The sequence below is a fragment of the Spermophilus citellus genome (assembly GCF_964194105.1).
Source record: "Spermophilus citellus genome assembly, chromosome: 7".
NCBI lineage: Eukaryota > Metazoa > Chordata > Mammalia > Rodentia > Sciuridae > Spermophilus > Spermophilus citellus.
The window spans coordinates 45,440,970-45,572,017 of NC_138188.1; the positions used below are offsets into that span (position 1 = coordinate 45,440,970).

At 40.2% G+C, this 131,048-nt stretch overlaps 2 protein-coding genes and 1 long non-coding RNA gene across 11 annotated transcripts; 2 read left to right on the forward strand and 1 right to left on the reverse strand.

Moving 5' to 3' along the window:
• Positions 1-366: 366 nt before the first annotated feature.
• Positions 367-34,252, forward strand: GYG1 (glycogenin 1). Of its 2 annotated transcripts, XM_081302585.1 has the most exons (8): positions 367-629; positions 3,189-3,324; positions 5,272-5,446; positions 5,680-5,842; positions 17,790-17,916; positions 30,615-30,834; positions 33,090-33,140; positions 33,396-34,252. In XM_081302585.1, exons 1-8 carry the CDS (start codon positions 452-454, stop codon positions 33,567-33,569), a joined length of 1,224 nt encoding a protein of 407 aa, XP_081158711.1. In that variant the 5' UTR covers positions 367-451; the 3' UTR covers positions 33,570-34,252. The 2 variants fall into 2 exon arrangements, with proteins under 2 accessions (XP_081158711.1, XP_081158712.1); XM_081302586.1 differs by lacking the exon at positions 33,090-33,140 and having other exon boundaries at positions 379-629.
• Positions 17,923-25,139, forward strand: LOC308653844. The gene is made up of 2 exons (XR_014023123.1): positions 17,923-21,807; positions 24,778-25,139. It is a non-coding gene; the product is annotated as an uncharacterized lncRNA (long non-coding RNA).
• A 2,653-nt stretch (positions 34,253-36,905) lies between the features above and the next one.
• HLTF (helicase like transcription factor) lies at positions 36,906-85,369 on the reverse strand. 8 transcript variants are annotated; one of them, XM_081302578.1, is made up of 26 exons: positions 84,216-85,114; positions 83,800-84,007; positions 76,948-77,114; positions 75,738-75,871; positions 74,876-74,973; positions 73,314-73,388; positions 73,006-73,197; positions 70,691-70,786; positions 66,550-66,634; positions 65,178-65,271; positions 63,637-63,716; positions 63,502-63,546; positions 62,376-62,465; positions 61,056-61,153; positions 56,962-57,105; positions 55,744-55,882; positions 52,782-52,917; positions 51,126-51,305; positions 48,885-49,009; positions 48,211-48,401; positions 46,684-46,809; positions 46,157-46,269; positions 45,533-45,713; positions 41,809-41,889; positions 38,882-39,053; positions 36,906-38,041 (listed from the first exon to the last, which is right to left on the reverse strand). In XM_081302578.1, the coding sequence occupies exons 1-25, from the start codon at positions 84,260-84,262 to the stop codon at positions 38,901-38,903; spliced, it is 3,078 nt and encodes a 1,025-aa protein (XP_081158704.1). In that variant the 5' UTR covers positions 84,263-85,114; the 3' UTR covers positions 36,906-38,041; positions 38,882-38,900. The 8 variants fall into 8 exon arrangements, with proteins under 8 accessions (XP_081158704.1, XP_081158703.1, XP_081158708.1 ...); XM_081302577.1 differs by having other exon boundaries at positions 36,906-38,044; XM_081302582.1 differs by lacking the exon at positions 84,216-85,114 and adding an exon at positions 85,126-85,369 and having other exon boundaries at positions 36,906-39,053.
• Positions 85,370-131,048: the final 45,679 nt, after the last annotated feature.

The window sequence follows — 131,048 nt, forward strand, 5'->3', positions numbered from 1 at the left end:
CAGACCGCTCTAAAAAAAATCTAATTTTCATATATCCATTATAAATTGTTAGGTGAAGTCCACAAAATAATTGAGTACACTAAAAAGTGATTCCAGAGTTTTATTTGGAATCCTTAAAAAAAAAAAAACACCTGGAATTCAACTTCATGTTTAATTTAAGCAGTTCGAATGAATGATTATAATTACAGTGATCTGAGGCTTGCTTGTTTTTGATTTTCCCAACATTTAGCTTCTTTGGGAGTCAACGCCACCCTCTGCTCCTCGCTGTCCCGTTTCAACTCCCAGCTTGGGGAGGACAAGAAGGCGGTCACTCCTAGGCGGGTGCCCCGGGGTAGAAGGGCCAGGGGCGCCAGAGATCTGGGTCGGAAGTCCACCCCGGAGGAGAGGGGCCCGAGGGACTCTGGTCCCGCAGCCCGCAAGCCGCCGACCCCCGAGGCCGCGCAGCTGGAGGATGCGGCCGGCAGCCGGGAGCGTGCGCGGCCACGTGACGGCCGCTATAAGAGCGCTCGGGGCGGACGCTTGGCTCCCGCCGCGCCTCCTCGCTGGCCGCACTCCTCTCGCGGCGCCCGCAGCTCCGACCCCCAACCCTGCGGCTGCAGCTGCCGCAGCCCCGGACTGCACCATGACAGGTACGCGCCGCCCTGCGGACCCGGGCGCGGACCCCTGGCTCCCGCCCCCGGCCCGGGGAGTTCCCCGCGGGACCGGGACCGCTGCAAAGTTGCTGCTGGCCGCGCGGAGCGTGCTGCTGCCTGCGTCACGGCTGCCCGCAGCCGGGGGGCGCGGAGTGGGGGGCGGCGGGCAGAGAGGGCCTCGGCGGAGCCCCCGCCCGCTTCCGTGTGCTCGCCCTGCTCTGGCTCCTGCGCCTGCTCCCGCGGTGCCGGGCCGCGGGGCCGAGCGCGGGGGCGGGGGGGAGCCGGGCTCCCCCAGGGGCGCCCTGCGGGATCGCGGGGTGCCGCCCTGGCCTCGCGCCGTCAGGAACCCCAGGCAGGGGCGGCGGCGCGGCGGGGACACCCGCGGCCTCGGTCGGCTCTTGGGCCGCCCAGCGAGGCCCTGGCCGCCACGCTGAGCCTATTTTTAGGCCTTTGGGGCCGGGTTGCCGGGAGCTGGGAGCCGGGCTAGCGTCCCCGGGGGCGGGCCTCGGCCCCACTTGTTGCGAGGCGCTTGGTGTCTGGAAGAATATGCCCCCCAGAATCGGGAAGCTCCGGGCTGGCTGGTCCTTCCGTGTCGTTGAGGCCAGTAGCTGGGGTTATTGCAGCAATTGGATTGCGGAAAGATTGCAGGTGTCACACAGAGTTAGCTGTCTTTAGGAAGGTTAAACACCTACCCAGATGTCCCTGCTCTTTCCTGTTCATTTGCACTGTTTGCTAGGTCTGTCGATTAGCCTGTATTCTTAAGGATTTGGCCTCTCCCTTATTAATCTTGGACATCATCCATGTCCTTGCTTCCTGAAATCCTTGAGTCCTACTCGGAGTAATTTTTTTTTCCCCAGGATCTCCTGGAATTTCCATTAAAACATAATCTAGTATACTCTTTGGTACAGAGTAACTTGGAAAAGTTAGTCTCCTGATGGATTGACAATAATAGAAGCAGGTCCAGGCAGAGATTGATCCCCATGTCAAGTGACAGGTGTCACTGTTTTGAGCTTTCTTAGAATATGACTGCCTGGGGTTGGGGAACAGCAGTTAGTCATTTCACAATTTAGGAGTGGCCTGCCCTGCAAGAGGGCCAACGGTGTATGTGTGAAGTGGCAGTCAGGTCCATACCTGGGGGATGCGCTGGCCCAGTGTACAACCCACAGCTTCTTCTGTCTTCTCAATGGAATTTCCACTACTTCCAGCCTCCACATTGGAAAATGGGCAAGGGACAATGAGGAAACCCAAGACAGAGAGTGACTTCATGACAAAATGTCCCATCTCCCTGGTTGGACAACAGTGCCCCCAAGTGACCCCAGCCAGAGTTTGATCCTAAGTGCCCTATGCATTTGGATGCCCACCAACCTGCTGGTGTTCAGATCCCATTGGTGATAATGTCCAGAATTGTCCCAGGGAAAGCCTGGAGTGATCTTGAAGGCTGGAGAGTGAGGAAAAATAACCCATGTGTTTGCCTTCTGTTCTCACAAGTGATTATTGGAGATGAGTCTGTCTGTCTGTTTGTTTGGGGGATGGATGTAGGGGACATGGTAGGGGGGTACCGTTGCTTCTCCACAGAAGAGGAGGCAGGTTTCCTAGAGCTTGTGAGGTGGTCTCTAAATCACTTAACAGTGATTGGTGACTAGGTAGCAGCATCAAGAAGGAAGGTGCTATTTGAGCAGAGACTCAAAGTGACCCTACAGGGGTGGTAGGACAGGGGAGCTATTGTTTCAGGTAGAGGAAGGAGTAAGTATAAAAAGCCTGAGAAATGGCTTTAACACACACCAGAATCAAGAATGTGGGGCTGGGGATGTGGCTCAAGCAGTAGCACGCTCGCCTGGCATGCGTGGGACACTGGATTTGATCCTCAGCACCACATAAAAATAAAATAAAAGATGTTGTGTCCACCGAAAACTTAAAAAAAAAAAAAAAGAATGTGACCACTGTTTTCAGACTGTCTCAGTTGAGGTTGACGGTTTAATTGGTGTTTATTGAAAATACTGTGCACCTCACCTTGGAAGAGAAAAGGGAGATGCTCTTGCCAGTCTCCTCATTACCACTTGCCTCAAATGCATTCCCTGGTATTAAGCTATTTTTCTATTGTCTAGTCTGAGAGTTTAGTATGTCTGGATTTAATTTGTACAGCTCGGTCATCCTCCTGAAGGTTGTCAGACATTCCTGTTGAACTGTAGTCTTGAACCATTCCCTTTTCTCTTTCTGCAATGCTGGGGATTGAACCCAGGATGCTCTACCACTGAGCCATATCCCCTGCACCTTTTATTTTGAGACAGGGTATTGCTAAATTGCCCAGGCTGGCCTCGAACTTGCAATCCTCCTGCCTCAGCTTCCTGAGTAGCTGGGCTTACATGTGAGCACCACCATGCCCTGCTTGAACAATTTCTTGAAGTGACTACCTGGGTTTCCCCCTCAGAAATCCTACTCCTTTACTGATAGAGCAAGCTGACCTCTAAGGAGCTGATTTTGCTGAATTATTGCTGGGGCAAGACCTTTCGCAGGTAAGATATTCTAACCAGTGTGTCTTCTTTTCTTTGTATTAAGATCAGGCCTTTGTGACACTGACCACAAACGATGCCTATGCCAAAGGCGCCCTGGTCCTGGGCTCATCTCTGAAACAGCACAGGACCACCAGGAGGCTGGTCGTGCTTGCCACTCCACAAGTCTCAGACTCCATGAGGTAAGGACTCACTGCCTGGCCCTCTGTCCATCCTTGGGGCACTGACATCCTTCTCTGCTATTTCTGGCATCAGTGGACATTGAGACCACACCCTTTTCAAGGTGGAGTACTAGGTAGAGAAAGGAAAGAGTCCTTGAGTGAAGGACACCTGGGTCCAGAACCTCTTGCTAGCTTTGGGGAGATATTTCAACAGGCTCCCTTCTGGGAAGTGGTATTCTGACCTCCGTCATCCTGATTCCAAATAGGTGTTGGGAGAGGACTCCCTGCACCAAGTGATCTGAGTGCCTCCATCCAGGTGTTCTCTGCTTAAACACATCCTCAGGAGGTCACAGTTCATCTGTATTCCTGTCCCATAGAACAGCAGGAGTTACATTGTGTCCTGCTGCAACCCTCAGTCGACTTTAAACAAAAAGTAGCAATTTTCTCATTGCTAGTTGACATTTGTAACCCAAAGATGTTTGTTTGTAATATAATACATCGGCATCTTTGTCAGAGAGCTGTCTGAACTAAGGATTTTGCTGGGGACAGCACCCTGAGGGGCACAGGCTGCTCATTGTTGGGTTAGTTCACTTTGATTTGTTGGAATTGAATTTGAGAGCATCTGAATGAATTACCTGGTTCTTGATACAAACTTTAAAAATATCTGGGCACAGTAACAACTTCATGAGGTGCTCATTTTTTTTTTTTATTGGTTGTTCACAACTTTACAAAGCTCTTGACATATCATACTTCATACATTAGATTGAAGTGGGTTATGAACCCCCAATTTTACCCCAAATGCAGATTGCAGAATCATGAGGTGCTCATTTTTGCAGTCTTCCGGATCTCCTAGAAATGGAATCCCCCACTTTCCTTTAATGTGAGCATAGGCCAAGGGCCTCTGAGAAGTAGACATTGTGTGTACATATATTTATCTTCTCCATGAATGGCCTTGTGCCTGAAGGGTTATTTAGAAATAGACCAAAGGGCTGCTTCCCAAAGTGCAGCCCATTCATGAGGTGTGTTCATGAAGCCAGATCTTGTATCCCCACCACCTCTGATCCACAGTGACTCAGTGGTGCCCTGAGCATTTCTTATTAAAATATCAAGTTTATTGCATAAACTAGAACATATTTTTGTACAGCAATGGAGACAGAATACACTGCCAGTTCTTTTCTTTATATCTCACTTCGTTAAAAACTTTCAGCAATTGGTGTGTTTGTGTTATGCCTTTTTTCTCTAGTGCTGAGTTTAGTGTCGTATCTAAGTTCCCTGCACTAACCTACCTCAGGAGCTTTCTAAAATGAAGATTGAGTTAATCCTGGCTGTGGGGAAGTTTTGTACCTCACAAACCAAAGTAAGTGTCTCACTATGGCTAAATAGAGTGCTAAGCACATGATACATGTAGGTTATATTGTATTCTCAAAGATGGCAACCTAATAGCTAAGCCCTATAACTTCTTTTCCAAACACAGGACTTCAGACAATTCTGAGTCAATTGCTTTAGCAAAACCAACTACTTACAGCTTCATTATACATTACTCAGCATCATTTGTAAAGATATGCAGTAGTCGGAAAGAATCAATTCTAATAAGATATTGTCAAACACAGGCTGTTACAAAGATATACCATCTTTCCAAATGTCAGTCACGTTTTTAGAAACTATTTCTCCAACCTGCTGCGAATACTATAATGAATAATAAAAAATTGAATGTATAATAATAATGTCTTAAGACAAGTACTTCATCTACCCCACAAAGAGTTCTTATGACTGTATAAAGTTAAGTTCTCGTGCAACTGAACACAGTTTGTTCTGAAGTAACATCAGGACAGCTGTAAGGGGGTGTACTCAGCAGAGCAACAGATTGTTCTGGTGATGGGCAGGGCAGTGAGGCAACCGTCTTATATTAGAATGGTCACTTGTTGTGAAAAGACTCCAAGTGCTGTTTTCCGGAATTTGTTTTGACAGAAGAGCTTTAGAGACAATCTTTGATGAAGTCATCATGGTGAATGTCTTGGACAGCGGTGACTCTGCTCATCTGACGTTAATGAAGAGGCCTGAGTTGGGGGTCACACTGACGAAACTTCACTGCTGGTCCCTCACACAGTACTCAAAATGCGTGTTTATGGATGCAGATACTCTGGTGAGTGTGGCTTTGGAAGCTGAAAAGATGGAGACCTGTTAGGCATTTGAGGAATGCTGTGAGGACCTGACAGTAAAACCACTATCATGGAAAGTGTCCCAGGAGGAGGAGGGCGAGAGGTCCCAGCTGCCCGACAGCTGTCGTCATCTTTTGTCTTGGATAACATGGGGAGAGCTTCAGAAGGGCACGCTGTGGGGAAACATTTCTGTAATGCCTTTCTCCCCTTGAATCAGGTCCTAACAAATATCGATGACCTTTTCGAGAGAGAAGAATTATCCGCAGCCCCAGACCCCGGGTGGCCTGACTGCTTCAACTCCGGAGTCTTTGTCTACCAGCCCTCAGTTGAAACGTATAACCAACTGTTGCGCCTTGCTTCTGAGCAAGGTAGTTTTGATGGTATGTATCTGTGTCTTGCCTGATACGTAGTAGTGTCTTCTTGGGGCTGTTCTTCTCAGAGGTATAATACCCACTGGTTCTTGTGCCTGGGAGATGCATGAGATGTGGCAAGCATTTAAAGTTGTCTTATTTTTTTTTTTAATTTCACTGTCATGTGTCTGTGTACATTTTCTTTTTTTATTATTCTATAGATGCATAAGATTAACTAAAATTAAGACAGTTTTACAGGCTTACCTTTAAATGACTTTCCTGACTTTAACTGAGCCTATGATGAATGTACAATGATAATTCAAAAATAAGACAAGACTTATGAATAAAAACTTCTGCCTTTAGGGCTGGAGATGTACCTCAAAGGTAGAGTACTTGCCTAGCATGCTTAGGGTCCTGGGTTTGATCCCCAGCACTGCAGAAACAAAAACAAAAAAATAACTACTGCCTTTAAACCTGAGTGAACTTTTAGCTCAAGAGGGTTTGACAGCTATTGCTAACATGAGAACCAAGTATTGTTTCCATGGAAACTTGAGGAATAAACCTGATAATTTGGCTGTCATTCTCTTGGGAGGCATTAAAAACCAAGACAGAAAGTTCATGGGAACAGTCTGTTTCTATACTGTCATTTTCTCTCAGGCTGCGTTTCGGATCAAGTGGTACCAGCAAGGCAGAAGGGTACGGCATTGGCAAAGTTGGCTTGCACTTTCTTGTATGGGTAACCTGCATGTAAGCAAAGGGGGCTACACCTTCTTTGAAGAACTTACTTTTTCTTTTGTGGTTCTGGGGACTGAACTCAAGGCCTTGAACATTCTAGGCAAGTGCTCTCTTACTGGAGAATCTGAATCAAATGAATTAGTAGGCATGCTTCGGGTCCATCTCTAAAATAATAAGCCAGTTTTTAAAGACAAGAACAAAAAAGACAAAGCCAGTAGTTAACATGCAAAGGCAGTTCTTTTAAAAATTATTCCTGGTGATTCTTTTGAAAAAAGAAAATGCCCTGTATAGACAGAAGGAAGGACATGTTCCAAGAAGCCCTCCCAGCAGGGGTTCACTGATACATGACACTGTGGCAGACCACAGGGGAGGAAAGCAGGGAAGGGCCAGAGGCCTGAGCACTGCAGAGATCCCTGCAGCCCTTCCCCTTCAAAGCAGGTCTAAGGCTTGCCCTGAGTAGACCTTTTGGAACAGGCAGAAGCAGCCTTTCTCAGGATGCCAGATTCACTTCAATTAACTAGTTAATAAAATTAAAAATCAATCTTATTTTTTTTTTAATTTAGAAGATTAAATCTAATGGTTTGTTAGATTGCTGAAATGAAGGTTTTGAAACTTAAAAACATTTCAAGTTATACATAAAACTGAGGTTGGGTCTTTGCCCTTACCATTCATAGAAATTGAATTCTGTTTAGTCATTTCACTGAGGATTTGGGATTTGCTGTTATTTTTAATCTCATTGAGAAGAAGAAGGAAGTTTAAGTTTCAATCTTGTTTTACTATTTAGCTAGTTTACATCCTAAGCCAGCTGTCTCCAGCGAGGGGCAATTGTACCCCCTGAGGGACATTTTGCAGTGTCTGGAGACATTTTTTGATTGTCTCAGTTGGAGGAAAGGGTTGGGGTGCTTCTGGCATCTGGTAAGTAGGAGCTACAGATGCTGCTAAACATCCTACCCTATCAGGGACAGCCTCCCACACAAAAAAACATTCAGCCCACACATCAGTAATGCTGAGGTTAAGAAACTGCTCTATGGCACACACCTGTAATATCAGTTACTCAGGAGGCTAAAGCAGGAGGATTGCAAGTTTGAGGCCAGCCTCAGCCTCTCTCCAACAACAACAACAACAACAACAAATTAAAAAGGCAGTAGTGTAGCTTAGTGGTAAAACTCCCCTATGGATCAATCCATACAACCTACCAAAAAGAAACTGCTGTGTGCTAAAACATGGAACACACGTAGAATAGGCACACACAGACCATAATGATTGACAGCACCTAACAAGATATGCAGTTTTCTTCCAAGCAACCTTAAGAAGATAATGTGTCAAACGTTCATCGTGGCCAGCGAATGAAACTGCCTTGAACTTCATAGACATACTATTAGATCCTACTCTTGACCTTTCCTATAAGGGATGAACACTGTATTTGTTTTGAGGTATAGAACATGTATTCCTTATTTCTACTGGTGATACTCAAAGAGTTACTTTTGCATAAGAGGAAGAGCAGAGCCTTTTAGCAGAAGTCTACTGTTGGGCTTAGCCTTCTCTTCAGAGTGTGGCTTTCCTCACCTCCTGTGCTCTAATTGAAGGAAGGAAGTGGAATCCTGCCAGATATCCAGAAAGTCAGTCACATTCTAAAATAGATCTGTGGCCGGCCAACTGCCTGAAATCCACATGATTTTAACCATGTACAGAGAATCAGCTTCTTCTCTAGAAGAGTGTTACGTGCTATTGGGAGATAAGAGTTCAGAGACCCAGCTGTTGTGTGCCTCAGTGAATTCTCCAGGGTGCACTTTGAGAACATGAGGCTGATTATCTGGTAGGGACAATCCCCATGCTCAGAAAACCTGATGGGGCTTGGTGCCCACTGGATCATGGACTGTGTTCTGGAGGTAGGAGGCCCTGGAGGGCCAGGGGGCAGGCATGGAGCAGGCCCAGCATGGGGCAGGCCCAGCGTGCAGAGTGCTCAACTCTGAAAGTACTTCCAGAACCTGAAACCTCTGTGAGCTCCCTGCACCTCCCTGCCCATTTCATTATTCAGCAGGGTTTCCAGCCGCTGGCCTTCCTCTGAGGCACTGCATTTACTGCCTGGTTGTGGCAAAGGGCTGAATTTTCTCTGTTCATGGCAATGCTTTAATTGAAAAAATTAAACAGTCAACTATGCAGATGAGAATCTACAGTTAGTTCTCAGGGTGTTTAAATTCAACAGAAGAATAAAGTAGTAGCTCTTAAATAAAAGCTTGTTTACACTTGAAGTGTGTGTTGGGGATTTTCCTTAGCAAACAAGCTCCCTCCAGGCTGCAGAAGCCTGCCCTGGGCCGAGGGGGTTTACCATCACCAGATTAGTACCTGCATGACATGAAGACCTGTGGGGCTAATGCTTGATGGCAGTGAACATGTATTTATGAACAAGGTCCTTGTCTAATGAGAGAACCATGCTCTTCCTCAAGTTTTCAATACATTGTATTTTGTAAAAAATCATTAATATAAAAATATTTTTATTTTAAAATTATTTAAGAATTATATAGAAATAATTTTGCTTAGGTGTCACCCCTTAGATACCAAGACAAACAGTTCCAGAATTTCTTTTATCATTGTTATATTTTCTAAAGTTCATCAGTTTTTCCCCAGCCGCTCACCAGGGCCTTAAGTCCCAGCCTATTTAGATTAGTATTGCAGAAGACCAATTTTTCAGAACTGAATCTGAATATCTTTTTGTTGTTGTTGATAGGCCTTTATTTTGTTTATTCCTATGTGGTTCTGAGACTCAAAGTCAATGCCTCACACGTGCTAGGCAAGTGCTCCACCACTGAGCCACAACCCCAGCCCCCACCCCCACCCCCATCTGGATATCTTGAAAGTCCTTAATCTCTTTCCCATGTTCAGAAAACCTGATGGGGCTTGGTGCCCACTGACAAGCCACACAGGCCGCTGATGACTGAGCTTTTGCAGCTGCTTTCAGGGTCCTTCTAATGGGAAGGAATGTGGCTGTCTCTCTTCTAATCACCAGCCCTCTGACTACATCCCCTACCCATGCCTCTGGCCAGAAGAATAACCCTAATATGGCAAAGCATGCATGGTACCTGACATCTCAAGCATTAGAGTTCAGAGCTAGTAACCACATACGTAATTCATGGCTGGTATCTGACTCTCCATGGGGCAGAGTCCAAGTTCCTGTACGATTGCTTTGTGTTTTCAAATTTTCTCGACACTTTCTTCATCACTGAAGTTAATTTCCTGAAGTGTTGAACAATAGCTGTTGTGAAATAGACATGCTAGCATTTGATAGTGTGTGACAAGATAAGGTTCCGGCTTGTTATCAGTGAGAGGAAGAAGAGGTCGTGGTGATCTGGTAGGTACTAATCAGCAATTTTGTTTCTTCCACGTCCTCCTGTGAAACGAAGCCGAAGCACTTGACTCTTAATTTGAAGAAATCAATCTGAATGTGCATTGAGGTTTATTTTCTTTCTCCCTATGACTCTAAAGTATCCTAAATTAAGGGTACTTGTGCAGTTGAAGACAAGAGTTTAGTGCTTGAAATCTGCCATCTATTAAATTGCATCTGTAGTGTTACTTTCAGAAACCTAAGTGAGAGGAATGCATATTTTCCAATTTGGAGGGCCTTTAAAAAAAAATCTTGGCACTTGCTTTAATTACCATAACCTAAATACCCTCAACTTTTTAATTGTGTGTTGGAATTTTGTTCTGTAGTTGAATTTTCAGAAAGACGATAAAAAATAGTAAATCAATCGGTGGCAAATATTAAGTTTGGTTTTACTTTCAGTAAAATCTAAGATCTGTGATCTGCATATTCCATATTCTAAGTGGTCATTGATACCCTTAAATAGAGTAAAAAAATGTTTTGACATGATGTTTTAACAGAAAGGATTTGGTCCTAAATTCTATTAAAGATTAAATTTGACCCCAGAGCCACCTTATCTAATCTTTGTAGTTAATTAAGTTACATGTGGGACCTGCCCAAAAAAGGAATGAAGGACTGAGGTCTTTCAAGATAGCGCTTGTCTGTCCAAACCACAGAGCTCAGAGGCTCAGGCTGGCTTCCCTCAGTTTCCTGACACAAAAGGCTCTGTCTCAAGTTCTCTTCCATGGTGGGTCTGTCCTGCTGTCCAAGTGTTCGCCTGCCTCTTGCCCTTAGAGTATTTTATCAGTTGCTTTGAAAACAACTGGGCTTCTGCTTTTGTATCATTTAATCAATAGTTTAAATAGTAAGTATCTTAAGTAAAGATGAAAAGCAAAAGTCATAATGTATAATGGCAAAATAAACGAGCACACATTAAGTTTTTTCATGAGAGCTATTTTTATCTCATCGTGCCCATGTAATTTGGGGTTTTTTTTTTTTTCATCTCTAGTTTTGTAACCAGCAGAGATCGTGAACCCTGTGAGAAAGAGAGGAAGGAAGGGACTGTGGGCCACGTGTGGGCAGGATCTTGAGGCTAGTCAGTTTCCGTTTTCATTTATTTCTTGACAGACCTGTGAGGTCCACATTCATGCATTCATTCATCTAACAAATATCGATTAAGGACCTGCCTTCTAGCCAGCGCTGGGGACCCACCATCATTGAAGTATAGGTCAGTAGGTTCCCTGGGCTGTGCACAGCCAGCTCTTTCTCAGATCTGGGCTCTGTTATGGGTGTGTGTGTGTGTGTGTGTGTGTGTGTGTGTGTGTATGTGGTCTGTCTATCCCACACTGCAGCATCTTTATATTATATCCCAGGGATGAAGTAGAATGGAGGAAGATCCCTGGGCTAACTACTTAAAATTCCCTTCTCTGAGTTGGCAGAGCAGCTGATACAGTCCTCATTTCATAGGTAGAGAAATAGCCTCAAATCTTGCATCTGCAGCTGTTTTCCCTCCTCTGATCTACATACCTACGAGTACTTCGTCCTTTTAAATCAGCAGTGGTATAGTCTTTCAGCATATGGACTCTGGGAGTATTCTTAGAAGTTTCACTCTCATCTTTATTTCTGTAGTAAGCCCATTCACTCAGAATTTTTTTTTCTACTACATATTGAACCCAGAGGTGCTTTACCACTGAGCAACACCCTCAGCCCTCTTTATTTTTTATTTTGAGACAAGGTCTGTCTTAGTTGCATAGGACCTCACAAAATTACCCAGGCTGGCCTTGAACTTCTCATCTTCCTGTCTCAACCTGTTGAGTCACTGGGATTATATCACTCAGTGTTTTTTCTTTTTATAATCTTCTTAGCTTTTAATCTGGGCAAGACACTAAGTTAAGAGCCAGAGATAGGTGTAGATAATAAGATTTTTTTAATCCATGCTTCTCTAAGGCTTATGTTCTTTGAAAGCTTGCAGATATTTAATAAGTAATTATACAGTTATGTAACATGATTCTGATATGTTCAGAGTGCCAGGAGAATTTGACATGCCTCTGAGAAAATGAAATTCAAGCCAACAATTAATGGTTCTTTGCATTTGGATAATAACTTCATAAACTTGTTATTAAAAATCTCTTTTTAAAAAACTATATTAAAAAAAAGCTACAACATGAAGTGATAGGCTAAATCAATTGTTCCTGGTTTAAACATGGAGGCCAGGGAGATGCAGTGCTGGGGGCCAAGTGCCTGGATTAACCTGGGACTGATCAGCTGATCCTTGGTAAACCTCCTAGGAGAATCCCCAGAGCTGGCTGGCCATTCATGTTGATGTGTTAATCCTCCACACACTCCCTATAGGAGCAATGTTGTCTGCTAGGGGTGTGCTAGGAAGTCAGTTTTAAAGATCAAATCTCTCCTTGATCAATTACATTTCAGCTCCTATCCCTTGATTATAGCATAATGAGTATTTGACTTTACTTTCTTGGCATCTTTCCCTTCAACCTCTTACTGGATAGAGAATGATTTGAGAGCTGACACCTATTTTATTCATCTTCAGGTGTATTATGCCTGTACCAAACTTGTAAAAATTTTTGACATTTTCTATCAAAAAAACATTTTTTATACCTTTATTTTATTTATTTTTATGTGGTGCTGAGGATCAAACCCAGTCCCTCACACGTGCTAGGCAAACACTCCACCACTGAGCCCCAGCCCCAGCCCAAGCCCATCAAAAAGACATTTTAAAGACACACATCCTCTGATATCATAACCTTTTAAAAAAAGGGGTCATTGTCCAAAACTCTCTTAACCAGTGCTTCTCAAATTTTCATATACAAACAAATCACCAGGGAATGAAAATGGATTCTGATTCTGCAGGTCTGGGATGGGGCTGAGCATTCTGCATTTCTGCCCAGCTCCCAGCTGACACCTATGCTGCTGGAGCCTGGGCCACACTTTGAGTAGCACTGTTGGGGGTAGAGCATTCCTGGGGCAAATAGCAGGGTTCATGTTTAAATAAGAATTGACCTCCCCCTCACCGCACCGAGCCCCCTGCTAGTAGACTGGGAGAGCCCCGGAACCATACAGCATTGAACAGAGGTCCAATTTTAAAAGACAACACTCAACTCCATTTGTCTTATAAAACTGATAGAACCAGTTTCTGACCCTGGTGTGTCCATGGTTACCAGGTTCATGACCCTGCCCAAAAGACGGAAAAAAACACCCAAGTAGTTGGAAGGTAACTACCAGCATTTGGGTAGCCTGGTAGAACCATGACACAGCATCAGACATCTGCTTTTGTTTGCAGAACAGGTGGCATGTGCCCTTTGTTCCATTTCCTTTCTCCCCCTCTCCTGAGTTGCCAGGCCCCCACCTGCCTGTCCCAACTGCTGGTGAGGGCTGTTGCTCATGTTTGTTGGTCCTCAGATGATTGAGATTAAAAGTGTCTTAACTTGTCAGATTAAATACGCCTGCCTCTGGAAGTCTGAACTGAATGTGCTGGGCAGAGTCCTCGGATTTTTTTGTAGTGGGAATTCAGTCATCTTCGTGGAATTCTTGTGTGCTTTGCAACATGGATGTGCTTAGATTTGCATTCTGCTTTGAAGTCTAGAGACTTCTAAAAAGAGAAAAGACATTGCTAACACCACATAGATCTTCCTGGGGAAGTTGAAATATTTGTGTGACCTTGAAACATAGGACTTGTGCATTTGGAAGAAGATGGCTAGGCTACGTAGACTGCTGAATTTAAAAAAATGTATATATATATAATATATATGTATATTTGTATATGTATATATATACACACACACATATATATACATATATATATAAAATGCAAGAAATCACAAACTGCTAGGTGGCATCTAATTCTACTTTTATGAGTGGCCACGGTTGTTTCCTGGGAGGTGAGCTTCTCCGTGTTTCAGATTTGCCAGCTACACAGGCACCACTGGTTTCCCCGTCTGCTTTGCTGCCTTTCTCTTCTTGCTTGTTTCTGGTTCCACAGTTCAGCTCAGCCTTCCTGTGGCACAGTCTGTGGGCTAGTGATGCTTCCAGGGTACCTGAGGGTACGGGGAAAAGGCCTTTGTGGCCAGGGGCCATGAGGGATCAGCACTTTGGATCTCAAAGTTAAACTGTTACCCTCTACCCAGTTTCCCCCAGTGTCAATATCTTGCAAAACTATGATTTAATACCACAATTAGATTTCTTCTCTGCATTACAGGAAGCCCATAGTCCTTTTAAGTGGAATTGTTTCATTTAAAAAGGCTTTATAATGTGCTATTTAAAAAGAGCAAGCTATAGAAAAATGTACAGTATGATGTGCAATTTTACAGAGTTCAAGAGAAACTGCATGTGTTGTCTGGAGATATACACCATATGTAGTAAAATAAAGGAAAGCAAAGCAATTACAGAAGTCGTGTCTGTCATCTCTAGGGAGGAGGGGCCGTGAGATGGAACAGGGATTGTTCACAGGGAACAGATTTGGTGGTGCTCAACTTCTTAAGTTGGTGGATATATAGAATTTTAGTATTCATCTGCTTTATAACCTACACGTATATTTCTCTTCTAATAGTATCATCCTTTGTCATAAATATAATAAGAATGCTTAGAAAGCAATGTCTTAGCATAGTTCTCATTTTTGGCCCCTTTGTATTAATATTTTAAGATTACAAAAATAATAAAAGGAACTGCAGAGGGAGGGAACTTTTACAACCCCACACCCATGACACAGCTACTGTTTCATTTTATGTTCCCTGTACAAATAGCTATGGCTGTTTATGTTCTTAGTTATAATGGCAGTGCACGTAGCTGTTCATCTTACACAGTGGACTGATGGTCTTTCTATATGGTGGTTTTCATGGCTTAGTGATATTCCCATGAGTAGAATTCCCTTGGTGAATAAACTGTTTCAACTTCTCCACTGTTCCAGAGTATCCTCAGGGTTCTTACATTTATTCCACAACTAATTCCCTACACTGAAGGCATTCTGCTAATTATAATTATAATGATAAGCCCAAAGAGCTTTAATCTCCATATGCTTGTGGAATTTAGAATCTAATGAAGAACAGTTCCTGATATTTTTTTTTTTTTTTTGCATTTTTGGCCAAATCTGTCCTTAGACTTTAACTTTTTATTTTAGTGAATTTTGGATTCACATGTTATTGCGAGAAATGAAACAGAGACATTCCATTATGCTCTCCACCCAGTTTCCCCCAGTGTCAATATTTTGCAAAACTATGATATAATACCACAAATAGGACATGGACGTTGAAACAGTCCACCAGTCTGATGGCACCAGTTTCACATTTGTTCATTTGTATGTTTGTGCGTCTGTACGAGTCTTCTGTGCCATTTTATTACATGGTAGGCTGCTGCAGCCACCACTACCATCAAGACTCAGAACAGTTCTATCGCCAGGATACTGCATAATACCCATTTACAGCCATAGCTATTTCTACTCTTCTCCCTGGCAATCATGACTCTGTTGTCTGTATCTGTGAATCACACACTGTACAACCTTGTAGTACTGGAGTTTTTCACTAAGTGCAATTCCCTTGAGATCTGTCCCGACTCTGTGCATCAGTAGCTTGCTCCTTTCATGACTGAATAGTATTTCACTGTATGCATGTTTTCATATGCCTGTTGAAAGACATTTGGGCTGTTTCCAGTTTTGTTCTGCCATGAATAAAGCTGTTGTAGACACCTCCTTAGTCTTTATTATGATGATTATGTGGAAGAGGATATTAGTAAGACTTTTGGCCTCTGTACCCCAGCCACTAGTGTCTATTCCCATATTTGGAGGATCTTTATTGAACCCAAAATCAGCCTCTGGTGAAGAGCGTAGTGTTTTGACTTTAAAATTTTGTACCTTAAAATACATTAATTTTGTCAGATGCAGTGGTACACGCCTGTAATCCCAGCAGCTCAGGAGGCTGAGACAGGAGGATCTCATGTTCAAAGGTAGCCTCAGCAACAGCAAGGCACTAAGCAATTTGGTGATACCCTGTCTCTAAATTTAAAAAAAATACAAAATAGGGCTGAGTAATCAAGTGCCCCTGAGTTCAATCCCCAGTAACTGCCCCCAACAAAATACATCAGTCTGTGTGGCTAAACTCATCTTTTGTTCTTATATTTATTTAGTTATTGTCTTAGTCTGTTTAGACTGCTATAAGAAAATACTGTTGACTTGGGGAAGGGGAACTTGTAAACAATAAGAAATCATCTCTGCAGTTGTGGAGGCTGGAAGTCCAAGGTTGAGGTATCTGAAGATTTGGTGTCTGGAAACGGCTCACTTCCTGGTCCATAGATAGCTGTCTTTTGGCTATAACCTGACATGGCAGAAGGGGTGAGGGACCTCTCCTTTAAGAATCCCGTGTCATTCACTTTGGGGATATTATCTCAACAGACTCACTTCGGGGGACATGAAGTGCATCTTCGTAGCAGTGAAGCGTATCCTCTTCCCATCTTCATTGTTCTTTAGAACTTATGAGGGTGAACCCTGGTTTTCTCTTGGATTGCTTGTCCCTGAGGAATGGGGACCTCTAGACAGAGAGGTTTCTCCATAGACACTCGCTCAGTGAGGGCAGTGATCCTTGGAGGGTTGGGAGACTCAGAGGGCGGATAAGGCACATCTGCATTTTAAGCCTAAAGCTCTGATCTTACTTCTGACCTCTGAAAAATAAACCTCCAGAGTTTTGAAGCCTCCTTCAAAACCAGAAGCAGTGGAACAGTATTGCAGGGTGTTGGGCTTGCTGTATGTCGATGGAGCCCTGGAGCTGGGTGCACAGCAGAGCAGGAGGGAGGGAGCACAGGCACCACTGTTCTGCTGCAGGGAGACTCTGGTTCCAGTGTGTCTTCTGGAATCTCATGAGTCTATAGAGTAGAAAGCGCGTGGGCCACATGGGGGGGGGGAGGGGTGCCAAAAGGTGGTTTGGTGACCTGTTTGGTTACTAAGTGTTTATGGCGCAGGTCAGATGCCCAGTTCTGAGAGTTTTATTGTTTTCCTTTTGAGTGGTTGGGTGCGGTCCTCGCTTTCCGTGAAGGTGGGAAGTCCAGGAATCCCAGAGGCTGGGGAGTCGCTCTGCTGCACAAGTGAAGCTGGCCTTGGCCACATGACGACTGGCCAGCATGTGCCCAGAGACTTGGTCGGTGCAGGGATGATGTGACCTTGGTGCCTTGTCAGTGAGCTGGCGGGGAAAGGGGGGTCGTCCCTCGAAGATGATGGCAGTACCCTAGGTGGCTCTCGTTTGCTTTTTACTTCTTTTTCTGTCCCACTGCTCTTGAGAAAGTCTAAAATCTTCACCTGGGAATAGTAAGGTCTGAAGTCCGACTCTGATGTGCTTGTCTCAGATTCCTCCATGCTGTGAACACATTCCTCACTCTGCGGTCCACCTTCCCCCACTTCCCACAGTGCCCCCAGGCCAGTGGCGTGCACTGATTATCGTGCCTGTAACACCAACACCTGCAGCAGTCACATGGACTGCAGCCCTCAGCTCTTGGAAGCCTTCCCGAGCTTCCACCCCCCCCCTCACATGGTGCTGTGGCATACATGCATTCCTTCATGCCGTCCTCACCTGTGATGGTGGCCCTGACTCTCAACTAGCTGCCATCAGCATCCACCACCCCAGACTGTCCTGAGGACGATGACCCTTTTTCTGTTCACTGTTGACTCTGTAGTGCCTGGTACAGCACTTGGCACGCAGTAGCTGCTACTCATTAAGTATTTCCCGAATTAAAGAATCAAATCAAGAAAATATTGTGACATGGAGTTTATTATTGTAAAATGGACTTAGTGCATGTTTTTAAGGGCCAGTTATATATGGCTATAAAATTATTGAAGTGTCTTAGAAGCCTGAGAACCATAATTCTTTCCTTTTTGTTTTCTTTCAGGCGGGGACCAGGGCTTACTGAACACATTTTTTAGCAGCTGGGCAACAACAGATATCAGAAAACATCTGCCATTTATCTATAACCTAAGTAGCACTTCTGTATACTCCTACCTCCCAGCATTTAAAGCGTAAGTGTGGGTTGCTTCACTGCTGTGGGACAGGGAGGGTGGGGGACTGGGGTGAATATTCTTTGGGCGCTTCATTATCTTTTTGAGGGAAATCCCTGTTGGGGACCTGTGGGGATTTTTTCTCTTGTGATTGGAGTAAACTGGGGTTCCTGAGCTGCCTGGGGGACAGGGTTCCTATGGACACTGGGTGCCCAACCTCAGGTGAATCCTCATGCTGCTCTAGAATGCAGAATGTGAGACCCACAGCCCAGGCACAAGCCTCCTGCCTGTAGGCACTGCCAAGCGTGGGTCTCCTTCTCCCTGAAAGTGTGAATTGTGCCTCCAGATGGGTGTGGGGAGCCTGGAAACAGGAGCTTCATGAGCCGTAGTTTGGAGTGAGGGTTTGGAGCCTGGTACAGCCACTTGGTAGATGGTGAACAGGGCTGGATGGGCAGCAGCCTCTGCCTCAGGGTCTTCCTGAGAGGTAAGCATGCCACTCAGCCAGGGGAGCACCTGGCCTGCCCCTGGAGCTCAGGAAGTGGGAGCTTCTTGTCATGTTGGTTGAGAGCCAGCACAGAGTTCAGACCCATCCCTGAAGCCAGGGCCGGGGCTGTGTCCTGCTCTGCCATTTACCCGCCATGTGACTTACCCACCACGTCTCAGTCCCCCACATGCTAAACTAGGAGAAAAATAGTGTCTGCCTCATTGGCTGTCAAGAGGAACAGTGTGTGGGGCTAGGGTTATGGCTCAGCTGTAGAGCGTTTGCCCCTTGGTTCGATCCTCAGCACCACATAAAAATAAATAAAATTATTGTGTACAACTACAAAAAAATAAATATTAAAAAATGTGGTGCTCATTGGACATCTGCTGTTTTGGTAACATCCTCATGTGGCACGGTCCCTGGTTCAGTCCTGATACCACCTCACTCTCTCCCAGGAGGGCCCCGCCCTGCCCTCTAGCCTCTGACTCATTGGTGTAGAACTTGAAGATTCAGATTTCTTGAACAGGGGCCTAGCTGTCAGGCTGATCCTGAGCACTGAAGCCCTCAGTTGGAGTTGGGCTGGTCTCTGCCATCCCTGTGGCGCAGGGACATTCCTTTAGTGAGCCGGAAAACAAAGGGCCTTTCACTCTCCAGGTTGCAGACCCAGAGCCTTCCGTCCTCCTTGTGCTGCAGTAATGAGAGAGTCTGGCTATTTGTGGGAGGAGTGTTTCCTTTTCTGTTCTTTTTCAGGGCACACTCTGTCAGCGTCCCCCAGATAAGGGTGACAAGGATCATACCACCTTGTGTTCTGTCCTCCCTGCTCCTTGGCATCTGCTTCTGACTTATTATAGCCTCCCAGTTCCCCTCCCATCTGCAGGGATGCAGGCAAGCTCCAGAACCTACCATTTGTACCCGAGTACAGCAGACCGAACAGGGCTTCCTGATATTTCCACTTCTGAGTCCTTGGTCTCGGAAAAAACAAATCTGCCTTGCCTGGGATGGTGGACCTGAATTATTTTAATCCTTATTGCCTCATACCTAATGCTTCCATTTTGAATAACGTTTCTATACAAACCATGTCAGCTTAGCCCTCCAGAGTCGAATTTGTCAATAGCAGGGCATCTGCTTATAGCTTAATTGACTAAATTTATCTTAGCAAACAAAGAGGTGAGAGTGTGAAGGAGAGTGTTTGATAGTGGGACCATTGCCCGGTGAGCAGGTGTCTTGGGATGAGACATTGGGGAGGCAAGTCTGACATCTCCCAGTTGGCCTCGTTCCCAGTCAGAGAGAGCCGAGTGTTTAATGGGTAACTGTTTCCCTGTGGTTTAGTTTGACTAAACCATTAACATGGGAGAATCAGAGCAGGTGGAAAGGAGTTTACTTTGGGGCAGGGAGATTGATGTCTGCTATGATGTTGACTCCCTTCTCTTAGGAACCCAGTTGTTTTATATCCTGTAAATTAATTTTCCAGGAAAAGTTTCAGGTCTAAATTACCAAAATGGCTGGATGGTTTCTTGTTTCTGGCTCAATGAATGAGCGCTAATTTTGGAAATCTTGGTTTATTGCCATTAGCACGGAGTGTGACGCTGTGGAAATGGGGAGCGTCACTGTGCATTGGCCAGACATCAGCTGGCGGACAGGAGCAGTGCGGCTTTCTGCGCAGGGCCCTGGGGACATTCACTCTACACACCTGTGACAAGACTGCTCCAAGTGATGCCTCCCCTGGCCCACTGCCACCTGTCAAGGAGTATTGAATGCAGACCAGAGAACTCCTTTTCCCTTCTTCTCTCTGCCACAACACATTTTTGCTTTTCTTGCAGAGAACTATCTTCAGGGGCTTTTTCCTTGTATTTCCTTACCCTTGGGAAAGGAATGAAGAGATGTAGGAAGTAGCTTTTATGTTTTAGGTTCAGTCATCTAAGTCCTTTTGCTGAAGTAGCCCATGCTGAGTGGCAGCTTCCGTAGCTGGTCCTCAAAGAACCTGTGGCTGCAAGGCCCCACTACTGGGTCCAGAATGACCGCCACAGCAGACTCCAGGACGAGGTCACTCTGTCATAAGCGGACTTCCCTAGGTTGCCACGGTGGTGCAGGTGGAATGGAGACCAGGGAGTGGTTTGGAGTAACTTGGGCTTGGTGGCAGAATAGCTGGAGAATCTGTTTCAGGTCTCCAAATGGCCTATGCACCATTAGGTCACCAAGGCATATCTAGACATTCCAGAATGTCGGGTCTTAGCTATCTTAGAACAGTGCAGCCCTTGAACAGTGTGCTATTATGTGAAGTTTCAGCTAAAGAACAGCCTGATTGAATCAAACTGGGACATGAATTTGAGCCTTGAAGTGGTTCATATCTAATGTCTTTCTCTACATATCATATGCACAGAAGAAAGCACAAAGGAAACAGACTTGATAGTTTTACACTTTGAATATAGCTTCTGAAAAAACAAATTTAGCAAGTAATTTTTCTGTGTAATAGAAGATCCTCTTTAACATAGACTAATTTGAGAGCTAAAATGTTTGGTTTAGTCATTATTAAGTTAATTTGTAGTATATGCATTGGAAAACAAGTTATAAATATGTTTCTTAATGAAATACTATTATTAAAAGTGCCATGGATGGTGTTTGACTTTTAATGAATATTAGTGTTTTTTTTTTGTTTTGTTTTGTTACATTTCTCCAACTGGAGGGTCTGCTTTATTGACCTACCATAGAATTTAGTTTTTGAATAGTGCTTAAAAAAATCTCATTTGTCTTTTTAAAATCAGTTATTTGATGCCGTTTAGCTTTCTGTTATATCCTCTAACAGATTTTTAGGTTATATCATGCTCCATAAAATATGCCTCAAGCAAAAATGCAGAATTTTCTGGTGTTGCTTCAAACCAGTACAGAAACAAATGGTCAAATGGATTGACTAACAGCCAGATTTACAAAATACATTTCATGTGGACACTTTACCCTATGGCTTGAGTTTAAATATGACCCCAAACCTGGTCTACTGAAAAATCTTTAAATTCTTACAATTATTTTTTTTAACTTTTTTGAAGCTATTCACATACATTTCTTTTTCAAGAATGAGTCTTATTAGCAAAGACCTCATCACACTTATTTTAAATCAGTACTTCCCTGACAGAAATCAAACCTCGAGAGTCCTCAGGTTTTACTGCTGCTGGGAGCCCCCCCACCAGGCGAGGGTTCCTCCTGTCCCCTGGCCCTGGACTCCTGCTCTCCCCAGGACCATTTTCTGTGAACCTGTAACCTTTGTACGTTCATTGCTTTCTATAATCCTACCTCCTGGCCCCCAGGCCTGAGGCTCCTATAGTGTGGGCCACTCTTCTTTTCCAGCCCTTTGTTGACCTGCTGGCCATTTGTCCATTGGGCAGACCTGGAGCTTGGCTCACCGAAGGCCCCGAGATGAACAAGACGCACCTGCTCAGGTGAGCAGCGTTCCCTGCCCCACAGGGCTCAGCCCGCCTTGGGTTGATTCTGGAGGAGGGGGCCAGCCGCTGTGTGGGTGCCCGTTCCTCTTGTCTGGGTGTTAGAGGTGCCTGTGTGCCCACTTCTGAATGGGCCCTCTGGTCGCTGTTTCGTTTTTCAGAAGATCTGTCCTCTGCTACCTATTCTGCTGACCTAAATTTCATCAACAGCCATTACTTTTTTTTTTTTTTTTCTCCTTTTTATCTGTCCTGTGGATTGAATCCCAGGGCCTTGAGCCTTCTAGGCCATCTTCACTCAATCCCCGAGTACACCCCAAGCCCCACCCCAGCCTTTAGAGGCTGCTCTGACATGAGGTAAAAAAGAGCTCCAGGAGCCCAAGCTCCTGGGCAGAAGAAGTGCAGTTAGCTAGCAGTACCACTTCAGTGACTGGCAGGAGGGAGCAGGAGGCAGGCCGTCCTCAGAGGCTGAAGGCCTGTGGGCTACATGCTGTATTTATGCCACAGACATGTTTCTACTATGCAGAATTTTCTTTCTTTTTTATTTTTAATTCAATTATCAATGCTTAATATTTCACGAAACCTAGGTTTCTAACTTCTTTTGAAAAAAATCAAGCATGCGGTGGGCTGTATTACATGTGGCTGTGTGTGGGGGGGGTGTGTCTGTGCCCGAGCAACGGAAAGGAGTTTCGTCTCCTGAAATGGGAAGGAGGTGAGGGAGGCAGGGGGCAGGGATTAGGGAGAGATGTGCAGAGTGTAGGGGCTTTGGGTGCAGGAAGCTGGGTGCTGTGGAGGGTGGAACAGGTGAGTAGATAAAAGCCAGCTGGGAGAGAGGAAGTGGAGAGTCGCCAGCGTATAGATGATAGTGCAACCAAGGCAATAATCACCCATGGAGAAGAGTCCTAAGATGGAGCCCCAAGGCAGGACAGTAGGGAGAGAAGGGACAAGGTGAAGGGAGACCCTGTGAAGTGTGGGGGCACAGAAGCCACACAAAGAAAATGTTTTAAGAAGAAGGCACCCCTTCTCAGATAAGGGGACAATAGAGAAATGGCACTGGACATGGAATGTGGAGATCACTGGTGACTTTGGCGATCTTCTGGTGCAGTGGCAGAGGAGGACGCCTGATTCAGCCCACCCAAGGGGATGGAGACAGTGAATGCCAACAGCTCTTCTGAGGCACCTGCATAAGTGGGGATCAGGAGAAGGGGATGGCCAGCCACTGGGTGGGAACACGGGGTCCAGAGGGTGGTAGTGGTCATTTTGCAGACAGCAACATTGCTGCCTGTTTTTATGTGGTTGGGATCGCGCATGCAGCAGGGGACACTAGAGTGATGTTCTTGAGAAGGTAAGGGGAGGTCAGGAGACAGGACGTTTGACCTTGGAAACAGGAAGGAAGGAAAGCAGAGTGTGGTGTGTGCAGATGCTGCTAGGTGGTGCAAGTTTTGGTTGAGTGAATGAAAGAGCAGTCAGCCAGCAGTGGAAGGACATGCCCACCCAGGAGTCCCCCAGGTCCTGGCTGTGTGCATCTTTCCCTTGCCTAGTTGGTAAAGGGAGCCCAACCTGGTAGTCAGTGTTGTGGCCCAGATCCTGGTCTAAGGTTATTGAAGTCCAAGTTTGAGTGCTGACATTGTTCTGATTTTTGGGGCCCCATATAGAGGATTGGCTTGCAGGGCAAGGACAGGTTGGATGTGTCCCTGATAGCCACTGTTGTTTACAGCTGGGAGGCAGCTGTATTCTGGGGTGGCCCCTGGGCTCTCTGCAGCCCCACCTCGCCCACCACCCTCCCCAGCATGATCCACCCTTACACATGTGAGTTTGTGGCTCCTGGTGTAACCTTGGGGTAAAAAGGAATGCTTTGGTGAGAGGGCAGAGGTAGCTAGTGGGCTGGGGGGGTGGGGGAGGGCTTGTGTATGGCTGTCCCCCAGTGTGTGGGTGAGTCTGAGAAGGTGCACAAGAAAGAGGACATGAGTCATCACCGTGGGTGAGAGGATACTTGGCAGGGTCACCACGTTTTCCAGAGACATGTTGCACAGACCGTGCTCCTTCCCTGTCTTGTCTCTAATTCATCATCGCATACAAAAAGGCTTAGGGAAAACTGGAGTTGCTGCTGCGTGGGGTCTCTTGTGGATTGGTTCCTGTTTCCTTCTCAACGGTGCTGTAGCCTCTGCCACATGTCACCAGCTCCATTTCTCCGTGACTAAAGTAGTCATGAAAATTCTATCTGGTCTTTTGGTAACACCAGGTCACAGGGATTACTTTAACGGCTAACATAAGCAGTATTATTGCTGGCTTGGGTTCAAACTCGGTCTTGTGATCTGGATGACTCTGGAGAGATTCTATCAAGTTAAAATTAGAATACTTATTTTAAGAGATGGACACAAGCTGAGACGAATCCCCCTCGCTGGGTCAGAATGAATGGCCCTCAGTAGCTTAGAGACCATTGTGATGTGTACCCAACTTTTTTTTTTCATTTGGCTGGCTGATAATGTGATGGATAAATCAGGGAGTGAGTCAGTGAGTCTTCTGGTTACCCTTGTTCCGGGTGGAGGTCAGTTAAGCTTCGTCTTCTGACATCAACATTTCCCTTTCCTACTCATCTGCTGTTGTGCTTTTAGCTGAGCCCTTTAAATTCTGATAACCTGACTATGTTGCCTTTGGTGGGGAAGATGCAACTCTAGAAAAACATCTCAGGTTACTCTTTTGTGAGATGTACCCCAAAATTTGCATCTGTGCTAATTAATATATATTAATTATAAATTAATTAAAAATTAATATATAATATATAGATATATATTTTTATGGAGCTGGTTCAAATATGAGTATTAGTAGTGCTGGGCAGTTGCTCTTCCAAGGAGCTGCACATCCCTAGTCCCTACAATTTTTTTTCTTTTTTTTTTTTAGAGAGAGAGAGGATTTTTTAATATTTATTTATTTATTTATTTATTTATTTATTTATTTATTTATTTATTTTAGTTTTCGGCGGACACATCTTTGTATGTGGTGCTGAGGATCGAACCTGGGCTGCACGCATGCCAGGCGAGCGCGCTACCGCTTGAGCCACATCCCCAGCCCTCTATATTTTTTTTAATTATTATTTTAAGCAAGAAATAATTTCCCCTTTACCCTATGACCTTGCTCCCACAGATATCATTTTGGTTTGATTATTTCAGATTTTCATCAGTGACCCAGGGGTGAACTGATGGAGGTGACAGAAAATGATGAAAACATTCCTCAGGGAACATAATTCAGACTGAAAAAGAGTGACTCAAGACTCACATCTAGATTAATTGAAACTCTAGATTAAAAAAAAAATAAAGTCCAGCATTTGAGACTTTGATTCGTTTGTTTTGTGTATGGTGTGTGGTCCTGAGAGCCTATCGCACAAGCCCTCGGGGCTCCTCTGCTGTGTGATTGATGCTGCGTTGCCTTGGGTTAGAGCCTGGTTGCAGCCATCCCTCCAAAACCCTCATGCAAGGGGGTGGGAGTGGGCCCAGACATTGCCCAGCCCAAGCCCAGGACACTCTGTTGGTTTCCATGGATGCGCTGGAGGACCTCCTTGCTTCAAAATGCCCAACCTGCCTTGGCCTCCCCCCATCATCCTGTGTGAGCCTCAAACTGTTCCCCACTGAGCAGCCACCTGAGTCCACTCTCCCTTGGCTTTCCTGCCACCTCAAGGGCCCCTGGCTGGCCCAGATCATACACGAGCACCATGGCTCCCCAAGACCAGTGCTTCTCCCAGAGCCCTCGCCTCCTCCTAGGGCTCCTGCTGCTGTCCCTTCCCACAGATGTTAGGTGAGTGGCAGCTGCAGTGATCTAAATACCTAAAGCATCCAAAACCATTCCCGTTCCTTCCTGGACAGAAATAGGGCTGACCACAGCTTGTCCGGTGTCATCCGAAACCTCTGCATGATTTCTCTTTCCCTCTGCATCCTCCCGCTCCTGCTCTCTGTGCCTCCCACCCCTGCATCCCTGTGAGCTGCTTCTCTTGTATGCTACTCGCATCCTCCAGTTGATATTTGTTTTGATTTGTTGCAGAACAGGGTCACTGCTGGGGGCATCTTCACACTCTAGAGTCCTACTCCCCTCTCTGTCCCTTTATTCTCGACTCCACCTTTATTGCACCCAAGGAATGTCTTGCCTTAGGGCAGAATGGGCAGTTCATCCACACTTGGAACCCCCAAGATCTGTTTCTACCTCCAACAGGCTCATCAAGGAATTCCTTAACATGAAGGCTGCTCTGTCGGTGACAGGTCTTCCAGCAGATGCAGTTATTCTTGTTAGGGTAGAAGAGGTAAAGAATACATCTTGAGGAACAAGGGTCCTTCTCCTGGCCATAGAAGGAAACAGGGACTTAGCATTAAAGAGACCCTGGAAAGCCTGGATTCATGAAGGTGGAGCCCAAGTTCCAAGCCCCAGAGAGATGTAGGATGTGGTCTGTCCCCAAAAGGCATTCCTGTTGGCATTCAAGAGGAAGGCCTTGGGCCACACGGGGAGGTACCTAACCAGCTTGAATCCAGGGAGGTTGCAGAGGCTCCTAAGCCAGTCACCCGGAGGTGCTGAGCCACAGGATGGAGTGGGGCACAGACAGAGCAGAGGCTGAGGGTGGGCTCCTCCCCACCGCAGAGGACCTGGCCTTCTCAGTGGGCAGGTGCGGTGGACCTTCACGCTCTTTTTCTGCGTGAGCTCTGAACCACCACTTTATGGACTGCAGTGCTGGGGAGCAGCTCGGGAGGACACAGACACTGCCCAGCAGAGGCCCCTTAGGAGTCGCCCTCCCTTTTCCCCCTAGACTGTGCAGATCGAGTCCCAAGAACAGGCCTTCTCCAGACTGTCGGTGGTCAGTTGTGTGCTTTGAAACTCTTTCTTGTTGGTGACTTTTGTTGCTGGGCCCTCACCTGTGCTTGCAGCATCCCTTTTCCACCTTAAAACTCACCGACTGTGAGTGGGGAGTGACTACAATAGACTAACAGACGTCACTGTCAGACAGTACCCTTACAATCCTGGGAGGGTCTCACAGCAGCCCAGAGCCTCGGTGGAATCCAAGCCCTGTCACTCACCAGCCATGAGCTCCTAGACCGTTATTCAACCTCGTGCCTTGGTTTCCTCACATAGTTGTTTTGGGCATTAAATGAGGTAACCCATGCACTTGCTAACCAGGGCCTGCCACTTGTGAGTGTTCACATATGTGAGCTGTTGCTCTCACTACTGCTGGACATTTGTGAACTGTCGAAGAGCCCTTAGAGAGGAAGAGTCCACATGATGTTCAAGTTTTCCTTTATTTTAGCTAGCACTGCTCCCATGGTACAAAGTGCAGTGTCAACATCAGGACAGGTTGAGGCTGAGAGGTTGCTTAACAGGAGGAGCAAGTAAGTACATGGTCCTGGGCAGGGAAATTGAGTCAGGAGAGGAGAGCAAAGGAAGGGCCAGAGACCTGTCTGTCCCTGTGCACTGTTCAAGTGGAAGGGTTTGTGCTGCTAAGATGGGGCAGTGCCTGTCCACTCCCAACCTCCAGCACACAAGGTGCAGACCTCTGAGTGGGTTCCCTCCCTTCACTGAACATGTGTTGAAGGGGTTATCTGAATCCTGCCCATCTTTCCCTGGCATCGTCTGGTCCCTTCTTCCTGCATAAAGAGTCCTCTGAAAATCCCACTTGCAGTCCTTGCCTGGGAATTCCCACTCCCAGGTGTCAACAGGGCCCTGGGAGTCCTGGCCAGCTTCCTCACTTGTGCTGCTGTTACTTATTTTTCCCTGTGTGGACAAAAGCATCCTGGACACATGTGGAGCATAGCGACTTAGTGTGACAGTCACCTGTTTAGCTGACAGTTCTTCTGTGCTCAAAAGTGGGTGTGATGATTCCTGTCCCTTTAAGGATACAACTCAGCATGTAGGAGGTTGGGGTCTCTATCAAGTGTTCCTTTCACTTTCAGAAGAAACAACATAAAATGATCACCGTAAAGAAGGAGGATCTTTTTACAAGATCTTTACAAGTAGACTTTCTTTTTCTCACGGATCTCTGGAGTGGCCGCATGGTAGCGCTCAGACCTTAGAAGCAAAATCACTAGATTCCACCTCTGTCACTTAATAGCTGAATGGCCCAGATCGACTTAGTCTCTCTAAGCCTCAATTACCACGTTAATAAGGTCTACCTTGTAGGGATATTATCATTCCTAATGGTGTCATTAAAGAAGTTGGGGCCCAAACATAGCAAACTCTTTGATGGTAGCCATTTAGCAGGTCCCCAGTATTTGAGGGGGAAAAAAAAGCTTTAAGAGTGAGGACCATCCCCTGAGCAGAGTCTGCTCTGGCTTGATCTCATGGTCAGACCCATTGGCCCCTCTGGGTGGATCTGCCTGGACTCTTAACTTGGATGCCCACTGCCCGGGCATCTGCCCTGCATTGCCTTTCTTTCCTACCTGGAGCTTCCTCTTGGCCTCTGATTGGAGGGTCTGTGATCATGCTTACAGCAGTGTTGTACCTGATACTGGCCACCTTCGTGCCTTGAATTCCCTTACTGTCATCAGCCGTCCCTGGCCTTGGAACTGAGTCACCCCTGCTGTCAGCACCCCTGCAGGCTGGCTGGGTGCCCTCCCACCTCTGAGTTCTCAGCACTCGCTGCTCCTGCTTCCCCTTTGGCACATAGTCATCTTTTTAAAATTTTTAATCAGTTTTATCTTTTTTTCTAATTTTTAGACAATTGTGCATGGTAGTGGGATTCACCGTGACTTTCATATATGACATAACAGAGCTTGGCCAGTTTCTTCCCCCAGTGCTTCCCCTTTACTTCCTCTTCCCTTCTCCCCACACCTGACCTCCCTCCTCTCCTGTTCTTTCTATTTCTCTGAGATCCCTTTCTTCTCTCTAGCTTCCTTGTATGGCCCTTGACTTCTGAGTCTGGCCTATTTTGCTTAACCTGATGATCTCCAGTTTCATCCATTTTTCTGCAAATGACACAATTTCATTCTTTAAGGATGAATAAAATTCCACTGTGTGTATATATGCCACATTTTACTCACCCACACATCTTTTGATGGGCCCCCAGGCTGGGGCCGTAACTTGGCTTCTGTGAATTGTGCTGCTGTAAACATGAGTATGCATGTATCACTGTAGTATGCTGACTTTAGTTCTTATTGTTGTTTTGTTTTTATATGCATCGATTTCCTCCTAGCTAATACCAGACAGCTCTTAATTGCTACTCTTTTCAGGATATAATTTATTGTGAAAATATGGTATGTATACAAAAGAATGTACATCAAAAAAAAGGTGCAGTGTTTTAAAATACCCACCACCCAAGTTAAGAAATGGAATAACACAATAGGGTGATCATAGGTAACAATAATATAGTATGTGTTTCAGAAAGCTGGAAGGAGTTTCAAATTTTGTACCATAAAGAACTGATAAATGTTTGGGGAGATATACAACTTGATATAACTATTACATGGTGTATAAATGTATCAGAAAATCAATTACCTCGTTAATATGTATATTTTTAATGTTTTATGTATCAGTTAAAATAATTTTTAATTTTAAAAAAGAAACAGAGGGCTGGAGATGTGACTCAAACGGTAGCACGCTCACCTGGCATGCGCGGGGCACTGGGTTCGATCCCCAGCACCACATAAAAATAAAATAAAGATGTTGTGTCCACCGAAAACTAAAAAATAAATATTAAAAAATTCTCTCTCTCTCTAAAAAAAAAAGAAAGAAAGAAAGAAAGAAAGAAAGAAAGAAAGAAAGAAAGAAAAAGAAAAAAGAAACAGAATACAACCAAGACCTTGCAAATCCCTTTTCAGTCCTTCCCAATTATAGCTTCCCTTCCCCTCCACAGGTAACCAATATCATCGAATATATATGGATTAATAGGTGACTCTATGACCAGTGTGATTCTGCAATCTGTACAATCAGAAAGATGAGAAATTATGCCCCAATTGATTCAAATGTATGAATTGCCAAGATCATTGTAATGTCATGTGTAGCTAATAAAAAAAATTCACACACTATATATATATATATATATATATATATATATATATATATATATGGATTAATGTTTTCTAATCTTTAAACAGTACATTTTTTATTTTGCCTTTATGTAACTGGAAGCAATAACTGGAAGCAAATGTATTTAATTGTTTGACTTGATTTTTTTCAACACGTTCTTAAAACCGGCCTGTTTGCTGCAGGCTGCACGGAGCATTCCACAGGGAGAAGCTGTCATTTCCCAGAGAAGGGGCGCAGACCCCAGCCAAGCTCCCCTAGGCCATGCTGCCTTCTGCTCACGTTCCACTGGCTGGGTCGTGCCAGAGGACCATGTCCATTCAGAGTCAGGTGGCCCTAGCCGTGTAGGCTGGGAAGAAGTTGGTTGGTTGAGCAACAGCCTAATCTGACCCATGGACAAAGCCTTTTCTGGTTTGACTGTTTCAAATGGTGCCGCTGCCGTGGCTGTGGCCCACTTGATTGTGTCTCCTGTTGCACTCGTACTGGCAGCTGAAGGGTGTACACCTTGGAGATTGGCTCCTGGTAGTGGGGCATTCCCAGCTTCACTGGGTGATACCAAACCTGTTCTGCATCACTGTGCCTTCCCTGTGCGCCATGAACCTGTGCTTCCATTGTGGCCTGACCCTCTGCTGCGCTGGCATTTTTGCCTGTTATCTTTAAAACACAATTGAATGCTCTTAACAGCATCTGCCTTGAAATTTTGCAGCGAGGTCAGTTCTTTTCCAGCCACTCCTATAGGATGGAAGGGGCCCTGTCACAGCCGATTGTCTTCTTGTCAGTACTCAGAATCCACTGACCATTGTGTTTACTGGCAGGTTTGGTGCAAGTGCCAAGGTGGTGCATTTCCTGGGACGAGTCAAGCCATGGAATTACACTTACGACGCCCAAACAAAAAGTGTTAAAAGTGAGTCCCACGATCCCACCATGACTCATCCAGAGTTTCTCCTCCTTTGGTGGGACATCTTCACCACCAACGTCTTACCTCTGCTTCAGCAATATGGCCTTGTCAAAGACACCTGCTCATACCTACATGTGGTAGGTTCTCTTTTTTTTCCTTTCATGTACTTTAGTGCTGCACTCATAAAAATGAGGCCTAACAGTAGAGTTTGGGAATATTTAGTTGCATTTTAAACACAGAGATAAGATTTTTTTGGAAAGAAAGCAATGACCATCATCATGCAACATGATGATGGTAGATCGTGGAAAATTTCATTAGAAAGGTTTTTAGTTTTCTTTTTTTTTTAAATAAACACACATACATATGTTGTAATTATAAAATTATTAACCCATTATTCATAAAAAATGTCTGGCATGTGAGGGGCCCCGATTTGATCCCCAGAACTGTGAAAGAAGAGAATGCCTCATCTAGTGGTTTAAAAACTTTAGATATTTAATTATATTTTATATTTGCCATTTGCTCAGATTTCATTGAAAAATCACAATAGTATGAACATACAATAAATACTTTTCTCAGACTATTTTGATTTCCTGTTTGCACTCCTAGTATTAAACCCCTGGAAAAAGAATTCCTTTTTAGGAAGGAGAGAACATGTTCCCATCTACAATACCAGCCTTCTTTGGCATGTTTTCTGACTTTAAAGGTCCTCCTCTGAGGTTTGTCCTTTGGATGAATTGAAGTAAGATGAAAAATTAGGGGACAGGTGCGGTGGTGCATGCCTATAATCCCAGCAGCTTAGGAGGCTGATACAGGGGAATCAAGAGTTCAAAGCCAGCTTCAGCAATGGCAAGGCACTAAGCAACTGAGTGAGACCCTGTCTCTAAATAAAATACAAAATAGGGCCGGGGATGTGGCTCAGTGGTCGAGTGCTCCTGAGTTCAATCCTTGTTACCCTTTACCTCCCCCCCCAAAAAAGATGAGAAATTAAGATGTTACATATAAAGTTATAAAAATTAGAACCAAATGGGTAAATTACAATCAGGTAATCTGTTAATTATCTGACTAAAGGGATTATAATATTGTGAGAGATTCTTTTCTATAGTAGCTTAGCTTTTACTCATGTTGCTATTATTTGTACCAAAATGTAGAAATGAGAAAGGGAGAAATAACTCACATTTTCTCTGAGTATTCTGTATGGATCATAGAATAACACTTGTACTGTAGTTGGAACAGTGCCTGGTTCATAGTAAGTGCTTAGTAAAGTTAGCTGTATTTCTTTAACCCTTAGAACTAGTCTGTCAGTAAGTACTATTATTGCTAAAATTTCCTTCTTAAAGTAACTTAAGGCTTAAAGTAGGTAGTTACCTAACTTGTCTTAATTATCAGACTACAGTAGCAGGACAGGAACTCAAATCCAGATCTGAAAGACAGTTATCCTCACAGAAATTTGAGATGGGCCTTCTTAAGGTGTACCTCTATTGCCCAGAATGAAGTGCAGCATTGTTAGGGAAGAGGATGGGAAAGCATAATTTAAGTGGTCAGGCACTGTAAATTCGATCCAGTACACTTGACTAGACCTCAAGGGCCTTTTTCCTGGGGAAGGTCCTTGGAATTGGGCAGAGTATTCCGGAACAGCCTCTCTTTGTCACTGCTGTTCCAGGTGAGGCAAAGGCAGGATCAAGTGTGATCCCTGTGTTGGCCCAGCTACCCGACGTGTGTATTCCCAAACCCTTTGAAGCTCTAGTGTACTTAAATACATACACCGACCCTTATGCTTCCGTATGTAGAGAGCAACAAAACAGGTGTTCAAAATTTGTTGCACCATTTTCTTTGTTAATAGCTGTGACTATTCTTATTCATTCACCATCTTTTTCTCTCTGCTGAGATTTCCAGTGCCTCCCCACTCGAGTGCTCTTTGCAGGATGGCATTGGCAATCTTGTAGGGCACACCTGAAGACGTTGTCTCCCATATGGAACGTGAATCAGCCAAGCCTCACATAGAGTAGACTGGCCCCATGTGCTGCCTCGACACTGTTCTTTCTGCAACCCAAGGACTGAGAATTATGAACCAAGGGAAGGTGAAGACAGGAATTGAGAGTTGTTCAAAACCAGACAAACTAACAGAAACTACAGGAATAGATGTTACTTGGTAATCCAGATGAAAGCTTGAGCAGGCAGAAAAATATGGTACATAGTCCCAAGCCATTCAGCTGTGCTTACAAGTGACAACTTGTGTACCTGATGTGGTTCTCTGGGCAGGTTCCTCTGAAACATAGCACTAGGTATCATTTTGTTTAAGTTCTCAACCTTTCCGAGCCCACAGATTGAGGACTGATCATGAGACGTGTTCCTTTGTCCACCCCTCTTACGCTTTCTAATGAACTGTTTGCAGCTCTCAGACTTGGTCTATACACTGGCCTTCTCTTGTGGCTTCTGTAGAAAGGTATGCAGAACTTAAACTAATTCCTTTGTTCTCCCAATGTTTTCACTGAGTCAAGAAGTTTTCATTTCGTTAGGAAAAACAACCATACGACCCTTGTATCTTTGTGTCTTTTTTGTTTGTTTCACGTAATGCTTTTCAGTTTTTGCTATAATGCATGATAATTCATCCTGGCTTTTCTCACCTACTTCACTTTATTGCATTCTTGAAAATCATCTGACTTCCGCTCTCAAGGACTCTCTGTGCTCTCTCTTTTAGGAACATGTCTCAGGAGCTGTATCACATATGTCCCTCGGAGAGAGCCCAGCTACACCTCAGCCCTTTGTATCCTCAGAGGAGCGGAAGGAGCGGTGGGAACAGGGCCAGGCTGATTACCTAGGAGCAGATTCCTTTGACAACATCAAGAGGAAGCTGGACACTTACCTCCAGTAGCAGCGTGGCCATCCTCCTGTGGACACAGCCACTTCACATCCACCTGTTTCTGACACTTAGCATCTAGAGTGGGCTGAGAAGTCTGTTACAGTTGTTAAGGCTTTCACTAAAACTCATCAGACAAGGGCTTCTTGCAGGACGACAGGTGAGAACTAGGCAAAAATTGTGAAGTTGTCATTCTGTTATGGACAGTGTTCTGCTTTGTAACCCTAGACTTACTTAGCTAACATTTCAGAAATTCGCAATATGGCAACTGCCAACATACGTGGTAGGGGAGACCCACTATTGACATTGAGATGGCTGTTCATCTCAAGTGTGCAGAACCAGGCTCCACACCCCTCTCCCTCCAGAATGGGATGTGGCATCTGCCCCTTGCTTGCTTGTCACACCCTTCACTAGATGTGCATTTTGCAACTGTCCAGAGGCTGCCAGAGTGATACTTGTGCTTTCAGGTAAAGGCAGCCTTTAATAATACTGCCCTGTGACTCATGAACACATCGACAGGTGGCATCAGCCCGCCTCATCTCCTTGTCCTATTGTCTGAATAGTTCACAGTTTTCCATGCACCGTGAAGGCAGTATGCTGAAGCTTTTGTTCAGTTCTGTATATCTGAAAATCGAAGTGTGTTCTCTGATGGTAACCTGCAGTAGCATCCTGTATGAAAATAAAGACTTACTGCCATATCTTGGTTGTTATTAAGTATTTCCCCTACCTCGCTCTCATAAAAAAAATCAATTTGAGAATTTTATAATTTATAGAATTTGCCAGTCTCAAAAAATAGTGTAAAGCTTGACATGGGTAAATGCATTTAAAAGTATTATCGAAGATATTTAAAGCTAATGTTCTCCAGTGGTGGTGATGGGTCTGACAGATGGAGGAAGGTGAGATCAAATTTATCTCGTTTGTAATCCACAGTGCATCCCCAGGGGGTGTCCAGGGAGAATACTGTAACCTTAAAATCTGTCTGTTCCAAACACACTCAGTAATCGCACAGGCTGTCAGAATCTGTGCTGGACCAGTACCTTCCAGTTTTTTTTTTTTTTTTTTTAACTCAGAATAGAAGAAGTGTTAAATCAGTTATTAAGTTTACAGATGTTTCTGGGATGCAGAGGACATACTCAATGGAGAGGATCCAAAATAGCCTTTAAACATAAAATGAGTAAGCAGCATAATTCAGGAAAGAATATGACAGGAAGAAATTTGAGGTTTAATGAACCAGAAGTTGCAGTGCCTTTTTTGTTGTTGTTACTGAGAATTGAACCCAGGGGTGCTTTACCACTGAGCCACATCCCCAGCCCTTTTTATTTTCAGACAGGTTTTCACTAAGTTGTTGAGAGTCTCGATAAATTGCCCAGGCTAGCCTCCAACTTGTGATCCTCCTCCCTAAGCCTCCCAAATTGCTGGGATTACAGGTGTGCAACACTGTGCCTCAGCTGCAGTGACTTCTGTGACCTAATCTTCACAGTCACCCTTCTTTGTTTATTCTGGCTACTGAGATCATTCCTACTCAGTGTGGATGAGTGAACAACCAGGTTTAGATACCTGGAGACTATGAGCCACCATGGAGGCTGGCTACCTGAAAAGCTTCAGAACCTGAGAATTTATCTAAACTTTACAATACTGAATGACAAGTGACTTCTGAAGAGTCAACAGTTATTTGGACTGGTGGAGAGTGAGTTGCTACCATTTCCAAGTATGTGAAACATTTACCAAAAATTGAAGTGTCTCCATGTGGCGTATGGGTACACAGACCTCTCTGGATGGCGCTGAGGCATAAGCAACTTCTGCCTTTGGGGCTTCTAGGTCCCTGGTTGAGATGAACAGAAACCTAAGTCTTCAGATAAATACCACCTTGTCTTTGTGGCCATGCAATGAGCACTCCAAATAAAGAGTATTAGAAGAGATAAAATTTGGGGCTGGGGTTGTGGCTCAAGTGGTAGCACACTCGCCTAGCACGCGTGAGGCACTGGGTTCAATCCTCAGCACCACATAAAAATAAAGATATTGTGTCCGCCTAAAACTAAATAAATAAATATTTAAAAAAAAATAGATAAAATTCAAAGTTTTTTTAACTGAGAAAAGATGTAAAAACACCAAATGTTTTTGGCAGCCGATGTGGAGGCAGGGATCACACATTATGACTTGAGTGTATTTACTATCTTTTGTTCCTTAATTTTTTACACAGTGTAAGAAATAAAGCTCTAAAGTGAAAGGCCTTACTTAAAATTTTTAATTAGTGAAGGTAATTAACTTTCATAATCAGAAATACTGACACACTGACATAGAAGACAGCATATAATATGCATAAAAGTGCGACAGGTTGTAGCTGGGAAATCACTGAACTAGGTGACGGATTTCTTTTCCTTTCCTGCTCTTTCAAGAACAGGTCTTTAATTAGTATGAACTGACTTCTATACAAAGCTGCACAGTTCATACTTCAAGGACCCCCCCAAACACCAAGGGTTGCTTAGGAAAATGTATAGAAAGGCCACATTCAAATCACAGATGTGCAATTTTACTCATTGTACACAGTGGGGGCACAGCAGGCTTTGGATGGAAAGACCAACTTCCCCATGAAGGTCAGATCCATCCTGTGCCTGACCAAGGTCTGTTCAGCAATGAAGTGAACGTCTACTTAATTATCTTTTGCCTGCATCTGTTATACCCTGGAAAGTCTTAAAGTGTTCAAAACTTGACATTAAAGTGAGTTATCATGAGTCAAACATCAAATCTGTCCTCATGATGTTTATGACTCTCATCTAAATGCTAGTGAGAAGAACTCTGACAAGCAAATCAAGTAGGAAAAAAAACACGTCTTCAACATTCCCCAGCATAAAAACTTTCAGTCTAAGGATAATCTCATAGGTATTCATGGCATTCTTTTCTTGATTTAACTATTTCCAGCCTAGAGTTGCAGTTTTGAGGGCAAAATATCTTCAATAATTTACAGTACTATGTGTACTTACAGGTATTGTCACAACTCCTTTTCTTCTTCAGATGAGGTAATTAATCGGGACCAGTGTTTTACATCAGGCATTTTAAATTTGATATACAGTCTAATTTTGGAACAAGAATATTTGGGGGGGGGGGGCGTTTACCAGGGATTGAACCCAGGGGCACTTAATCACTGAACCACATCCCTAGCCCTTGCATGGCCTGAACAAAAATTGTAACCAGTTCAACTGAGCAGAATTTAAAAAGGTGGAAACAGGAATAAATTACTCTCACAGTACTTCCTACGCACTATCAATAAAAATTATATAAACACTTCATATAAATGAGATTTAATGACATTTTATTCAATGAGAAAATAGTCATCAAAACTATGACACCAAGTAAGCTAATCAATTTTTGATATTTTTATTAATTTTAAATGTAAAACAAAATCCAGTTGGAACCACGATTGGAAATACAATGTTTACAATATATTTCTAAAGCTATTATTCTATGTAATAATAAAACAATTAACAGCATAGCATAATGTGAAGTTTTCATTCCAGTGGTTTATATATTTTCTTAGGATGAATTAAATTTTTTTTTAAAATTTAACACCACTTAATTGAACTATACAAAAACAAAACAAAACAAAAAACATTTTTTAAATGACTTGCCAAACATCATTTATGAATGTGTTTAAAAAAAAATAGTTCCTCACTGTGCAGACGAAGCCGCGCTGCCTCTGCCTTCACCATCAAGAGGAGCAGTCTGGGGGATTCCCCCCACTAAGAATTATTTATACTTGATTCTACTGGGGTACTGGCACACACAACCCACCTGCCACATTTAATCAGAGTCTGATCCACCTGATTTTGTGTAATGCTAGAGCTAGCAGGTAAGGAACTTCCCTGGACTCCTAGCAGACCAACCCAAGTCATTACTCCACTACTGTCTCAGCAGAACCTCTCAGTCTTGATGAAGTCAGTCCTCTGCCTCACCTCTGAGAAAAGGGACTGGGGGGATTCTTGCTGGCTGATCCATTGCTACTCTAGACACAGGGAGGGGAGGGCTTAGCCGGCAGGTATTGGTGCACATCTCAGGTGTGTCCCCTGTGACCCCATATTGCTCTCATCTCTAACACTGTTAGTAAGAGTAGGTGTTCTTAAGTCTGTATCAAACATGATGCATCTCTTAACTATGGTAATTTCTTCTTTGGACTGAAAAAAAAAAAACCCTTAAGGAAATAAAACCACTGAATACGTAAACCTGACTGCGCAACCTCTAGTTTATTTATTTTAAATGACTTGAGTCACCTAGAATTCTGTGGCAACTACTGTGAGTTTGCTTATTAATGTAAAAAAGTAAGAAAAATGTAAGGATGAATTACTGAAGTTCCAAAATCAAATTCTGATTTTAAACACACATAACAAAGAAATTTTACATTCAGGATTAAGATGTCTTTAAGAGTTGAGACGAGTTTGGAGGTCATCCAGCCCAACTTCCATCCAGACATCACGCCTCTCACATATAGTAGTCTTCTGAATTATAAAAATTTATAGTTATTTCCAAAAAAAAGGCTAGATAAATAAAAAGTACTATTTATAGAAATATCTATTTATATTCCATAATTTAAATATTCAAATCAAATTGGGTAAAACTGCTTCCCTCTCAGCCCCAGACTGTATTTACACCCTGTGTATCAAATTACATTTAAACAATGAAGTAGTACTAATTGACAAAAATGGAGAAAATAAGTATTGTAACATAGTCCCTAATTTTTTCATGAACATAAAATTGCAAGTCACATGTGAATTATATCTCAATGAAGCTGTAAAAAAAAAAAAATGCAAGCAACTTGGACTTTGGTCTCTCATTAAGGTTTGGTTTTGGAATGCAAATTGTGGTTTTTCAAAGTCAAAATCAATCTCTTACAGTCTGTATATATGTATATATTAATCATTTACAAGGACTGGGGATCCACGCATCACCAATCAAGAGGCTCTGGTGAATAACCAAATGTGTCCAACATAGAAAACAAGTCTTTACTGGTCAAAAGTATAAAAGGTTTGACCTTATTGGAAATATGAAAAAGCTGAGTACTTGGAAGATATATGAAAATACTCAGCATAGACACTATGAAAAGTTGAATAACAAAGTAACTTTTTTTCCAAAAAATTATTTTAGGCCACAGTATGTAACGGAACTTATTGCTATTTGAAGTATCATTAAAAATAGGTTCATATAAGAGATTATGTGTCAGTAACACCTCTTTACTAATATAAAATAGGCCCCTTTTAGAAGGCATACTCTAGAGCTCATTCCTAAATCTCTGTAATGTTTCTCATTTTCAAAACTTAGTATCTGATCAAACTGACCTTACTAAAATCCCAAAAATTATAAATCAATTAGAGTTCGGATTTCATTAATTTTAGCTTGTTTCATTTCATTAGCATTCGATTTTTTTGTTCCAAAAGCTCCAGCTGCAAGTTCTCTTTTTGTGTTTTGTATTTTCAGCATATTTTCTTCAACAGAATCCTTCACAATGAACTTCCAAAAAAAAAAAAAAAAAAAGAAATTGGTTAAGTACTTTTAAAGTAATAAAGTAATATTTAAAATCTTTAATAATAACCCCTATTAGGAACATCAAATGAACTACTGTCAAGACTCATCATGAAGGATAAACATGATAACAAGACTGCCCACTAAAAACAAATTCCCAGACATGATGAGAATGGTGGTATATTACAAAAGGATTTGTAATCTTATTATGCAGCTTTCAGAAAATGTGCAGTAATTTCTAGAAAACTGTTCAGCTCCTTATTCTTTCTCAATATGCCACAAGAACACTTAGAACGGACGCAGGAGCACTAGAGCTATGCTCTGCTCTCCTCTACCACCGGGCAAGGTTGTCTCATATGAGGACTATAGCCCTCGGGACACAGGTGACATCTGACAACCCTATCAACAGATGAGAAAGAAGGAAAAAAACAACCTACAACTATATAAGCAAATCTGTCTCAACTAGAATAAAAGCAAAATGAATTTAACCTTATCCTAAAAAAGTTGTGAGAGAAATTTCTAGAAAGCTAAGAATGAGTCCTTATCCAGTATTAATTCATAACATTAAGCAAACAGGGAAGGGAAAAAGATCTCAACAGATGCTCTTAAGAAGCATCTGATAAAATTCAACATTTATTTCTGATTAAAAAAAAAACTGACTTAGTCTAGGAATAAGAGACATACTCGGGCTGGGGATGTGGCTCAAGCGGTAGCGCGCTCGCCTGGCATGCGTGCGGCCCGGGTTCGATCCTCAGCACCACATACCAACAAAGATGTTGTGTCCGCCGAGAACTAAAAAATAAATATTAAAAATTCTCTCTCTCTCTCTCTCCTTCCTCTCTCACTCTCTCAAAAAAAAAAAAAAAAAAAAAAAAAAGAGACATACTCAACCTTATTAAGGAAACTATTAAAAATTTACTAACAAAAACATTTAATATAAAACAAAGTATTTCCAACAAAAACAGGAGCAAGTCAAGTGCAGAAGTACCAGTTACTACAATAATGAAAGAAGCTGTATTATAAAACTTTACTGGAATATGTAAGAGCTAAATAAATGAAGAAACTATGTTCCTATAGGGAAATACTCATTACTGCTAATGAAGAAATTAAATAAATTATTACCAATAATTCCTGACCCTAAGTGTAAGAGTAGTAAAAGGAACAAACAATGTGATTTTTCAAATGAAGGGTAATGAGAACACTCTACCCTTTCAGGAACCAAAACATACTTGGAAAAAACCAACAATGTTATAAAACTAATATTGTCTTGAGAACAGGAAGAGATCAATGGAACAGAATGGTCTAGATATAGACCTACATATACATTTCATATTATTAGGAAAAAAAGACTTAAAAAAAGAAAAGTGACCATACAATTTTTTTTTTTTAAATTTGGAAAAAGAAAAAAATTAGACCCAATGTCACCCAATACAAATCTTCCCAAAAAATCTGAAATAAGTAGAGAATAGTTTTTAAAATCTAAAGATAAAACCTTCTTTTCCAAAAAGACCTTAAAACCTAGAAACTATAAAAAAGGCTGACAGGTTTTAACTCATAAAAATTTTAAAGCTTTTTCATGACGACAAAAGGATCATAAGGTTTAGAGCAGGCAAGAAAGAGCCTGGGATAAGCCATTTCTAACATACATCACCAATAACTTAGAATGTACAAAGGTGTCCTTCATATTGTAAGACTACATTCATGCTGTAACTGAAAACTAGCAAATATATAAACAAGCAATCCACAGAAAAACTATTAATGAATAGAAATGTGAATATGTTCAAGGTCTTAGGTAAATGCAAATCAGAAGGGCACTTTTTTGACCATAACATGAGCAAAAATTTCTACCAGTCTCATACATTATAAAGTCTCTTTCGACAACAACTTGACAGCTGTCAAATAAAAATTCTAAATCCAGAATTCTAGTTTTCTTAACCTATACTGAAGAAGTACTCATATATATGTACAAAAATGTATGCACAACAGTGCTCATCATAGCATTATTTTTATCATAAAAAAGTGGACTAAATATTTAATATTCAGGTTTTAGGTCGGGGTTTTAGGTTTGCTCAGAGGTAGAGTGCTCGCCTACCATGTGTGGGGCACTGGGTTAGATCCCCAGCAACATATACAAATAAAATATTGTGTCCACCTATAACTAAAAAATAAATATTAAAAAAATATTTAATATTCAGGTTTTAAAAAGGAATCAAATTCACAGAGACAAAGTAAAATGCTGGTTGCCAGTAGGGCAGGAGGGAGAAATGGGGAGCTGTGGCTTGAAGAGAGCAGGTTTTCAATTTGAGATGACAGCAGCATTTTGGGGATGGCTGCATGACCACCTGGTGTGCATGTGCTTACTGCAACTGAATGGCACAGGTACAGTCATGGCTGAAGTGTCAGAATGTGCTGTGTGTATTTCACCACACTAAAATGTGTTGAACCAAATGGACTTACACAGTATAGTGTTTAAGAAAAAAGAATATGTTGCAGAATAATAAAGTATGATCCTGTTTATCTTTGAAGTAAATTTTTTAAAAGTTGAGATAGATACTAAATAAAAAATGCATTTAAGTACAGGGAACAGCATATTCTAAAAATTCATGGAGGAGAAGAGACTGAGTTTTGCTCTCCATAATTTGACTTCTATCACAATAATGTATTCATGTTATTACTTGCGTAATTAAAAAAAAAAAAAAACACATTCGCCTCATCTTAAAAAACAGGTGATTCAGAAACTCACTTTAGTGATGATAACTTCTTGCTTCTGGCCAAGTCTGTGGCACCTGTCAAAGCACTGGTCCTCGGCAGCAGGATTCCAGGCCTACAGAACAGGATTGGCTTTAGTATTGGGCTGCCGGGTGAGTTATGCTTAGCTCTTTCATTTCAGCAACATGCACCATCTTTTTCTGACTGAATTCATAATGCTGACACTGCAAATGTACTGAAGGAAAAAAATCCACTTCCCCAATCACTCTGCTGAGAGGCAGGCATTCTCCTGTGTCACCTCACTCCACTTCTTTTTTTTTTTATAAATTTTTTTTTATTGGTTGTTCACAACATTACAAAGCTCTTGACATATCATACTTCATACATTAGATTGAAGTGGGTTATGAACCCCCAATTTTACCCCAAATGCAGATTGCAGAATCACATCGGTTACACATCCACAATCTCACTCCACTTCTAATACTGGCTGAGTATCTCTTCGCTGAAATGCCTGGGACCATAAGTGTTTCAGATTTTAGTATTTCAGATCTGGGAATATTTGCAAAGGCTTTAATGGTTGAGCATCCCCGAACCAAAATTCTGAGATCCAAAATGCTCAAATCCAAAACTTTTTTGAGTGTTGTCCTCAAAAAGAGTCCAACTTCAGAGCACTTCAGATGTTTCAGATTAAGGGTACTCAACCTGCACCCTAAATACATGGCTTAGCATGGACGTCAGCACCTAATTAATCAAGTAATTTCTGATTTTTTCACTTTAAAGTGGGTCAAAGTATAAAAGTTTATACATTCTCTTAGATGACAATTTATAATAGATGCAATTCTTGGGTCCATTTATGAAAATGTTTTCTCACCCTCTGCTAGTCTTTGGTTCTTTTACTTTGCTCTATTCAGGAAACAAAAATACAACAACAACAAAAAAAGATCCCTAAAAACTGCTTAAGATTTTTGATAAGGTTTTCTATAACTGACAAATCAGTTTGACTTCTGGTTAACACCAACGTAATAAAAACGTAATAAAAACGTAATAAAAACACTGCTTAAGCTGAAAAAGAAAATGATGATGTAATGAAATGGAGGAAATATCCAAAAAGATGGAGGTCTGTAATCTAGAAAGAGAGTAGTCAACTGGTTTTTAAATAGAATTACGAATTATCAAGATAAGGATCACCAGGATTGAAATTGAAAACAGGGTATTTTTGGGGAAAGGTACATTATACAGCAAATTATCAGCCGAAAACTAAAACAATATCAGATGTATATATAGATGACAGTTTTACAATATGATTTATACTTAGGCTAACTGTTCCTTTCTTTTTTAAGTTCCCTAGGGATCTGAGGAAAAGGATGGTTTTGCTCTTGAGTTGTAATTTGAATTTGGGATTCTTTTTCAGTGTGGAAGTTAAATTTAAGGACACACTTAGCTTACGATTTTCTAGAACTGATAGGTATGATATTATCTGAATATTTTGTATTTCACAGACACATTTTAAAATTGTTACACACAAAGACACCAAGTCAAATATCTTGCTGTTGCACCTATTTTATCTAGCAACCTAAAGACAAGCTGGCAACATATATCTAATGTGACTATCAGAAATCCAAACTGATAGCTCCCATTCCCACATGCAGTGATTACGTAAATAAATAGTCTCACCAGAAGCTTATAATGGACACTATATACCACCCCTCTTACACAATGTTTGCATGAAAAGGTAAAAGATTTTCACAAATTTTTTAATTGAATTTTGTCTTCCTGGGATTTGATTTTTGTTTTAAAGTTAGAAACATTTGTCTGTCCTTTGGTTGTTTTGTTTTTGCTGAACTGGGAGCTGAACTCAAGGGCATTTTACCACTGAGCTCTACCTCCAACCCTATTTATTTTTTATTCTGAGACAGGGTCTCACCAAGTTGTCCAGGCTGCCCTCAAACTTGCAATTCTCCTGCTGCAGCCTCCCAAGTTGCTGAGATTATAGATATGTGCTGCACATAGGCCAGAGAGTGTTTTTTAAAAGTATAACTGGTAATAGAGTGTGGTGGTGCACACCTATAATCACAGCAGCTCAGGAGGCTGAGGTAGGAGGATCACACAAGTTCAAAACTAGCCTCAGCAAGTTATCAGCCCCTAAGCAACTTAGTGAGACCCTGTCTCAAAATAAAATATAAAAATGGGTAGGGATGTGGTTCAGTAGTTAAGCATTCCTTGGTTCAATCACCGGTATCAAAAAAACCTTTATAATAATAAGTACTCTATTAATAACCTGTTCCTTATCTAGTACTAAGATTATATAAATAAGACAAAATAATTTGGGAATTTGTTCTAGAAAATTAAGATTTTTACGTAAGTACTGCATTAATATCGAACAATCTATAGTTATGGTGACTTTTTTGATACCAGGGGTTGAACCCATGGGCACTTAACCACTGAGCTACATCCCATCCTTTTTTATATTTTACTTTGTGACAGGGTCTCACAAAGTAGCTGAGGCTGGCTTTGAATTCATAATTCTCCTGCCTCAACCTTCCAAGCTGCTGGGATTACAGGCATGTGCCACTGCCCGTCGAAGCTTTAGTATGGCTAAGAATTAGTCCAAATGCAATTTAAAACCTCTGTCCTCAGACTGAAGAGGTCTTATATAATAACCATAAAACTCTTTTAAGATTTAAAACTTTACTCTAAAGCACTAAGGCAAATACAAACCTCTGCCAGCCACAATATGTGCCTATGAAAGCCTACATATGACTGGCTGGAATCTTACTGTGAAGGTCACCCTCAGTTGAGGGAAAAGAGGAAAAAAGCTTTGGTACACAGGTGCATGAATCAACTAAAACCTCATCAGAAAAAAAGATGTGTAAGGTTCGTACACACAGTGAGCCTGCAGTTCAGACACCAGGTGAGACCACATTCTGCATCTCACAACACATAGCACAGGGCCGTCTGCAGCCCACACAGCACACGGCACAAACCAGGATCACATCAGTTCAGCCCCGTGTGTGTTCAGAATGTGCTACTGTGTGGACACCACCCCAGCCCGGCACTCAGACTTTAGCTTCCTTCCACCTCTAGGTCCGAAATGTACGTCCACAAGTGACTGCACAACATTAGGCAACTTCCTACAAACACTCCATTAGTTATTTCTCCAGTTGTGATCCTGACCACCTGAGTTGCCTGTGATCAATGTTAAGAATGCAGATTCCTGAGTCTTACCCAAGACCTCTTCAATCTGAGGACAGAGGTCTTAAACTGCAGTTGGACTAATTCTTGGCCAATACTAAAGTTTTAAGATCACTATCACATAACAGGCGTCAGACTCCCATTGCCTGTACCACACCTTGACACTAAGCAGGGCCTCATCTCTCACAGGCTGAATGGACCGCTTACGTGTTCAGTTAGTAGGTATTTTTATTCTGCACACAGAAGAGAAGCAGAATAGTACCACATAACAGTACTTAAGAACACACACTGTGACTCTGGTGTTCCCTACTGTTAGCTGTGTGAAGCTGGGCAGTTTACTTCTCTCCTTCAGTTCCCTCATCTATAAAATAAGGATGTTATTTCCCTCATAAGAATGTCGTGGGGATTTTAGTTAACATATGTAAATCCCTTAAGAGAAAGCCCCCAACATACACATTTACTAAGCTATTATCTATTTCTAAAGTCTGCCTCAGAATCTTCATAATAATAAATATGAAGTATCTGCAAAAGAGTTTGTCTTTTGAAAAGCCTATAAAACTACTCACTGGATCCATTAAAAATACCCGAGAAGCTGCACAAAGATTCAAACCAACTCCCCCTGCTTTTAAGGACAGCAGCATGATAGTTGGAGAGCCTGCTTCAGTGTTCTGGAAACACTGAATGGACTCAGCTCTTTTCTTCTGGGCCATGGAACCATCCAGACGAGTGAACACAAATCCAGAAGCTCTAATAGAGACAAGGAGAGAAGTAACTCTTACTTTATTAAAAAAAAAAAAAAAAAAAAAAAAAAAAGTTAAATAGTAGTTCAATCAATTCTTTCACTAATGTATATATGTGTCTACTTATTCTTGCAGTACTGGGGATCCAACCCAAGGCCTTACACATGCTAGGCAAGTGCCCTCCCACTGAGCTACATCTCCAACCCTAACTTACCTTAACAAACACTACAGAGGACCTACTAATATGCCAGCCACTGTGTTTTCTAATAAATTAGGGATCTGATCTTTTGAATCCTATGCTGCCACAAAACAGTCTTTTTTGTGACTCTGAACATCACTTCTGACAGATAAAATGACTAAAACTGGCAAAACATTAGATATTTTTCTTTGATTCAAATCAATAAAAGTATATTAAATCCTTTGAGTCAAAGTGAAAAGCACTGAACTCACTTAAGTGGTGTTTCTATTAGAGACAGGAACGTTGTAAACTGAGAAACAACTAAACTTTTTATGTTTGGATTCTTCTTTCTTAAGTCAATCAAAGCATGCATTAGAGCATTAATCTGAAAAAAAAATTAAGATACCCATTAGATTCCACTTTTAAATGGCAAAATAAACCCCACATTCTTAAAATTTTTATCCTGTGATTGTACATATTAATAGGATTCAGTTTATTTCTGTACATACATATAATATGCACTGATCAAATTCCAAAATGTTGTCCAAAAAAGGTCCTGCCATGTTACTTAACTAAAAGGCAAAATGAGACTAAATTTTTTGAAAAAACTAAAAGAATACTACAATAAACTGAAACCCTTTCTCTCTCCTCTGAAATTCACCACATAAAGTAAGCAAAAAATCAGTAACCAGAAAAAGGAAATTCAAAAGACATGATTAAAAGTAGAATGACTGTTTGTTACATGATGTGTAATCTCTTACATAAAAAATACTCAAATATCTGTACACGTGTACTTTACCTTTGAACTGGATGTCCATTCCATATTGGACTTTTTCTCACTGTCACATGCCAATTCTTCTGGAGGACATTCTAATAAATTGTCTCCATGTATATCATTTCTGCATAAAGGGCATTTAGCATGTGGCTGTTTAAGAACAAAATAAGGGCCACACTGGTTAGAGGAAAAGAAATATAAATTTGCCTAAACATTTTAATAGATGACAGACTCTGTATCTCTTGTGGCCAGCACTTTATTGAGCCAGATTCAGTCACCTAAGGTAGATCTGTACATGCTGAGCTCCAGCCAGCATGTACAGATGGAAGGGCTCATGGCATGGGATGAAGAAAGAGGACAGCGAGAGTGTGTGGCCTAGGGCTGGGCTGGGGCTCAGCGGCAGAGCACTCGCTTCGCATGTATGAGGCCCTGGGCTCAATCCTCAGCACCACATAGAAATAAATCAACAAAGTAAAGTATTTGTCCATCTACAACTAAAAAATAAACATTAAAAAAAAAAAAGTATGTGGTCTTGACTGGCAACAAGAGCTTGAAATGCTAAATACCACATCATCTGCAGGCAATTCTCATGACACCTTATACAGCTGTCCAGATCTGCCAACCACTATCAGGTTTGTTCAAAGCAACATCTGTTGTCTGTTATACTAAGACCTGCTAGTAAAATTAGATTATATCTTAAATACCTAGATACAAATTCTACTGCAATAAGAAAAGTTTCTGAAACTGAAACTCTTAGAAATCAGTATGCTAGAGTTACCTCTTGGGAGAAGGAAGATGGCAAAGGATTGGGAGGAGATACATGGATGTATTTACCTTATGATAATTATAATTCTCTAACTGTACAACTGTAATTTATCCACTTTTTTTCTAAATGTATTCTACATGTCAAATCAAAATGTTTAAGAAAATTTGCACTAGCTGCAGGACTGCTTAAAAAGATTATTCTACCTCAAAAAAATTTACCACACAGAAGTATTTACATCTACATTACCCAATATGATGGCAAATAACCACATGTGTCAATTAAGCTTTTTAAATGAGCCAAATTGAGGTGATAGGTGTATACAATACCACCAGAATTTGAACATCTAGTTAAAAATAATGTAATATATCACATTTTTATTTTAGATATACTGGATAAAAGTGTATTATTGAAATAAATTTCATGTTTTTTTCACAAAAAAAATATGGCTGCTATAAAATGGAAATTATCTTTCAGCCTTTCCTCATCAGTATATTTATTAGCAATGATCTAAACAGTACACAGAACTAGGATTACTGTCTGTAAAAAAGTGCCTCCAAAAAAAAAAATGTGTGTGTGTGTGTATATATATATATATAATAGTTAAAAGGGAATAACAATGAGAAATAAATCATCTATGAAGATACTGAAATAATTAATCATCGAAAAGGTCATTATTAAATATAAGTCGAAACTTCTATTTCCTTGGAACTGGGTTTCCATTACACTAAAGAAAGAGTAGGCACCACTCCATACAACAGTGATCCTATACTGAACAAAATACTTACCTGCTCATTCTGAATGACCTGACAAATACAAGGTTTACAAAACACATGTGCACAATGTGTTATCACAGGAACTGTTAAAGAATCCAAGCAAATTGCACATTCTTCATCTGAACCTGAGCTCAGAATTAACTTCATCTTCCTTATTAACTTCTTTCTCAATTCTTCAGGTGTATCATTTCCTAGAGAAAAGGCTGAAAAATTAATTTCAGAGCAAGATTTATAACATGGCTAGACAAGTTAATCTACCTTACATAAGGCAAAGTTCTGTTTGCAAACACGTAGTCTTTTCATCTGTTCTTGACATGGCAAAAAGCTGGTTTAAATTTGAAATTTTAAGAAAAAATCAGAAGACAAAATAATAGATGATTCCTACCAAACCTCCTATAGAAGCATCATTATAGCTTGATCTGTTTACACTAGCAGACTAAAAGATCCAACTTGAACCTTTCATCTAAGGGTGTCTACCACTAGAAATCCTGCAAGAACCTTATAATTCCCTTTCTCTGGTAAAAAGTTCCTGAGTACATTCCCTGAGTACACTAAGCCCTTTAATAAACAATGTCCACAGGGCAAAATGAAACAATAAACCAAATTTAAGCCACATAAAAAACTTCTCATTCCGATTTAAATTACTTCTAACAAATACAATGGCACACCTCCAACATACTTCTTACCTGAGGAGCCACTGGAAGACACTGCATTTGTAAGAAGGTGAGTATGACAACAAATCTGCCGCAGTCTAAGCAGAAGACCCAGGACATCTGCGTAGTGTGCAAGGACAGTTCCTTCATTAAAGTACCTAAAACAGAAACGTGTTACGAGAGAGATCCTTTAAACGACTTCTCTGGAAATCACTTCAAAACAAGAACAAAAGCCAGAAAAGCATACTTTAATTTAATGATACCAAGAGAGATTTGTTAACCACAGAGCACTACAGATGAGCAATGGCTGCCAGCTGTAGGAAAAGCTGGACAAGATGTTGAGGGATATGACCCACCAAACCACAATCCTTTAAAAGAGATGGCACAGACTCAGGGTGCACACCTGGTGCCCTGAGCTTCTTTGCATAAGTTTATACCAAAAAAGGAAGGCAAGCTGCACGAGGAAGCGCAGGAACGCACTCGACACGCGCGGGCCCGGTCCTCCACACCTCACAGCTCCAGGGCCTTGAATCTGTTATGTGCGCACCAACAAAGAACCTAGAACAGATGTATATCCCAAAAGTAAACTGAGATATTTCCTGCTGTTCTGGACATGGGTATGAACCTCACATGAACCTGGACTAGCAAATACTAGTTCAGTAAGAATTCAAGATACTTGAATGCTAAGTAATAATTAGCACAGAGCAAGGAAGGCAGCAAAAGGAAAGTCACCAGAGAAACACTGCCATAGAACAAACAGAAATTATGACCAAGGATACCGCCATGACTTCATGTCACTCAATAAAAGTCTTCTTCCTTAAAAAAGAATCCTAAGGCAACGACAAAGTGCTCTGAAAAGAAGACCTGGCTTCTACCAAAGCCGCAATGGGCCTGACCTTCCTGCAGTTCTCGTGCTGGGAGGATGCCCCACTTGTGCAGTCCTGCTCACTCTAGGCCCTAGCAGCATGCACACCACACATGCTTCTGCTGGACCAGACTCCATTCCAACTAGTTCCTCATCCGCTGCAGTCAGTCTCGTCAGTTCCCACTCTCAGATTCCCACATTGTGTTCCTTTTGTTGGCAAGTCTTGTTGACCAATTTCTCTATCCACCCTACAGACAGCACCCTGTCACTCCCAACACCATACCTTTTAAAGATAGCTGCAAAGTCAGCAGACCTTCCTCAGCCCCGACCCCACCTTCCTCTGGAGATGGCCAGCCTCACAGGCCACTGCCTGACTCTGGATGCTATTTGCTCCCACTGGGCTTCACTTCTTCTACACACCTGCTGTATTGTCCTCTGGAGAATTCTCTGTAGTACACATACATTCTCTTCCCCTTAGAAGCAGTTACCCATCCCAGCAGCTCAGGAGGCAGAGGCAGGAAGATCACAAGTACAAAGTAAAAAGCAAGGTGCTAAGCAACTCAGTGAGACCCTCTCTCTCAATAAAATACAAAACAGGGCTGGGGATGTGGCTCAGTAGCCAGTGGCACTGAGTTCAATCCCCAGTACCACCCTCCCCGCCAAAAAAAGCAGTTACTCAAACCCATTAAAAGCTGAACTAACAATCAAGTATCAACCCTACATACCAGTCTCATTTTTTTCTTCCTTTTAAAGATAACCTTAGTGGAATCCAGTTCATCTCTGCAGTCTCCATTTCTTTGTAATCTACTTCCTCATCTGAAAGTTTACCCTGGTAACTCCTGATCACAAGATTAATGGCCCTTTCTGAGTTCTCTACACCATGTGACACCACTGATCACTCCCTCTTTCTTGTACTATAACTTTCTTTTCTTTCTTCATAATTTTATCTTTAACGAATCTACAGTAACTTTTTAAAATCTTAATTCATTTAAATGTGCACATCCTCCTTATAGTTTTGGTCCTTAATAAGTTTAACTATCTCTCTCTCTAGCCATGCATCCATCCTCTTCCAAATGGTTTTTATGTACTCCCATGACACAGTCAAAAATAGAAGCAAGCAAGGTCTTCTGACAAGCAATTCAAAACTTATGATTTTATGTAGACTAAATTTTTTTCCAGCCTAAAGGAATTACTTACCTGGTAAAATACACTATTATGTCATTCACTTCAACTATAATTTTTAAACAAAAAAAATCCTATAGACCACAGAAGAAAATTATCTTTCAATAAATTTGCAACTTTACTGCTAACATATATTAAAATAACAACAACAACAACAAAAAAAAAAACGTGATTCAGTTAGTGGGAAACAAAGAAAGAAAAGTTTGAACACAGCTCTTTCTCCATACCTTCCAATAGTAGCTTTGCCTTCATTTTTCACAGATTGATAAATCTTTCTCTCTTCATCTGAAAGTGTAATGTGCTGAATAAATACTTTACGTTCTGGTAACTCCAAAACAGGCTTTCCTTTAATTTTGCTTGTCTTTGTTCTTCTAAGTGTGATATTTTTAATTAGGGACTGTAAACGTCTAGTCAAAATAAAAAAAAATAATTAAAAAAACAACTTTTTTATTTCTACATAGCAAGAAAAAAAAATTTAACTTATTACTATTTTATAACCTTAGTAAAATTTTTTTTTAATCCTTATTTGAGGTCTTATCCAATCTGATAATCACAGAACTATTCTACAAGCAGAAAATTATTACAACAAATGCACTGAAATTTTCTCAACTAAATACCAATCAGTTTAATCTTCTTACATCCTGTCTTTTCTTAAGCTCTTCTCTCCATTTTTGTTCCAGTCATTAATTCTCAATTGTCTCGTCAACTACATCATCAACAGTCAATACTCAGATTCTTATGCTATAATCACAAGGTGCTTCATTTAATGTTGCAAGAATACAAATAGGGGTAAGAGCCAACCTTCTGTGAGCCAAAATAAACATTTTTACTTAATAAGTTAAAAAAATCCTATTTTCTATAATATGAAAATCAACAGTGTTATATGAAAATCTAAAGTGATTTTAATAAATAACAAGTGTCCCCAAAATAAAAACATGATGTGAAAATTCAGGGGAGAAACACCTTCTTAGTTCCACAATCTTTACAGCTCTCTCTCAGCATCAGAATTAAAGGAGGCACACCACCTCTTTAAGAACTGATGTACACTTCCCCAACAGTGAAATACAAAAACAATTCCTTAACTCGAATTTAAATAGCTGGTTCAAGTGGTCAGTTCTGCCAACTAAGTTAATGGCTTCTGAATCTTTTTCACTCTAACTCATAGTAAGAAACACATTTTACTGCACCTGGAAAACATACACAAACAAATATATTTCTCAAAGCAATATTTACCATGTATGATACACTTTGAACTTTTATTTTCTCTTCTACTGTTTCATTTTCTTTTCAATGCTGACTACAACCTTTATAACAATTTTGTAACCCACTAATGGTCCCAAATCCTCAGTTTTAAAATCACTGCTCTAAGATAAAAAACTTGAAGCACATTATCCTAGCAAATGGCAAATGGCTGCCACCAAGTTGAGTTTTCATTTATGTGTTCAACTTTTATCTGTGTCCACCAGAAACAACTATGGGAAACGTCCTCTCATAAAAAAAACTTGAGGTCACTGAATCACATCATCAACAATCATGTACAAAACTATATGAATTATGACAATTTAATGCTTATAGGATCCTGAAGGATACTATTTTTCCTATCACTGTTGAATCTGTTAGTGGGGGCTCCAGTGGCTAAAAGCAACACCCATAGCACAAAGCCCTGACTTTCCATTCAGTTTGGCTAAAATAGAAAAAAAGCAATTATTGGTGATTAGAAATCTTTTGTCTCCCCAAATAAAAGTCACTATGTTCTAAGAGTCAAAGGGATACAATGTATACACTTTTTAGAAAGGGAAGTCAAGAGTCAAATAAAAAGAATAATGGAAGTGGTTCCACTGTCTGTCACTAACACACATATCAGCTGTTATGAAGTGACTTACCTAAGTCCTCCTTCATCTCCCATAGTGACGGGACGCTGTATTGTTCTATGCCACCATTCTCTATCAATAAATGGTTTAAGTTTTAAAAAGGACAGAAGAGACCACAAGTCCTTCAAAGAATTCTGGATAGGAGTTCCTAAAAATAAAAGGAAACTGTTATAACTCCTCCTTTTTCTTTTTTGATAGTTCTAGAATCAAACCTGGGACTTCACACATGCCAGGCAACCACTCTTACCCCTGGATCATACCCCAGTCCCTATTGATGCTTAAGAATATCTGTCCTGTACAACCAGATGAAACAGGTGAAAACAGACACTCTGGATGAGGCACACCACTAACAGCTGTGCTTGCAGTCCTTTGTTACACATGTACACATCTCAAAATATAATTGTACTCTAATTTTTAGCTGTCACTCGTCAACATAAGGGGAACAGAAAAATCCAGTAAACTCCACTTTTTCTTCATTGCATACCTAGCTTATTTGGTTTTAAAATAAGTAGCACCAGCAAGAAAAATAAGCAACTAATATAAATTTATATTCCCTTTCTCATCTTCCAGTAAAGGTATCATGAATAGCAAACAGGCTCTAAGATGGACAATAGGAAAGTCAAGATTCTGATTATAGGATTGGAGTGTCTATTCTTCCCTGAGGTTCAAGAATAAGCAGGTTCCATAAATAAACTATGACCCCAAGGGTGTTATAAAATGAGCAATTATGAAGAACAAGTCAAAACACTTGATTAAGTTGTTTCTATCATTAATTTTAGAATAGACTTTTTAGTCAATTACAATGTTATATCACCAACTTAATAGTTACAAAGTTTTTTTTTCTTTCTTTCTTTTGCAGTATGGAGGAACAAACCTAAGGCCTTCTATTTTAGATGAGCATTCTACCACTTACATCACAGTCCCCAAAATTATTATTATTTTTTAATTTAACACAAGATTCCCACTTTTACCACTTTCACATAGGTGCTAGCTGGAGTAACAAGTGCATCCAAATTGGAAAAGGAGTTAAAAGTGTCACCGTTAACAGAGAATATAGTTTTATATGTTTAAAAAAAAAAAATCAAAAAACAAAAACTCCTCTGGCTCAAAAAACAAAACAAATTTGGCAAAGTTGCAGGATACAAAATCAGTAGTAGCATTTCAATATGGCAACAGCAAATTATATGGAAAAAAAATGAAGAAACCCCATTTACAATAGCTATAACCAACCAAGCGACCTAGGAATAAATATAACCAAAGAGGCAAAAGATGTCTACAAGGAGATCTAGGAAACAGTGATAAAACTGAAGAGAACGCAAAAATAAAATGAAAAACATCCCGTCACAGATTGGAAAAATCAATACTGAGAAAATGTCTGTAGCACCCACAGCGATTTACAGATTCAGTGCAATCTGTATCAAAATATCAAAGACATTCTTCAGAATTAGAAAAGGAAAAAAAATTGTAAAATTCACATGGAATCTCCGCCAGGCACAGTGGCACACGCCTGTAATCCCAGCAGCTCAGGACGCTGAGGCAGGAGGATAGCAAGTTCAAAGCTAGCCTCAGTAATGGTGAGGTACTAAGCAACTCAGTGAGACCCTGTCTCTAAATAAAACACAAAATAGGGGTGGGAATGTGGCTCAGTGGCCGATTGCCCCTGAGTTCAATCCTCAGTTCCAAAAAAGAAAAAAAAAAATTCACAAGGAATCTCAAACTCTGGAACAGCCAAAGCAATCTTGAGTAAAAAGAATAGAGCAGAAGCACTATATTACCTGACTTCAACCATCAACTGAAAGTCTGCGAGAATCAAAATAGCATCACACTGGCATAAAAACAGATACACAGGCCAATGGAACCGAACAGAGAGCATGGAAGTAAACCTACAAATCTATCCACATAATTATCAACAAAGGTGCTAAGACCAGGTACAAGAAAAGGACCTTTTCAATAAACAATGCAGAGAAATTTGGATTATCTCTATGCAGAAGAATGAAACTAGACCAGACCCTTATATCCCATCAGTTTCAAAAATCAACTTGAAATGGATTAAAGACTACAGGCAAGACCCAAAACCACTAGAAGAAAACAGGTAAAATGTTTTAGAACACTGGAATGAGCAAATATTCTTCTTTCTTTTTTTTGATAAGATCCCAAAATATCCCCAAAATGCAGGAAACAATTAAAAATAGACAAATGGAATTACATGAAGGTAAAAAGCTTCACACAACAAAGGAAACAATCATCAGTGAAGAGGCGACCTATAGAATGGAAAAATTATCTGCCAACTATGTATGTGACGGGGGTTGCCATCCAGAATATATAAGGAACTCTGGAAATTAATAGCAAAAGAAAAAAATTATTTTTAAATGATCAATACATCTAAGTAGACATTTCCCAACAGAAGATACAGAAATAGCCAACAGGTATATGAAAATGATGCTCAACATCATTACTCATAAAAGAAATGCAAGTCAAATCCACAATGAGACACTGCCTCACTCCATTCAGAATGACTTATTGAAAGACAAAAGACAATTCCTGGCAAAGACATGAGGAAAAGAGAGCCCTTGTGCACTGTTAGTGGGAATGCAAATTAATACAGTCATCATGGAACATGGAAAGCAGCATGGAATACAAAGTCATCTCACAGAAGTGTGACCAGAGGCTGAGGAGAGGAGCAGGGAGGGAGTAGTAAAAGCTTCCTCAGTGGGTACTAAGGTACAGCTAGAAGAAGTAGGTGGCTACAGACAATATCAACACACTTCAAAAGAGCCAAAAGAAAGGACTTTGTTTTCACCCAAAGAAAGATAAATAATTAAGGAGATAGTTAGGCTTACCCTGAATAATGACACAACGTGTACATATCTTGAAAAGCCACATGATACCCCATAAATATTTTAATACTTATAGGTCAATTTTAAAAAGAAATCAAAACGGTGTAAGGTAAAAATAAGTCTGATGTCATAATTACCTGTCAATACCCATCTCCTTTCTGCTTCTAAATCGAGTGCAGCTTTTGTCTGCTGAGCATTTGGATTTCGAATGGCATGGCCTTCATCCAGGATCACTCTTAGCCATCTTATGCTATGTAATGGACTGTCCCCTTTAGTCTGAAAGAAATGTGTCATGACAGTTGAAAAACACAGGAACAGGACACAGTACTTCATACAATTTGCTTAATAATATTTGCTCTTTTTCTTTAACATCAACACTGCTTTTACTTCAAGAACTATGCCCGTTAAAGTACTGAACACTCACAAGCTGAGCATTATCAGAGGTAAGAACACTGAAGCCCAAGGTGCCAAGTTTGCTGTCCAAAGAACCACCATTAGGAAGCAGAAGAACCTGCCTTCAAACCCAAGTCTAGTCTAGCTCAATAAAGAATCAAACTGTAGGATATCCTGAACCACTCTGCATCAGATTTACAATGATGATAAACAATTGCCAGTTATAAGAATTCTTTCAATGTAACAACCTTGATTTCTTTTATATAAAGGTAACATTCTTACCCAAAGTCTGAAATTATTTTCCTCCATTTTTTTTTAGTATTACTTATTGGTGCATAATAATCATACATAAACAGTGGAATTCACTGTTACATATTTGCACTTGTGCATAATTTAATAATATAATTTGGTCGATTTTACTCCCCAGTACCTCTCCTCTCCTCTTCCTACCTCCTTCCTCTATTCTATTGGTCTCTCTTCTATTTTCATGAGAAGACTGAAATTGTGACTAAAAGGTATTTTAAAAAATGTTTTAACTGAACAATTTGAATTATATATGTTTAAAAAAAAAACTAGATTCCTAAAAGAACTGGGAAACTTATTATCTGCAGCTGCAGAAAAGCTATTTTTTAAACCAAAATATTAATCAAATCATTACAACAGAAAACAATTTTCCAGAATAAAAAAATTTTCATTTATAAACTGCTATATATACTTGTTACAAATCCAAAGTTAAATTTTAACTAAAAACATTCTAAATGGAAAACATTTCTAAATTAGTATCTAAACAAAATACAATCTTTCCTTTTTTAACCGAGTTTTTTAAAAATCCTACTATTCTCTACATAGCAGGTATTAGAATAAAAGAGTACACAGTTTGAATTTTAGAACACTTCAGAAACCTGAAGAATGATAACAGTCCTTAAATTCAACCTTAAATCACTAAATATCAGCACACTTACTCCATAGTCATGAGTTAAAATGTTGTAGGTAGTCAAAACAATATCCTGTTTTGAAAGCAAGGCTGGGTCTCTAATACGATCAGGACCATAATAAACATAAAAATTCAAGTGCACCTCTGATTTTATATGTTGCCCAAACTGGTCCTAGAAGAAAATTAGAAATATTTTTAATAATGTATTATGTACATAAGAAATACAGTCCTGGCAATAGTGTCACAAATCAAGCTACCACAATTGCATAAAATAATTTTTTTTGTAATCTAAACTAACAAGATAATAATGATAACTATTAATTATTATTACATTGTCAGAAAAACTGACACATACAGTAATCCTGGACCTACCAATATAATAAAAAGCTATTCCATTTTAAAGAGAAAAAAGTTATCAAGCTTCTTTCAAACAGAAATTAGCATTTTGAAAATTTAATGTTTTAATAAAAATGTTTTTCTATGAATTAGGAGACTCTTAATATCAAGATTAAACATAATAAACCAGCAACTAATATTTCCAAAGACGTAGGGCAAGATTCAAGCACAGTACCCGTTCTTTCCTTCACTTTACTAGGCCTGCTAATTGCCAAATATCAACCATAACAATGGTGCAGCTGAAAAGGGGAAAAATAACAAACTGTCCCTGTCTTGTTTTTTTGTTTCGTTTTTATAAATCATGAAAACAATTGACCTGGAAGATTTGGAGGGGAAAAAAAATTTAGGATTAGGATATACAACAAAAATAGAAGATGGTCAGGGACAGTGCCTATCACTCACTATTCAGAGTGCGCTCACGCTTTTATTGGGAGGAAGGGCATATTGCAGCAAAGAAAAAGTAATGCGAATGTGTCAGACTCTTGGTGATTATTAAAGCTTTCTGAGTAAATGCAGATCTCATTAAAATGCCTCATAATTTTTAAAAAAATACCACGCTTTAAAGGAAAGAAGAAAAACTTAACAGGAACTTAACAGGACCCAGAACAAAGGCAAAGGAACAGTGGTTAGAAAGTTAGGTAGCAAGACATTCGTGAGAGCCAAAGAATATCAAACTTCAATGATGACTTTTAACTTGTAAATTATGTTCATCCTATTTATAAAAAGGTTTGGAGATGGGTTACAAAATAAGACACACAAAGAAAAGCAGAAGAACAAAAACAAGCTCAGTGGTCTCCACAAGGAGGTCAAAGAAGCTCTCCCAAAACTTTCCAGAAAAGGTGGGAGTAAACCCCAGACAACTGTGGGCTGAAGAGAGCCTGCAATATGAAACAGAACCTGTTTCCCAGTAAACAGGAAATGTGAAATGATAAAGGTAAAAATATAGAGAATTTTCAAGAAATTTGGTGGCGAAGAAATCTAGTACTGAGAAAGAATTCTATATAAGCAACCTGAGTCAGAGGGTGGCAATAAAATAGCACAGTGTACTTCTGAAAGAATTAGATTGAGAATAGAAGAAAATCAACTTTCCTGAAGAAAAAACTACCATTACTGTTTCTGGATACTCTGCTGGGTTCCATATGAATACAGAAAATGACAAGTGTTATGGTTTAGATATGAGGTATCTCCCCAAAGCTCCTGCTAATGCAGGAATACTCAGAGGTAATCAGCCTGTCTTAGTTTAAATGGATGGGTCGTAACCATAGGCAGGTGGGGCGTGGCTGGAGGGGCTGGTCACACAGGGGGTGTACCCTGAAAGGGTGCACCTTCCCTATGGTCCCTTCACCCTATCCCTTTGCTTCCTGCCCACCATGAGCTGACAGCTTTCCTCTGTTGGGACCTTCCCAGTGATGTGCCGTCTCACATCAAGCCCAGAGCAATGGACTCAGCCATCTACAGACTGAGATCTCTAAAAACACGAGCCCCAAATAAACGTTCCCTTGTCTAAGTTGTTCTTGTCAGGTGGTCACAGAAAAGAAAAAGGTACTAAAACATTAAACAACATGTCTAAATATCCACAATTAATATGTGATAGAAGATGGACTGTCCCTAGGCCTTAATCCTTTAAGTGGATTATTTTCCTTATTTGGGGTGGGGGGAAAGGAAGATCAGTTTCCATGTTCTTTAGAACATTATGTCACTCACTTGGGAGACAGCAAGCAGCTTGCTGAGAGACTGAAAAATTCTAACTCTTTACCTTGAACCCCTATATGCCCAACCATCCCTCATTCCTTTCAATTTTCACATAATCTTAGTAGGAAAGATTTGGGAAGTTTCATTTACTATGTTTATATTACTCAAACTTTGGTTTTCAAATATAAAATTATAAAGAAATACTGATGCTGTGAGTGGTGCACGCCTGCAATCCTAGCAGCTCAGGAGGCTGAGGCAGGGGGATCACGAGTTCAAGGCCAGCCTCAGAAACATAGAGGCAGTAAGCAACTCAGAGAGACGCTGTCTGTAAATAAAATACAAAATAGGGCTGGGGATGTGGCTCCGCAGTTGAGTGCCCCTGAGTTCAATCCCCAGTGCCCCCTGCCAAAATAAATAATTAAAAAAATAAAAAGAAATACTGATAACCCAGTTTTAAAATATATCCCTATATACACGCCTTTAAGGAATCATAATTATATTGTTTATGCTTCCATTAATACTGCTATGCCTCACCCTACAACAGCCATTCAAATGTGCGTGTACTGCCCTTCCCAGGAGAAATCACACATCAAAACAAAGTTTTATTAGAGCAAAAAAGAGGAATAGATCACTAAAACTATCTAGTCCTAAGAGGAAAATGGATGCACTGAGATAAGAGGTATTTCCTTTTTTAAAAAACAAATAAGCCAAAAACTTAAACAGAAAAGCCCTGCCACAGCAAGCAAGCCCATAAAGTGAAGGAGAAATCCATTCAGTCAAAACTATCTAGTCCTAAGAGGAAAAATGGATGCACTGAGATAAGGGGTATTTCCTTTTTTTAAAAAAACAAATAAGCCAAAACTTAAACAGAAAAGCCCTGCCACAGCAGGCAAGCCCATAAAGTGAAGGAGAAATCCTTTCAGTCAACACCAGGCCAAGAAGAAAAAGCTAAGAACAGACACTAGACGATCACTATCTTTCCCAATGCAATTCTGACCACTGGTGGTAAAAGCCCGATGACAACAATGAAGAGTAAGTGAAAGCCCCCGGCAGGACGAACCTGCAGCATGGCAGTGAGGCGAGCAGAGGAGCACCAGCAGAGGTGAGGTCTGACAAGAGGACAGTGGAGTAGGATGAAGCAGCCCTAGAGTGCTGCGCAGACACCAGTGGGAAGAGAGCAGATTATCAACAGAGGGGGAAGAGGAGAAAAGGCAAAGGCAGAAAAGACAATGTACACACTGAAGTACTGGTCTTAAAAAGAGGTGAAAGACCTCCTTCTCTCAGACAAAAGGAGCAAAGACAGAGAACTGATAACCTCAGAGGCAGCAAGAATGCAGGTACATATAATACAGGGGACGCCCACAGTGCTTTCAAAAGACTCAGTATTTCATTACAATGTGAGGTCTTAAGCACAAATTGGACAGGAAGCAAGCAGCACTTCCCATGTTATGTTTTGGAAAAGAAAAGCAATTTGTCGGGTGGGCAGGTGGGGGGACAAACTCCTCTGGTGAGTAACCTTGAAAGCACAGGCTCAGGAGTCCTAGTATTGGACACAGTACCCAAGTTCCATCATGTGTTTCCTGGGTGATGTTACTCAAGCTACTTAACCTCTGTTTCAATTTGGTCACCTGATAAGTGAAAATAATAATTGTGAGGATTAAATAGAAAAATCTATAAAAAGAGCTTAAGAACAATCAAAGCAGAAAGCACCTGTGTTATAAAAATAAGTAACTATGCATGCAATTATCAGAAAAAGAAGTTTTGATAGTCAGTTGGTAAATATGGTGGAATATTAAATTATGTATCCTTTCTATTCAGGGAACAAAAGTGGCAAAGGCAAAAATATAACCAAATCTCACATTAGCAACTGAAGTTCTTTAGCATAAATCTTCAGAGAAAAATTACTTCAACTCAGCAAACATAATCCCAACTCACCTAACACAAAATGATGAAAAAACATATTTCTAACAGAATACATTTTATAAGACAAATATAAATTACACCACATCTTAAATGAAGACTTCAAAGACTTACAATCCAGTTGCTCAACACAGAAAGTGGGCAGATAATCAGTGTTGTTCTTGGTCTCTCTTCAACATCAGTTTTCTTTGAACCCTCCACTGAAGATGCTCCTGAGGACAAATCATTGACAAAGCCTTTGACTACTTTTATTTTATTTTGGGGGTGGGGGGGATATACATGTCAATAAGGAGGTGGCAATCATCTGCCTCATGAGAAGAGAAATTGAGTAGAATTAAAATGAAGTGGATGAACTTGTGTCTCTAGCCACGAAGGAACAGAGACTAAATTTTACCTTGTCACTTTAAAAACCTAAAACCCCAGAGAATGTTTATCAGAAGAGCCAGCGGGATGTGCCTGGAAGGATACTGAGGCAGCAGTCTGTGACACTGCCGGGTGTACACAGCCTACACTGCTATTTGCAATGGTTCTACACGGTTTCTTAAACCTGCAGTATTTGTACTCCAAGCTGGCCCCAAGTGATCTTTACTTTGCTACAACAACTTGTGCATCCCTCCCCCCATTACACAAGGGCAGCCCTCTGTCACCCACAGGATATGGTCAAAAATGACTCGGGTGACTTATACTCCAGTGAAGGAAGCGGGTCACAGACTAAGTATGTAACATCAGGCAATGACAATGTGAAGAAAAAATTAAATGTGATGTGAGGACAGAAACTGTGGGCTGGAGGAGGTCTGAGAGGGAGGATTATAGAGGGTGCTGCTTTTTGGATGACAATCTCTTAGAAACCTAAGTGAAGCAAGACAGCAAACTGAGCACATATTCAGGGACACTGGGCTGGACACCGAAGTCCTAATAGCAGCTGATGAAAGCACAGAAATAAGACGCATTTGCTGAAATGCCAGTGTATCAAACAGATGAGACCAAGGGGCAGAGACACACACTGCCCCAGATCTCTGTATCCTTAGCTCAGTCTCTTTCCATCTCAAATACTTACTCTTAAGCAATGTTTTCAAATGAGCTACAAAATACAAAATTATAATAAAGATCACTAATATTCTTCAATAAAAAGCAAATTTTAATCATAACAAAAACTAAATGTTTATTATAATTCAACTGAAATCAAATTAAGTAATCGCACTTTAAAGCAATTATAAAGTTACTCTTTTATGTCTTCACTAGAGAACTCCCTGTGCTTATTTATGCCTTTGTAAAACAAGCACAGTAGGAAAAAGGACTGAGGGAAATGACATCAGGATGTGGCTCTTCCCTTTGCTCTATTTTCTAAACTTCTTTAATATGGTTTAATAACTATTGTCATTTAATTTTTCATTGAAAAACAGAAAAAACTGGAAAACTAGCAGATTCACTGACCCCTTTTCAAGGTTTTCTTCTTTGTTGCAGGGCTAGGTGAAGTCAGTGCACATGCAAAGGCTGCATCTTCTTTGACCTTGGAAGATCCTGCTGATGTAAAACCACAGCCAATCAGATACTTTACAGTGACACCTTCCCTGGGCTTTATGAGAGGAAAGAGATCCCATTTTTACAGCATGTTACGAGCATATATTATTGAATAAAAAAACTATCTGGTAACAAAAATTGTCACCTCTGACAATAACTGTGTCTCTCTAGCTCACAGAAGGGATGCAACCACTCATGGTAAGACTACTGCTTCAAAGAACGGTGAGAGGAGGAACAGGCCTACACTCTGGGGTGGAAAAAAGTTTTTCAAGGAAACAGATGTTTGACTCCTAATAACAAGGCAACCAAATTTCCAGATCAGTTCAATGATGATCAGTTTATTTCCAAATGCAATATAATTTCTTAATTCAGTAGGAAAACAATATGATCTGAATTAAAGAAGAATAAAGTAAACAATGTTTTGGAGATGCCAGGCATAGTGGCATCGTATGCAATATGAGCATCTTAGGAGGCTGAGGCAAGAGGATCCGAAGTTGGAGGAGACCAGTCTCAGGAACTTACCAAGACCCTGCCTCAAAATAAAAAATAAAAATGACTGAAAAAGTAGCTCGGTGATAGGGCAACTCTGGGGTTCAACTGTCCCCCACATTGGGGTTGCGCACACACAGGGTTGGGATGTTTTAAGGATAGAGGGAAGAAATAAAGCTATTTATTTTTATTTTTACATCCTTTAAAGAAGGGAATATTAACAAAAAGGTACTCCCAACTTAACTTTGTGAATTACTATTTATACAAAAAATATAACATCTTATTGAAGTTTTTTTTTAGTAGAAAATTATTTTAAGTTGATCTAAGTATGACCCCTTAGACTTTAATTTGAAACTACTTATTAAATTTTCCTTATTTAATTCATTTAACACATATGAAGTTCTGTGAAGAGTTCAAATATAAATAGAAGCAAAGTTGAAGACATATTACTCAAAATTCCCAATCTTGGGAAATGCAAACCAGTAGGGTTTTACTTTAATAATCCTTAAGTGTGGACTATTAGTACTAAGAAGGTACAGGACACACATACCTTTTGCCCGGCTTTTAGTCTCTGACTGTATAGTTTTCAGTTTGCCTAAAACAAAACCAAAATAAACATTAAAACGGGCATGCAAGGCTAAAATACAGACACATTACCCAACCCAATCCCCTGCACATTAATTACCTTTCGTTTTCTGTGGCAATTCACTTGCTTCAATTTCCTCTGAATCACTGCTTTCAACGTACTGGACAGTAATTTTTCTTCTAAAATTTAGTATACACAAAGAAAATCAATCCAAAATGGGATATGACACTCTTTTAGTAAATGGAATTCAAATGCTTTTTCATCTCACTGTTTATTTTTTGAAATATTTTCAAGAGAAAGATTTTATTTGACTTATAAAAGTCAAATCTGTCAAAAGCATCTGTTTTCATAACCAGATGTACTTATTTATAAAATACATATCATTAATATTAAATTTAAAAAACTGTCAAAAAAATAATCATTCTAATAATGAATTCAATATTTTATAGTTCAAATAACACCTTTATGTAAAACTAAAACAAAAAAGAAAAGGTCCTTATCAAAGCAACTACTTCAATATAAATAAATAAGCAACCAAAGGCAAAATGATTCATCATAATGGAAAATTTCCTAAATTTCATGTAGAAACATATAACTGGTTAAGTGGCTAGGAACAACGGACCCTGCAGTGAGTGAGACCACCCAGACTCAAATCCTCATTCTGCCACTAGTTTGCTGAGACTTTAAGCAAGCCACCTTATATGTTCCTACGTCGCAGTTTTCTCACTTAGCGAGTGGGGGTAATGTGATCCTCCTGGTAGGATCAGAGGTGCCTGCTGCACAGGAGGCACACCCACACCAGCCACAGGGAGTGTGCCACATGCTGCTAAACTCAGCACTGCACTCTACTGCCTTTTACCCGGTACAGTCACTACCAGTACCACGTTAGCTAGGTTCACAGCTCAGATCCACGGACATGAGATTCAGATAAGAGGAAAAGTGACAAGTGCCGGTTCTGGGTTCAGTTCTGATGGGTACCACTGATAGAATCATCGCCCATGATGGTTAAGAGACTGCTGTTGGCAGGACTCAGGCACAGCATCACACCTACAGACACCACAGAAAATTGTGCCACAAAAGCCCAGTATGTGCACAGCCTTCAGAGAGTATAAATGAAGTTGTTAAAATTCAAGGTAGATCAGAGGGGTATGATGTATTTTACTAAAATTCTTCCCATATTGTAGCCTAAGTCAGTACGATACTCTCCATAACTACCTAAATGTCTTATTTCCATTATAGTGAACTTAAAAAAATTTGAAATGAGCAAAAGAATGGTTCTGTCAAGTCATCCAATACATAATTCTTTAGTGTTCATTCCCTAAATGCATTAAAAAAAAAAAAACTATTTTAAAGTCTAAACAAAAACAAAAAACTCAGGAGCTTGACCTTCATTACTAAGTGAAAGAAATAATAAGTGGCAGAAAGATGAGTGATTATTAACTCACTTCTTCTATAGATCAATATTACTTTTCTTCAATTGTAAAAATGAGAACAGGCTAACCAAGTCAGTGATTCTGGCAATGAGAAAGTATCTGAAATAACTATGTAATTGAGATAAAACGGTCATCTTCCTTTCATATATATAAGAAAAAGAGTTTAAATTAAAACAGCTCATTTAATCAAACCACAAAAAAATTTACCTTTTGGGGCGAGAGCTAGAAAATTCTGACATGGAATACTTTTTCTTCTCCTTGATATGTGAAATACTGGGTTCTTCACTACATCTAGATCTTTCTATTTCAAAGAAAAAGTCAAATATACAGATAATTATCCAATTGTCTTAAACCAGCAGTACCACCTCTTAAAATCTTGGTTTTACAATTACTGATCTTCTGTTTTCTCAACATCTTCACTTCTTTCAAATGCCCTGTTTTTTCCATGAAACAGCCAGTTGTAGTTACTCTACATTTTCCCAACCTAGAACCTTCAATTTCTTGGGATGCAATCCTTTCCCAGGAGTCACCCAGCCAGTTCCCACACTGGATGAATTCCTCTGTACCATGGAGGTCCAGGCCACCAAAAGGTGTGGTAGGGGAGGGGTTCACAAAACAGAACAGAATCACACACAGCTGCTGTCAATCACTAACCAACTTTCTAAATCCCGGCTGTCACTTTGTTACTTATCAACTCCTTCCTCCACTTCCCACAGCCATTCTCCACAATGACCACACTATACCATATCCTCTGCCTAGATTTTAACTCCTTGTACACCTAGACCACCTCGTTCCCTTTACAAGGAAAAGCAGATGCCATCGCCTAAGTCCCAATTCTCCTGCCTTTTAATGGCCTTCCTCTTCTACTTATTCCCACCTGACTACTTTATTTTTAATGTCAGCGCATCCAACTGTTCTCTCATGCCCATCTCCTTCCTCAAGCCTACTAAGCTTTTTCTTAGTTATATCCAAAAATCTTCCAGCCTACAGATTTATTTCCTACCACCACAAAACAAAACCCCACCTGCAGCTTTGTTCGCTCTAAAAAAGATTTTCCTATTTAATTTTCCTATCCCCAATAGCACAGTTACTTCCAAATAGTCCTCTTACGATTCTTACCTAAAATACGTTCCGTCTTACTCTGCTTTAACCAACCTTCAGAAATTGACTTTGTGAAGTCATATCACTACTAAATCCATATATCTCTTTTCTTTTCTCCTTGGACTTCAGAATGTGGCTCTAACCTATCTTTCTAGCTTAATCTGCTGTTATTCTTACACAATGCATTATAAATAACATGAAAACACTGAGGTCCCAAAACAAAACATATTCTTTATTTTTTTCTTAAACTGTCCTTTCATGAGATTATTTTTTTTCATCCAAAAATGTTCTTCCTAGCTTTTTGCCTATTGTATAATCACCAAATCACTTCTGTAATAAAACTTTTCCTGACAGCCAATTCCTGTGAGGTCTTTCAGAAAGAGATCCTAAATTTTTGTATATTAAAGAAGAAATTGCAATTTATTAGCTGGAAAAATGTAAATCAAATTATCAGGTCATAGCTGAAATTAACGCTTACCTTTGCCTTGCCCATCTGCCTTTTCAGTGGAACTGTTTCCTCCAAGTTTCTCAGACTCATCTTTAACATTACATTCCTTATATTCCTGGGTGAAAAGGCATATTTCTTTAATGGTACTAACAGTTTTGTTTATTTTGGGTACCCAGGACTGAACCCACTGAGCCACATCCCTAGCCCTCAACTTGTTATTTTATTTATTTATTTTTTAAATTTTGAGACAGGGTCTTGCTAAGTTGCTTAGGACTTTGCTAAGTTTCTGAGGCTGGTCTCAATCCTCCTGCCTTAGCCTCTGAGTCACTGGGGTTACAGGAGTGTGTCACTGCACTAGGTCTATTATCAGTTTTAAACAAATTTAAAGATCCTGTCTTGTACTGCTTTACTTTCTTAAACTGTCCTTTCATTACTTTTTCTCTTGAAATCTGGAGCAGACAGATGCAGCAGTGCAGGTCCCAGAGAGCCCTCCACTTTACTCTATCAGAGATTTCCAGCCATCCATGATTCTCTCATTTTCTCTTCAGGTGTATCCTCTCTTGTTTCAAAATGCATCAATGTATACATGAATTTAAAATAATCCTATAAAAGTAGAATTTTGAACACTTCATAAAATCTTATTAAAGTTTTACTAAAAATGTGATTGGAACGAGGCACGGTGGTGCATGCCTGCAATCCCAGTGGCCTAGGAGGCTGAGGCAGGAGGATCACAAGTTGAAACCCTTCAGAAGGGTTTGAACTGAGGTTCACAAGCCGCAGCAAAAGGGAGACACTAAGCAACTCAGTGAGACCCTGTCTCTAAATAAAACACAGAAGAGGAATGGGGATGTGGCTCAGTGGTCAACTGCCCCCCGAGTTCAATCCTCTGTACCAAAAAAAAAAAAAAAAAAAAAAAAAGTGGTTGGAGCTGGGGTATAGCTTAGCAGAGCACTTGCCTAGGACATGAGACCCTGGGTTTAAAACATTGGGGTGGGGGTGGGAGGTTGGTTGAGAAGAACCATCCCCTTCTAATAGTACCAATCTAAACCATTTTTAGAGCTACAGTAACTGTAAGAGTTAATAGTTAACTTTTCTTTTACTCTCCCTTCCTCCATCCCTCCCTCATTCAATTTATTTTTTATAGTACTAGGGATTAAACCCCAGGCCTTCCTTGCACATGTTACGCGAGCAGGAAAGCACTCTACCGCTGAGCCAAAACCCCAGCCCTTTCCATTTTATTTTGAGACAGGGTCTCACTAAATTGCCCAAGCTGGACTTAAATGTGTGATCTTCCTGCCTCAGCCTCCGAAGTAGCTGGGATTATAGGTATATGCCACTATGCCCGGTTTGGATGGTTATTTTTAATGCATTAGCTCCAAGAAAATGTCAAAATGCTTTTGGTCAATTTTTCAATCAGGTCTTCAATCACTAGACTAGTGCAACCACTGAATTAAAAGTATACAAAATTGAGGCTGGGGATGTGGCTCAAGCAGTAACACGCTCGCCTGGCATGCGTGGGGCACTGGGTTCAATCCTCAGCACCACAGAAAATAAAATAAAGTTGTTTGTGTCCACTGAAAACTGAAAAATATTAAAAATTCTCTCTCTCTTTAAAAAAAAAAAGTATACAAAATTATTACAAAGGATGTCATTTACATTATTCATTATATTAAGTGATTCTGCACAACAAGCACAATCTTCAGAGTTCAAAGATATATGAATGGTCAACAAATATATGAAAAAATTTTCAACATCTCTATCACAGAAATGCAAAGTCTACACTGAAATTTCACCTCATTCCAATCAGAATGGCAATTATCAAGAATACAAATAATAGATGTTGGCAAGGATGTGGGGAAAGGGTATACTCATACATTGTTGGTGGGATCGTAAATTAGTACAACCACTCTGGAAAGCAATATGGAGGCTCCTCAAAATCCACTGTTATATTCTTAAGGGCAACTGGTAACATATACCAAGAGCCTAAGTGTAAATAATCTTTGATCTCATTAGTAATTTCTAATAATATAACACCTTTCCTCTCCGAAAAAACTAGGATTGGAACTATCATTTGACCCAGTTATCCCACTCCTTGGTATATAAACAAAGGAGTTCAAATCAGCATGCTATAGTGACTCGTAGCCACATCAATGTTTATAGTAGCACAATTCACAATAGCTAAGCTATGGAACCAACCTAGATGCCCTTCGACAGATGAATGGATAAATAAAACATGGTGTATATACACAATGGACTATTACTCAGACTGTCAGCGCTAAGTGAAATAAGCCAGTCCCAAAAAAATAAGAGGCTGAATATTCTCTATATATAGATGCTAACCCTGAACAAGGTGGTACGGGAATAGAAGTTCAGTGGGTTAGAAATCACATTTTCAGTTTCTATTTCAAATAAGTATTTTTAAAATGAAGATCCTTCAACCATAGTACAACAACTTAAATGCACTGCTAATCTTCAGGAAAAATAAGGGAAGTCTTTAGTGATAACTGATAATTTCTCAATTTATAATGCAGAATGAAGCTATAACTAGTCATATATGCTTCTACCAATTTTGTAACCCTAGAACTTTCACTTTAGTGACATAAATCATTGGACTATCCACAGCAGGGCACTGAACCTTAACTCCTAGCAGGTTTACCTCTCAATAAAAGCAAAAAGGAAGGCAATGTGACTAGGCGGGAACTGGCAGCACACAGCTGTGAGCAAGCCACAGGAGACTGAGTAGCAGCCTCTGAAAATTAAAACATGAGGAAAGGAACAGCTGGATTCAGAGACAGCTTCTTTGCACACATCTTTTGCCCTAGCCTACTTTCAGGTAAAAACAAAGAATAATGGTTTTTCTTTCTTGTAACACTTATTTTTCTCTTTTAACTAATTTTTAACTCTTTGTAATCACATTTATTTTTCCACTAATTTTTAAATGAACATAAATATATTTGTGTATATATTTTATAAACATACGCACAGACAATAAGTATGAAGAAAAACCACCCATAGGACAAATTATTATCATTAACATTTTGGTACCCCCAGAGTACGTAAGAACTTTTATGAGATATTTAAGTATTAGGAAGTGGAGAATTGAACTCTACACACAGATCTGTACCTGGCGTTAGCATTCACAGATCCTGAGTTTAATCCCCCACTTAGCAAAACAACAAGAGCAAACAAACATGAAAGTAAGTATTCACAACTTGGAATATAGCTGCACAGCATTAAGTTTTATGGCTATATCATAATTTAACGGTTACCAATGAAGAGACATTCAAATTGTCTACTTTTTAAAAAAAATATATTTTTTAAGATGTTGATGGACCTTTATTTTATTTTATTCGTTTATTTATATGCAGGGCTGAGAACTGAACCCAGTGCCTCACAAATGGTAGGCAAGTGCTCCACCACTGAGCCACAACTCCAGCCCCCTCAAATTGTCTATTTTTAAAATAACATTGAAGAAATAATTTGTACTACTATCTTTGGAAAAAATGGGTTGTTGAGAACTTCCTTAAGTAGATTATTAAAAATTACTGATGAGGTCAAAGATTATGAAGACTTAGGCCAACTACCCACAAGAATGTAACCCTTTCACTTATACCACAAGACACCCTTAATCATACTGCCAAAGGCATCATCAATCTTCGCAATTTTAAAAAAATATTTTTTTATTTGTAGATAGACACGATACCTTTGTTTTATTTATTTTTATGTGGTGCTGAGGGTTGAACCCAGTGCCTCACATGTGCTAAACAAGTGCTCTACCACTGAGCTACAACTCCAGCTCTTGGCAATTACTTTTTTTAAAAAAATATTTATTTATTTATGTATCTTTAGTTTTAGGTAGATACATTAGTTTGTTTTTAAGTGGTGCCGAGGATCGAACCCAGTGCCTCATGCATGCTAGGCAAGCACTCTACCACTGAGTCACCATCCCAGCTCCATAATTATTTTTTTTTTTTTTTAGTTTTCAGTGGACACAACATCTTTATTTTATTTTTATGTGGTGCCAAGGATCGAACCCAGCATTCCGCGCATGCCAGGCGAGCGCACTACTGCTTGAGCCACATCCCCAGCCCAGGCAATTACTTTTTAATGAAATTTATAAGTTTCACAGTCAACCAAAGACTTCACAGAAAAACACTCACTAATACTTTACCTTCTTTAGTTGATTCTTTTTAATTCTCTCTACAGGAAGAGGTTTACCATCGTGGAAGTTGGTAAGAATTACTGCAATGGCTGTAAGAGTTTTACCCTTTCAAATGTTTAAAGAAAAAAAAAATGGTCAGATTCTGAAATCCAGTTGATCAGAAAACATTCCAAAACCAATTTTAAAATAATCAAATACTGACTATCATTCAAGGCCACAGAAGTGTAGGATCCTTATATAAAATGATATACATGCTAATGAAAAATGAGAGTCTTTCAGTTAAGAAATGCTTTTCCTCCCTCGCATTATTAGAAAATTATTAGAAGATTTATATTATAAAATACTGCAAGCAACTCAGATGAATGTCATTTATTGAATGACTACTGTTCTAAGATTCCACATTTAACTCAGAACTATTAATTTTATCATAAACTGTTAACAATTAGTTTGCAAATGAAGTTCAGAGCTAATTTAAAATGAGTCCTAACTCCAGTATGCTTATGAAGATAATCACTTTATTAAATCTGATTTAACAAAACTTAAAAGCCACTACTCATCAAATCATAAGGGGCATGATACTTCCTGTGTATTTTTCATAAACGAAAACCTGTTTACTTTTCAGTTTTCTCTGCAGTGTAATTCATAGTTAACAACACAGAAGCAAACATCTGGCAATGTTAAAGCAGTGTTAAACAGGAATTTTCAATGTGTGGGCCCCAGGACAGTTTCAGGAAAATGGGAGGTCAAAACTGTTTTCATAATACTGTTAAATAAGACCTTATTTAACAAAGTGGGGTTATCATCTTTAAAAAGAGAAAAACAACTGAGTATCTGTTGTTCAAGGATAAAATCTGAACTTTTGCCTGGTGCAGTGGCACATGCCTGTAATCCCAGCAGATTGGGAGGCTGAGGCAGGAGTATCACGTGTTCAAAGCCAGCCTAAGCAACTCAGCAAGAGCCTGTCTCTAAATAAAACATAAAAAAGGAATGGGGATGTGGCTCAGTGGTTAAATGGTATTCTCTCACAAGAATTGTAATATGCAGAGTATTCAGTAGATATTTGTGAGCCCCTAAGTTCAATGCCAGGTACAAAAAAAAAGTCTGAACTTTCAAGTGAAAATCAATATAAAACTTGGGACACTATGAAGACAGCAGTTTCCAAAAATGTAAGTGCTTTTCTAGTAAGATCAGTGGTGATATTAAAGAATGTAAAATCTTAAGATTGTATATTGAAATGCACCAACATTTGGCAGATCAGCATAATACAGTGAATCGATATTTTCCAAATGAGTGAGCCTGGTTATAAAATCACGCGTAGGTAAAACATCTATGCAATGTGGAAAATATACTAATAAATTTTAATGCACTGCTATTAAAAGTTCACTGGTATGATTTCAAATTCTATATTATAACTATTAACCTGTAATAAACTAATACTTGTTGGATTTCAGCATAGAACCAAATTTATAATTATCTAAAAAACTATCAAAATACTCTTTCCTTCATGACTATATCCATATGAGGACAAAGTTTCTTCATACACTTCAACCAAAACACCACATTCACAACTGACTGAAATAAGAAACAGACATGAGAATTTGGGTGTCATCTATTCATCCAAAACATCAAAAAAGGTTTGAAAAAAATGTAAACAATGCCAGTTTTCTCACCAAAATTACAACTGCTTTGGAATACTTTTCATTTAAAAATATGCTATTAACAAGTACTTTTGTCAACTGTTCTTTTTAATATTTAAAAAACATTTTTAATGTCTAATGCTGTAAAAGTCCTTTATCCATCTTTAATAATTTCTTAAGAGTAAAAACAAGTTACTAAGACCCAAAAGTATAAAAACTGCTAGTGTAACTCATAAATATCTATTCAGAATTTTCATAAATATCTACTGAATACTCTGCATATTACAATTCTTGTGAGAGAATACCATTTAACTTAACGTTGTCTTTAACCATTTTTTGCCATGCCGGGGACTGAAATCCAGGCCTCGTGCATGCTTGGTAAGCACTCTACCTCTGAGCTACACCCCAGCCCTGCCTTCACTTTTTTAAAGAAAATCTATGTAAGACAAATTAGCCCAAATTTCAAAACACAAAGAAATTGAAAACTACGTGTTTATGCAATTACTGCTACCCAATTATTTTAACGTTCTTTAACCAAACAAAAAAACTGAGTATGATTTTAAGTCAACCCCCCAACACACAAAGCCTGTGTTCTACACTGACACATATGCTTCAACTTCAAAATTACTTTTTATAAAATCATAATCACAAAATAAGATTATATTAACTTAAGAAAAAAATAATTACCAAACCCATATCATCAGCTAAAATTCCTCCATGGACATTTTCTGGTCGGTCTTTCTCAGAAAAATTTGTTATTGTGTTGTAGTATAAGTCATTCCGCTGCTCCCAGAATGGAGGGAGTTCTTGACTGTTCTCCCGAGAGATCATCCAAGACAGAGCTTGTTTCTGATGAGGAAGCAATGGTGTTTCAACAGCCTAGAAACAAGAGTGTCACAGAACTATAGTTAGGTCTTTCCTTTCTCTACATGCAGTACCTAAAAGAGTTTATCTTGTGCAAAGAAATAAAGAGGATATTTTAAAATGCCCAATACCTCAGCTGGTTCCATTTCATGAGTTTTATCATCTTCTTTTAAATCTTCAAATAATTTGTCAAATTCTGTTTTAAGCTGTAGTAAACAGCAACAAGAAACACCATTAAGCAAGTCAAGTGATAACTGTACCTAATTCAAAGATTTCATGTCTTTTTCTTTTTTCCCCTGATACTAGGGACTGACCCCAGTAGCATTTTACCAGTGAGTTATATCCCTACCCTTTTAATTTTTTGAGACAGGGTCTTGCTGAATTGTCCAGGCTGACCTCCAACTTGTGATCTTCCTGCCTCAGCCTCCCAAGTGGCTAGGATTACATGAATTCATATTGTTTAATTAACCAGAAGAGTCAAACATTTAACCCTCTGGGATACTATATGGCTCACTGAAGGTAGAATGAACAGCTTTTGTTCTTTGTTGTTGTTGTTATGAAAAAAACTGCAGGGGTTGGAGTTGTAGCTCAGTTGTACAGTGCCTGCCTAGCACAAGTGAGGCACTGGGCTTGATCTTTATTTAGCACTGCACAAAAATAAATAAATAAATAAATAAAATAAAATAAAAGGCCTATTGTCATCTGTACTTACAAAAAATAATTTTTTTAAAAAAGTAACTGCACTGTAGTTGGAAGACTATAAAACAGAGACCTTGTATCTAAATAAAATACAAAATAGGGCTGGTAGTTCAGTGGTCAAGAGCCCTGAGTTCAATCCCTGGTAACAAGAAAAAAGATATATAGGGAAAACATGGTAACCACAATTAGAAGACAATAAGACTAACACTAGCAGATGGAGATATTAAAATATTTTGATGTTATTTTTAAATTGATCTGTATTTATTTATTTTATACACCATTTCAAATTAACCCAGATAATACAATCCTAGATTATGAATTAGACAAAGTAAGGGCTAGAGCAATGCCAACACTTGGAGTTAATTTTTACCATTGCATTTGCAACCTTACTGAAAGGAGTAGTAAGTTTCAAATTTCGATGTTTTAAATTACCACTTGGACATTTTGAAAATCTCAAATGCAAAAATATCTCATGCAGATCCACACATGTGAATGTTTTGGTAGAATAGGTCCAACCAGCCATGGATCAAAAATGTAGTTAGGCCTATAATGGTTATACCTGTACTGAATATGTAAATATCTTTTCTCCTGTCATTCCTTAAACAATATAGTACAACAACTATTCATATAGCATTTACACATTTACATTACATTAGGTAATATAAGTAATCCAATAACAATTTAAAGTATATGAGAGGATGTATGTGGTATATAAGGGAATTAGGGATCCTGGAAACTATCTGTGGATGTCAAGGGATGACTACATTCCTTATCACAGCTTTTTAGATAACATTTACAAACAAGTATAACTATGTGTACACACACACACACACACACACACACACACACACACACTATATAACAGGTTTATCATTTTAAAAATATAAAGATCATTAATGCCAGCACATACATATCATTCTATTCTTTGACATACCAACCTTCTACATTTAAAATTTACTTTTAGATTTCAGCACAAAATGAAAGAGAAGCACACCTGTTCCGCTGTCATCTGTACTGCAGCATGAACTGGCATACTGTAGCTCGGTCCAGCTCTTCCAGAGCTCCAACTACTTTCCAAATTGAATCCCACAGCTATAATTCACAAATAAAAATAAAAGAGTTTTAAAACTCATACAATAAACCGCATTAAAAATTTCCAAGTAACTGAGGACATAGCTCAGTGGTGGAGCATTTGCCTAGTGGGTCAAGGCCCTGGTTCCAGTCCCAAGCACTACAAAACAATAAATAATAAAAACTAATTTAGGTAAGTGCTCTACCACTGAGCTACATCTCAAGCTCTAGATAAATATTTATAATTAAAAAACACATTATTAAAATAATTCCACAGTACATGAATGAGCTCTTGCCTAACCAACAATTCTTTTCCACCCTCAATCTCGAGATTTGTTTTGTCTAAAATGTATCAAAAAGAATCATTAGCTTTGGGGGGATTCAAGAGGGAGTCTATAGAAGCTCTTTGCATATATGTTTGTGAATCCACAGTTACAACCATGCACCATGTATAGACATTTTGATCAATGTCAGACCAGACAAGACGCTGGTACCATAAGATTATATGGCCTAGCAATATTGCAATCTTAGCCTGCATAAGCACACTCTGTGATGTCTGCACAACAACAAAGTCTCCTAATGATGCATTTCTCAGAATCCATTCCCATTAAGTGATGTATTACTACATTTCAAAAGAAAAAAGAAAAAAATCTGAGATTTCCTCAAAAAGACACAAGGGCTTTCAACACAAATTAGTCTGGCCAACAAAACTCAAAAGACAATAAACAGTCTACAATTCCTGCATTTACAATATTAAATAATATTAAGTTAAATTTTAAACTTACTTTTTGGTGCAGGACCCAATTTAAATCCATGTTTCTTCAATTGATCTAAAACAGCTTTTCTATTTTCTTCTTTTCCCCAAAAAGTCATTTGCAAAGGCATGGTGAAAGCATTGTTTGCACCAAAAGGAACTACCCTATTATATTTAGGAGAGAAAGAGAAGGGGAAATTTGAAGAATTTGTTATCCTAATTAAGAATCTGTTAAATATCCCACTGCACCTTCAAATTTTGAATGGAAATAAAGTAGGAAGACACTGACCACTTGGAAAGACTTGAGAGAGAAAAAGGACAGGATAGAAAATCAGCAAGGAACAGAATGTCCAAAGAAACACACCAAGGGATAAAATAGTGCAAAACACAACTGTTTCTACACAAAACTGCAAGATAAAACATTCTGTAAATCCTTTTGACGGTGAAGCCTTGGCTAAAAGAATCATCAAAGGTGGATGCTGGGGGAAGATGGGAAATGACCTGCAGGAACTAGTTCTAATCCAGGATTACTCAAATTCATTCTCAGTACATGAATATCCTAAGCATTAGAATTGAGGTATGAATATTCCAAATACTTAAGTTGAGATAACAAATATAAACTCCTGAAGAGAAAAGGTAGCCAAGAGGAGTATATCAGAGCTTAAAAAAATAAAAACAAAGAGATGGAAGAAGTGAGACAGCATGTGCCTCAGCTGAAAGAAGAGCTACTATGAGTTCCAGTCAACTGATGGCATGTGGAGATGAGGGTCCGGCATTAGCCAGTCTCCCATTTATAAAGAGAAAAATCTGAAGTTTTCCATTTAGGAAAAAGAACGAGGAAGTAGAAAATGTAGATATCCAGATTTGGATAATAGAAATAAATAAAAATAATTCCAAAACAGCAGGCAAAATGAAACTCACCTACATCTGATCATAGGCTACCAGTTTACAACCTTTGATTTATACACATTTCTGAATTCCCAAATCTACATGTGATAAGGTTGGAGAGATGGAGTACACCTCCCAACAGGTGAACCATGGTCTTTTTCTCCATGGTACAACTTAACAGGAAAGCAAGAGGACAGCTATTGGATGGCTACGCAGTAAAAGAACTGGACAGGTTAACTAAAGGGACAGTATCAAAAGGCACCACAACACTTTTATAGGCCTTAAGAGGCCCTAATAAGTTCTAAGATAGCTTTGACTCACAATACGAAAACCAAACTCTAAAAGTACATTACCCTTCCACTTGTGCCAATTTGTTGTCCATGATATAAGCCAAAGCAGCTGCCAGATCTTTCTTTAAATGTCCAACCTGATTTCCATTCACATTGTTTACTTTAATGGCATTCTTATCATAGGGGTTATTAGGCTCTCGTTGTAATGCAACCATTTCATTATTATTAACCTAACAAGAAAAATGAGCAGATAAGAACATTATATTAGAATTATGAACAAACAATAATAGCTTGACTTCATTATATTTTACCTGGAATTTCTATTCATTTTTTAATGCTACTTCTACACAGTTTATTCATCTGGAATCAAACCAGAAATATTAAGGAAAATATTTTACAATGATTCTTTTGTACTACTTTTCTAATTTACATTCACTGTGAAGTTAATAAACCAGTGATAACTTCTGAAAAATAGCTTACCTTTCCTGAGAGCTTACTATATGCCAAACATTGCTTGACGTACACTACATGGTGACCTTTTAAAGCCTCATAATTCGTAGGCATATAATTATTCTCATTTTACATATGAAGAAACTAAAGCACAGAAGTCATTTGCTTGAGACCACAAAGTTAATTAAGTATCAATTCTAGAACTGGAACCCAGGCAGGCTACTTCTTGAGCCATAATTCTCTAGAATTTAGAGAGGAAAAAGGCATTTGTAACTCAGAATGGAACTAGCATAAGGAAAATATATCCAGCTCCAACCCATGCTATTTTCTGATTCAACTTGATTAAAAACTGTGAAGATGGCAACGAAAATAACATAAGAACTTCCAAAGTTCTCTCCTCCATAAAAGCAGCAGAAAAACTGCCCAAACTGATAGAATCAACTTTTCCAGAACTCTGTGAACTAATCCAAGGCTGGCAGAAGTTTAAGGAGTGCTTATCAAGAAAAACAGCTGAATATAAATGCTTCAATCTCCTTCCCAACTCCCCAGCTACAGAGCAGCCTTTAAAAATATCAACCCACTGAGACCCACTGAGATTCTTACAGCAGCCTGGCATTCAACAGGGTGGGCAGGGTGGAGCTGCAGGTTTTTCAAAGACCCGAAAAGCCACCATTGCCTGGCCCATGCCATGGTTCCCTACAACACTCTGCTCTCTGGCTGTATTTGAACTCTTAGTCCACCTCAGAGGCAGGTGAGAAAGCTTCCTTGACCAAGTGTTCATCAGACACAACTTCACAGGCAAGTATCTTAACGCTATTGTTGCTTGAGGAATGGATAATAATTAGAATAATAATAAAAAAAACAGAATAGAAAAACAAAAAGTCTAAACGGAGAAGCTGGGGAATGAGATGCTTTGAAAAGCTCCAATATATCCCTGGCATTCTAAAAGGCCACATGAAAACACAGGACTACCTATTTGACCATGAATGTGCACATTCTCAGCAAAGACCTGAGAAGGCCCTATGCGCTTGTCTCTGGCTGAACTCGAGGCATTTAAGAAGCAGGAAATAAAGGCTAAGGCAGAACTGTTCCCAGCCCTGGAGGTTTGAAGGAATGCCCCCAACGTACACAGGCACTCTAGGCAAAGGCTGGGAAATCGATTGGTTCTAGTACAACCATTAACTGATCACTAAGCCAAGTACATGCTTCAGTGACTACACACAATGAATAGACTTTATAGAATTAATTCAGAAAAGTCACTAGCAAATACCAATTACCAAAGCTGGCAATAACAAACAACCCTAGAAAGAGAGAATATAATTTCCAGAGTTGAACATTACTTTCAATGCCCATTTTACACAAGAAAAGCACAAGTCATGCAAAGAAAGGGCAAAGCATGGTCTATACATAGAAAAAACAGCAATCAATATGAACTATACCCTAAGGAAGCACAGATGTTCAACACACTAGAAACAGACTTTAAGTCAACTACTTTAAATATGCTGAAAGACAGCAAATCATTTCTTCAAACATGAGAACTCGATCTCAAAGAAACTCTGGAGTCAGAAAAATTACTGAAATAAAAAATTCAGTAGAGAGGCTTAATAGGTGACTCGAATAGACAGAAGAAATAATCAGTGTAATTTAAGATAGGTCAACTGGGATTTAAACAACAGAACAAAGAAAGAATGCAAAAACATAAACAAACAGAGCCTCAGACATCTGTGTGTCAACATCAAGTATACAAACACATACATAATGAGTGCCAGAGGAGAGGAGAAAGGAGCAGAAAAAACATCACAAGAAATAATGGCTGACAATGTCCTGAATTTGATGGAAAACATTAATCTACACATTTAGAATTTCAACAATCGCCAAGTAAAATCAATTCAAGAGACACACATCTGGACACAGCATCATCAAACTGTCAAAGAATCTTGAAAGCAAGCAGCAAGAGAAAAGCACCTCCTCACATACAAAGACTTGATTTCTCATCAGAAATGAGGGAGGCCACAAGAGAATGGAAAAACTTCTCAAAGTGCAGAAAGAAAAAAATTCAATCAAGAATTTTATAGCGGGCAAAACTACACTTCTAAAATGAAGGAGTAGGGCATAAATGGCACATGCACTGCAATCTCAGTTACCCGGGAGGCTGAGGCAGGAGGATCCCAAATTCGAAGCTGGCCTTAGCAACTTAGCAATACCCTGTCTCAAAGCAAAAAATAAAAAGAGCCGGGGTGCAGCTTAGTAGTAAAGCACCCTTGGGTTCCAGTCCCAGTACCCGCCTCCCTACACACACACACACACACACACACACACACACACACACACACAAAGGAAGGATAAATTAAGACATTCCTAGAGAAACAAAAACCAAGAGAATCCATCACCAAGAAGAAATACTAGAGACAAGCAGAAATCCAAAAAATACTAAACACTAACTTGAATCCACATGAAGAAATTAAGAGCAGGTAAAGGTAATTGTTTACACTAAAAAGAAAAAAGACAATATAAATGGATTTTTGTTTGTAGTTTTTTTTTCTCTTCACCGATTTTTTTTGTGTGTGTGGTGCTAGGGATTGAACTCAGGGCCTTGCACATGCTAGGAAAGTGAGCTATGTCCCTAGTCTCTCTCAACTGATTTTTAAGTGCATAAGACAATTACTATAAATCTGCACTGATGGGTACTCAACATAAAGACAAAATTTGTGTAATAAGAGCACACACACAAAAAAGGGGTAGGATGGAGATATCTAGGAGCAAAGCATTTATTGAAATTAAGGTGGCCCAAATCACACTAGGGACTTACAATAAATTCAGATGTTAACTGTAATCCTTATGACAATCACTAATAATTCAAAATATGTTTTAAAATAAATAAAGTTCTATGGTACACTAGAAAATACCAGTTTAATACACAAGAAGGCAGCACTGGGGGCCAGACCCAAAGGCCACATACTGCCTAATTCCATTTATATAAAATATCTGGAGCAGGCAAATCTACAAATTAGGCAGAAGTTCAGGGACACCACGATGGTGGAGACAGGGTAAAAGAAAGCATTGGAGAACAAAACAAGGAGTCAGTCCTCTTTCTAGTAAGTCCCACTACCATGACCATTCCTGCCACTGAGGACTTATCACCATGACAACTCCCACCAAAGGTTTGATATTTTAAAATGACCAATTGGGGTAAAGTGGGCGATATTCTAATTAGGTTTTCTAAAGTAACCAATGGGGGGAAAATTGGAAAATAGATTGTTTAGGTACCATAAGGTAACCAATAGTAGCAAATGGGGTAAGGTAGTCAATCAGGTCTGTATAGGGAAAAGAACATCCCACAGCTCAGCATGTAAGACCCTAATTTCCAGGCATTGGGGCCTTAAGCACCTCTCTTTCTCTCTCTCTCTCTCAGCCCATTCCATTCTACCACAAAGTGCTACCTTCACCTTCAATCAATCTGTATTTTGCCTGTTACTTCTGTGTGTCTTGCTCAATTCTTTGTTTGGGACATCAGGTACCAAGGATCTGGACTTCAACTGGACTTCCTAACGGTAACTTAAGCAAAAGAAAACAGCTGAGGGTACAGCTTAGAGGTAGAGTGCACACCTGGCTCGTAAGGCCCTGGAATTCCAACTCCAGTACTAAAAAAACAGGACTGGGGATGTAATATAGCTCAGTAGTACAACAAATGCAAGCATGAGGTCCTCAATTACAACCCCTACCCATGTGTATTCTGTTATTGCTTTATAAAATAAGTGTGTGTGTGTGTGTGTGTGTGTGTGTGTGTGTACACATGCACACGGAATGTTGGTTCAGGGCTGGGGGCACTGCTCAGTGGTAGAGTGCTTGCTTATCATGTGAGAGGCCCTAGGTTTAATCACCAGCACTGCAGAAAAGAAAAATAGCAAAAAAAAAAAAATTTTTTTTGTGGTACTGGGATCGAAGTGAAAGGTGTTCTAGCATTAAGCTACAACCCCAGCCTGTCCTATTTTTTGTTTTGCTAAGTGGCCAAGGCTGGTCTTGAACTTGTAATCCTCCAGCCTCTACCTCCTAAGAAGCTGCTGGGAGTATAAGCACACACTGCCAGGCGCAGCTAAAAAATAATAAATTTGATAGTATGTGGACTATCCTAATTTTTTAATTTCCTGAAGATACAGGAAAACTGCTTTGAACCTCTCCCAGCATCTGTCTACTGATTCAAGACATTTTGCATGGTACAAAGAATTAAGACACAAAAGGATATAAAAACACAAAAAGCATGGCTGTATTCCCAGTGGCTCGGGAGGCTGAGGCAGGAGGATCACGAGTTCAAAGCCAGCCTCATTAACTTAGCAAGGCTCTGTCTCTAAATAAATAAATAAATAAATAGATAGATAGGGTTGGGGATGTGGTTTGGTGGTTAAGTACTTCTGGGTTCAATCCCCAGTACCAAAGAAAGACAGACTTGGGCATGAGAGCTACAGGACAGATAGTTTATCAAATAAGAACCGATACAATTCTAACTGTGCACAGTGGCTTACACCCATAATCCCAGGGGTTTGGGAGGCTAAGGTAGGAGAATTGCAAGTTCAAAGCCAGCCTCAACAATAGTAAGAAGCTCAGCAACACAGTGAGACCCTGTCTCTAAATAAAATACAAAATAGGACTGGGGCCAGGTGCAGTGGCACATGCTTAAAATCCCGTGGCTCTGGAGGCTGCGGCAGGAAGATCAACTTCAGCAAAAGCCAGGGGCTAAGAAACTCAGTGAGATCCTGTCTCTAAATGAAATACAAAAGAAGGCTGGGAATGTGGCTCAGTGGTTGAATATCCCTGGGTTCAATCCCCGGCGTCCCAAAAAAAAAACAACTGATACAATTCTAAAAAGAACTAGAAAAAGAAAAACCATTTTAAGACTAAATTAAAAGAACAAAGAGTGAACAGACATGGTAAGTGGTGGAAAATTAAAAAGTGAAAAAATATGAGGAATAACAAAGATACAGGTATACAGCAGTCTACAGGGGTGCAGAGTGGGGAGACAGGATATGAAGTTGCTGAAAAAGAAAATGAGCTTTGGAACAAAGCAAACACTCAAAACAATTTACAGAAAATTTTCTAAAACAGAAGAAAACAAATTCACAAAATTAAGACATACCCTAAAAACACTATTAGAATTTCAGGGTAAAAAATAGACATATCTTTTAGTCATCCTGAAAAAAAAGAAAAATTCCAACTCAGTTAAGTGGACAGAAAATCATATTGGCATCAGAATTCCTATGAACATTTGATGCAACATTAGGATATGGAGAGTAATTTGGGTCTACAATTTTATATTCAGCCAAACTTTCTTTAAGTACAAAACGTCAAAATTATGAACATATAAAAACTCAGGAAAAATTGTTCTTTCCTAAGTCATCTCCTACACAATACAGTTCATATGACCAAACAATTTGAGAAGCTCCAATGTAAACAAAATATGAGACAATAAAAGACTAGACAATACTGGAATATGGAACTTTTACACAAGAAATCTCCTGCAGAACATACTTCAGACAATTAAAAAGATGGTTTGACAAGCTTCAACATAGGAAAAATATGAGGGAATAAAAAAAACTACCAAATCCACAAATTTCTACAAAAGATCTGGGTTTTGCCATAAAACTATAGCATGAAACAAGGAGGAAGGGGTCTTATGACCCATTATAACCAAAAATAACATATGTGCCTTGTCTTGACGCTGATTCAAAACAAAACAAAACAAAAATAAAATCAATCAAAGACATTTTTAAAAAAAATCAAGAGAATCTATTTATGGGTTACTTATTAGATAGGATATAAAAATGTAAGACATGTAAAAATTTTGAGAAATACATATTGAATTATAGTAACATAAAATGATACATTCGGAATTTGCTTTTTACAATACAAAATGGACAAAGAAAACAAAATGTGGGAAAAAACTTTGCTGGAGAATCTGGATCATAGATATAATGTAAGTTTATCATATTCTTTTATTTTCATGCATGTTTAAAATTCTTCTTAGTAAACTCATAAAATAAGAGATATAGTATCCAAATGACACAAGAGGCATCCTCAATGACCATAACAAATACAACTCCAACCAGAAAAAGTTATATTCTCTGCCCTCTTCCCTTTCTCTCATACACACATACACATAATTCACAACAGATACAGAATAATAGAGAAAGAAAAGGCAAAAGATACTTTATAGTATCTCTATATTTTGGGCAAATCTTTTAACCTCAAAGACGATACCTCTTAGTTACTGTACGAATCAAATGATGGTGCAAAGCGCTCTGAATATTGAAAGCAAGCTATAAATGCAAAACAGTAGTAAAGTAAGGAAAATAAATTATGTGTTATCTCTTGCTTACATATATTTCATATATCACCTTCTAACACTCTTGTTTTCTAGGTTAATACCACAAATACACCACGATTTAATTTAATATCTACTTTTATACTCACTACTCCTGTGTAATAGCGTAGTCCAACTACATGACCTCTCAAAGTTCCAAATAACACTGAATCCAGCTCTTCATCACTAGTTAGGAAGTCATCTGGAGGGATAATATCTTGGAATTCAAAACGTGGAAAGAAAGTTGGATATGAGAGGCGTGGAAAATTTCCATGGACTCCATACTGAACAGTCTGCAAATACTTCCAAACAGGATCCCTAATAAAGACAAAAAAAAAAAAAAAGGCACAGAAAATCTACAGTATTTAACCAATAATTTCTCAAAAACCACAGACCAATAGCATTTATAGATCAATGGTTTCCTCACTTTATTTTAGCAAATAAATAATCTTATGTGGGAATCCCTGTGAACAGATGAATAGCTATTCTGGTTAAAGCTGGAATTGAAGGAGTCCAGGAACCCTACCTGTTCAACACCAGCTCTTTTACCACACCTCTGCCCCGATTCAACATGAAAAACCCAGTAAGGGTTGACAAAACTCTTTTCTAGTGAAAGTCATCTATTGAAATTGAAATGTCTGGACTTATGATTATATGCCAAAATTCCAATGGCGACTGATCTAGAAGAGATTCGCAAAAACAGAACTATTAGACATGAAGCTGTTCCTATCTTTTCAGATAATGCATCCAGCATTCATTACTTTAATTCCCTCCGAAGAGCACGCATTTTATTAAAATCTCCACACTATGCCATCATGGGAAGCAGACCTCAAGCGCCCCCTTAACCAAGCTCCTCCACCCATTGGTTAAAGAAAATTTTTATGGATAATTATTTCAGGAATAGGCATAAAAACCACTCTGGACGATGAAAAATGAGATGTCTGTGCGGGGGCCTCCAGAAGTTTCCACTGGAAGCGACAGTCGCTATTTGCTCTGCGTTTTCCTGGCGCGTCGCGCATTCCTCTTTCAGCTCTTCTGCAAACACATATTCGCACATCTGTGCGTGCACAGGCACGGTGACTATTTGGGGACAGCGCTGCCATTCTCGGCCTCCGCTGGATTGCAAGGCCTAGGGCACAGTGGGTGTCTAATGGATGTCGTGTGGAATAAAGCACCCGCCGGGCGGCTGAGCGCGACCCCCCGCAGTCCGTGACAGAGCTTTCCCAAGGCCCTGGCACGAGACTCGCCAGAGGAGCCGCTCCTCGCAGCAGAGACAATGCGTCGATTCCTCCCGTGGCCGCAGGAGAGGGCGGCAGACGGGAAACCGAGCTGCACAGTGCACAGCGAGCGCGGCGGCAACGCACGGAAGGTCAGGTTCACTTGGGGACGCCGCCAGGCCGTTAGCCCCAGCGCCCCACCCCCTCCGCCCCCTTCACCTCTTGAACATCCAGGACATGGTGCTGCGTGGGGTGACCCCAGGGACGCTGCGCGCCCGCGAAGGCTCTTGAGCCGACTCGGTCAGTTCCTTCCAGGCCTCGCAGCCCAGAAGCCAGGGGCAGGCTCCGAGCGCTGAACCAGGAGCGCAGCGCTGAAGAGCAAGGCGCAGCGCGTCTAGGCGGACGTAGTCGTCGTCTCCGGCTAGCAACAATCTGAGACCCGCGACGCTCGGTGACTGGCACTGCGAACGTCCAATCCGGAGGAGGAGCCTGCGGAGACGACCCAATCGGGATACGGAAGGGAGGGCAACTTCGCCCCGCCCTGCGATTCAAAAACGGCGGGGGGTCCCGGCTGCAGGGGCGGTTCCATCCGGGTTCTTCCCCGCCCCCAGGGAGGGCGCGCGGGAAAGCCACGCGGCCTCGAGTGTGAGCGTGGTGCCTGCGGTGGTCGTGGCGTGTGCTGCGTTTCCTGTCCCCACCCGGGGGAGACAACTCTCCCTAATAATGTTGCCCCCGTAGCCCGAAGTCTAACCGCATTCTGCAGGTCCGACCTCACATTAGCTCTCATTGCTTGTCATATCTGATGTACAATATGGTCTTAACGCAACGGGTTTCTCATTTTAGGAGACCAGAGGCAATTAGTGACAAACTGCTTACCTTCATTTTCTGCCGCCAATGCTGGGACTTAGCGCGGACCTTTGTTATTTTAAAGCCTGGTCGGTGTATGTGAGACACATCGAGTTCAGAAAATGTTAAAAGGAATGTATAGATTGGCTTTTCCATTTTTTGTTGTTCTAAAGGAAATTTTTCATGTTTTTGGTACAAGATATATATAGGATGATAGCACAACTAAGGTGGTTGATATGGCTGCTGCGGAAGCAAAATTCGTGCCTGGGCCTGCTGCAGCCTAGAGCTGGAGGTGCTGGGCCTTGGCCTTGAGGGGCTGAGAAGATGGTGCTGCAGGTAAAAGCAGCTGCACCCTCATCAGGGTAGGAAGTTGGTGGTGGCACTGAGCTGCTTGTGGGGCGCAGTGTGACTGTCAGAATTGCTGCATCAGAGAGGAAATATGTTTGTACATGTGGTAAGTATTAACACTTGCTCTCCATCAAATGGTCCATTTTATGCTCCCATTTGCAGAGTATGAAAGGTGGTCAATGAAAGTTTTTCAAGAGGCGTTTATTCATTACCTTAAGGGGGGATCTATTACCATAAGCCAGCAATGGAATGAGAAAGTGTGTGTGTGTGTGTGTGTGTGTGTGTGTGTGTGTGTGTGTTTTGCTGGGGATGGAATCCAGGGCCTCAGGCATGCTAAGCCTGCACTCTACCACTATGCTAAATCCCTACCCCCAATGACATATTTCGAAGCAAATTTATTACTTAATTTAACCAAACAGAAGTTAATGAGGAATGTAACGGTAATAGCATTTTCAAGTTATTCCATTTTATTGAAAGTTTTAGGAGACAAATGGCCATGCACTTCAACTTTATTGTGCCAGACTCAATAGATTTTTGGAAAATATGCCGGAAAATGCCCAGACTGATAATATTTTGTGTGTATAGTTAATGAAGCCATATTCATTAGACGGAAAGATAAAATCCCAAATGTAGGAACATGGCTCTTTCAAGGTTTAAAATCCGTGAATAACAACTGTCCCATGGTTAACGAATGTGGCATATAAAGTAATATTTGCTCCTTAAAAATCAAAACTTTTTTCCACATTGTCAGCATTTTTACATCCCAGAATCAAAAAATGAACTTGAGTATTCTTTGACTTAATCATTCTTCTTTATTTTTATTTTCCAAAAGCAAGCACAATTTGTACTGTTTTGATTAAAATGCTACAACTTATCACACTAGATAAAGTTTTCTGAAAAATAAACATTTGTAACTGGAAGAACAGTAGGGTGGCTTATGTGTTGAATGAGTAAGGAGGAGAGATGGCACAAAAAGAGGAAGGAGAAGAAAGTCAAGGCCAGATGACATAGGAATTTATGATCCATCTACAGTAAAGTTTCTGCTTCAACTGATGAATAGCCAATGAGTGCTTTAAGCAGGTAAATGATGATGTAGGCTCTTAAAAACTTCACTCTGGCTGCTGTGTGGAGAATGGATTATTAGGGGACAAAAATAGAAGCCATTGATAAGTAGGAAAATATTGTGTTCAGGTAAGAGACTCGGTGGCCTGGAATGGGGAAATAGATAAAGCTAAGAGAACAAGCAAAGCTAACTGAAAAGTTTGCATATGGGTGATGAGGAAGGGGAAGGAATCCAAAATTACTCCAGCCACCCACTTCCTAAGGGCACTTTCTCTTCCTCCCCCCACCCTTTATGCAAATTAATCTTGTCACTCTCCTGTGTGTCCCAGTGAGCATGAACTCCAAGCATGGCATGTGTGGCTCTTTATGATTTGTCCCCTCCCTCCCACTCCAGCTTTAACTCCCTTCACTTCCCAATGCTCCCCCCCATAATGTCCTTAGTAATTTCTCTGAAAACTATGAATATTTCCATGTATAACAAAAAGACCACTATCATACCTAGTAAAATTAATAACGAATCAATCCTCAGCATCTCCTAGTAACTAATTCATAATCAAATTTTCACAATTAATTAAAAAAAACTTTAAGAAGATGAACACTCAGATATGTGCCTTCAATACAAGAACTTCCAAGTTTATGTTACATTGAATAAAATTTGGCTTGTTTTGTTCTTTCACCCCAAAGAAAAGAAAGTTCCATGAAGGAGAATTTTCAGGAATGACAGATGGGAGGGTTTTTGCAGAGTAAATTTCCTAAGTGGCTCTTAAGGAAAGGGGCCTGGAATGCTATCACACTGGATCAAGGTCCACAAAGGGAAGGGTGTCAAAGCCTAGCAAAGTATCCAGAGAGCCCCATAAGAAAAGGGAGCTGTGCCTTATTCCACAGAGCCTAATCTCAGGATCCTGCTGATCTTAGAGAAAGTCTGAGAGACCAGAAATGTGGCAGGGCAGTATAGGAGTGAGGAGGCTCTGCTAAGGGCCCCAAGGGTAGCCTTGTAGAATCCCAGGAGAGTCCTGCAAGTAGTCTTGAACTGTGAAGCAGGGAAGCTGGGGCTTAGTCAGATCTTGGCTCCAGCAAGCAAAAGCAGGAGGCTGGTCCCCAACAATGAGTTGGAAGGAGTTGCATTGGCAGGGGTGTCTGCAGATGAAAAGAGTTCAAACATTACTCCCTTGGAGAATACGAGGGAGTAATAGAAAACTGAATTTAATTTACATTAAATCTTAAAATCACTAAATTATCTCCCATTGGGTAGACTGAAGGTCTAATATAAGTTCAATAAAAAAAAAAAAGTTTACCTTTGCATATGGCATCAGTGATTGTAATTCATACATCATGTCCACCCACATCTCAATGAATTGACACCAGATTATATAGCAGATACCTCTGGCTGGTCAAACTAAGGAGTTTTCTTTCTTTCGTTCTTTCTTTTATTTTTTTTTTTCTTCATAGTACAAGGATTGAACTCAGGACCTTTGCATGTTGGGTAAATATTTCTTCATTGAGCTACATCCACAGCCCTTTTATCTTTTATTTTGCAACAGAGTCTCCCTAAGTTGCCCAGGCTGGCCTTGGATTTGGCCTGCCTGAGCCTCCCAAGTAGGTGGCATTACAAGCATATACTACTATACCTGAGCTATTTTCTATTTTTTGCTGTTTATATGTATACAAAATGTTCTCATGTTGATATATATTGCTTTTCTGTCAAACAATAAACTCTAGAAGAAATTACAGTAATGAACTATTTTTCAACTACTTTTGACTAATTTTATACTTAAAAAAACCCTTTAAAATTAGTACAAGTTCTTCTCTTGTCTCCCTTTCTCTGCTTATTTCAACTCCATACAGAAATATAGTACAATGATCAAAACCAGGAAATGAACATGAGTACAATACCATTTCTGAGCCTTTTTTAAAAATTACCAAAGAAGACAATGTAGAGGAAATAAGAGAAAATAATTTGTGACTTAATTATTTGCAGCTAAATCTTCTTACATTTAATCAGGCCTCTGCAGACTCTAGGGCAGAATCCTGGGTAAACCAAAGCTGTCAGGGCAAAAGACGTGATGTAAAAATAATGCCCTGTTAAATTCCTAATTAAATAATGCAATGAATATCAAGCGCCTGCCTTAAAGCAAGAGCTCAATAAATAGTCTTATTATCATTACCATTATTGTTGTAATGGAATTATTGCCTAATGAGTCTTTTAGTGCTTAACAAGGAATATGATTGATTGAGAACTATTTCCTGATTGGCACTCCATCAGCAGGGTTGTCCCTAAACACCAGAAAAAGAGTTAGCTGAAGCTAGTCATTTTCCCAGATGCATGTCCTTGAAACTGAATTGTTTCCAATCCAAGACCAGGAGACTGTTCAAGCTGGACTCCCACCCAGAGAAGTATGTGGTGCTCCAGATTGCACTGGTCTTTCCCAGGAGATAATTCTTCCCTCCTCCTTTGGACTCTAAATGCTCTTCCGTTGTCCAAGCCCAGAGCTGCTGAAGCATCAGACCTGCCTGGGACTTGTGGCCCCTTTGTCTCCTGCCCAGGGAGTTCTCCTAGTTTCAAAAAAGTAGGGCTCTAAGTCTCACTTTATATTTAAATCTAAGCAGAATTATTTAGGGGTTCTGTCATATCCATGGCTAAAGTTATCTTTTTATTTTAATGAATACTATAAAGATTGGTGAAAATTTTTTTCTGCCTTTTTATAGTTGAAAAATTAAAAGACTAAAACTTTAAACTCTACATGCACTTTCAATATGATTTTAAAAAGACTTTTTTTAAAATGTGAAAAACTACTTAGTTTTTTAGTGATCATCAACATTTACCAAACTTTTGCATTCTACAACTAACTATACAAATGTGAGAATGAAAGTTTAACTTTCCATTTCAATGAGTCTTTTAGAAAGGTTTTATTTTTTAATGCAAAATATCAAACACATCTCTCAACTTAAAGAGAATATAAAACATTTCATCAGATTTTTAGAGGAACTTAATCTCCTGATCTAACACAATTAGAAATTCAAAGAGAATCAAGTTCATGAACATGAAGTTTTAGAGTTATTACATATTAATATTCTGTTGCTATTATTAATTTATATTAAATTAACAAATACATATATTTTGATTAATCCAAATGATAACTTTGTAACATTTACAAATAAAATCTCTATTTCTCAAACATTGTTAGTAAAGTGTTGACCTTAAAAAAATAAATAAGGTGGTAAGCTCTCAAGATAAACATTAAAAAATTGATGATATTGGTTAACATATTCCAAGTCAGCTCAGGTGGTTGTCAGTTTTCAGAAAATTCAGCTTATCAGGAAATATCAATAGTTGGATAAACAGAAATTTGCAGAAAACAAAAATAATCAAAAGAAGGATGATGTATTTTTATCCATATAAGTAATATAGTTGTTTTTCAAAAGAATGACAAACAGGTAACCTGGCTTTCAAAGAGAAATTCATGTAGGATTCTAAGAAAAATTCTGGTAGGATACTACTGTAAAATTACTGCACAACTAGGATGTTGTTATCCTCCTACTAATTCACAAAACACCCCCATTCAGAGAATTACAGAATCATTACACATGTTGCTGCTTTATGCTTCTGGCCTTGAGTTAGTTCCAAGTCCTAAAACAAATGCAACAAAATTACATGTTTTTCAATACCACCCCTGAAGAGTAATTATCCCAAAAGGCCTAAAATCCAAATCCTAATCTCCCGATTCCCAGATTGGTATAACATTCTCAGGTTATGCACTTTAATCTAACAACTGAAAGTGAAAACAAATTAAAAGCTACACAAAAATCAATAATTAAAAAAAAAAAAACAACAGCAGCAAACAAAACCAAAGCTGAGCAGGTGGCACACGCCTGTAATCCCAGCTACTTTGGAAGCCAAGGGAGAGGGATCACAAATACAAGCCCACTCTGGGTGATTTAGCAAGACCCTATTTCAACAGAAAAAATGGCTGGGATATAGCTCAGTAGTAGGTCTATTCTTTAGCACATGTGAAGCCCTGGGATTGAGTCCTAGTATCAGAACCTCAATAAATAAATAAATAAATAAAATAGATAAATTTTTAAAAAATAAAGTGGTACCATGCTAACAGACTAAAGACCAAAAACAGTTACTTTTTCCCCTATGAAAGCTATAGGTATCTTAGGACATATGTGAGAAATTAAAAATTTATAAAAACAGGGTAAAAATTTTATTTTGTTAATTTTTTTTAAAGAGAGAGTGGGGGGGGGGAGAGAGAGAGAGAGAGAATTTTTAATATTTATTTTTTAGTTCTCGGCGGACACAACATCTTTGTTGGTATGTGGTGCTGAGGATCGAACCCGGGCCGCACGCATGCCAGGCGAGCGTGCTACCGCTTGAGCCACATCCCCAGCCCCTGGGGGTAAAAATTTTAGATTGGGAATAGAAAACTAAAAATTCATCTCTCTTTGACAAAACCTTGTAAAGGTTGTGTCTGCAGGATAGCACCTCTTCTGAAACTGTTCTTAGTCTGAATTACATATGGGCTTAATGTTCAAGCAGATTGACTTTGCACTTTTCTTCATGCTTGACTCATAGGTGCAGGGACTTTAGGAGAAGCTTGTTCTGGGTACACCAAGGCTCTGGAACTTCTGTCAGATGATGTCATCCAACACCTACTGTCCTTGCCTTTGTTTCTTTCTTTTTCTTTTTTGTAAATTTCTTATTTATTTATTTATTTATATTTGGTACCAGGGATTGAACCCCAGAGCATTTAACCACTGAATCACATTCCCAGCCCTTTTTTTTACATTTTATTTTGAGACAGGGTCTCACTCAGTTGCTTAGGACCTTGCTAAATTGCTGAGGCTGACTTTGAACTTATGAACCTCCTGCTTCATCCTCCCCTGAGCATTGGAATTACAGGCTTGTGCCACCATGCTGGGCTGTTGCCTTTGTTTCTTGACAAGAGCCTTTTTTCTATTGTAATTCATTCCTTAGTTGCAAAGACATACTCTTAGATAACTTTGCCCTGCTATCCTGATAGATAATCATAATTTTTGTAGGATAAAGAAACATGTCCTCTGTCCTTTAATATTCAGGAATTTCTGGACACACTGATCAACACTAGTTTGAATTCCTTCCTTGACAATCCTGACTAACTAGAGAAGCAAAGCAGACAGAGAAAGCTGATGTCATTTTCCCACCTAGATGCTGTTGGAGGTCCTCAATACACCTCATATAGCTCAGAGAAGTGATACCTTGTCAAGGACTCCCAGTGGATGTAATGGGGGCTCCAGAGGTGGCCCAGAAGATGTTACTATATGTTTTTGAAAACTGTTTGACTATTAAATGTATAAAATGTTAACATTTCTATACTTTTTATCCCCTTAGTAAATCTAATATGGGGAATCTCTTCCAATAAAACACTTTGAAATAAAAAACTTTATGCATATTCACTTGGGTATTATTCATAGTGGTAGAAAAGTCTAAACTATATTAGCATACAAGCTGCTGTAATGAACAACTTCAATAAGAGAAAGGTTTTATTTCTCTCTTTTCAGGGACCCAGATGCCTTTCGACCTTGCTCTACCTTCTCTAGAGGATCATTTTCATCTGCATGGCCCACCTTGAGCCTCTGTGACCTCTGTGTTCTAACTCCCTGCAAGGGAGGAAATCAGTGTAGCACAAGTGACATCATCCTAAACTAATGACATGGAAGATGTGCATGTCAGTTTTGATTCATATTCCATTGACTGTTTTTTGGTCAATCAGGTCATTCCTACAGCAAGAGAGCCCGGAAAATGTAGTGACTAGCAGGGTAGTGATGTGCCCAGCCAACATTCCATATTACCATGGAAGAAAGAGAGAACAGATTCTAAAGTTTAGTGACCTGCTATAAACCTTAATGTTCAGTAATAAGAGGAATGACAAGCATACAAGATGAAATGCTATTCAATCACTAGAAAAGTGCTGATATTATTGCATTAATATTGCAATAAAGATTCAATATTAGATATTGCAATAAAGTTGCAGAAAAGATTCAAAATTAGAGTCAGGATTATCTTAACTATTATATATATATATATATATATATAATATATATATATATATAGTTTTATAACTATATATATATATAGTTTTAAAATTTATAGATTGTAGTATATATAACAAAAACAAGAAATATTCCCAAATGCTCATAATAGTTTCCTTTAGATGGACAAAATGTTTATGCCTACACCACCAAGTCATATGGTGAATCCAGAAGCCCATTCTGTGGCTAATACTGCCTAGCTCCATGTGCATGTTTCCTGCCTTCTGCTGGACTTGTCCATATCTTCTCTTATAGAAAAGCTTTCCTGTCCTTTTGAGTTTTCTGAAGATGGTAATTTGAAACAAGAAAAGTTTCCTTTATCTTTCTTCAAAGCTGACTTGGGATAAGATCCTGTGCTCCTGCCAATCTGAGTTCTGAATATTTGTGGAGCATGATGAACAGGAGAACCAGACTTGTAGCCCCTGCTGGGAACTTGTCACTGTTCAGGGCAGTGACAAGATAAGTCTGGCAACCTGAGAGAAATCCTAAGCCTAGAGGAGAGGAGAGGGGAGGAGAGGAGGTCTCCTTCACCAGAAAATGTTCAGATAGATCTCACCCCTTCTCCTCCCACAAACAATTAGCCTCCCAGTTCACGTCCCCTCTCTCCATTTCTTCTTTCTGCCATTACTTAGACTTTCCACTTAGAATTTTTACCTTTCTTCCATAAACCAACTATAATCAACTTTATATCTAAAATTATTTCTATTTGCCTGAAATACCACTCTGAAAATAAGCATTAGATGAGTCTGAACTTTCATCATCTGAACAGGAAAACCTAAGAATGTGGGCCAAAGGAAAAACTGATAAGAAGTGAGGTCTATAATTCATCTATCAAAAAAAAAAAAAGATTAAGCCAGAGGCATTGTAACAGTGTTAATTTTATGCTTTGAATATAGCCCTTGGTGCTCTGCCACTGAAACTTATTTTTAAAATGGACATGTTTCTTTCTCTTCCTCTCTCCCTGCTCCTCCCTAACCTACCTCTTTCCTAATCTCAGGGGAAACAGGGTTACTTTTCTTCCCCATCCTAGGCAGAGTCATCTGTCTCTGAGTACACACCCACCATAGGAATAAAGTAATGCAGACTTTGGGGGTTGGCACCAGAAGGTATCAGAAATTACTATCTCCCCAATTAACCAGTGGATTACAACTCCAACAGAGAACATCTGGAATGTAGCCTTTGAGTCACCTCTTTAAAAGGCCCCTGTTCCTGCTGATTGGTAGAATAAAGTTTTCAAAAGATAATTTCTTTATAAAAAGAAGATTTTAAAGCTCAACAATAACAGCCACTGAGCTCTTAACATATGACAGATACTTGACAGTAAGGTTTACATATTTTTTTTATTTTTACAACTTTTAAAATGTTGCATTCAATCCCATCAAGAATACTCAATGAGATAAGACATATTATCTCTATTTTCCAGGTGAAGAAAGCATTTCAAAAGTTATGCATCTTGTCTTACATCACACAGTTTGTCCTTTGCTAGCAAAGCAATAAATCTTCTTTTTCCTTTTTTCTCAAAAGTGTTTCCTTGTTGTTGTATCGGCGTCAGGACAAGGACCAAGCTTTCAGCAAAAGCATAATAAATGTTTAAAGGGTGACTGTCTGTGATTTATCAATATTGGAGAGAACTTTATGTTCTGGAAAAAACCGTACTTCACTTTTTCCTGGAAGATTCATTATTTTATTGCGTAGCTAAGGTAGCTCTGTTTTATATTTAATTTTTCATTTTATTATTTAAAAAATATTTATTGGTCACTGTCAGCTCCTGTATGACAGAGTCTTCTACCAGACACTGGAAATACAGAGGACAATGTAGCTGCAGAGGTCACAGGACTGACAGTCTATAAGAGGGACCGATTCAGATCCTCTCTGTTGGTCACAGGAAAATGATTAGATTATTTTATAAAGTTGCTGGGAAGGAGAACACTTTAGAAGGATAAATGTTTTAGAACTTCAAGGGCCTCTCAAGCATGAGATGAACAGGGGAGTTCCACTGAGTGATAGCCCCCTTTTTCCACTGCCCAAAGTAGCCTCCATCTGCCTCCCCCCACCCACACACACTCTTTATACTTTTAAGGAAGTTGCTTGGGCTCTGCCAGGATGTCTGGGAAGTTGCCCTGTGACAAAGGCCTTCTCTATTAGGAATCTTTCCTCCAGGTATGGAAATTCCTTGGTGACTTAAGAGCTCATACTATTACCACTGAAAGAGCGTTCATTCCCTCAGTATCCTCTGCTCCAGGGCAAGAAGCTGAGGTTTCTCCTGCCCACAGTTACCCTGCACCTGGGACCTGGCCCAGATGGAGTTGTATCACCGGAGACTTGGGGTTTCTTCTGCACTGGAGGTTCCCTCTTCCCTGTTCAGCTTGGGGTCTCATATGTTTTCTTCTCTACTTTCAATTGGAGTCAAATCATGACCACGGTTGTATGAATCATTGTTCCTTCCTGGAGATAACTTCCTCATCAAGTGGAGAGGAGACAGCTTGGTTTTCACTTTCCTTTCCCTGGGGGCAAAGCTGGATTCCTCCTCTGCTCCCCTTGCCAAGGACACATGCTGAAAACACTGTGAACCCTCCTTCAGCCTAATCAACAAGAATGTGCCAATGCCTGGCTCAGCCTGGCATTGGTTTGTGATCCCATCCCCGGTTTAGAAGAACCCCCAAAGCAAATGCCTTTTTAGTTTCCCTGCCACTTCCCAGAATGCTCCCCAACATCACAATGTATGCTGACAGTTCTGTGGTCAGAAGGAGAGTGTGAGTGCTTGTTTCTCTCTCTACCAAAAGCTCCATGTGGTTAAACCAACACTGAAGAACCCCAATCCCCCAACTTCCATGTTTGCATTTCTCAAGTCTAGAAGATGTGTTTATGTCAACCCTTCTCTCCACTTCATTTTGTAGTGTCACATGGGGTTCATCTATTCTAAGTGAGCATTTGTCCTTGGAAAGACACATTAGAAATCTCTTAGTACTAAGGAGTTGTAACAAGGGTCCAATTGATGCTTTGACTATATCCCTTGTGGCTTTGAAACTTTCATGGTTTTTTCTTTTTCCCAATCTTCTACTCCCTAAACTTCTCCTCCTTAGTCTTCTTTTCTCTCATCTTCTCCTTTCTGATCTCTCCTCCCTAAACTCATTTTTTTTTTTTTTTTTGTGAATCACTTCTATAAAAGCCCCCTGTTTCTGTGGATAGGCAGAATCACAGCTTTTGGGACAGGAGTTCCCTGTGTTTCTCCTTTGTGAGCAAAGCAATGAAGCTTCTTTTTCCTTTTTTCTTTGTCTTCATTATTGGATTGGAGTTGAGGATGAGTTTTCGCTTAGAGTCAAGCTCAAAATGTCACTTCCTCATTAACAATTGACTGGTCCCTCCCTGAGCAGTTCCTTTTGGAAACTAAGGCAAAAAAAGGTTAAGTGACTTGCTTAAGAGCACAGTGTAGAGGTACAGACTCTGGATGTGTAAGGGGCAGGCGAGGAGCAGAGACCCATCCTTAAATTCAGAATTTAAGGATTTCCATAATTTTACATACTACTTAGAAAAATGGAACACAATCTCAGAGCAAGGGCTTTGATTTACTCAGTATCTTAAACACAGAAGGAAAGGGAGTCCTTTAAGCCAGTGGTTCCCAAACCTTCTTGCATTTTTGGAATCTTTTTTAAGAATATTGAGACCTGACTTCCATCTCCAGGCATTTTGATTTTGTGGATGAGGAATAATAAATATGGAGAAGCATGTGGGGGGAGCTTTGTGGGGGTGGGTGGTCATTGATACCTTTTTCCTGTGCCCTTTTAGGTCTAGCCCAGCTTGTGCAAGGATTGTTTTATCAGTGTGTTACACATTACATGTGCCCACATGCACATATTATGAAAATGGCTGAAAATCCCTTTTGGTTCATATTTTGAATAGGAAAGCATATAAAAGCATATTGTAGGTACAGACTTGTGAAATTTCCCTATCCAATGAATGGCACCAGCACACCCCAAGGCAGCCCAAAGTAATCAACCATCTTGCACCCAACCAATGCCATTCTTTTCCTAGCTTAAGTCTAAGCAATTACCTTCATTGGGCTCATCCCCCTGGTCTGTAAAATGGGGACAGTTCTTAACCAGGGGAATGAACTCATACCTCTTGATGTTATCCATCAGACTGGCTTACCAAAAAGTGCAACTTTGCCTTCTAAACCAAAAGGGCAATCAAAACCCCAGTGATCCCTCTGCATGGGATCATGCTCCATGCAGAGGGATTACTGGTGCTCTCCAGAGACTTCTGGCTCAGCTAAGTTATGAGGCTATGTTTGGAAGTTGCAGCAATCAAAGTCATGCTTGGGAGCAAGGAAAAGAAACTGGAAGCTGTTGGCAAACACTGGTGTTGCTACTACTGGGAAGGTGTAAGAGGAGGCCACTCTGGGGAAGGATGCCTTTGAAGGAAGGGGAAATGGATGTATCAGTTAGGTCCCTTGGCTGTCACTGGTTCTTGTTTGACCTCGTTCAGCCTACTTTCTAGGTCTCAACTTTTCTTCTAGATAATATGTGCATGTTGGGGAAACTGTGTGTGGGTGGGTGGTCATTGATACCTTTTTCCTGTATGGGAAGTGTTCCTGAAACAGAAAATTAGATTGCTAGTTTAAGTTCTCTTTAAACCACCAGAGGTCGCTATTGACCATCAGTTTTTGTTTGAAGAGCAATTTCAGAATTTAAGGATTTCCATAATTTTACACATTACTTAGAAAAATGGAACAGAATCTCAGAGCAAGGGCTTTGATTTATTCAGCATCTTAAACACAGAAGGAAAGGGAGTCTTTTAAGCCAGCGGTTCCCAAACCTTGTTGCATTTTGGAATCTTTTTTATGAATATTGAGACCTGACTTCCATCTCCAGACATTTTGATTTTGTGGATGAGGAATAATAAATATGTATAAGCAATGCGGGCATCAGTATTCTTAAAAGCTCCCCAGTGATTCTAATGTGCAGCAAAACCTGAGAACCGCAGTTTTGAGCCCTCCTCAAAGAAAGGACTGTGAACCTTACCTGGTAGGGCCTTGGAGAGGAATATGTTTGGATGCAGCTTGAACGAGAGCAGACAATACTTCTTCCTCTGTGACCTCAGTCTTTCTAGGAGCAGGAGCCTCAATGGAGTGACTAGGGGTCTCGGTGGGGAGACAATGATGGCATAGCTTCTACTTAGGGGGCTCTTACAATGCTCCAGACTTTTCTTCACCTTTCAGGTTTCAGTGCATCTAATCTTCAAATTGACAGGTTAGGTACAGTCATCCTTATGTTACACACAAGAAAACTGAGGCACAGAGTGGTTGATAATCTGGCCACGATCCCACAACATAGTTGGCAACTTGCAGAGCCAGGGTTCAAATACAAGAGCCCAAATTCTTAATCGATTTGCTATTCTACTTCCTAATCTATGAGCAATGAAGTTTTCCTGTTCCTCCCAACACTCCCTCCATTAGTAATGACAGTCATCTTCCCTATGGTTGAACTCTCCACTCTCATCTATGAAGCCTATATTTCTAGCCATTGTTCATTCTTAGGTTACTAAGGATCCTAGCACCATGTAGCACTGTGCGCTCTGGGGAGATACAGGGACCAAAGAACATTGAGGTTCTGCACCGGCTGGCTCTTCTTTAAAAACAGTGTTACCTCCTGTCAGTCTCACACTAGCAAGAAAGAGGCTTGTGAGGTTATTTGCTCAGCTGGGATATCAAGCTCTTTGCTCTGATTTTCCTCAGAGCATTTCCATTTCTTTTATTAAGTCCCAGTAAATATTTATCAAAAAAGAGAAAGAAAAAGGAATAAAAGGAAGAAAGGAAGAAAAAAAGAAGAAAAGAAAAAGGGGTAGAGGCTTCTACTGTTAAAAAAAAAATACTAATTTTGTAGAACAGGTCCACCTTCCCTTAGTCCGAGAGTGAACAAAGGATGTTTTTCCTAACATCATCAAGGGGTCTAGAGATGGAAGCACCTGAGCCATCTCCCTGCTCTCTCCCTTCTATCTATCAATGGAGACACAGGCGTTGCAGGGGAGGGTGTCTAGGGACACTGAGCGTGTGCACTGGCATCACAGTTAGTTGCAGAGCTGGGACTAGAATTTAGGTCCTTACTATACTGAATTATCTTTGTACCTTTGTCAAAAATCATTTGTCCATGTGTTTTCTTAATATATTAAGTTACATTGATTTTCAAATGCTAAGCCAAGCTTGCATATCTGGGGTGAACTCCTCTTAATTAATTCATCTATTATCTTTTTACACATTCTTGGATTCAGTTTGATAAAAATGCTTTGAGAATTTTTGCACATATTATATTTGTGATATACATTAGCTTGTAGTTTTGTTTTCTCATGATGTCTTTGTTAGAATAATGCTGGCCACATAGAATAAGCTGAAGCACTCTCTCTTTTAAAAAAATTTTCTGAAAAAGGTTGTGTAAACACTATGACCACTAAGTCTCTCAGATGTGAGCTGAGAAATCCAGAATATCATTACCATGTGCCTTAAAGTACAATCTAAAACCTAGTTCTGGTTTGGGACCTGGGATCAGAGAAATTATTTCAAAACCATTAGATACAGAACATAGAACCCAGAGAGAAGGAGGTGAGAACAGATTTTTAAACAATAAAACAATGAAGCAAATTTATTTCATTTAAAATAAATGTACATACCAAAATATAAAGAGAGAGAGATATTGTGCCATTTTCTTTTTATTTATAAAACTGCAAATTAAGCCATTTGGGCCTGAGTATTTTTTTAAAATATTTATTCTTTAATTGTAGTTGGACAATGTTGAGAGCCACAGCTGAAGGGGCCCCAGCAAACTTCCAGCTGCCAGCTGATGATTGGCTCACAGTGGCCCCAGCAACTTCTAGCTGATTGGCTCCTCTGCAGTGATGCTCATTAGGCTGTTTCCCTGCACTTTCAGACTACAGAGCTGCTCATTGGAGGACTTTTTTTGGCTCCGCCCATGCGACCCAGCCAATCGGCCTCAAGAGCAGGAGGAGTGGGGGAGGTTGAGAGGCTTGTGAGAAGCTGGTGGTGGCAGTTGGGCTCTGAGGGTTTTTCCTGAGGAGCTGTGTGGTGCGGCTAAAAATTAAGTTCGTTTCTTTTGACAAGTGGCTCCTGAATTGTGCCCAGCCAGACTGTGGCATTTGGTGGGCCCCACGGGGAATGACTGAGGGTAAGTGATAAGGTAAACTGCTCGCCCCTGAGGGCAGGGCGAGAGGATGGGTAGCCATTTTAAGATTCTTCTTTTGTTTGGCTTTTGATTTAAGTTGCCTGTCCCTGGAGATGAGTGAGACAGAAGAAAAACCGCTCACATCTGAGGAAAAACTATTTGTGTCTGAGGAACAGATAGGGAGAAAGGACGGATGGACATTTCAGGAGGATAGAAAGGCTATAATGATTTTTTGTTCCATTTTTGTTTCATTCTGTCTCGGCTTTGTTTGGCGTCATCTTGTTGGGTTGTATTATAGTAGAAATATGGGATCAGAAATTAGTAAAAAACAAACCGAAAGACTGTTAAGTAAATTGTTAGAGGAAGGAGGCATCTCAGTAAAATCAAGAACAGTCAGGGCATACATTGATACAATACAAAAATGTAGCCCATGGCTTTTTAAGGAGGAGTTGTTAAATATATCACAATGGAACCATCATGGTGAAGATTTAAAAAGAATAGAAAAGAAAAGCCCAGGGACTCTGCCAGTTGGCACATTGCCATTGTGGACGTTCGTTCGTATCTTGTTTGCTTAGTCCAAAGCCTTCAGTTCAGACAATGGTAGAGGAAGGAGAAGACATATTGATTCAAGTAAAAGAGAAGGTCTCTCAAGTTAGTCAGACAGAGGAAAAGATTCAAGTAAAAGAGAAGGTCTCTCAAGTTAGACAGAGGAAAAGATTCAGGTAAAAGAGAAGGTCTCTCAAGTTAGTCAGACAGAGGAAAAGATTCAAGTAAAAGAGAAGGTCTCTCAAGTTAGTCAGACAGAGGAAAAGATTCAAGTAAAAGAGAAGGTCTCTCGAACTAGTCAGACAGAGGAAGAAAGTTTAGAGCAGAAAAAGCCATCAGGGGAAAAGTTACAACAGGAGACTGCTACTAACACCTTTCTATCACCAGAGGGTGTAAGTGTCCAACCAACAGCGCCACCTCTACAGGAGACTGCTACTAACACCTTTCTATCACCAGAGGGCGTAAATGTCCAACCAACAGCGCCACCTCCATATGCTGGGAGGCCCCCAACCGCTGCAGTTGATAGTTGGGATCCTGAGACAGGATCTCAAGTATTAACATGCCCTGTGTTTGAGGCAGGAGGACAGCGAATTCACCATGCTTTAAATTTCAAAACAGTGAAGCAGTTAAAAGAGGCTGTAACAACCTATGGTCCTCAAGCACACTTCACTGTAAGCATGGTCGAATCCATTAACAACTTGAACATGACGCCAGCAGTTGGGCTAATATGTGTAAAGCTGTGCTAAATGGAGGTCAATACCTGTTATGGAAGGTTGCCAATGAGGAATTTTGCAAGGAGACGGCTAGGCGAAATGCAGCAGCTGGTTATCCTCAGAGAAATCTAGATATATTGTTAGGAAAGGGACCTTATGAGGGTCAGCAGCAACCATTTGCATATGATCCTGGTGTATATGCACAAATTGCTGCAGATGCGGTTAGGGCATGGAAGACTTTATAAGGGCATGGAGGTTTACAAGGTCAATTATCTAAGGTAATACAAGGAGCTAATGAATCTTATGCTGAATTTGTAGATAGGCTTATTCAAACACCTACCAGAGTTTTTGGGAATACAGAACAAGCAATGCCATTAATAAAAAAAACTGGCTTATGAGCAAGTGAATCGTTGGTGCAGAGAAGTCATTAGACCATGGAAACATGAAGATTTAAACACATATATTAAGTTATGTAGAGACATTAATGAACAAGGGCAAGTCGTGGCAGCTGCAGTACAACAGGTTTTAGATGCCAGAGACATTAATGAACAAGGGCAAATCATGGCAGCTACAGTAAAACAGGCTTTAGATGCCAGAGACATTAATGAACAAGGGCAAATCATGGCAGCTGCAGTAAAACAGGCTTTAGATGCCAGGCCAAGAACATGCTACAATTGTGAACAAACATGACATTTTAAAACTAGGTATCAAAGGAGTAGAATACTGGGTATTTGCCCACGATGCCATAGAGGGAGATATTGGGCTAATGAATGCCGTCCCCAAACCACCATAGAGGGTACTCCATTATCAAAAAACGAACAAGGACCAGGTATTTATCCACGATATCATGGAGAAAGGCATCGGGATCCATTGCCAAAAAATGGACAGGGGGGCCCAATGCTCCGGGGCCCAAAACCACAAATATACAGAGCACTGGAGGAACCCAGAAACCCCATCAGGGTAGTGCCCAGGACACATTGTCCATTAGATTCCTCATCAGACAAACCAGAGGGAGCGCAGGGTTAGACATCTGCGCCTCTGCCAGAGCAGTACTAACTCCAGAGATGGGAATTCAAATCATTCCCACAGGGGTAAAAGGACCTCTTCCCAAAGGAACAGAAGGCTTATTATTGGGACGCAGCTCTTCTACTCTAAAAGGACTTATGATAAGTCCTGGGGAATTGATCCCGATTATGAAGGTGAAATAAAAATTATAGCCAGTTCTCCAAAGGGTATATCAGTAATTCCACCAGGAGATAGAATAGCACAGTTACTAATAATACCAAGCCTACATGATAAATTTTCCAGTCATACTGTAGAAAGAGGTTCCAAGGGATTAGGCTCCACAGGTGTAGATTGGGCTATGCTTTATTTAAATTTAGATTCTCGCCCCATGCTAAAACTAAATATTCAAGGACATTAATTTAATGGGCTACTGGATACAGGTGCAGACCTTAGCATCATCTCTCATCAAGAATGGCCAAAACATTGGCCATTACAACAAGCCACTCAAATGCTTCAAGGCCTAGGAGTGGCGACTAATCCCCATAGAAGTGCAATGGTATTAGATTGGAGGGACCCTGAAGGATGTGAAGGAACTATACATCCATATGTATTGGATCATTTTCCCATAAATTTATGGGGACAAGATGTCCTAGATCAATTAGGTTTGACATTAACAAATAACATCAATCAAAATGCACCCACTATCATGGCTAGACAAGGTTTTAGGAAAGGAAAAAGATTAGAAAAACAAGAACATGGTATAGCAGCACCAATACAAATAGATCAAGGAACGGACAGACATGGGTTGGATTTTCAGAAAGGGCCACTGAGACAATAAAAATTACTTGGAAATCAGAAAGACCAGTATGGGTTCTTCAGTGGCCCCTGACTAAAGAAAAGATACAAGCAGCCCATGACCTGGTCAAACAACAATAAGCAGAAGGACATATACAACCTTCTGTATCTCCCCATAAAACTCCCATTTTTGTCATCAAAAAGAAATCTGGTAAATGGAGATTATTGCAAGATTTAAGAGCCATTAATAATGAGATGGTTATTATGGGATCTGCTCAGTCGGGGATTCCTCAATTGTCTGCTTTGCCAAAAACCTGGTATGTTTTATTTATAGATATTAAAGATTGTTTTTTTTTTCAATTCCAATTCATCCTGAGGATAGTCCACGTTTTGCATTTACTATCCCTTCACTGAATCATGAAGATCCTGATCAGAGATATGAATGGAAAGTACTCCCTAAAGGGATGGCTAACAGCCCAACTATGTGTCAAATTTATGTTAACAAAGTAATCCAGCCACTTAGAAATCAAAATCCTGAACTACAAATATTTCACTATATGGATGATGTATTATTAGCACACAAAGATAAAAACACATTGCTAGAATGCTATGCCACACTTACAAACTTATTAAAAAATTATAATCTAGAGATAGCAATAGATAAAGTACAATTAAATTTTACAATTAATTATTTAGGAGTTCTATTATCCTTAACCATGGTCCGTCCACCAAAAATTCAAATACGAGTAGATCAACTCAAATCACTTAATGACTTTCAAAAGTTATTAGGAGATATAAATTGGATAAGGCCTTATCTAGGTATACCAACAGGAGAGTTGGGACCTTTATTTGATATCCTAAAAGGTCCATCAGATCCAAATTCACCCCGAATGTTAACGCCTGAAGCAAGATAGGCATTAAAAATTATTGAAACATATATGGAAAATATGCATTTGGATAGAATTGATATGTTTGCCTTTATTATTTATTGTACTACCAACACAAAATATTCCTACAGGAGTATTTTGGCAAGAAGGTCTATTATTATGGATACATTTATCTTATTCTCCTAACACTATTCTTACTAGGTATCCTGAGGCTGTAGGACAATTAATACTCAAAGGAATAAAAGCAGCAAAGGGAGTGTTTGGAATTTCTCCCAATAAAATTATTACTCCATATACTATGGATCAAATTGATGAGTTCGCTAATGAGTTAAATACTTGGGCAATAATCATGTGCAAATCTAATGTTTCATTTGATAACCACTTACCATCGAATCCTTTATTATCTTTTTGGTCATCGCATCCTGTAATTTTTCCAAAAATGACAAGAAAAACACCTATCATGAATGCTCCAAATATATTCACTGATGGGTCAAATAATGGTACAGCAGCAATAGTTACACCTGATCAAACTTTTACATTTTTAGTACCCAAACAATCAGCTCAAAAGGTAGAGCTTAATGCAGTATTACAAGCTTTTGTGATGTTTAAAGATTCTGTATTTAATTTATTTTCTGATAGTCAGTATATAGTTAATGCTATAGTATCCCTTGAAGATGCTGGTAGGATTTCCCTTTCCTCTACTGTTTTCTCTTTGCTTTCCACTATACAAAGTCTAATCTGGGACAGAAAAGATCCATTCTTTATAGGACATATCAGGGCACATACAGGATTGCCTGGAGCCCTTAGTTTGGGCAATGATTTAGCAGATAAAACTACACATGACATACATATTTTCTCTAAACTAGAAGAAGCTACAAATTTTCATAAAAAGTTCCATGTCAATGCTAATACTTTACAAAAGCATTTTAAAATAACTAAGGAGCAAGCTAGACAAATAATAAAACAATGTCAAAATTGTGTGACCTTTTTACCACAAGTTAATCTTGGAATCAATCCTAGAGGACTGATACCTAACCATATTTGGCAGATGAACGTCACACACTTGCCAGAATTTGGAAAATTAAAATATTTGCATGTTACAGTTGATACTTCTTCTGGATTTTTGATGGGCTCCCTTCATGCTGGAGAAAAAACTAAAGATATTATAGCTCATTGCTTACACAATTTTGCCACTGTGGGCATTCCAAAACAGTTAAAAACAGATAATGCCCCTGGTTATACTTCTACCTCTTTTAAACAATTTTGTTAAACATTTGGCATTACTCATATAACAGGAATCCCATACAATCCACAGGGACAAGGCATAGTTGAAAGAGCTCATCAAACTATTAAAATGTACTTATTAAAGCAAAAAGAGGGAATTGGGAAGGGGTATATATCCCCCAAAGATAAACATAAAATAACCCTTTTTACTCTAAACTTTTTAAATTTGGATTCATCAGGGCTTAGTGCTGCGGAAAGGCATATGTGTCCAAAAATATACATAAGCCCAAGGTACTTTGGAAGGATATTCTAACAGGACAATGGAAAGGTCCTGACCCAATATTTGTCTAGAGTCGGGTTCTGTTTGTGTGTTTCCACAGGGAGAACAGCAGCCAATTTGGATTCCAGAGAGATTAACTAAGGTCCTGACCCAGTGATTGTCTGGAGACGGGGGTCTGTTTATGTGTTTCCACAGGGAGAACAGCAGGCGATTTGGATTCCAGAGAGATTAACTAAAGTGATTTCTACAGACCAAAAAGAAGATGATTTGGCTCAAATCCATAACAGCTGATATCCAAAACTCCAGTTTGGCTATCCTTACATCTGCGACAGAACCAGGATGCTTTTTTCAATATCTATTTTATTATTACCCTTTCCCACATCATGAAGTTCTATTTTGTTTTTTGAGCTCATACAGACCTAGGTTAATGTTTTGCTGATCAGTTCTATTTTTTGACTATAGAGTTTTTAAACATTGCAAGGAGATTTCACCTGTAAAAAGTTATAAGGCCTTTACTATTATGTTATGTGTTGTACGTATTATATTATGTGTGCACACTTGTGTTTTATGTTGTATGTGTGTATGTACGTATATCCATATATCATATATGATGAGCACTCATGAAAAAATGGATCCAAATAATTTTTTTTTATTCATGTGATTTAAATGGTTTAATTTAAATTTGGTAAATAGCTGTTGAGGATTGTTTTAAAATGTGAACAAAAAAGGAGGTTAACAGATCTGTTTGTTTACTTTCACCTTTCCTTTTCATTATATTTAATAATTCTGTTCAAGATAATGTAAATTGTTAAGAATATTGTTCTCTTTTAGTGCCTTCTGGAATGTTACATAATTTTTTCTTTAGCCATTATTGCCAGAATTCCTATCTTCAACCCAGTGCCAGTGAAGACAAAGATAAAACTAATCTACAGCTTCTGCAATAGCCATCACTGAACTGCTTGCAGAACTTGCCTGGACTATGTATCACTTGTATGCATTGTGAACTCACTTGTATGCATTGTGAACTATCTGCTGGTGCAGCGACTTGTGGCAGTGTTGGGGTATTTTTGCTGATGGTGTCATCAGTGGTACAATTTTTCCAAAGGAGCCGTCAATTGGCTTGGTGTATCTTCCTCCCTTCTGCTTGTCATGGTCATTCAGCTAAAATTTGGGGGCCAACAGAGGTGAGGCAAATAACCTCACCCCCCTGCTGGTCCAAAGACCTATGCACAGGTTTGGCTGTATGCTGAACTGGTAGTCAATAATGGGTAAGATCCAATTGCAATGGTACGAACCTAAGACAGGAAGCTGACGCCTTGAGGTCAGCTCATCCGATTACAGGTAAGGACCATATGTACTATTGGACAACCTAAGGCAGGCACGGTCCCTAAGCCACATGCTTGTTGTTTAAACAAGAGGGGGAGATGTTGAGAGCCACAGCCGAAGGGGCCCCAGCAAACTTCCAGCTTCCAGCTGATGATTGGCTTACAGTGGCCCCAGCAACTTCTAGCTGATTGGCTCCTCTGCGGTGATGCTCATTGGGCTGTTTCCCTGCACTTTCAGACTACAGAGCTGCTCATTGGGGGACTTCTTTTGGCTCTGCCCACGCGACCCAGCCAATTGGCCTTAAGAGCAGGAGGAGTGGGGGAGATTGAGAGGCTTGTGAGAAGCTGGTGGTGGCAGTTGGGCTCTGAGGGTTTTTCCTGAGGAGCTGTGTGGTGTGGTGTGTGGTTCTAAAAATTAAGTTCGTTTCTTTTGACAAGTGGCTCCTGAATTGTGCCCAGCCAGACTGCAGCAGGACACAATACCTTTATTTATTCATTTTTATGTGGTGCTGAAGATCAAACCCAGGGTCTCATATGCATTAGGCAAGTGTTCTATCACTGAGCCACAACCCCAGCCCTGAGTATTTCTTTTTGAGGAGGTTCTTAACTACTAATAAATTTCTCTAATAGATAAATAGCTATCCAGATTATCTATTTCTTTAGCAAGCTTTAGAAATTTTTTTTCATGAGTTTTGCCCACTCATTTGAATTTTCCCAAATATTGGCACAAGATTTTTCTAAACATTTCCTGTTACTGTTTTTTTTTAATTTTTTTATTGGTTGTTCAAAACATTACATAGTTCTTGATATATCATATTTCACACTTTGATTCAAGTGGGTTATGAACTCCCATTTTTACCCCATATGCAGATTGCAGAGTCACATCAGTTACACTTCCACTGATTTACATATTGACATACTCATGTCTGTTGTATTCTGCTGCCTTTCATATCCTCTACTATCCCCCCTCCCCTCCCCTCCCCTCCCCTCTTCTCTCTCTACCCCCTCTACTGTAATTCATTTTTCCCCCTTGTATTATTTTTCCCTTTCCCCTCACTTCCTCTTGTATGTAATTTTGTATAACCCTAAGGGTCTCCTTCCATTTCCAAGCAATTTCCCTTCTCTCTCCCTGTCCCTCCCACCTCTCATCCCTGTTTAATGCTAGTCATCTTTTCATGCTCTTCTTCCCTACTCTGTTCTTAGTTACTCTCCTTATATCAAAGAAGACATTTGGCATTTGTTTTTTAGGGATTGGCTAGCTTCACTTAGCATAATCTGCTCTAATGCCATCCATTTCCCTCCAAATTCTATAATTTTGTCATTTTTTTAATGCAGAGTAATACTCCATTGTGTATAAATGCCACATTTTTTTTTATCCATTCGTCTATTGAAGGGCATCTAGGTTGCTTCCACAGTCTTGCTATTGTGAATTGTACTGCTATGAACATCGATGTAGCAGTGTCCCTGTAGCATGCTGTTTTTAGGTCTTTAGGGAATAGACCCAGAAGGGGAATAGCTGGATCAAATGGTGGTTCCATTCCCAGCTTTCCAAGAAATCTCCATACTGCTTTCCAAATTGGTTGCACCAATTTGCAGTCCCACCAACAATGTACAAGTGTAACCTTTTCCCCACATCCTCGCCAGCACTTGTTGTTGTTTGACTTCCTAATGGCTGCCAATCTTACTGGAGTGAGATGATATCTTAGGGTGGTTTTGATTTGCATTTCTCTGACTGCTAGCTATGGTGAGCATTTTTTCATGTACTTGTTGATTGATTGTATGTCCTCCTCTGAGAAGTGTCTGTTTAGGTCCTTGGCCCATTTGTTGATTGGGTTATTTGTTATCTTATTGTCTAATTTTTTGAGTTCTTTATATACTCTGGATATTAGGGCTCTATCTAAAGTGTGAGGAGTAAAGATTTGCTCCCATGATGTAGGCTCCCTATTTACCTCTCTTATTGTTTCTTTTGCTGAGAAAAAACTTTTTAGTTTGAGCAAGTCCCATTTGTTGATTCTAGATATTAATTCTTGTGCTATGGGTGTCCTATTGAGGAATTTGGAGCCCGACCCCACAGTGTGTAGGTCATAGCCAACTTTTTCTTCTATCAGATGCCTTGTCTCTGGTTTGATATCAAGCTCCTTGATCCATTTTGAGTTAACTTTTGTGCATGGCGAGAGAAAGGGATTCAGTTTCATTTTGTTGCATATGGATTTCCAGTTTTCCCAGCACCATTTGTTGAAGATGCTATCCTTCCTCCATTGCATGCTTTTAGCCCCTTTATCAAATATAAGAAAGTTGTAGTTTTGTGGGTTGGTTTCTGTGTCCTCTATTCTGTACCATTGGTCCACCCGCCTGTTTTGGTACCAATACCATGCTGTTTTTGTTACTATTGCTCTGTAGTATAATTTGAAGTCTGGTATCGCTATACCACCTGATTCACACTTCCTGCTTAGCATTGTTTTTGCTATTCTGGGTCTTTTATTTTTCCATATGAATTTCATGATTGCTTTCTCTATTTCTACAAGAAATGCCATTGGGATTTTGATTGGCATTGCATTAAACCTATAGAGAACTTTTGGTAATATCGCCATTTTGATGATGTTAGTTCTGCCTATCCATGAACAGGGTATATTTTTCCATCTTCTAAGATCTTCTTCAATTTCTCTCTTTAGGGTTCTGTAGTTTTCATTGTATAAGTCTTTTACCTCTTTTGTTAGGTTGATTCCCAAGTATTTTATTATTTTTGAGGATATTGTGAATGGAGTGGTTGTCCTCATTTCCATTTCAGAGGGTTTGTCGCTGATATACAGGAATGCCTTTGATTTATGCGTGTTGATTTTATATCCTGCCACTTTGCTGAATTCATTTATTAGCTCTAATAGTTTCTTTGTAGACCCTTTTGGGTCTGCTAGGTATAGAATCATGTCATCTGCAAATAGTGATAATTTAAGTTCTTCTTTTCCTATTTTTATGCCTTTAATTTCTTTCGTCTGTCTAATTGCTCTGGCCAGTGTTTCGAGAACTATGTTGAACAGAAGTGGTGAGAGAGGGCATCCCTGTCTTGTTCCAGATTTTAGAGGGAATGCCTTCAATTTTTCTCCATTCAGAATGATGCTAGCCTGGGGCTTAGCGTAGATTGCTTTTACAATGTTGAGGTATGTTCCTGTTATCCCTATTTTTTCGAGAGTTTTGAACAAAAAGGGCTGCTGTACTTTGTTGAATGCTTTTTCTGCATCTATCGAGATGATCATATGGTTCTTATTTTTAAGTCTATTGATGTTGTGGATAACATTTATTGATTTCCGTATATTGAACCAGCCTTGCATCCCAGGGATGAATCCTACTTGATCATGGTGTACAATTTTTTTGATATGATTTTGTATCCGATTCGCCAGAATTTTATTGAGGATTTTTGCATCTAGGTTCATTAGAGATATAGGTCTGTAGTTTTCTTTCTTTGAAGTGTCTTTGTCTGGTTTAGGAATCAGGGTGATGTTGGCCTCGAAGAATGAATTTGGAAGTTCTCCCTCTTTTTCTATTTCCTGAAGTAGCTTGAAAAGTATTGGTATTAGTTCCTCTTTAAAGGTTTTGTAAAACTCTGCTGTATACCCATCCGGTCCTGGGCTTTTCTTAGTTGGTAATCTTTTGATGGTTTCTTCTATTTCCTCAATTGATATTGGTCTGTTTAGGTTGTCTATATCCTCCTGTCTCAATCTGGGCAGATCATATGACTTAAGAAATTTATCGATGCCTTCACTATCTTCTATTTTATTGGAGTATAAGGATTCAAAATAATTTCTGATTATCTTCTGTATTTCTGAAGTGTCTGTTGTGATATTGCCTTTTTCATCCTGTATGCTAGTAATTTGAGTTCTCTCTCTTCTTCTCTTCGTTAGCATGGCTAAGGGTCTGTCGATCTTATTTATTTTTTCAAAGAACCAACTTTTAGTTTTATCAATTTTTTCAATTGTTTATTTTGTTTCGATTTCATTAATTTCAGCTCTGATTTTAATTATTTCTTGCCTTCTACTTCTTTTGCTGTTATTTTGCTCTTTTTTTCTAGGATTTTGAGATGAAGTATGAGATCATTTATTTGTTGTTTTTTTTCTTTTTTTAAGGAATGAACTCCATGCAATGAATTTTCCTCTTAGAACTGCTTTCAATGTGTCCCATAGATTCCGATATGTTGTGTCTGTGTTTTCATTTATCTCTAAGAATTTTTTAATTTCCTCCTTAATGTCTTCTATAACCCATTGATCATTCAGTAACCTGTTGTTCATTCTCCAAGTGATGCATGATTTTTCCTTCCTTCTTTTATCGTTGATTTTCAGTTTCATTCCATTATGGTCAGATAAGATGCATGGTATTATCTCTACTCCTTTATATTGTCTTAGAGTTGCCCTGTGACATAATATATGATCTATTTTTGAGAAGGATCCATGTGCTGCTGAGAAAAAAGTGTAACTTCTTGATGTTGGGTGGTATATTCTATATATGTCAATTAAGTCTAGGTTGTTAATTGTGTTATTGAGTTCTATAGTTTCCTTATTCAACTTTTGTTTGAAAGATCTGTCCAGTGGTGAGAGAGGTGTGTTGAAGTCTCCCATGATTATTGTATGGTGGTCTATTAGACTCTTGAACTTGAGAAGAGTTTGTTTGATGAACATAGCTGCACCATTGTTTGGGGCATATATATTTATGATTGTTATGTCTTGTTGGTGTATGGTTCCCTTGAGCAGTATATAGTGTCCCTCTTTATCCCTTTTGATTAACTTTAGCTTGAAATCTATTTTATTTGATATGAGTATGGACACTCCTGCTTGTTTCCGAAGTCCATATGAGTGATATGATTTTTCCCAACCTTTCACCTTCAGTCTATGTATGCCTTTTCCTATCAAATGCGTCTCCTGTAGACAGCATATTGTTGGGTCATGTTTTGTGATCCATTCTACTAGCCTGTGTCTCTTAATTGGTGAGTTTAAGCCATTAACATTTAGGGTTATTATTGAGATATGGGCTATCCTTCCAGCCATATTTGTTTGTTTATGTTACTGAATATGGTTTGTTTTCCTCTTTGATTATTTTCCCCCCTTTACTGTCCTACCTCCCACTGTTGGTTTTCACTGTTATTTTCCATTTCCTCTTCCTGTAATGTTTTGCTGAGGATTTTTTGGAGCGATGGTTTTTTAGCTGCAAATTCTTTTAACTTTTGTTTATTGTGGAAGGTTTTAATTTCATCTTCCATCTTGAAGCTCAATTTTGCTGGATACACAATTCTTGGTTGGAACCCATTTTCTTTCAGTGTTTGAAATATGTTATTCCAGGATCTTCTAGCTTTCAAAGTCTGGGTTGAGAAATCAGCTGTTATCCTGATTGGTTTACCCCTAAATGTAATCTGTTTCCTTTCTCTTGTAGCTTTTAAAATTCTCTCCTTATTCTGTATGTTGGGCATCTTCATTATAATGTGTCTAGGTGTGGATCTCTTATGATTATGCACATTCGGCGTCCTGTAGGCTTCTAGGATTTGGGATTCTGTCTCATTCTTCAAGTCTGGGAAGTTTTCTCGTATTATTTCATTGAGTAGATTGTTTATTCCTTTGGTATGGACCTCCATGCCTTCCTGTATCCCAATGACTCTTAAGTTTGGTCTCTTTATGTTATCCCATATCTCTTGGATGTTCTGCTCATGGTTTCTTAGCAGTCTTGCTGAGCTGTCTATGTTCTTTTCAAGTTGAAATACTTTGTCTTCATTGTCTGATGTTCTGTCTTCTAAGTGTTCTACTCTGCTGGTAGTATTCTCAATTGAGTTTTTAAGTTGGTTTATTGCTTCCTGCCTTTCTAGGATTTCTGTTTGTTTGTTTTTTATAACCTCTATCTCCCTGTATAGTTGATCTTTTGCTTCCTGGATTTGTTTATGTATTTCATTGTTGAAGAGATCTTTCATTGTCTGATTTTGCTGTCTAATGTCTTCCTTGAGACTCCAGATCATCTGAAGCATGTATCTCCTGAATTCTTTATCTGACATTCCATCTGCTGCAGATATTACCTCTTCTAACGTTGAGTTGACCTGCATTGCTTGTGGTCCTTTCTTTCCTTGTCTCTTCATACTGTTCGCGTATCTTTCTGCTTACTGAGACTGTTGTGTTTTTGAATTTTCCCCCTATATATTTGTATTACTCTTGTATAGTTGCAAAGTCTCCCGCGCAGGCGTGGGCAGGGGCTCTACTCCTCCTCCAAGTGGGGCACTGTGCCTACCACATCGGCAGGCCGCTGGGCCTGTTCTGCTGGTTGGTAGCAGGTGCGCCTACCTTGCAGGCACGTGGGGCGGCTCTGCCACTCCCAGGTTGCTGGGCCTGACGTGCTGGTGGGTTGCAGGTCCAGCTACCTTGCAGGCGTGGGGGGAGGGCACACACCTATTTGTATTTAGACAGTTACGCGAAATGGAGGACGTAATGCTTGGGATGAAAGTTGGGGGGAAGGGGAAGGTAGGTGCTCTTGAAAAAAAAGGAGAGGGAGATAGATAGCATAGAGGAGAATGGAAAGAGCAGTAAAACTTGGAAGGGGAGAGAGGGAGGGAAAAGGGAGAGAAAAAATTAAAATGAAATAGGAGATAAAATTAGGTCTTAGAGATCCATTTTCTTCTCTTCCCGTAGGCAAAGCTGTGCCCTCGAGGCTGAGTTTTGCCCTCAATGTGTCAACAGCAATCCCTGTAACGCGGTTCCTGGGAGTCTCTCAATCCTGTTGGTGCAGAGCCGTTTCACTTCTACGGCCCCTCCTCCCCTTCCTCCTGCCAGCCAGCCAGGTCCTGCTCACCGGAGGCAGTTCACCAAGGATTTGGTTACACTTTCAGCCCCACCGAGTGCTCTATTTTCCTAACTACTGAGCACTCTCGCTGTCATTCATCTAAGCCCCAGTGCTGTGGAGCTGTGGTCTGGGAGTCAATTGTTTAATTTTTCTGGACCCCTTTGGTGGGCACACCTTCGGAATCTGGCAGCTAAGACCATTGGTGTCGCTGCTGGTGGTAATAGGAGTTGGGGGTCAAGGATCCCCTCTACTTCTCTCAGCCCCTACAGTCACAACCACACTGCTGGCGGTAGGAGGAGTTGGGGGTCTGGAGTGTCCTCTGTTTCCCTCCGCCCCTACCGTCACACCCTCTCAGTTCGCGGTTGGGGGATTTGGGGGTGGGGAGTCTTCTCTGCTTCCCTCTGCCCCTACAGTCATGCCCTCGTCACTGGCAGTAAGGGGAGTTGGGGGTCGAGAGTCCTTTGGCCCTTACGGTCACGCCCACGGAGAGATTTTGAAGTCCCGGTTGTTTGTATCTGGTGTGGGTGGGAGTCACACACCTGCTAAAGTAGATTCCACTGGGAAGGAATCTCTTTGGCCGAACTTTGGTGACTTCCCCTCTCTGCTATGGCGGGCCCCTGGCTCCTTGCCGGAGTGTCTGAAGGGAGGGGTGGAACTGGCTTGTCTCTGGTCTGACACAATCTCTGGTTTTAGTTCCCAGTTCGCTATTTCATAAAGGGTTGGTTAGATTCCCTTCACGCTGTCTCGGGGGGGGAGCCGTTCGCCGGGTGGGTGGGGCTGTTAGTAGAGCCGGGAGGGCACGGGCTGTCTGCTGGGCCAGGTGGGGACACTTCTCGCTGCGCCGGGCCGCCTGTAGAGCCGGGCAGCTGTGGCCACGTGGCTAAGATCCGGGCGGGTGGAGTGGCCGTTCGCTGAGCGAGAGCGGAGCCTCCCGGGACGGCGAGGTGATGGGTGCCGTCTGCGGGTTCGGGCGGGTCGCGCCGCTTTCTGAAGCGGCTGGTGGCTGGTGGACTGGACCTCCACGCCCGCGTGGCCGGCCAAGATCCACTTGTCTGGGACAAACTGACACTTCTAATAAACCTACCAATTCCTGTCAGGTCCCCTCTTCACGGAATTTTGCTAGAAGTTCCTCAGTAGGTAGACTGCCATTGTTCCAATGGGTCTTTCTGATCCCGTTAATGTGGAGACATTGGAATCGCTGCTTCCTTGCCGGCGGCCATGTTGGATCCCTCCCTGTTACTGTTTTAATATCTGAAAAATCTCCAATGATGTCCCTTCTCTAATTCCTGGTGCTGGTCACTTGTATTTTCATTTTCTTTTTTCCTGATAAAACTGACTAGAGGTATGTCAATTTTATTGATCTTCTAAATGAACCAATTTTTGGTTTTGTTTTTCTGTATTTGACTTCACTAAATTCTGCTCTGAAAATTTTTTACCTTTATTTTACCTACTTTTGGTCTAATTTACTCTTTTATTTTCTAGTTTCTTAAGGTAGAAGCTGAAGCCATTAATTTGTGGTTGTTCATTTTTCCTAAGATAAGTATTTGGCAGTATTTTGCCTGTATTTGTTTTCACTTTCATTCAGTTGAAAATATTTTCTGATTTTTCCATTTGCTTCTTTGACCTAATGGGTTACTTAGTAAGTTTACTGATTAACTATTCAAATTTATATCCTTGCTGTCTATCAATTACATCAATTATTATGAGTGATGTAAACTGAAATACCTGGTTACAATTGTGGATTTGTGGATTTCTTCTTGTAATCATAACACTTTTTTGTTTCATCTACTTTTAGATGTAATAATTAGCTGAATAATCTTTTATGACTGTTTTGTCTTCTTGATGAAATAACACTTTTATCATTATAAAATGAGCATCTTTAACCCTGGTAATATTCTGTTCTTTGCAATATAATTTGTCTAATAGCATTATGGTCATTTATTCTCTATTTTGATTAGTATCAGCTTGATATATTTTGGGTTCTTATATTTAAAGCTTGTTTTTTGCAAGCAGCAATTATATTTTTAAAAAGGCATACGTGTTGGTTTTGTTATCTGTCACCGAAGGCAAAGCCCTTCTGAATACATTACTCAATGCTGCTAAAGTTTGGGTTTTTCCAGTCTGGCTGATAAGAACACTCACTATTCAAGTCCTGTGTAAACTCCAGGTTTATTACCTCTAATCCTTTTGGACAGTTCTTTGTGCAGCATCAAACAGTTTCTATACCTGCACATTTTTCCCCCCCCTGGACTGGAGATTGAGCCCAGGGGCACTTAATCACTGAGCTACATCCCCAGCCCTGTTTTACTTTTTATTTTGAGACAGGGTCTCATTAAGTTGCTTAGGGCTTCCCTAATTTGCTGAGGGTGGCCTTTAACTTGTGATTCTCCTGTCTAAGCCTCTCAACTCCCTGGGATTACAGGCATGTACCACCGCACTGGGCACACATGTATATCTTGATTACCACTCTACATGATTCTCTGCAGATCTCTGGAGTTCTCTACAAATGCAGCTGTCTCCTTTCTTCCAGTTCTGGTCTTTTGGGTCTCTCTGCAATTGTGTTCTATTTCAGTAATAATTATCTGATTACAGTTGTGGATTTGTGTATTTCTCCTTGTAACCATATCAACAAGAAATAGAGTAGAATTTCAGGGAGACCCAAAAGATCAGCACAGCTGGCTCCTTCTAGGTGCTGTCTCCTACTCTGTGCCTTGAGAACTCCTCTGGACAGGAGGCTGGGGCCACTGTAGATCCCACTTTGCTTGTTTTCCATCTCTCGGGCACACAGTCTTGCCTGACCCGATGTCCAGTGTCTTGAAGACCCTTACTCCACTTAGTGTGTCTGGTTTTTGATTGTTCAGACAAGAGAATAAATCTAGTCCCTGTTACTTCACCTTGGGTGGAAGTAAAAGCACTTATGAACTAGGCCACCATCCTTAATTTTTTATTAATTTGAAATAATCGCAAAATTACAGAGAAGTTTCAAATATAAGACAGAAACTCTTTTTTCTTTAACTTTGCAAATAAGTGCTAACCTCATGCCTTATCACCACTGAAAACTTAAACATGTATACTCTTGGAATACATACACAAAGTATTGAAGTGTTCCTACAAATAAAGACGTTGTCCTATATGACCACCATACAATCATCAAAATCAGGAAATTAGCAATAATATATCACTACCATCTAATCCTCAGAGCCCATTCAAATTTTGCCAATTGTTGCCAAAATGCCTTTAATAGCAAAAAAAAAAAAAAAAATCATATATATTTAGCTGTCATGTTTCTTTAGACTCCTTCTGTCTGGAACAGTTCCCCACTCCTGTCTTGACTTTTTTTGACCTTGACACTGTTGAAAATTACAGACCAGTGTTTTTTAGGATCTTCTTCAATTTGCATCTGTCTGATGTTTTTCTCATCTTTCTTGCAATTTTGGCATGACTATTACAGAAATGATACTGTGTTGTTATCCCATCCTATCACATGACTCATGATTTCTACTTTTCTTATTCCTAAGTCTGGTTTTCTCCTTTTTGCGATTATACTTTCCTTTGCTAGCACTAAACTTGTCTCACATTTTTTTTTAAATACTTGGCAATGAACCTAGGGGTGCTCTGTCACTGAGTTACATCCAGGCCTTTTAAATTTTTTTTATTTTGAGACAGAATCTTGCTATGTTTCCCAGATTGTCTCAGTTTACCCAGTAGCTAGGATTGCAAGTGTGTGCCACTTCACCCGAGCACCGGGTTACTCCTCTTCTTCTTCTTTTTTTTTTTTTTTTTGTGCTGGGTATTGAACCCTGGGCCTTGTGCATGTGAGGCAAGCACTCTACCAACTGAGCTATTTCCCCAGCCCTTACTCTTCTTAATGTATTTATTGAACATATTAGTCCTCCATACCAGGCTACCTCTCTCACATGGACACTCTCCTTTCCTGCCCTGGATGATGACCCATGGCAGCCGGACCCTTGCCCCTGCATGGACACTCTTCACCTGGCACAGGCTCTCACTCCCATAGGTGATGACATCTTTGTTCTGCTCAGGTACTCTCCTAACTGCAAGCCGACTCTTACCCTCCATAACGAAGCCCTCCTCACCCTTCTTGGTGTCTGATTCCCCATGGGAGGCAGCAAAACCCTCTACCACGCGGCCTGCGCAGTGGTTTCATTAATGAGGTTCTGGCATTCAGTTAGTTAGAAGAGATCAAAATAAAACACACAGACAGTACCTTATTTTAATGCTAGGTCCAAGACGGCTCGCCTCTCTGTTCCCCTCCTCAAGCCGCTCAGCAGGGCAGCGAGGATTACTCTGGGCTAGCAGGAGAGAGAGAGAGCGAACACGCCGGGGAGTAGCCTTTTATTTGGGGGGACAAGAGATTCAGGGGAGAATTCCATCCAATGAAGGTTGAGGGGGGGCTGTACTCCAAGGTCAGGGTCAGTGATTGGGTCTCCAGGGTCAGTGGTTACGCACACCCCCACACGGATGGGCTCTCTCATCAGGAAAGGGTCGGGATAACTCCGACACAGCCAGAGTGCCTCAGGCCCTTAACGGGAGTCACCCAATCACGTGTCAGAATGGCTCCCCACATATTCCCCCTTTCTATTCTTAACAATGAGGCGGCGGTTCACTCTCTGGAGTCCCCGGATTCTTGATTGGAGGACTCGCCATCCTATAGTTACAATACAAAAGAGAATTAACAGCAAAGAGAATAATCCAATAATGTACCAAGCGGAGTGTTTAAGAATATTTCCAGGGTTGAATCCATTTAACTCCTTCAATATTTGGTTAGCCAAAGAAGAAGGATCTAAAAAATCAGCTCTATTATTTTGAATGTCTTGGATATGGTGATGAAGTTCCAGAATATCCAAGCTATTATTACTATTTTGCCAAATGCCTAATAAATGGTTTTTAACTTTCTCCCAATCCCAGAGAGAAGCATTGTACTTGGCAGCTGTAACACATACATACTTATAATTAGCATGGCATTTAAGCCTTTCCTTAAATTTTAAGGCTGAAAGTTCATTACCAATGTTAATAACAGTCGCCTCTAAGGCGTTTAACTTAGTCTCAATCCTTTCATCAATATTTACTTGATTACGCAGAGCCTTGGAAGTATTTTGAGCTAAATTATTAAGAAATTTTGCATGCTGAATATTCTGAGACAATGTCAGAGATGCAGAGATGGTTGAGGCAATAAATGAGACCAGTGCTAAGACACCAACAATTATGACTCCAATAGCACGTTTAGGTCTTGTTAGCTGGGCATGAATTTGCTGCAGGACTTGTAAACCAGCATCAGCATACCATGGCTCTGAAATATTAGCAGGTAATAAAACAAAAGAGGGCTGATGAAGTATCAGCACTCCTTTTCCTCCATTATACCTAGAAATACAATTGGTTAGGTTGCACTTATTACAAGTAACAAAATATCTATCATCTATCCATCTAACTTTTACATTTCCAATAATTAAAACATAAGGAGATTGGACACAGGCTCTTAGGCCATAGCAAGATCCCTCTTTACAGTTCTTGCCAACAAATTTTGATAAAGGTTTATCTGAAAAATGTAAATATTCTGAGGCAGCAATTAAACGCCAAATATCTCTTTGAATGCCTCCTTCACTATAAGTCAAAATATTACTAACAAATCCTGCAGGTGTCATAGCAGAATTTCTTCGTAATTGTCTCTTATCAATTTTTGGAGACCAGTCTAAAATATACCCACTAGCTTTAGACACCTTATGTTGTACAGGAAAGGTATTTACACAATCCATCCATTTAGGAAAGGTGCCAATTTCAATTATAGAACTATTTGGACAGTGGGGTACCGGTGGAGGTTTTGCAGAAATGACTGGCTTGTTATGGGAAAGTCCCATCTTAATTACTGATCTAGTATTAGGTTTTAAGTCTCCATAAATAGAATTATTTGTCAGTCTAGGTTTACCAATCGCTGTCTTTTCTTCAAATGATACTTTCAGACAGCCAGCATGTTTATCATGTGACCAACATAAAGGTAATTGGGCACTGTAGCCAGAATAATTAAATCTAGTCACATGATTGGGAGTAATATGAGTATCTGTAAATCCTCCCATCATGAATGAGTCATTAGTAAATACTGGAATAGATTCTCCAGTCCACACAGCTGGGTGTACCAGGGGTGGATCTGGGAAATATGTCCAATAAGTGTCTACTTGATTCCCTTTTACCTGACAGCCCAGTAGGGCAATTACTGTCGCTACCATCAAGACTGGGGTCCTGTTTTTTCCTAGGCGTCGAAGTATTTGGGAAGCCTGGGTTGTCAATTTCTTCACATCTTTCCACGAAATCAGCTTCTCGGCTGGTTCAATCTGGTCTTTCTTCATCTTTTTCCGATATCTCCTCCTTCTGGGTTGTGGCTCTTTCGGGTCTATCCTCAGTCGCTTGAGTCTGGGTTCTATCTCCTCCATGTCTGATAGCACGTTCAGGCACCCAGATAGGACGAAAAGCACCTTCTGGAAAAATACAAGCATGCCCTCGGCCCCATGATATTACCGGATCTGGGCCCTTCCACTGACCAGTCTGTAAATCTTTCCACAGAACTCTGCCTAAAGGGCCTGTCACCGAGGGAGACATTTGCCTCTCAGCAGCAGTGTGACCTTCTGTGTCACAGTTTAAAAAATTTAAAACAAATAAGGCATGATTAAGGCTATTTTGGGGAGTCATTATCTTATTCCCCCTTTTTAATTTTTGTAATTGAAGTTTAATAGATAAATGAGCTCGTTCTACAATGGCTTGACCTTGGGGGTTATAAGGAATTCCTGTTTTATGATTAATTTGAAACTCTTGGCAAAATTGTTGAAAAGCAGAGCTTACATAAGCTGGAGCATTATCTGTTTTAATCTGCATAGGACACCCTAAAACAGAAAAAGCTGCTAAGCAATGAGAAATTACATGTTGAGTATTTTCCTTAGTACGTGCTGTGGCAAAAATAAATCTAGAATAAGTGTCCACTATGACATGCACATAACATTGCTTACCAAATTGAGGAATATGAGTTACATCCATTTGCCATATTTGATTTGGTTTTAAACCACGGGGATTTACCCCTGATGGCAGAGATGGAGTGTAAATAACACACTTAGGGCATTGGCTTACAATCTGACGAGCCTGTTCTCTGGTAATACTGAATTTTTTACGTAAGCTAGAAGCATTTTGATGATGCAAGGAATGGGAAGCTAGGGCACAGTCATATGAAGACATCTGTTGACAAAAAGCTACTAATTTATCAATATTATCATTACCTGCAACCAAAGGTCCAGGGAGGTCAGCATGTGCACGGATGTGTGTAATAAAACATGGGTACTTCCTCATTAGCATTGTCTTTTGTAAAGTATGAAATAATTCAAATAACTCCTGTGATGAAGTAAACCCAATAACTGAGGTTTCAATATTTTTGGTAACTCTGACTGCATATAAGCTGTCAGAATAGATATTAATAGGCTCATTTGAAAAATAATCTAAGGCCAAAATCAGGGCTTGAAGTTCTGCCCTTTGAGCTGAAGTATAAGAAGTTTGTATTACCTCTGTGTGAACACGGCTGAAGAAACCTGCCTTACCAGAGCTGGAACCATCTGTGAACACCGATAAAGCTCCCTCTATTGGATGGGAAAGTACAATCTTTGGAAAAATAAGTGATGTTAATGATGCAAATTGTACAATCTTATCACGAGGATAATGGCTATCTATCTGGCCAGGGAAATCTGCAAAAGCTATCTGCCATGAACTAGAAGTTTGAAAAAGCCAATTAGTCTGTTGAACAGAAAATGGAATAATTATGATATCAGGCTCAGATCCAATTAATTGTAAAATCCTAGTTCTACCCTTAATTACTAATTGAGCTATAGAATCATGAAAAAGAGTTAATGTTCTTTGAGGGGAATGAGATAAGTAAATCTATTTAATAACTTTTAATCTTTGCCATATGGCTCCTGTTGGGGTATGTTCAGTTGGAAATATTAATAAATACAGTATTTCTTTAGGATCTATTCTAGTAAGCTGTGTATTTTTAATTGTAATTTCCACTTTCTTTAAGGCTGCTTTGGCCTCTAAAGTTAGTTGACGTGGAGAGGTTGGAGAAGGATTTTCTTGTAATATCTGAAATAAAGGACTTAACTCAGAAGTAGTTAACTTTAAGGATGGTCTTAGCCAGTTAATATCTCCTAATAATTTTTGAAAATCATTAAGGGTATGTAACTCTTTAACTCTTATCTGAAGATTTTGAGGACGGATTGTATTTCCTTGAATTATCTGACCTAGATACTGAAAAGGAGATACCTTTTGAATTTTTTGAGGAGTTAGACATAAACCCATAGTTGTAAGGGAAGCCTCTAACTGAGTAAAAATTTCTGAAAGTATTTCTGGATTAGCATGGGCCAATAATATATCATCTATAAAATGAATAATGTATGTATCAGGGAAGCTATTTCTAATGGGATCTATTGCCTGATCAACATATTTTTGACACAGTGTAGGGCTATTACGCATTCCCTGAGGAAGGACTTTCCAGTAGTATTTTTTAACAGGTTCCTTAAAATTAACTGCTGGGACAGTGAAAGCAAATTTTTTACAATCTTTAGGATGTAACCTTATAGAGAAAAAACAGTCTTTTAAATCTATTACCATCAAGTTATAATCTAAAGGAATGGCTGTGGGGGAGGGAAGTCCTGGCTGTAATGATCCCATAGGCTGAATTGCCTGGTTTATTGTCCTTAAATCCTGTAGTAATCTCTAATTTTCTGACTTTTTTTTAATAACAAAAATAGGTGTATTTCAAGGGCTAAGTGTTGGTTCAATATGACCAGTTTGAAGTTGTTCCTCAACTAATCTATGAATTATTTTAAGCTTTTTCCCTGAGATGGGCCACTGAGAAATCCAAATAGGCTCTTCTGTGAGCCACGTAATTTTTTCAGCTGTCTTAAGGATCGGGGAAGTACTCAGTGTCCCTAATAAAAATTTTGTCCTGAAGTATTACTAATCCTTGTCGTGGAGACTGGCTTGTAAACAGATATTTTTTTTGAAAGGTTTCCCTATCATCTCCAGGAAAATACCTCTGATTAATTTCTTCAACTGACCTTATAGAATTTGGGGTAACTAGTAGCAGTCCCATTTTGGCTAGAATATCTCTTCCCCATAGATTAGCTGGTAAAGACTCTAACACATAAGGCTTAAATATTCCACTGTTCCCATCAGAATCTTCCCAACGGAGATAGTTGGCACTTTGAGCAGGCTGTGAAATTTTTCCTATTCCTTCTAGGTTAGCTGAGGCTGTATGCAGAGGCCATGTCCTGGGCCAAAACCGGCTGGACAATATTGAGCTATCAGCCCCTGTGTCAATTATTCCTAGGAAATTTTTATTATTAATTCTAAGTTTTAATAAAGGGCGTTCTTGTCGCACTAACTGGGACCAATATACTCTGTCTGGCGGTTTAGAAACTGAATCTGCCGGCAGGTGCCTTTCTGAGACACAAGGCAATAATATTAATTGAGCAAAAATATCCTTTGGGGTGAGTCTTAGGGCATAATTGGATCTTACAGTAACATATAATTGCCCTTTAAATTCTGAATCTATCACACCAGGTATTACTTCAATAGCTCCCTTTAAATTATTACGCCCCAAAATTAAACCTACAGTATTTTCAGGAAGCGGCCCGAAAATCCCAGTAGGGATTTGTGTTGGTCCCGTTTCAGGATCTAATTCAACTGTCTCTGAAGGTCCTAAGAAAACTGTCTGTGATCCATGTCTCTGTTCCGGTAAAAATCGCGGACTGTCCTGGTCGGCGCCGCTAGTGACGTCACACTGTGCGACGTCTCCCCATATTGTTTCTGGGCCCGGGGAGGGGCCGAACGGAAGTTTTTTGTCCCCTCGCTAGGAGGAAATACTTGTGGCGAGAAGGCGGGCTCATCCGCGCCACCCGAATCAACCACGTGGCGCCGAGTCCTGCAATATCTATTATCGCCAGTAGATGGAGCCCTAAACCTAAAATTGCGTTGGCGACATTCGCGGGCGAAATGACCGGGTTTTCCGCAAACGTAATACTTGCTGCGGGACTTCTGAACTGAATTTTGTGGCCCCAAAATTTCCTTTAATACTGTTGCTAAGGCCACCGTTTGCAACTGAGTGGAATCTAAGTCAGAACACAAGCGAATATACTCAGAAATTGTTCCTTTCTTACGATGGGGGCGGAGAACATCCTGGCAAATTTTGTTTGCGTTCTCAAAAGCCAATTGTCTAACAATAAATTCGCTAGCTCCTGGGTCCCCGATGGACCTGTTCGCAGCCTGATATAGTCGGGCTACGAAATCTGAATAAGTCTCACTGGCACCTTGTCTGATTTTGGTAAGAACTAAATTGGACTGGTCCTTGGGGACAATTTGCCTCCAGGCACGTTTTGCACAATCAGTTATTTGATTGTACACTACAAAATCATAATTTAACTGTCTTTCTAAATCAGCAAAATCTTCAGTCCCTAAAAACATCGTTACTGGCGTTTCTATGCCCTGTCTCCTGTTCCTTTCTGCTTGTTCATTACAAAAATCAGTCCAGTAAGTTTTCCAAAGCAAGTAATCTCCCCCGCTCAGACAAGATCTGGCTAAAAAAATCCAATCACTAGGAGGAAGGGGTTGTGAGCAAATATTTTCTATCAGACTCTGAACAAAAGGTGAATTTGGGCCGTACGTTTCACATGCATTTTTCAATTCCTTGATAGTTTTAAAAGGGATTACAGCATGAACTCTAACTCTCTGATCTTGTTCATTAGTTTGCTCAAAAACTGGAAAGAGGTGAAAACCAGTAGTATCCTCCCCCATTTCTTGAGCCTTCTTAATACCTTGCTGAACTGGGGTAAGAAAAGTCATCTTTAATTCAGCACACCTGTTAAATTTGGTCCTTCTAGCAGGTATCGGCCGAATTTTAAAAGCTTGGGCAGGTGGTGCTAAATGCAATCTATTAAAATTTCTCTCTAAGTCCTGAGTTTCTATGTCTAATTCTTCTTCCTCAGACTGTGAGCTGCTATCAGACTCTGTACTATCGCCATTTGGAATTTGGGTTTCTAACTCACGTGGCTGAGAAGAAACCTGAGCCCCACTAGGAGTTTCCTTTGTATTTTCCTCTCCAGGAAGATTGATTACCACTTCTGGAGGGCTCTCCAAGATTAGAGATGCTTCTTCTTTATCATGCTGTTCTGTACAATCTGTCTGCGGGCTAGCTTGCACAATTCTAACCTTTGTTTTAGCTCCTAGCGCTTTTGTTTTAAAACGGCTCAAAGGAAAGGAAATTAATTTAGCTTCAGGCTGATTTTCCATTTGAATAGACCTAATGGCTCTTTGAATACCTCTCAGAAGCTCTTCTGGTGGCCACGGACTCTGGTCCATGTATTCAAAGAGACAAATTTCTAGGGCCGTCCAAGTTTTCTGTATATTCTCTATGCCTCCAGGTATTTCAGTAGAAAGACAAACTCTCTGTAACTTTCTTCCTAATTTCTCCCAAGTAAGTAAATTTGGAGACTCTTGGTCACAAAACCAAGGACAATATCCACCTACAATCTTTAAGAATTGCAATAACTGAGTTTTCTTTATCTGTTTTCCTTTCTGATTAATTATACTGTCTAAAATAGTTAGATACATTTCCTTATCCGAAGAAGTAGAATTTCCCATTTTAAGTAAATTAACGTCTCTTTCCTTCAATATCTCCCGGTACTTTTGTGACTCAAATGTCACTTTTTCCTTTCTCTTATCTTATTTCTTATTTTCCTTATCCTCTTTATTACTTTTGTGACCCAAATGTCACCTCTTCCTTATTTTTCTCTTTATTCTTTATCTTCCTTATTTCCTCTTTATTTCTTTATTTCTATTTCCTTATCTTCCTTTCTCTTTATTTCTTTCCCTTAATCTTTTTAGCGCGCGCTCCCACTCAATCTAATTCAGAATGCCCCCCTCTTGGGCGCCAATTCTACCTCGCGGCCTGCGCAGTGGTTTCATTAATGAGGTTCTGGCATTCAGTTAGTTAGAAGAGATCAAAATAAAACACACAGACAGTACCTTATTTTAATGCTAGGTCCAAGACGGCTCGCCTCTCTGTTCCCCTCCTCAAGCCGCTCAGCAGGGCAGCGAGGATTACTCTGGGCTAGCAGGAGAGAGAGAGAGCGAACACGCCGGGGAGTAGCCTTTTATTTGGGGGGACAAGAGATTCAGGGGAGAATTCCATCCAATGAAGGTTGAGGGGGGGCTGTACTCCAAGGTCAGGGTCAGTGATTGGGTCTCCAGGGTCAGTGGTTACGCACACCCCCACACGGATGGGCTCTCTCATCAGGAAAGGGTCGGGATAACTCCGACACAGCCAGAGTGCCTCAGGCCCTTAACGGGAGTCACCCAATCACGTGTCAGAATGGCTCCCCACAAAACCCCATCATGGATACCCCTTTCATCCTGCTTGGGCTCTAACTTCCCTTGTCCATTGCTTTCTCCTTCTATTTTGTGGCAGCTTTGCCTTACCCTGCCTCACCTAAGGGTTTTAAGGTAAACTGTTAGACAGTGGAAATGGAAGGGGAGGGAAGAAAAAGTGCTGACTCAAACAAAAAAAGGTGCTCTATAGAAAATAGACTCTAGTGGGGAGAGGACACAGCAGGTGAACTAGTCAGAAAGATTTGCCTATGTGAGAAATGAGGGTGTCTGAGACTAGGATGGCAACAGTGATGTGGTAAAAAAAAAGATCAGATTCTGTATATTTCTAAGGCAACACTGACAGGACTTGCTAATGGATTAGATGTGGAGAGATGGGGTGGCGGGCAGAAGGGGGAGGCAGAGAGAGAGAGAGAGAGAGAGAGAGAGAGAGAGATGTCAGATCAGGCGGGGAGGCTTTATTGAGATACCTCTCCCGGGCAGAACTCAATCAGACCCACAGAGGGGACAGGGGAAGGGTCTGAGGAGAAACCGCGTGGAAGCTCGACCGGAATGAACTTTTATGGGGCTTACAGCAGGAAGGGAAGGGCTTGGGACAGGAAAAGGTGTTTCTAGGGTCCCTTGCCCCCTTGGAGTTGGTCAGGGGAGTTGGCTAAACTCCAGGATTGGCCAAGGGGTCCTGCTGATTGACAGGCATTAGTCAGGAGATCTGGCTGATTGACAGGCGTTTCCGCTGGCATCTGATTGATGTTCTTTTCAGGTGCGGGCTGCTTTGTTCTAAGTTGCCACTAAGTCGCTGCCACTGACCTAACAAGAAAGACATGGGTCCTGGGGTCCTGCCTAAGCAACGGGTAAATGGTGATGCTGGTTACCTAGCTAGAGAGATAAGAGGAGGTTGGAGGTGCAATGAATCACAAGTTGACTTTTGGATATCCTAAAGTCTGAAAATGGTAAGCAGGCCATGGAAATGCTAAATCTACATTGGATATTCAAGGTGAGAACTCAAGGGAGAAACCAAAAGCCTGGAGATGGGAATGTTTTTTTGGGGGGGGGTCCTTAGATTTAGAAAGTTTTAAAAATCATACTATTTAGCCAGGCACAGCAGGGCATACCTCTAGTCCCAGCAACTTGGGGGGCTGAGGCAGAAGGATAACAAGTTCAAGGCCAGTCTCAACAATTTATCAAGACCCTGTCTCAAAATGAAAAATAAAGAGTTGGAGACTAGTACCCCTGAGTTCAATCTCTAGTACTGAAAAGCAAGTAAAATAAAGTTATAAGATTTGTTGATTTCATCCAAAAAAGTTAATATAGATAGAGCATGTGCCAGGACATACAATTTTAGAGTCCAAAAAGGAAGAGTAGTGATAGTAAGTCACTACAAGTGACAGTAAGGAGGAAAACATGGGAGTGGGATATCAGAAATTGCGAGAAGACAAGTGCCTTAGTCTGGCTGGGCACAGATAACCGAGCCGCCAAAAAGCCTTGTAGGTTCAAACAGCAACTCTTTATTCCCAAACTCTCACTGGCACTCTACACACACTTCCCGGGAACACACTCCCTCCACCGAGCTCCTCGTGCCAATTCCTCTCTGGAACTCCAAAGTAGTGGGTGCAGGATCCGCCCTAATCCCGGAGCCGCCCTATTCCCAGCAGGATCTGCCCTAATTCCGACTCAACAGACAAGGTTTTTAAGAAGAGAAAGTGATAAATGCTGCTCAGAAGTCAAGAAGAGAGCATTATTTTTGGCAACGTGGGGGATCTTAAGTCAAAGACAAGGAGAGTGCCTGCCTGTGCGCTTTGGAAAGAAAATGGGCAAGAGAGAGAGAAGTAGCTGTTCCTGGCCTGGGTCTTGCCTTACTCCACCAACTCCCTGTCCCTGAGACAGGGGCCGGGCACCTCAGCACAGGGGTTTGATTTTCTCAGGTGCCCTGCAGTCCTGATGGTGGTGCTCAGGGCATGGAAACTACTTCAGCTGCTCTGAGAAAGCCACATTCTGTTCTTCAGGAAGATGCTCATATCATTTTAAAAAAATTTTTTTAGGTTTGTTTTCAAAGACAGTGAAATGTCTTGAGAATCTTTTGCTTTTTGTTACTTCTTCAGAAAATGCTTTGAGGACACATCATAGTAATAGAAACATGAGAAGTAAATCTATCCTCTGGGTGAATCCTCAACATACAGTTTCTGAGATCTATGTAGATATCCTAGGGTGTCTGGCAGATGGGATTGGGAATTGGTGCTCCAGGGATTCAGAACCCCTCTTTCCTAGGCTGGCTGGGTAGAGTTTTTGTCCATGTTTTTGGAGAACCATCTTTGTATCCATCTCCTATTGTGGTGGTACCAAGGAGAATCTGGAGGGAGATTTATACCTGTATGATTCCCCTGAACCTCCTCAACAATACAGTTTAAAGAAGTCCTCAAGACAGTTTTATCCAACTAATGCACCTGGGCTAAATTGTGGCCCCCCATGAAATTCATAAGTGAAAGCCCTAACTCCAAGTACCTTGGAATGTGACTCGATTTGGAGATGGGACTTGAGAGGTAATCAAGGTTACATGGGGTCATGTAGGTGGCCTTACTGAGGAAATGTGGGCATGCAGAAGAAAGACCACATGAAGATACAGCAAGAAGGTAGCCATCAGCAAACCAAGGAGAGAGATCTCAGGAGAAACCAGACCTTCTGATATCTTGATCTTGGATTTCCAGCCTCCAGAACTGTGAAAATGAAATGCTGTTGAAGCTGCCCAGTCTGGTGGCATCTGCTATGGCAAACCCTCACACATGAACACTGTAGGTACCTCACCAGGGCACAATGGCATGCAGCTGCAGGTGCCCCTGCTTTTGCAGCCAAAACACCAATAGGCAGCTCCTGCTCACAGCTCCTGACAGGAAGCCAGACACATACCCCACCTCTCCCTAGTGAGGCATGTTTCCTGCTAAAGAGTGTTAGATGAGCCAGGTGCAGGGACTGTAGCAAGTGGGGGAGAGGATATCTGCACAAAAGCATTGATTCCTGGCTTTGGGCAAATCTCATTTCGTTCTACAAAAGAGACACTTTCTGCATGTGTAATTGCATTAAATTAATATCAGGCCAGTCTTGGAGGAGGAAATTAATCAAAAAAAGACAACATAGCAGATAGTTTGGGAGAGAAAAGGGGTGTTTATAATTACTGTATCTAGAACAGGTTAGTTGTGGAATATGTTAGTCTAGATTTTTTTTTCACCCTTAGAGTGTAAGGGTAAAATTTCTAAGCTGATTCTAAACTGCAAAATTAACATGTAAAAGACCCGGGCATCGCAAAGTTCCTCTGCTACCTGAAATTCCTGAGATAGTTAAGACAACGCCCTACTGGCCATTTAGCCTAGGGCCCTGTGCAGTTTGTCACAGGGCCCGAACCAATCAGTTTAAATGTGTACCCCGCTTAGGAGTAACCAATCACCCTCGCCCGCTCTGTTCCCGCCAATGAATGTGCTAATCACCTCTCAGAGTTGTTGTTCAATTTTCCCGCGCCTCATGATGATTTGTTCTGATGCATGCAAAGCCCCCCCCCCCCTCCAAAAAGTGTACTTAAGCTCTGCTTGACCTCTGCTCTGGGCTCTGGGCTGCTCTCCCTTCTTGAGTGAGCACGGAGCCCCAGCGCGCTGGAACAGATCCCTAATAAATCCCCCTTGCAATTGCATGAAGCTAGTCTCGTGTGGTCTCTTTCTCCGACACTTCGCAGGACCCTTACAAGAGGAACCTTCTGAAATTTGTGCAACCCTAGCTCCTGCCCTGAGCTGCCCTTCTTATCCATGTCTTTGCCTCAGTGAATCTGATGAACCTGTTGTTTTCCAGAGTTCCCTATTGGGTGGGGAAAGGAAGGCTATTACTTAAAGATACTTGACTCAGCTGGAGAACACAGAAAACGGAGGCAAGTGGAATTTTAATCCAATTGCATCTGACTTATAAATCTTGGAATGAAGTGTTCCTGAGGGTGACAGAACTGGAAATTGCAAGAAATTTTGCTCTTTTCAGTTCTGTCCCTGTGCAAAGTATTTTTTGAGAAAAACTGGAAAGTAACTGTAATACCTGGTTCATCTAAATGTGTTTTTTAAAACGGAAGGGTGCAGGGTTGCAAGAAGGAGCTCCTGATTGAGATGTCAGGAATAGGCCACATACAGGATAGAGGTTACAGGACAACACTGGACTTAGAGCCAGGGGATTTCCTTTCCTTCCATCTTCTGGGGGCTCAAACTAATCTTCTGTCAAATGCTTACAAAATGACGTCCAGGGTTTTTTGTTTTGTTTTTTCATTCAGCAAACACCTTTTTGCAGCGCACCTTCAAGGCTCTGCTGTTTCCCACAAAGCCATTCAAAAATCTCCAGTATTCTAGAGCAATTTAGGTGTACGTAGCCCCATGTTGAGTCCTTGGACCCTATTTGTTTTTGCAGCCCCATTTTTTTTTTTCTCGGCAATGGGGATCCATCCCAGGGCTGGCAAGAGCAACCAATGAGCTGCATCCTTGGCCTTTGTTTGTTTTTGAAACAAGGTCTCGCTAAATTGTTGAGGCTGACCTTGAACTTCCATTCTCCTGCCTCAGTCTCCAGAGTATCTGGGATCACAGGACTGCGCCACCACGCTCATCTACAGC

Coding starts and splice junctions, on each gene's coding strand:
- GYG1 (XM_081302585.1), top strand. CDS start 452: ATGCGGCCGGCAGCCGGGAGCGTGCGCGGCCACGTGACGGCCGCTATA. Junction 3,325..5,271: donor CAAGTCTCAGACTCCATGAG/GTAAGGACTCAC, acceptor TTGTTTTGACAG/AAGAGCTTTAGAGACAATCT. Junction 5,447..5,679: donor TTATGGATGCAGATACTCTG/GTGAGTGTGGCT, acceptor CCCTTGAATCAG/GTCCTAACAAATATCGATGA.
- HLTF (XM_081302578.1), bottom strand. CDS start 84,262: ATGTTGAATCGGGGCAGAGGTGTGGTAAAAGAGCTGGTGTTGAACAG. Junction 75,872..76,947: donor AAATTGGCACAAGTGGAAGG/GTAATGTACTTT, acceptor TAAATATAATAG/GGTAGTTCCTTTTGGTGCAA. Junction 74,974..75,737: donor ATTGGGTCCTGCACCAAAAA/GTAAGTTTAAAA, acceptor TGTGAATTATAG/CTGTGGGATTCAATTTGGAA.